The 133,640-nt window shown below is 40.4% G+C and overlaps 7 protein-coding genes across 13 annotated transcripts in view; 3 read left to right on the top strand and 4 right to left on the bottom strand.

The window, feature by feature from the left end:
* Positions 1–5,932: 5,932 nt before the first annotated feature.
* On the bottom strand, positions 5,933–6,806 carry LOC108511581 (heavy metal-associated isoprenylated plant protein 25). Its single transcript, XM_017844758.2, has 3 exons — positions 6,687–6,806; positions 6,479–6,560; positions 5,933–6,389 (listed from the first exon to the last, which is right to left on the bottom strand). The coding sequence occupies exons 1-3, from the start codon at positions 6,747–6,749 to the stop codon at positions 6,214–6,216; spliced, it is 321 nt and encodes a 106-aa protein (XP_017700247.1). The 5' UTR covers positions 6,750–6,806; the 3' UTR covers positions 5,933–6,213.
* Positions 6,807–14,228: 7,422 nt separating this feature from the next.
* Positions 14,229–20,013, bottom strand: LOC103715349. Of its 3 annotated transcripts, XM_017844759.3 has the most exons (7): positions 19,561–20,006; positions 17,062–17,144; positions 16,835–16,917; positions 16,609–16,731; positions 15,728–16,531; positions 15,429–15,642; positions 14,229–15,285 (listed from the first exon to the last, which is right to left on the bottom strand). In XM_017844759.3, exons 1-7 carry the CDS (start codon positions 19,869–19,871, stop codon positions 14,717–14,719), a joined length of 2,187 nt encoding a protein of 728 aa, XP_017700248.2. In that variant the 5' UTR covers positions 19,872–20,006; the 3' UTR covers positions 14,229–14,716. The 3 variants fall into 3 exon arrangements, with proteins under 3 accessions (XP_017700248.2, XP_017700249.2, XP_017700250.2); XM_017844760.2 differs by lacking the exon at positions 17,062–17,144 and having other exon boundaries at positions 19,561–20,013; XM_017844761.3 differs by lacking the exon at positions 19,561–20,006 and having other exon boundaries at positions 16,998–19,534.
* Positions 20,014–36,613: 16,600 nt separating this feature from the next.
* Positions 36,614–45,350, bottom strand: LOC103715332. The gene is made up of 5 exons (XM_008802918.4): positions 44,842–45,350; positions 44,165–44,258; positions 37,588–37,625; positions 37,332–37,467; positions 36,614–37,205 (listed from the first exon to the last, which is right to left on the bottom strand). The coding sequence occupies exons 1-5, from the start codon at positions 45,172–45,174 to the stop codon at positions 36,790–36,792; spliced, it is 1,017 nt and encodes a 338-aa protein (XP_008801140.2). The 5' UTR covers positions 45,175–45,350; the 3' UTR covers positions 36,614–36,789.
* A 202-nt stretch (positions 45,351–45,552) lies between these two features.
* Positions 45,553–61,036, top strand: LOC103715333 (carbon catabolite repressor protein 4 homolog 3). The gene is given in 14 exon segments (XM_008802919.4): positions 45,553–46,063; positions 49,469–49,632; positions 49,765–49,801; positions 49,804–49,829; positions 49,923–49,975; positions 50,042–50,123; positions 53,054–53,140; positions 55,390–55,482; positions 55,890–55,922; positions 56,081–56,157; positions 56,274–56,385; positions 56,827–56,912; positions 56,984–57,068; positions 60,217–61,036. Coding segments are annotated over 14 exon segments (1,287 nt in total). The 5' UTR covers positions 45,553–45,825; the 3' UTR covers positions 60,331–61,036.
* A 10,509-nt stretch (positions 61,037–71,545) lies between these two features.
* Positions 71,546–107,438, bottom strand: LOC103715335 (CTL-like protein DDB_G0274487). Its single transcript, XM_008802922.4, has 7 exons — positions 107,212–107,438; positions 106,612–107,108; positions 88,698–88,881; positions 88,359–88,583; positions 88,075–88,191; positions 75,834–76,067; positions 71,546–71,895 (listed from the first exon to the last, which is right to left on the bottom strand). Exons 1-7 carry the CDS (start codon positions 107,287–107,289, stop codon positions 71,686–71,688), a joined length of 1,545 nt encoding a protein of 514 aa, XP_008801144.2. The 5' UTR covers positions 107,290–107,438; the 3' UTR covers positions 71,546–71,685.
* Positions 107,439–119,700: 12,262 nt separating this feature from the next.
* LOC103715336 (protein CURVATURE THYLAKOID 1A, chloroplastic-like) lies at positions 119,701–122,403 on the top strand. Its single transcript, XM_008802923.4, has 5 exons — positions 119,701–119,956; positions 120,960–121,057; positions 121,169–121,276; positions 121,454–121,525; positions 122,155–122,403. Exons 1-5 carry the CDS (start codon positions 119,791–119,793, stop codon positions 122,221–122,223), a joined length of 513 nt encoding a protein of 170 aa, XP_008801145.1. The 5' UTR covers positions 119,701–119,790; the 3' UTR covers positions 122,224–122,403.
* Positions 122,404–132,661: 10,258 nt separating this feature from the next.
* LOC103715337 (14-3-3-like protein) overlaps positions 132,662–133,640 on the top strand; it is a 16,367-nt gene continuing 15,388 nt past the window's right edge. The window contains exons 1-2 of one of the 5 annotated variants that reach the window (XM_039129354.1): positions 132,662–132,884; positions 133,595–133,640. The exon at positions 133,595–133,640 is cut by the window's right edge and continues 408 nt beyond it. The gene's annotated coding sequence lies outside the window, so the exon portion shown is untranslated. The other 4 variants (XM_008802927.4, XM_008802925.4, XM_008802926.3 and 1 more) reach the window with 4 other exon arrangements.

Genomic DNA, 133,640 nt, shown 5'->3' with positions numbered 1-133,640 from the left:
CGGACGAGCAGAGGGTCGTCGACGCTCTTCATGGCCTCGAAGGAGACATTCTTCTGAACGACCTCCTAAGCGAGGAGGTCTTGGTGAATGTCGGCTTGAGCTCGGCATGCCCCGAGGGTAACGGCAGCTGCACTGCTCCTCGTCTGCCTTGTCACTCTTTGTCTTACTTATTCTTTCTTTCTCTCTTTTTATCACTTTTGGTGCCGATCTGACACTTGGGATTTTTTTTTTCTTTTCAGTCATTGCCAACATGGTGACCGGCAACACGGCTCTCTTCGCTCGAATCAAAAAGAGGGTGGCCGAGGCCGGTGAGGCTCATCCCGAGCCCAGGAAAAAGGCCAGGTCGGCCTCTACTTCTGCTTCCGCCGAGGCGGCGGTTCTCGGGGCCAGGGCCTCCAGGGTCGTTCCGAGGGAAGCCCCTCCTGCCGAGCATACGAGCCCGGGCTCTAGGAGTGAGGGACTCGGCGGCCCCCTATTTCCCAGCGGTCGAGTCGTCAGGTCATCCGCCTGCGGCGTTCGGGTCTTGAACCGGGCGGTGGTCTCGAGATCCCAAGCTCTTCTCGTCCTGCAGCTTTGAGCTCGGGCAGGCCGGGCTCGTCGAGGGCCAATGTCCTGAGTTCGTCTGTGGTCGAAGGCCGTTCCAAGAGGGGGCCTGGGGGCTCGGAGTCTTCGGAAGACGAGGGCGGTTCGGCCCTTCATGATAGCAATGTCGCGCGCGGGGTATTTCGCCACGCATTGCTCCCAGCTGATCGGGCCGAGTTCGAGGCCATCGATCCCAGGAGCCTTGTCGATCAGACTTACTGCACTGCGGTTCGAGTAAGCCACACTTTTTGCTTTTGCTTTCTTGTCTTGATCGTTGACATCTCTTTGACCTTTACTGACTTTCATTTTCTATCTTTCTTTTTTTTTATAGCACCTTCATCAGCTCAACTTGTTGGTGCTCATCGCGTCGGAGTGCCAAAATAAGGCTCAAAGGAGCCAAAGGCAGCAAGAAGAAGCCGAGAAGAGGCTTGCCGACTCCGAGGCCACGCAGAGGGAGGCTGTTGCAAGGATGGAGGCCGCCGAGGCCGAGCGGCGATCGGCGGTCGACCAGCTAAAGGAGTAGAAGGCCTCGCATGCCTTGGCGAGGTCGGAGCTGTGTGCCTCCGAGGCATGTCTAGCCGAGGCCCGCTCCGAGATTGCTGGCCATAAGTACGAGGAGGGGGTCCTCCACTTGAAGATCGAGCAACTTGAGGCTTGGGAGCAAAGGGCGCTGGAGCAGGCCCAAGACGCGATACAACTCTTTCAGAAGTCGGAAGAGTTCCACAATTTAATAAAAGAGGAGGCCATGGATGGATTCATCCGCGGTTTCGAGAACTTCCGGAGGCAAATGCAGCGGTTTGCCCCTAGCTCGACCTCAAGGGCATTCGGCCAAGGATGGGAATTGGCGAAGGTGAGGGCGAGCCCAGAAGCTCCGACGATGGGACCGGTGATGTTCCTGCAATTCTCGAGGCCGAGCAGGAGGCTGTTGAGGACGAGGCTGATGCGGCCGAGTAGGCGGCGCGGGAGATTCCCTCGGGGGAAGCCACCAGGGGCGCTCCCGAGCCACTGGTGAAGCACCGTCTGAGGCCGCTGCAGATGGTCCCGAGACAGTTTCTATCGAGGACCCCCAAGTGATCGTTGTGGACGACCCCGAGGTCGATGCTGAAGCAGCAGCTGCCCCTTAAGACTTAGCCTCCTTTTTCCTTTCTTTTTTCTTGTTCTTTTGTAAACGAGGTCGACTTCTGCGGCCATTGTCCGGCCAGCTGAGTCGACCTCAATGTCAAGTTTTGTACTCAGCCCTCGGGCTTTTATCAATGAAATATCCTCTTTTCAGATTCTGCGAGTATTTATGCTTGCTTCTGTATGCATAGTTGATAAACTTTTATTTTGGCTGCTTGAGTTGAATTCCTGTTTGGCGCATTTCACCAAGTCTTCGAGCTCGACTAAGTCTTTAGACCTAGGCTCCGGTAGAATTCGATAGAATTCACTAAGTCTTCAAACTCCGCTTCTGAAGGAATTATGCTAAGGCTCTAGGCCTAGACTTTAAGAGAACTCGCTAAGTCCTTGTGCTCGGTCTTTGAAGAAGTCCTGCTAAGCCTTTAGGCCTATCCTCTGAAAAAATTTCGCCAAGTCCTTGGGCTCGGATTCCAGAAGAAGCTAGTTGAAGCTTCGAGCTCGGGCTCAATGACAACATAGGCCAAGGCTAGGCTATCGTTGGAGCTTTCATGCTCTTTGATCTCGAACTCAGTCGAAGTGTCATCAGGCAGAACTTGAGCTCATGGCCAGTGACTTGGCATTTCCGAGCCCGGCCAGGGCATCATCGAGCAGAGCTCGAGGTCGTCGTTGCAGGCCGTCTCAGCTTAAGTCGATGTTCAGACTTAGCCGGGCCTTCGTCCAGAGGAGTCTGGAGTAGGTGAAGATCGAGCTGGAGACTGGTGGTAAGGAGCTTCCCGAGCTTGGTCGGAAGATTATGCGCGAGGTCGAAGAAACCTCGGCTCGTGGTCGATTCAGGAGAGCATCCCGGCCTTGATCGGGGGGTCCCGAGCTTGGTCGGGGCTTTGTTGACCGTTCTGTAATATAAGCAAGTAAGTATAGAGGGATACTTGTGCCGAGTAGGGTGCACCTCTCGTGCAGCCGGAGCTAAGTGTCTCGAGTCAGATTGCCCAAGCCGAGCTAAGCGTCTTCGCTGTGACTCTGCTCCAAGGTCGACCGCAGTGGCGTTCTTTGGCCTATGGTCGAACCAACATGGTGCCCTTGCCCAGATTGGGGCGTACCGTGGTGAGAGGCATCGGACGGCGCCGAATGTCGCCGTAGTGTTGTGAAGATGTCACCGCGAGGTCGAGGAAGGCTTGGCCCGCTGTTGACTTGGCGTTGTTCGGCGGTGCTTCCCAATGTAGCTCGACGTCAATGTAGCGAGGTATCCCAAACTTGGATGGGGCATCCGAGCTTGGTCGGGCACTCGAGCTTGGTCGGGCATCCGAGTTTAGTCGGGTATCCTAGCTTAGTCAGGCATCCGAGCTTGGTCGGGTATCCTGAAGTTCACAAGCGTCCCAATATCAGAAAAAGTATGGAATAATGAAGGGAGAGCTGCGAATAAATTAACATAAGGAGGGAACGAGAGTCGTGTTTCCGGTCACCATGTTGGCAATGTCTGAAAAGAAAAAAAAATCCCAAGTGTCAGATCGACACCAAAAGTGATAAAAAAGAGAGAAAGAAGGAATAAGTAAGATAAAGAGTGACAAGGCAGACGAGGAGCAGTGCAGCTGCCCTTACCCTCGGGGCGTGCCGAGGTCAGGCCGACATTCACCAAGGCCTCCTCGCTCAGGAGGTCGTTTAGAAGAATGTCTCCCTCGAGACCATGAAGAGCGTCGACGACCCTCTGCTCGTCCGCCGAAAGTGTGGGGGGCCTGTTAATGGCCCTGAGCCGAGGATGCCCCCATCTCGGGTCAAATCCCCACGAACGCTCGAAGGAAAGAAAGAAAAATTTTTCCTTCCACCCATGAATGGAGGAAGGGGCATCTCGGAAGAACGGCCTACCACCCCGAATGGCGAAGTAGAGTCATTCTCTGCCACTGGGCTGGACTTCAGCATGAAGCACCGGCGAAAGACATTCACCGAGACCGGTATCCCGTGCGCGAGGCAAAGGGACAGGAACCCGATGATGGTTCTCCACGAGTTCGGAGCAAGCTACGCTGGGACGAGCTGATATGCCACCAGGAGCTCGTTCACGAAGTCGTGTAGGGAAAACCGTAGGCCGGCCCAGAGTGTCTCGATGTACACCCCGATCCGACCTGGAGGAGGTCTTGTTACCCAGTCCTCCGATCCTGTGAGCTCGAGACAAAATCCGCCTCGAGGGAAGAACCGGGAGCGGATTAACTCCAACTCCTCCTCGGTCAAGCTAGACCCGACTTCGTCCGGACCGTGACCCATCCCCAAACGAAAAATAGAAAGAAGGAGGAGGAAAAACAGAAAAGCGAAAAACCTCCGAGCGGACGCAGGCAGAAGACCTGCTATGAATTTTACTGGGGGAGCCGATGGCCAAAAGAGAAGAAGCAAGACGGTCACCGGAAATCGCCTTGGAACACCTCCGGGAGGAACTAAGCAGCTGTTGGAGGAAAGAAAGGGAAGACTCCGAGTGAGGAAGACGATAGCTGCAGCGGCCAAATAAGAACTTTCTAGGGCTAAGTCAGGAAATTTATATAGACCTTCCCAACGGCCCAAATCGGCAAGATCGGATCCCACCTTCTGTCCAGATCGCGCCACATGTCAGCTCCAAAAATCGAAGTGACATACCAACCTGGATCGACACCTCAAATGCGGAATCAAGGCGGCGTCCCGTCGGATCCCGCAACCTCATCATGAGCCCACGACGTGAAGCAACCTCGAAAAGCGAAAGGATGTTGCCCCGTCTTCTCTCATTAAAGATGCCCCGAAGCGCGCAAAACGACAAAATAATTTAAAGCTACCTGGCCCCCACTAGTACAATAAATGCAACTATTTTCCTCGCCCGAGCTCGTAAGTGGCTCGAACTCGGAAGTCGAGGGTAGTGTTGGGGGAAAAATGGATCGCTCTGAAACACGTGAACGCATCGTAAGCACATGACTGGAGGCGCCCGACTTGAAGGCGCCCGACCTTAAGGTTCCTGACCCCGAGGCGCCCGACCTCGAGGTGCCCGACCCCGAGGCGCCCGACCTCGACATCCCCAACTTCAAAACGCCGATCCGACCTCAGAAGGCCGACCTTGCCGTTCCCACGCTACGGCCACGCCCTGCGACAACCTCACTGCACCATGCTTCGCTCGCCGGCCATGCCACGATATATCAACCAGAGACCATGCCCTAAGCGACTGTCAGCAATTAATGCGATGGCCTCCGCAGATCTCCGGCTTACTCAACAATTAATGTGCACGGCCTCCACGGATCTCCGGCCTACTCAAAATCTTAAGCCCTCCACGATAGTCAGTTGACTCACTCGACTACGCCCAGTCACCCATTGCAACTCATTGGCTCCAGTCTAGCCCTCCACGGCAGCGCATTAATTCACACGATCATGCTCATTCATGACAGTAGCTCATTTAATTCGCTCAGTCACATCACAGGTAACCATGTACCCCTCTATAAAAGGGAAACCCCTCCCTCTTAAAGGGAGATCCTGACTTTCAGAACTTTCGGAGATAATCTCTTTTTCTCTCCACAATAGCCCCCTCTGACTTAAGCATCAGAGGACCGGTGCCGGAAGCTCTGGCCACCGGCTTTTTTGCAGGTCCTCCGGAGGACGCAGCCCGCCGGCGTACCGCCACCCGCCACTCTTGCCGGAGCTCCTCCTTCTCAGCCAGTGGTCGCCCCCAGGTCCAATTTCTAGCAACACAGAGAATGCACATAGCACTGAAAATTTATTTTAACCTAAGGAACTCCTAGTTTGTTGTATTGGAGGCTCCCTTGGTCATCTAACCGTGGCTTATTAGTCCTAGCAAATTCCTGGAAGATATTGCCAATTACTTCCTTGATTTGTGAGTGAGAAGCACACTCAATTTTTTTAAAAAGAAATCATCATTTTGGCATTTATTTATGTAATAGTACATGAAAGAAATAAAAGGAAAAAGATTCCATGTACAAGACTTCTATTTGTCAATTCTAGATTCATATCTGTTATTGCATTATGTCTTTTTTCAATAATTTATATTTGTATTGATAATTGGGAGATTCTTCGTGCCGTTCTCAGATCTGAGTTTGAACACTCTGGAAGACTAGAAAGGCAAATTGTGACTCAGTTCATATAGTTGGGAAACTAAATTTTGTGATAAGAAGAATGCTCAAGTATAATGGATTTCTCTCCCCTTTTCCTATTCTCTTTTCTTCTCTTGCCTTTGTACCCATTTTATTTTCAATGAAATGTATGATGATTCATCCCAAAAAAGAACTTCTTTTCTATTTTCATGAATAAAAATAGAAATTCTCTCACCATCAAATAAGCATAAATCTTCTCCTTCAGATTTATATATCACTAGTCCCTGATTCCATCTTTAGAAGACACCAGTGCTTGTCCTGTTTAACAAATCATGAGAATTTTCAACTCTTCCAACTTCCATGAACAATTTGCATTAGAATCCTAATTATGGGTCATAAGCCTTATCACATGCTTTGCTATTGCTATACACAATTGAAACCCATTACATTCATCAGAATAATTAGCTTATGGAGGCTTCTGAACTGTGTTGCTTTCAGGGTTCATGTCGACTTCTTTGATCTCCAAGATCTCGACTCGTCGATTAGTTTTCTTCCTCAACCTTATCGCCACATCCTGCGGAATGAATTCTCCACACACACTCACCCTGCACTGCTTCTTCTCTATCAAATGGCTCTCCAACTCTTGTACAACCAACACAAACAAGTAACTGAAGAGAACTACTAGAAATCAAGAAGAACGCAACAATCTAATAGAAAGTTGTTATTGTTACCATGCATCTGAAGAAGGGCTCTTCTAATTTTTCGATAGCAGCCATTGCAGTCGATGTTGATCCTCATGGTCATGCAGTAGAACTGAAGGGGCAAAAGAACAAAAAAGATGAAAGTTAGTAGAGCCAACGAGTTATATAAAACCTTGTATCAAATGGTTCTCTCTTATTTTCAAGAACAAGGAGAGGAGGTGGTGGAAATGAGGCTTGCCTTGTTTGACATGAAGCAGTTCTTGGCGTTTGGAAGATTGAGATGCTTGAAAAGGGAACCCATAAAGCTGAAAATGGGATTTTATTTTGAAGGGTGCAGGCATGAGGCGTGGAGGGTGGCGGATTCCTTTTCCTCTTCTACGCTTTGGGGTCATCCTTTTTTGCGACTTACGTGCGGTGGAATCCGATTCTGGTTGAAGCCAGAAGAGGAGAATTGCGTGATTGCCCTTTGCCTTATTCTTGGGTTAGCCATTAGGGGCCGTCCACAAGGCTAATCTTGGGTTTGTGGCTGTGCCATTAATTTGAGCCTCGTAATGATCACTTTTCTGCTGTACCAAGCTTGTACTTTGGTGGCACGCCTGCTTCAGATGGCCCACTTGCATGATTTCAAGTCCTGGCTAATATCTCGCCATCAACACAAGACAAATCTTCATGTAACGACCCAGGACCTCATCTAAAATGGCTAGCCGAAAATTACTATTTGGGTTCCTTGATCCTGTATAAATACCCAAGATCTACCCAGCGAATAACTGATGTGGGACTAAACACACGCCCGCAAGGATCCTCACATACTCCCCCTGTTCAAGCCCTGACATCCTCGTCAGGCTAAGGGTTCAAATCCATTCAAATATAATCACAAACACCACGAGCAGCTCATGGTTAGCCCCAATGGATCCGTGTTGCAGTGTCCCCTAGTCCACATAGGTTATGGGTTGGGTTCGCTCTGATACCATTTGTTACAACCCAGGACCTCATCCAAAATAGCTAGCCGGAAGGTTACTATTTGGGTTCCTTGATCCTGTATAAATACCCAAGATCTACCCAGCGAATAACCGATGTGGGACTAAACACACGCCCGCACGGATCCTCACACTTCCCCTATTGCTTGAAATTGTTTAGGGCATACCAAAGTGGCCTCCACGATGAAGGTAGACTCTGATCCACATCCATGGTAGGACCAGTAGGAAGTTATGTAGATGCGAGTACCTGTACGGCTATGTGATAGATTTTGGATACTTATATGGGATCAAAAAATTCAAATAATACCTTCTGGCTAGCCATTTTGGGTGAGATTCTGAGTTGTTACAAATAATATCAGAGCGAATCCGGTCCATAACCTATGTGTACTATGTAACACTGCAGCACGGATCCATTAAGGCTGACCATGAGCCGATCGTGATGTTTGTAATTATATTTGATTAGATTTGAACCCTTAGCCTGACAAAGACGTCAGGGATTGAACGAATGGAGTATATGAGGACCCATGCAGACGTGTATTTAGTCCCACATTGGTTATTCGCTGGATAGATTTTGGGTACTTATAGAGAATCAAGATATTTAAATAATACCTTTCGGCTAGCCATTTTGGGTGAAGTCTTAGATTGTTACAGTAGGTAAAAAAATTATGTTCAACAACATTTTCTAAGATCAAAATCTTTAGCATTAAGGCCAGTTGTTATTTTAAAACATGTTGTATCTAATTAATCATCCCAAGTATGCAATCATTGTTAATGTATGAATTAAGCTAGGGGGGCCTTCCACTTGGAAGCAGCAATTTTTAGGCAGGAATCCAAGTCATTTAGGCATTTAAGATTTCAGTGATTCCCCTCAGAAAATAGTTTAACCAATGGCCCTTTAATAGAAGGGCTCAAAGGCCTTATTTAATCACAGTTCTTGATAATGATGCCTATATTCTAGATGCCCAAGCCTTTTGCCGGAGGGGAAAAAATAATGAGATCCAGCTTTATCAGTGCTTGCTTCTCAGACACAAAGGATGATGCTAAAGGCTGCTTCTCATTTACTATTAAAGAGATTTAAGGGCTAAGGCCTGCTTGGCCAATCAAATGGCTTGTCCATGTGAGAGCCTGAAAATTAAGGAAAAGTATGAAAATATCAAAGAGAGGTGGAAATTTAAAAATGTCACAACTCCAATTTTTAAGGATCTCGGAAATATTTTTTAAAAAAGATTTATGTTCAAGTTACCATTTACACAGCAGCAATTCATCGGTAGAGCGGCATACATCCGAGCATGTCCGTAATGACATTGATAGGGAACTCTTTTTGCGAAGAACATTGATAAGAAAGTCAATTTGCTTCATTAGGGAGTGAAAAATTAGAGGAGCGCCTATTTGTTTAGGGTTAGTATTTTTGTCTAAGAAAGGAGTCCAAAAAATAATAACAAAAGTACAAAAAAAATCTAAAAAAGAAAAAAAGGAATGGTGTTTTTCTAAGTAATTCAAGATGCAATGAAAATAGAATATCAACAGGGGTACTTGATTTCTCTAATTATTCAAATGATTTTTCCTATGTTTTCAAGAGTTATTCTAAGTTGCTAAAGCCTTTTGTCTTGAGAAAATCCCACCATCATTCTAAGTTTGAGCTAGGATCACACGCTCGTCTTGTCACATGGGGCACACCTTTGGTCAAAAGTGACACCCAGCCGGAGAATAACAAAGTGGCTGACAATGCCAGGGGTGGAATCAGAGAAGGCTGTGGAGGAGCATTTGAGCAGCAATGAAATCATGCTGCATTGGAAATAGAACTGCTCGTTTAAGCGGTTTAGGCAAATGAAAGGTTTAGTTTTTTTTTTTTTTTTTTTTTTTTTTTTTTTTGCTAAGACGGGTGGAACATATGAGACGAGTACGATGCATCCAATAAAATCAAAAACCAAAATATCTCGGAATATCAGGGGCAACTTCCAATCTCCAGTCTACTGGATACTATCTGAGTGATATGGCTATATAAGCAGCAACCCAATTCGTGGCCCCATTAGTTTCACGGAAGACATGCTTGACCTGGAAAGCCCCTCCATCCCTCACCATTATCCAGATATCTCGGAGCAAAAGGGGGACGCAACCATTGCCCCTTGGACCTCATTGGATCTAGCTGATGACCATAGCCGAGTCTTCTTTCAAAATGATGGAACTGATCTGCAAAACACACCGAGCGTGACGAGAAGGTATAGTATTCAATGTTTTAATTATCGGTTAGGTTTCGGGCCTAAACTATATTTATTTTTAGTCAGGCTTCAAGCCATACCTACTTTAAATTTGATATTTTTTTGTACCCATGTCCCTCCCATAATCAGCTCTAGCAGCGTCAAATGTTTTCAAGCCGAGTAAATGTAGTGGTGTGGCAGGTGGCTGGATTCAGTATGTTGGTCGGTTGTTTATTTGTTTTGGTTGGATCATAGGTGGGGCTTTCCGCTTTGGCCCTTCCCCTTCTCCTCTCTCCCTCTTCTTTCCTTCATCTTTCTTTTTTTTTTTCCTCTTTTTTTCTCCTGTCTAGATTTCAGCCTGTACTTCATTTCATGATGAAATTATATGGTGGGTTTCCACCATTCTGCTAGAAAAGGGAATACATATGGAGGTAACTGAGAATATTAGTCATCAGTCTTACCAAGTTGCAGTGGTCTTCAAAGCCTTCTTAAACTCAACGATAACAATGATGTATAGCAATTAGCAAATCCGTACATGCTAATATACATAAATATCTTCTTATTTTGGCCCAGATATGTTGCACACAGTGCAGGAGGTTCATGGATCAAGCTGAGAATCCTAGCCCTCATGAAATCATGTTAGTGGTAGTTAGCCCAAATCCCTTCAGCTTTTTGCACTGTAACCAGCCAGAAAGATCATGAAAAACATACCTGAAATTTGTTCAAATGTCCCGCTGGTTGTTTTGTTTTGTTTTTTCTCTGTACCTAACCTGTCATTTGAACTTGAAGCAGTTGCAAATAAGAAGACTGGAGGGCTATGAACCATAGGGAGGGGACACACCCCATGCATCGCATGCCTGTTCACACTCAAATCACTCTCAATACCACCATCAACTTCTCAACCATTGTTATTCTCATTTCCATTCTCTCCTCCCACCACCTATATAAACAAAGAAAGGGCCTCCACAATCCTCTTCACTCACTATCACCCAGCCCTCCAAAGAAAGGACACCAGGAAATCATGGTTTGTCCTTCTTCCCCCTCTGCTTTCCTGCCCATTTTGATCTCCTTAGCACTGCTGCTACCAACCGGCCATCCCATTGCCCGGCCTTCGGCCTCCTCCGAGGTCGCCGGTTGCGGCCCCCAACTCCTCTTCCTGGCCCCATGCACACCCTTTGTTCAGGGTGCAATGCCCATCCCGGCCGACGCATGCTGCGACAACCTCGTCAACCTGTTCCATGACCAGCCCGGGTGCCTCTGCCCCCTCCTCAACCGCTCCCTCTCGCTCCCTGTCAACAACTCGCTGGTGCTCCAGCTTCCAATCCTCTGCCACCTCAGTCTCTCGTTCAACTCTAACGCCTGCCCCGGTACGAGGAAAAAAAAAATTATGACACCATTAACATGTACGTATATATTATGTATGCATATAAAACTTTCTTTATTTCCATGTTTGCAGGACTCTCTCTTCCTCCAGCGAGCTCGCCGCAACCACAAGCCATTGCAGGGTCAAATACAAGCTCTCCTTCTGTTGGTTAGACTACTTGTGCCATCAGCAGTCACCTTAACATACAATTATTATGATCATTCATTTGTTATGATAAGTTTTTAATTTCTTTGCATCCCAAATTGTTCAGATGTTCCAGGATCACCAGCAATAGCGTCTCCGCCACCGCTGAGGATGAACAACCTGCTGCGGGGAGTGAACTGTGGAGGAAAGCTAAGGGTGGAGGGGGCTTCCCTGACCTCGGCTATAATGCCTCTAGTTCTGGCAGGAGCTCTTTCAGTTTAGGTTATTATGTGAGCAGATGTAATTAGATTGGAAACCACTGAAGAGGTTGCTTTCTTATTCATTAGTGTCCCCGGTATCAATAGTCTCTGTAGCAAACCTCTCTTTTTTGTTTGAACCATAGTTTACAAACACATTATTACTCCAGTCTTCAGTGATTTCTATTGGAAAGCTTAATTCTGCCTCACGAATCCACTAGATTGATTCAGATATATTTGTTTGAATGGTCATGATTTTGGGCTCCAACCGGGTCCAATTAGAGAGGAGAGAATGACTTGAAATAAGGCTGCAAATGCGTACGTTGGGCCAACTAGTTGGTCAGGTCCATGTGTAGGGGCTATGCCTGAATTCTGCACTAATCCTGCAGTTCCGTATTGATTGAATTTGGTTGGACCAAATCAGGTCCAACTCATGACAACTGCACCCAGCTATGTGGAGTCTTAATAATGGAGCCATACCCATCCAATAGGTTTGAACTAAAGATACGAGCTGGCTTTCATATGGGGCAGAATAGCTTGAGTACGATAAAAAAGAGCACCAATGTAAAGTTATATAGTAGGGATGAAAGTGAAATATCCTAATCTATCCAAATATGGATAGAGATTTTCATCCAATTAGTATCCATATCCAGAAAATAAATATAGATATGGATGGATAGATAATTTTTCGATCCGTTTCCAAATATTTTGTAATCATATTCTAAACTTACGAATTTTTAGAAAAAATAAATGACCATATTAACATGCTATTAATTTAGTTATCTTTTAATTAATAATATTTTTGATTCTATATCAAAATTTAATTATTCAATTCATATCAATACTTTTGCTATCCGATTTATATTCATATTTATTTAAAATAAATTAGATATAAATTTTTGTATCCAAACAATATTTATAGCTATATTTTTATTTACCAAATAAAATAAATATGAATATGATATATAATAACATCCAAATTGTATGGTTCAGTTTTGCCCGACAATCAAAAACAAATATGAAATGTGATACTTCCACAAATAATTTTTAAATTCAGAAGAAAAAAAAAACCATCGTTTCCCACGTTGACATGATAAGCACCCACCTTGACATGATAAGCACCCGTTCAAACTTTACTGCCACTAGTCATTATTCCCCCTCTTGTTCAACGATATGGCCAACTAGGAAGAAAATGGCTCTTGGTAACAGAATCTAGTTGAACTATCAGCTAAACATGTAATATATTAGATAGAATAGCTTGAGTACGATAGAAAAGAGTACCAATGTAAAGTTATACAATACAGATGAAAATGAGCCGAGTAATATCCGAATCTATCCAAATATGGATAGAGATTTTCATCCAATTAATATCCATATTCATAAAATAAATATGGTTATGGATGGATAGATAATTTTTCGATTCATTTCCAAATATTTTGTTATCCTACACTATGTTATATAGGACTTGCGAATTAAAAAAAAAACTATATTAACATGCTATTAATTTAGCTATTTTTTAATTAATAATAGTTTTGATTCTATATCAAATTTAATTATTCAATTTATATCTATAATTTTGCTATCTAATTTATATCTATATTTATTTAAAATAAATATAAATATAAATTTTTACATCCAAACAATTTTTATGGCTATATTTTTATTTACCAAATAAAATAAATATGAATATGATATATAGATAACATCCAAATTGTATGGTTCAGTTTTGCCTGACAATCAAAAATCAAAAAAAATCAAAAACAAATATGAAATGTGATACTTCCACAAATAATTTTTAAATTCAGAAAAACAACCATCATTTTCCACCTTGAAATGATAAGCACCCGTTCAAACTTTACTGCCCCTGATCATTATTCCCCCTCTTGTTCAACGACATGGCCAACTAGGAAGAAAATGGCTCTTGGTGAATGGTGACAGAATATGGTTCAACTGTCAGCCAAACATGTAATATATTGGACAGAATAGCTTGAGCACCACAGAAAAGAGCACCAATGTAAAGTTATATAATACGGATGAAAGTGAACCGAATAATATCCAAATCTATCCAGATATAGATAGAGATTTTCATCCAATTAATATCCATATTCATAAAATAAATATGGATATGGATGGATAGATAATTTTTCGATTCATTTCCAAATATTTTATTATCCTATTCTATGTTATATAGAACTTGCGAATTAAAAAAAAACTATATTAACATGCTATTAATTTAGTTATTTTTTAATTAATAATATTTTTGATTCTATATCAAATTTAATTATTCAATTTATATCTATATTTATATCTATAATTATGCTATCCAATTTATATCTATATTTATTTAAAATAAATATAAATATAAATTTTTACATCCCAATAATTTTTATAGCTATATTTTTATTTACCAAATAAAATAAATATGAATATGATATATAGATAACATCCAAATTGGAAGGTTCAGTTTTGCCTGAAAATCAAAAATAAAAAAAAATCAAAAACAAATATGAAATGTGATACTTCCACAAATAATTTTTAAATTCAGAAAAACAACAATCGTTTTCCACCTTGACATGATAAGCACCCGTTCAAACTTTACTGCCACCGGTCATTATTCCCCCTCTTGTTCAACAACATGGCCAACTAGGAAGAAAATGGCTATCGGTGACAGAATTTAGTTCAACCGTCGGCTAAACATGTAATATATTGGACAGAATACAGCCGGCCAAACATATCTTGGGATATATTTGGTCAAACAATCACCTTTTCAACATTGAAAACGAAAATAAACAATCTCCTCTCATTACTTCGAACCATTCCAGAACCACAAACATGCGTCCATAGGCTAGAGAAACTCAAGATTGAAACTTCCATTGACTTCAATTCAATTCTCACATTTTGAGATACAAAAATGACAAGGAAAACGTTCAGATGTATACCCATTCTTGTAGTTGACACAAAAAAATAAATAAAAGAGATATCAAGTCAGTTAAAGCAGCAGATGGAAATGAAGTATTATCCGGAATGACATGGTCAGGAAAACTTGGTTAGGGTTCGCTAAAAGGATCTAAAAACTCCAAATAATCAACTCCTCAACCCAACATGGCTCTTACGATGTGCACCCATGTTAAGAAATTCTAGACTGTTTATAAGTAGAGCATAATACCCAGTTCCTTGGTCATTGATGGGGTCAAAGGCTCGAAGAATGTGTCGGCTCCAAGGGCCCTCATTTCACCTTGAGACCTCTGGAGGAAAATTAGCATGGGGGTGCACGAAAACTACACCGTACCATACCTGCTGAAATCTTCAAAAAAAAAAATGACCAAGCTTCATCTGGATATGACCAAGCTTGAGTGTGTCATGGATGCACTGAACAGAGGATCCCCTCCAATCTTGCAGTTATCGTGATCAACTGTCAATGATTTGGGTAGCATGAACAACTTACAAGCATTAGACTGCTCTTCTCCCTTTCGACTGTTGTTTATACTGCTAACTCGACATTGTCTTTTACTATGATCTGGACCATAAGAGGCCAACTCTCTCCTCTTCCTTTTCTTTGATGAGCACCACTTCAAGCCGTCCCAATGACATTCTTTGGCAAGGTATGGCACTTCTGCTTTGAGCATCCAGTAGTCTCCATGGGGTATGAGCTTGGATTCAACAATGCCCTCTGGTTTGGTGCTCCCAGTCTGGGCCTCGGTTTCAGAGAGCCTGACGGTGTCTGGTGAACGAATTGGGATTCCTTCAGCACCAAACAAGCCCGGATTCTCATGTTCCAAATCAGACAACAACGAGCTTACAATATCTTTTCTGTCTTTTATACGGTTCCATTTATTGTTAATCCAATCCTGTGAGGGTCTCAAGTCACACTGACTAAAGATAGAGACTCGCTTTTCTCCTGCAATATCCAAACAAGAAATATTTGACATTAGCAACAGTCCTTGACCAGTCCAGGAAAATAATTCTCGTAAATTTCTCTATGAAGACACCAAATATCATACTAAGTTTAGTGCAATGGTGGTAATGAATACAAGGTTTTACCTGAGAAATACACATGGATTTGCCCTTCAGATTCTTTACGAATCACAAGTCCCTCCCACCAGCCATCATGCCACCATGCATCAACAACAGCCCCGATGTCGAAGCTGCATGACAACCTGCCTCTCTCTGATGGACTTGGACGAACCATTGGCCTCCCAAACAAGCGTATACCCAACTTGTCTGCTGCTGCAACCCTTGAAAGCAGAACCCATTCCTGTGGGGGAAAAAAAATCAGATATAAGCACATCCACCAAGATATAAGAGAAGAAACTATGTTACATGAAGAAATTAATATTTACCCCTAAATTGCCATTTCCATCAGCATCTTGAACATCTTGGTACCGGACCTTCACCTTATCATGATGTCTTTTGAGAATGTCGCAACGGAACCAACATCCCCTTATTCCACTATCTTGTGACAGCACTTCAACATGGCATCCTGGAGATATCTGCTGCTGGATTTGTTGCTTCCACAACTCCATTCTCAGCAAACCAGGAGCAGAAGCAGTGCTTGATATATGTCTTTCTACTTTGTTGCTAGCACCCAAAATTCTTTTCTTGTTCATATCCCTAGCTACTGTTCCAGCACAATCAATAGCCCCATTACTCAATCTGTGCTTCTTTTTGAGTCCGCATCGGGGAATGTGGCCATTTCCATCTCCATCTAAACTAGAGCCACGACGGTTTATTTTCAGTCTCAATTTCAAAGAAGATGTGAACATGGACCGAAGTAGTTCCTGACTCCAGTAGCCCTGGACCTGAGTGATGTCGAAAGGCTTGAGATCATCATTATCAATCAGCCTGCAACACAGGTAAGGTTCCCAATTGCTATGTGTTGCCTCATTCTGAAACTTCTCAAAATGCTGAGCACTGAGGACGGCTGCTAATCCATCAATGCATTCAATACTGAAATCTTGAAGACAAAGAGAAAAGAAAATCTCTCTGTCATTAACATCGGGAGGCAAAACAATACCAACCTCATCAACTTTGTGAAACCATCGGATCACAACCATGTTGTTATCTCTCAAGTCCTCATATAGGTCTTCCACATATGCAACGAGCCTCTTATTCTCTTCCGTCATGACATAGACAAAGTCATGAACCTAGGAAAGCATATGGTACATTAAACCAATGCAAAAATAATAACTAGAAAGAAGCCATTACAACTTTAAATACTTACAGAGATTGTAACTCCATTCCGGCAGAAAGATCGGTAATGTTTGCGCCTTTTCCTGCAATTCCATGCGGAACCTAACCATGTGAATTCTTTGGAATGATGCCCCATTTTCCCCAATGAATGACCCTGAATGGACAAAGGGAAGCAACAGGAAATAAGACTCAGATCCTCAGAATATAATGATAATTTCAACAACATGAGGAAAATACAACCAATAAAATTTCTCTACCTTGGAAGTAGGGATATATGTAAGTTCAGCAACTTCATTATCTGAGACTCTATCCACCATAGAAGATCCATAAGATGTTGAATCTGCAAATAAAACAGACATTTTGTTGGATTGCAAAAACTTTCACCAAAACAGAATTCAAATTTAAACTCTGATTCTCAACCTCCAGGCAACCATCCAGTTGATCAGAAACTTGAGAGAGAGAGGGGGGGAGAGAGAGAGCCTACAACAAACTACATATTTCTGCTTGGGACGCATTTTATTTGGCAGTTTTCTGGATGTTAAATACCACTTGGCCATGCCGCCAAATCTGATCCAAAAAAAATGGATAATGATTGCAAAACCAAATATGACAAACACTCCATTAGTTCAGAATGAAAAATAATCAAAGAAAAAGGAATAATGGTAATGTCATGCTCTAGTTCAAATCATATTGTAAATTGAGAGATCCAGATCCACTAAAGCGTTAAATTCCACCACAAATTACTGAATTTCTTTCACAAAGGTAACCTTGGTGCAATATTAGAATTGTACGGACATAGGAAAAGGAAACTTGAGAAGGAAGAAATTTTCGCTACACTAAATTGATACATTTCTAAAGCAGATTCCCTTGGAAAGTATTATACCAACTACAAGCTAACATCCTAGAAAGAACTGACATCTCAAGAGAGTCTTGGAACCACATGAATGTGACCGCCATGCTATCTACTCTTGACTCACGAAGAGTTCCATACACTAAAACTGGTGCTCAGTCATCACTAGTTCGTAGTATTTACTGACAAAATTTTATCTGATTGGATAACAAGGCTTTCTAGCAAAGCAAAAGTCTTCCAGATCCATATTGTATAAAGAGATCTTTCAATATCAAATTAAATTTCCAGATGCCTAAGGAACAAAAAAAACATACAAAAATATAACTATAATTAGACTAGTCAAACTGAGAGAGAGATCTATGCAGCGAGAAATCTGCCAAGAAAAGATATAATAAGAAAAACAATGAGACTAATGAAATAAAACTATGAGGAGTACCTGATGATTCACATTCGTACAGACATATAGTCGCATAAAACAGGCCAAGCACTGAATAACAAGATAGAAATAAGAATAAAAATATGGATGGCATCATAGCCACCAACTTGGCAAAACAATTTGCAAACCAAAAAGACAGCACAAACAGCCTATTTTAAGAATAAGGGATATAACATGATAACATACTATAAACATACTGTTAAAAATAATCCAGAAAATTCATAACTAGCTTCTGTTTTGCCCATAATCTTGCACCACAGTGTGAAATTTTGGTCAACCACATCGTAACCATTTGGGATAATCTCAAAAAAAGAATAAACTGAATGACAAATTCTTTATTTTCAAGGTTCAGGCACAAGAATAAAAAGAATAAATTTTTCACATATTACAGAATGTGTGAAATAACATATCAAAGGAAATTCAAAACGTTTACAGAGTTAAAGAGAGAGCAAAGGCACATTAATGATAAGAATTACATAACATCAGAGTCGTGAAAACTCCAAAGGAGTCATGAACAAAAGAAAGTTCATTGAACAAGGTTCTCAAATAAAACATATATAGAAAAGAAATCAAGATATCATTATTTTCAGGATCTAAACATGATAGCAAGAATACTCCTCAAAATGAAATAGTTACGGAAAAGCCACAACCAGAACAAATACAAGGAAGATTATAAAATAATAATAATAATAATAATAATAATAAAAAGAAAAAAAAATCAAAAAAGGATGATTATTTTTTGAGAAAACTACCGGCTTAAAGCAGCACCCGGGGAAAATTTATATTTTTTCCCAGTGAAAAAAGAAAAGGCATAAGGGTTACCACCTTATTCTTGGACAAAGAGATAATCTAAAGAAAGAAGCAAACATCCCAGAAATACAAAGACATCAATAGATCCATGTAAATCCAAAGTTGCCTAAGCCAACGAAAATTTGAAACAATTTTTTTTTAAAAAAAAAGTTATCTTTTCAAATATTTTGCAGGTTTTCTAGCTCTATCTCCTCTTAGTTTCAAAGAGAATCATACATCACATTTATCTCCCTCCTTCCCTCTGTTGTATGTGTAGATTGCTTCTACGCAAGAAAAAGGTAACAAAGAAAAATCCAGGATCCCCAAATCCATCTATTGAAACGAACCAAAAAAGCGACCTTTGAATAAAACCCATAAAAATCCAACAGATATATACGAAATCGGAGATTTCAATAAAATCAAGCAGAATCAGCCAAAAGAGACCTCTTTTGGGGGATTATTTCACGGTTTAGCTTCAAGGATATCCTACAATAAACGAGAGGGGCAATCTATGAGAAGTCACAGCATTCGCCCATCAACCGTACGTGTTCTTCATATGAGACAAAACAACAGACCCCGGAGAAATCTCTAGTTCTAGCACCGGGACCCCTCCACCCTTCAATCCAACCAAAGAACAGAGCCACCTTTCCCAAAACGCCATTAAGGAAACAACAGATCCTTACGAAAGACCGAACGACAGAGCCCCAAACCAAATCCCATCCCGAGATAGACCAAAAACCATCTTTTTTTTTTATTCTCACGCTTTTTATAGCTTCGCTTCTTCTCAATTTTCTAAAACTTGACAAGAAAGCCATGTTTTTGATTCTTTCACGGTTTTCCTAACCTTGTTTCTTTTCAAGTTCTAAATTTTAGAGAGAGAAAGAAACAGGGCAGGGGAAACAAAATACCCGAGACAAGGGAAGAGAGCCAATTGACGACCTCCCTCCGTGACCGCCACTTCAAGGAAAGCCCAGAGGACGACGACGGCGAGCAGCCGAAGGACGAAGAGGGCGAGGAGGGCGACAAGGAGGCAAGAAGGGGGTTTCTCGGCCGCAGCGCGAGGAGCGACCGGAGGAACCGGCCCGGGACGGCGTAGGACATGTGGCGCGCGCTCTTCTCGCGACCCACCACCGCAAGATCGATCCCGCCCGCAGCATCCCGGAGGTAGTAGTGCACCACCCTCCGCCCCTTGTCCTTCGACACCACCACCTCTTCCCATCCCACGAACACCTTCCCCATCTCCTCCATTGCCAAACCTTAACCCAAATTCCCTTGGCCTCTACGAACGCGAGAGAGAGGATTTACCTCGAACAAATATGTAAATAAATAAAGGAGAGGAAGGGGAGAAGAGAGAGAGAGAGAGAGAGAGAGAGAGAGAGAGAAGAAAAAGAAAGAGGAGGGGTTCCGATGAGAGAGAGGATTTGGGTGGGAAAGAAATCGACGGCGGGGATTTCGTCCACCACGTTAAAGCGGCGAAGCCCCTCGAAGGAACGGGAATTTTCAAGGAAAAAAGAGTTCGAGACACCATTGCCTCTACTAGGCCGTATTATTCACGGAATTGCCATCTTAGGATCGAATGTATCAATGCACATTCCGAATTGAGAGGATCGGAGTTGGACGTCGCGGCATGTCTCCGAATTTTTGGTGAGGGAAATGGCTGGCCGTTGGTTTCGCAGATTACGTGCCAGAATTTGCCCTAAATGATTTATAGCCCTCGGGTTGTATCTTTCCGGCGAAAGAATGGTTTGTCTTTTTTTCCCGCAATATCAACCATTCAACCATATCTTGCACAGATATCAAAGCACTTCAAAAAAAATTTATCCGCTTGCACACAAATCTCATAGAGGTTGGAATATCGCGAATAAAAGATGAATGATATGTTAGCACGAAAGATACAAGCTGAACCATGGTTTATCTGCTCTTTTTATTTGAATCAGCTGCTATTCTTTTATGCTTATGTCAGATTTTGGTCTTACACTGCACGAACACTGACTTGGATTATTATTATTAATTTCATTCTTGGAAACGATTGCACAAATGAAATATTTTTGCAAGAGTGTCAAAGTTACATTAAAATGTTACATTGCAAAATTTAATTCGAGCTATAAGTGCACTGGACTTACATAATTTTTGATTGACCAGATGATTGTTAAAATAGAAGTTGTTCGCGTGGTTCCAATAATTACCTAATATGTGCTTATTCTTTCTCCAAGTCAAGATTAGATTCTCTTTTACCTCCAAACTTATCTTTCCCAAGACTCCCAATTAAACCAACTTCAACTTCACTTGAATAATTTATACTATATAGGGAAAAAAAACATTAGAATTTCTTGAATCTGTCAAATTTTTTCATAAATAAAATATTATTTATGGAAAAAAATATTTCTTTATTTATTTAATATTATTTATTTTATTTGGTATTCTATCATTTATTGACAATCATGATACTTACATTTTTTTTAATTATTCATGCATCATGCATGCCTTTATTTTATTAAATCAAAAACTATCATTGGACGTTGTGAGACCCAATAAAAGTGATGTTTATATAATAGTTTTAGGCTTACTTAGGTTTGGACTTACAAGGTTGAGTTTGTCATAGTGACTGTACATATGTAGTAACTCCTATATGGAAATCATTTTGTCCAATATTATTCTTAGTTCAATTATAACTCCACAAAATTGACTACAAATTAGAAAATGATATGATCCAACTTGGTAGCTTAGCTAAGGTTAGATCATTATTTTATCTTCTATTTGTAATTGGACTTTTAAACAAGAAGAAAAATATTGTTATAATTAAATATGTTTAGTTGCAAGAAAATGCGGCAAACATGAAACCAAGCATGCATAAACATTTAATCTATTATCTTCTAGATTAACAATTCTTCTAAATTTTATTTTTAGCACCAATTCTACAGTTTTATAAAATTTTTAGATTATGGTATTTTAACTTCACCATCAATTTCTATTGTTTTATCCATTTATTATTTTATATTATGCTAACTCACAAATCATGTAATTTGTAAAAATTTATCCAAATAAGGACGTAAAAGAGCTAACCTTTAATGATGTGATAACTACAGTGAACTCATAAAAATGAATACAATTAAATATAAGAGTTCTTATTGTAATTATCACATAAGAACAATAGTGTAATAGTTGATATACAATATATAGATAAAATTATTAGTATACTCAATTTTTCCACCTTTTCTGGTGGTGATATTGCCCACAAATTTTGTTCTTTCTTAAGCAAAAAACTTATAAATTAATTATTATAACATTCACAATACTTATTAAAAAGGATAGTATGATATATAACCAAATTATTAAAAAACAATATAGTATTTTGCTCTAAATCAACAAAACTAGTCCACTATATTTCTATTTGAGCAATTGTGGTTATATGATTGTAAGAAATTGATAGCAGATATTTAAAAACAAGAATTGTTAACATATTATAGTTAGGGAAGTCAAGTCAAAAAATTATCAAAATTCATAAAATATAAATAAAAATCAACTATGGTGCTTTGCATTTTTAATTTCTATGCATGCCATAAGCAAAGTCTAATTTTTATGATTAAATATCAGCACCCTATCCATGTGCAAGGAATTGGCTTCCATTTGAAACTAAAGATACCCCAATCTTTTTATATCTCTATTCCTATTTTTTCTGGGACTCCTCTCTTTAAGGTTATAAATCAAAGCCAAGCTTTTATTAGAGTTAGTATAGGCCTGAAGATTCTTTTTTATACTTAAAACTTCACAATCTCCTTCTCAAGATATCTTTGTGGATCTATCTCAATTTCCTAAAAAAAACTTAATTATGATCATAAAAGCTCCATTAATAATCTCTTTGACAACCATGTGAGCCCCTCTCTCTATTATCATCCATGAGAAATTGTTTTCCGTTCATAAGTTTTCATTATTAAAAGAGTTCAACATCCTAGGACTTCCATGAAATAATATGAACTTTTAAACCTATTATCCATTGTTTTTGGTGGGATATTCTTTTTTGATGTGTTTTGTCCCAAAGATACTCTTGTTTATTATTGAATGGCTTTTCATTAATCTACATATGATATCTATTAAATAATGCATATGAAACCTTAGACTTTTAATTATTTATGTGTCTTGCAAATCGTATTATTTTTAATTATTTGTATGGCTATTTTTGTTGATTTTATAAGACAACATGATGTTGATCTAAGTTAAATTAAGTATAACCAATGTTAAGTTTGCATCAATTGATTAACCTCAAATCATATCAAGTATTAATTGGATTGAATCATGTCTAGTTTATTAGATCATTTGGTTTTTTATATATAAAATAAATTAATTATAAAATTATAATTTATTAAAGTTCCTTTGATGTAGAATTAATCATTGTCGAACTATGGTACATCTTTGTATCTCAAAATGCAGGGAAAAATTATGACAAAATTATTTATTCTTTTCTCTACAAAAGGATTGTACTGTTGTAATGTATATAATGGTTCTTTTCTTTTAAAGCACCCCTTTTAGATAATATTTTTAATGCTAAAATTTGAAGCCCTTTAATGATATGGTGGTCTAGTAGTATAACTAATTTAGAATAGTTTGACTTGTTAATATTATTCATTTTTATTATTTTTAACTTGGTCAATATATTTTTATTTTCTTCTCATGAATGGTGAAATATCTTTTATTAACTCTAGGCTTGAATTATTTCATCAGTAAGTTATTTTAAAGCACATACTATTTTATACATTATAAAAATATTATTTTATTATCATGAGACTATAGTTGCACTAGCATTAAGCATATAACTATATGCTCAATTAATAAATATAAAAGTTTTAATTAAAATTTTCAACTAAATATTTTCTATTTTTTTGCCTCTACTAGGTCGCATTATTCACGGAATTGCCATCTTAGGATCGAATGTATCGTTGCAAACTCTGAACAAAGAGGATAGGAGTAGGACGTCACGACATGTCTCCAGGTTTTCGGTGAGGGAGACGGCTGGCCGTTGGTTTCGCAGATTACGTGTCAGAATTTGCCCTAATGGTTTATAGCCATCAGGTTGCATCTTTCCGGCGAAAGAATGATTGTTCTTTTTTCCCGCACACCAACCATTGGATCATATCTTGCACATGCAGATATCAAAGCACTTTAAATTCTCTTTTATCTGCTTGCACGAATCTCATAACGGTTATTATGCGATCCAATGATAAATACTGTGAATAAAAGATGTATGATTCGTTAGCACGAAAGATACAACATGAACCATGGTTTATCTACTCTTTTTATCGGGATCAGCTATTATTTTATGCTTATGTTGGATTTTGGTCTAACATTATAAGAACACTGACTTGGATTATTATTATTATTATTAATTTCATTCTTGGAAACAATTGCACATATGAAATATTTTTGCAAGAGTATCAAAGTTACATCAAAATGTTACATTGCAAAATTTAATTCGAGCTATAAGTGCACTGGACTTATATAATTTTTGATTGACTGGGTGATTGTTAAAATAGAAGTTGTTCGCGTGGCTCTAATAATTGCCTAATAGGTGCTTATTCTTTCTCCACATCAAAGTTAGATTCTCTTTTACCTCCTTACTTGTCTTTCCTAAGACTCCCAATCAAACCAACTTTAACTTCACTAGAATAATTTATACTATATAGGGAAAAAAAACATTAAGATTCTTTGAATCTGACAAATATTTCCATAAATGAAATATTATTTGTTTGCATCACCATAGATTGTTTTGGAAAAAAAATATATGCATACAACTAATTATAATTTTCAATTCTAATTCCAAAGTTTACATACGATGAAATTTTTCGAGCATCTCAGGTTCCTCTAATATTTTTCCAACTAATCTTTCTCTATCTAATAAATTTATTTTCCATTTGTCTTTATGTCTTGCTCCAACAGTCTTATCCACCTTCAATCTCTATATCCTATTTTAAATTTTATTTCTTTTATTTATTTAATATTACTTATTTTATTTGGTATTCTATCATTTATTCCCAATCATGATACTTCAATTTTTTAACTATTCATGCATCATGCATGCCTTTATTTTATTAAATCAAAAACAATAATTGGATGTTGTGAGACCCAACAAAAGTGATGTTTATATGATAGTCTTAGGCTGACTTGGATTTGGACTTAAAAAGTTGAGTTTGCCATAGTGATTCTACATATGTGGTAACTTGTGTGCAAATCATTTTGTCCAATTTTTATCCTTAGTTCAATTATAACTCCACAGAATTGACAACAAATTAGGAAATGATATGATCCAACTTGGTAGCTTAGCTAAGATTAGATCATTATTTTAACTTCTATTTGTATTTGGACTTTTATACAAGAAGAAAAATACTGTTATAATTAAATATGTTTTGTTGCAAGAAAATGTGGCAAAAATGAAACCGAGTATGCATAAACATTTAATCTATTATCTTCTAGATTAACGATTCCTCTAAATTTTATTTTTATCATCAATTCTACAGTTTTATATTTTTTTTAGATTATGGTATTTTAACTTCACCATCAATTTCTATTGTTTTATCTTTATTATTTTATATTTGTATGCTAACTCGCAAATCATGTAACTTGTAAAAATTTATCCAAATAAGGATGTAAAAGAGCTAACCTTTAATGATGTGATAACTATAGTGAACTCAAAAAAACGAATGACAATTAAATATAAAAGTTCTCATTGTAATTATCACATAAGAACAATAGTGTAATAGTTGACATATAATATATAGATAAAATTATTAATATATTCAATTTTTCCACCTTTTTCAGTGGTGATATTGCCCACAAATTTCGTTCTTTCTTAAGCTAAAAACTTATAAATTAATTATAATAACATTCACAATACTTGTTAAAAAGGACAGTATGATATATAACCAAATCATTAAAGGACAATGTAGTATTCTGCTCGAGTCCACTATATTTCTATTTTAACAATTGTGGTTATATGATCGTAAGAAATTGATAGCAGATATTTATAAATAAGAATTGTTGACATATTATAGTTAGGGAAAGTCAAGTCAACAAATTATCAAAATTCATTAAATATAAATAAAAATCAATTATGGTGCTTTGCATTTTTAATTTTCATGCACGCCATAAGCAAAGTCTAATTTTTATATGATTAAATGTCAGCATCCTATTCATATGTAAGGAATTGTCATCCATTTGAAACTAAAGATACGCCAATTTCTTTATATCTCTATTCCTATTTTTTCTAGGACTCCTCTCTTTAAAGTTATAAAGCAAAGCCAAGCTTTTATTAGAGTTAGTATAGGCCTGAAGATTCTTTTTTATACTTAAAACTTCACAACTTCTCAAGATATCTTTGTGGATGTATCTCAATTTCCTAAAAAAATCTTAATTCTGATCTTAAAGGCTCCATTAGTAATCTTCTTCATAACTATGTGAGCTCCTCTCTCTATCATCATCCATGAGAAATTGCTTTACATTCATAAGTTTTCATTATTAAAAGAGTTCAACATCCCAGGACTTCCATGAAATTTTTAAACCTATTATCCATTGTTTTTGGTGGGATATTCATTTTTGATGTGTTTTGTCCCAAAGGTACTCTTGTTTATTATTTAATGGCCTTTCATAAATCTACATATGATTTATATTAAATAATGCATATGAAGCCTTAAATTTTTAATAATTTATGTGTCTAACAAATTGTACTAGTTTTAATTATTTATATGGCTGTTTTTGTTGATTTTATAAGACAAACATCTTATTAATCTAAGTTGGATTAAGTATAACCAATGTTAAGTTTGCATCAATTGATTAGCCTCAAATCATATCAAGTATTATTTGGATTGAATCATGTCTAGTTTATTAGATCATTTAGATTTTTATATATAAAATAAATTATTTATAAAATTATAATTTATTAAAGTTCCTTTGATGTAGAATTAATCATAGTTGAACTATGGTACATCTTTGTATCTCAAAATGCAAAGAAAAATGATGACAAAATTATTTTATCTTTTCTCTACAAAAGGATTACACTTTTGTAATGTATATAATTGTTCTTTGCTTTTAGAGCATCCCTTCTATATAATATTTTTAATGCTAGAATTTGAAGCCCTTTAATGATATGGTGGTCTAGTAGTATATCTAATTTAGAATAGTTTGACTTATTTATTATTCATTTTTATTATTTTTAACTTGGTTAATATATTTTTATTTTTTTCTCATTAATGGTGAAATATCTTTTATTAACTCTAGGCTTGAATTATTTCATCAATAAATTATTTTAAAGTACATACTTTTTTATACATTATAAAAATATTATTTTTTATTATCATGAGACTATAGTTGCACTAGCATTAAGCATATAACTATATGCTCAATTAATAAATATAAAAGTTTTAATTTAAATTTTCTACTAGTACTTTTCTTTTTTCTTTTTACTTTTTCTCTTAAAGGAGCTTGTACATCTCTGTATATATCTACTATAAAATCTTCACCAAATCTTCATTAATAAAATCTACAAACCTTTAAATAATTTAGATATGCATAAGTTATTATTTTTGTTTCACCGTATCTTATAGCTCCTAATTTATGAGGAAGCCTTTAAATAAATACAAATTTTTGCATATACACAACTCCTTCATAAAATATTTATTTTTTATTGACATCTAAATAGTGCAAAATACATATATCCTCCAAAAAGCTTAAACTTGCATATATATCATTTTGAAATATTAAAATCACATCCCAATTGCTATGATTAAATAGCATCCTTCAAATGGGAAGTAATATTACATATCATCTTACTCTTATGTATAGATAAAAATTCAATGTGTTATATTGCTCAAATTGTGTTTGGATATTATATCGTGCATTTACAACATCTAATCTTGCATCTACTTAATGCATAAGTAGAAGCTTCCAAAATAAAAGATTATTTTTTTCTAAAATTTTATATAAGCATGGATCAATGTCAATAGTGTGAATCAATGATTTAGTTTGTGGATCATTGTTTTAGATTGTTAATTTTGTTGTCCAAGAGTGTATAATCCAAATATTTATTTCACTAAGCTTTATTAGTCCCTTCTTTTAATTTAAAATAATGGAAACAACAATCATCAATAAGGTGAACAAACATTATGGACTATAGCTAGGATTAAAGGGAAAAGTTATAGTTACACCCCTTATCATGCATAGTATCAAATCAGCAACAAAGAGGTTGGCGCAAAAGATAATGTCCAGAGTAAAGCAGTGTTAGGAGTCATGTGTTTCATCCATACTAAATATTCCTCCTGCCAAGGGACATGGTGCCACCGATGAAATTTATGTAATAAATAGGGAGTGCCTTGGAGAGTTTATTTGTATACACAAAGTTCATTGGACCATATATTGCTGGCCTAGCAGCTTAATGTGTATTATAATAATTCTCATGACTCTCTAATATAACTAATTATTGTCAGCCACCCTTCATCCATAACCACTTGCTACAGATCATGATACCAAAGTCCCCATCATGATTATCATATTCACCATCAAATAAATATCAAAATTTTATTTTTTAGAAAAAGATTATTTAAATTTTAATTATGAAAAAAAAAGCCTACGATACAAGGGCTAACTTTATAGAAAATGTTAAACAACGGTCATTAATTACAGAGAATGCTAAATAAATAAGGACTCATGAACAATGGCATTGTTCTTGAGTGGGGCCTCATTTGTCTTGTGAAGTTGGAGAGCATTTCCAAATCTCCCGATCTCGCCACATTTGATTTTATTGTTTAAGGCACTTCAATCGCGAGGAGGCGGGAAGTGACGTAAGGGAGTCGCAAATGATACAAGATGAAGAGATAAAGACACGGAGACAGCTAAGCCGGCGCAGAATCTTGGACCATATTTAATTCATAATCTATTGACCCTCGTACTTTAGTCAGAAAAAGACACGAAGGGCGTATAAAGGCAAGAGAAGAAGAATCTTGGCTTCCACTCGGACCGCCATTCGGCCGACGAATCCATTTACCGTGAGAACGCATCGGACCGCTCCTCGGCCCACGAGCCCTTGACCGAAGGCAGCATTTCCCACGTGATTCGAAAGCTCAGCTCCCCTCCAGCTCAGCTCGTGCGAAATTAAGATGAGAAACCCATGTCTAGAGGCGGGAGTGGATTAGATAATATTAATTTTATTTTTATATCCAAATCTATCTAAATATAAAAAAAATTACTGATATCTATATGTGATGGAGAAAATACTAAAAATCCCATTGGATGATTTCAAAAGAATAGCAACAAGATCGATGTCAAGCTTGCATAAAATATAGCAATGTTTATTGTCACAAAGTGGTCTGAATAAATGGCCAAAACCTCTCACTACACAGTTACTGAGACGGGAGTCCGGAATGTTTTGATTTGGGAAAAAATGAAGAAGAATTTTTTCTAAACTTTGGGAAGATTGCACATGGTAACATATCTCCTTTTCTTAATATGCATCTTTTCGTTATTAAAGCTTTAACTAATTCAGAGGGACTCAGCCGGTTCAATCACTATATACTACTAGTACTTCTAAAGACGAAGCTCTCATCTTTAGTGACCGGTAGGTGAAGAGCGTGCACTATGTACTTTTTAAGAAGAGGTGCATATTTTTTTATCTAAAGATGAAGGCCTTGTTTGGGGGAGCTTTTGGAGGACCAGAAAGCACTTTCTGGCCCTCCAAAAGTACTTTTAGATGAAAAACTGTGTTTGGTAAATTTTTCAAAATGCTGTTTCAGTTCTTGCGGGAAGCTGAAAACAGCTTTTGGGAGAAAGCTCCAATTTGGAGCTTTTGGGAGGAAGCTGTTTCAGCTTTTTTGGAAAGCTGTATTTTTGACAAAAATGCCTATATTAAAATAACATAATTACATAGTTTGTCCCTTTATAAACCTAAAAATCTGCTGGAGCCAAGAACCCTAGCCGTCAGACTCCCTTCTATAAGAAAATGTATTTTTCTTTTCAATTTTTGTATGCATCTCTTGAACCACATTTTAGAAGAAAAATTTTTTAATCCTTTTCCATACCTTCCAAAATCAATCTATTGTTTTTTTTTTATCATCAACCTTGCGGCCCACGCTGAGGTCCTCCTCGAGCGTGGACCACGAAGAAGAGCCCCTGGATCGCGAAAAATTATTTTATGGAAAATTATGGAAAATTATTTTATACTAATAATTATAATATTTTATACCTTTATTTTTGTGTTATACTATAAATATAATATCATATTATATTATATCATAATACATTAATATGTTATGTTAAATAATTTAATATTATGTTATATTATGAAAAATTAATTTATACTAATAATTATAATATTTTATACATTTATTTTTGTATCATACTATAAATATAATACCATATTATATTATATCATAATACATTAATATGTTATGTTAAATAATTTAATATGATGTTATATTATGAAAAATTAATTTATACTAATAATTATAATATTTTATAACTTTATTATTGTATTATACTATGAATATTATATTATATTACATTACATTATAATACATTATAATATTACATTACATTTTAAATAATTTAATATTATGTTATATTATGGAAAATTAATTTATAATAATAATTATAATATTTTATACCTCTATTATTGTATTATACTATAAATATTATATTATATTACATTACATTATAATACATTAATATGTTATTTTAAATAATTTAATATTATGTTATATTATGAGAAATTAATTTATACTAATAATTATAATATTTTATACTTTTATTATTGTATTATACTATAAATATAATATATATTATATTATATCATAATACATTAATATGTTATGTTAAATAATTTAATATTATGTTATATTACCAAATATTAATTTACTCTAATAATTATATTACTATTATGCTATATTAACATAATATTATTTTATATTACAATAATATTATACTATATTGTATATTTATGTATTAATTTATGTTATGTTTTATTATGTTCTGTTGTATAATACTATGTAATGTCCTTTATAGTAATTTTGTCATACAAAAGTACTTTCTCAGTTTGTTTACCAAACACAAGACAAAGTACAACAGCACTTTACGAATGTAGTTACCAAACAGCAAACAGCTTTTTATAACAGCTCTACTTGAGACAGCTCTACTTCCAACAGCTTTACTTCTAACAGCTCTACTGCCAACAGCTCCCCAAACAGGGCCGAAGACTTAAGTGGCTAAACACTTAGCCCAACAGACAAACATATAGGACAATATTGGCTCTATGCACCTGCGGACATCTTTTAAAGCATTTTCGCGCGTGAATCAAAATCGTCTTGCATTGCTTGTTTTTTTCTCATTTAGATGCTTACCTCTTTTATTTTTCATAAGAAACTTTATTTGATTAGAGTAGAGGTTGTGTACTGCCCTGCCATAGTTGCAAATATCTTTATAGTTGGTTGCGACTATTGTCACGGTCAACAATAGTTGAAATTTTTTAAAAAATGTGTTTAGATATTTATATTTATCTTTTAAAATAGTGAATCTTGCATAAACATTTACTTAGTTATTGATTTTGCAAGAAAATGTTGAATTTATTTTATTTGGCAGGAATGGTACATATTTAAGGATTCTTGGATGATTTTGTTCATAGATTCAAGCAAGATGGATGATATACAATTATGAGATATCTAAAGTATATTTACCGAATGTTTGATATATATTTTGAATATATGATATGTGGCTATTATATAATATGTTTATTTAATATTTTGAATATAAGATGGACGTGCCGCTTTCTTCTGCCCCAACGAAGCCGGCTAGCGCCCCATGTAGTTGGATCACAAGGTTATTGGAGGACTCTCAAATGTGTATTATTTAGCTTTTTCTGATTGAAAATTATACTTAAATAGATTTTTATGTAAAATTCACTAAAAAGTAATCAGGGGGGAAGCATCAATAAAACCTATAATAAAGAGTGGCATAAAGTGAAAAAAAATGCAAATCAGGGGAAGCCATAATTGCTTGACTGCACTTTGACTCTATTTGGATGAGGTTAATTGGTCTGAATATCAAAAGAAATTTATTTATCTGTCATAATTTTCACAGTTATTATTCTCAAAAATAATAAATAATTATTATAGGATTATTGATTAATTTAATTTTTTGAGGTATAAGAAGAGGAATTATTTGGCAAATCTCTTGCCAAGATAAGAACGTTGTTATCTACCACTATTGTGCTTGCAGTGGTAATTATTTACCTCAAAAAAACAATTGTAAAATTTTAGTATGAAAATAATCATAGTTATAATGATCACAATGAAATTTATTTAAAATAACAACATTAGTCATTATTTATTTGATAAAAATATTATTTTCCATATCATGTGGATGTTGTAACAGAAAAAATATTTAATTATTGTTTTTTTTATTTTTTACAATCGTCATATATATCCAACATTCAAAATATATTTTCTACTTTTATTAGAAATATGTTGGGTATTTTGTAAAGATGTCAGGTATTTAGATGATTAATTCAAAGTTTTTTTTTGCAAAATCAGTTAGCGAGTACATTCTTATACAAAGTTCACCACCATAATTTTTGTAAAGAAAATCAATACAAAGAAAATTGAATGTTATATTGTAATATAAATACTATATCATAATAACCAATATTTTTTTCTCCATGATAACAGCTGTTATAGTATTATAACAGCCGTTGCTTTAATTTTCTCTGGAAACTTCGTTACTGGAGCCGACAAAGCATATGGGAACGGACTGCTTTGAAAAACGGAAGGTGAAAGTCCACTTGCTCGATTCGAGACGAAGCTACGCCGCCGGAATGTCATATGAAAAAGTGGGGCGGCTAAATTTGGACCGCATCTCTCGTTTCGGTCAAAGGTGGCGTCTGCGAGCGGGATCTCTCTGCCTTGTCTGCTTCTGCCTCGATCGACAAAGCTATTTTTTTTTTTTTTTAACCTAACAAGTTTCCACCGCTCTCAGCAATTGGACCACATGCGAGGTTTCGAATATTGCTTAAAAAAAGAATTTGTTACCCCCGCGCAAGATTTTAGATAATTATAATTTTTCATCTAATGTTACAAATAATATATATTTTATTATTTAAATTTTGCTATGTGCATAATATATAATCTCTTATAGTTATTTTATTCTTAAATAAGCTAATAGCGTTGCCGGTGTTATGATCCATTTGAATCTTAAAATATTTTATATTTTTATTATTTTATTATTTTATTATATAATTTTTTTGAAATTTGAAATTTTTATATTTGATCAAATAATGCTAAAATACCAAACTTGCTATGACGATTAAAACTCAACTAAAGAAGTATGCTTATTAAAATCCAATATATTTGTATATAATCTACCATATTTGGACTTTAAGAGCCCAATTGTGTTACGTGGCTATCCATAACTATCAGAATCCATGGCCTCTAGGATCTATAGTTGGAAGTGAGCATGACCCATCTCAAAGCCCAAATTTGGTAAATTATGTACAAATATCATAGATTTTAATAAGCATACTCTTTTGATTGAGTTCTAATCAATAGTTGGAAATAATTTGGCCAAATATAAAAGTTTCAAGTTTTAAAATTTTAAATAATAAAAAATAAAAGAAAATAATAAGAATAAAGAATATAAGATATTTAAGATTCAAATAGGTTACAGAGCGATGATGTTAGCAAGGTCTGTTAGTTTATTTAACAAAAAGATAATGATAGGGGGTTATGCATATACTTCCAAAAATATTGGGTAGGAATCTCTAATGATCCCGAACCTTGAGAGGTCAGTGTAATTAACTCAAAAAAGAAAAAAACTTTCTTCCACCAGTTGCCATCCGAAACCTCAAGGATATCTAACTTCTATGTTTATCATAGAATTACATAACTCATTTATTGTAAGACCCAATAACCCGGCCCGGTCCACTTGACCGGGCCAATCTTTTGGCCCAATGGAAAAAAAATTCGGGGCTCGTGGGCCGGCTTAAAGGTGCCTAGCCCGATTAGCCTGACACGTGCCAGTTGCACGCGGTAGAGGAGAATACTCCGATTGGGGGTCTTCTTTGTCTCTCGACTCTGGCGGGCTCCGAGAGTTCTAGATCGATCCAAATACCGGTCAAAACCTCGAAGACTTTCTCTATTTAAGACTTCTTTCTCTTTCTCTTTGCTCCATCAATGAAGATCCCAGAATGGCCGCCAATACCAAGTCTTCCTTCTGAGTCTCCTTCTCGATTCCTTGCTAGGAATGCCACCGAAAGCTTCGCCGGACTAAGGTAATCAATCAAGCCTCTTCCTCCGCTAGTTTCTATTGAGTGTAGGAGTGAATCAAAGAATTTCAAATTCTCGTAATTTCTAAGACACGCTAGGACCTTAGTATTCATGCCTTTTCTAGTCAAGGGTCTTATAGCAGCTATCTAAACAAGTCCCACATGGAGATATTTGTATTGATTCTTAGATTGGACATCTTCTAAATACTTTTTCCTTAATAATTAAAGAGTCTTTTGGAGTGAATCAATCGATAGAGTTTTCTCTATGGTCTTTAAATAATAATTAGCATTGAACAAGAATGATCCTTGGTGATAAATTTCTTTGATTGGAATTTTAGGAATTTTTTAATTTTCAATACCTTTTTCCAATTGCTTAAACATACAGAGCATGAGTTTTTAATAGGTATAATTTTGATGAACATTGGTTTTTCCCTGGATATCATGCTTAAATTACTTCTAGTTAGAGAATAAGTCTTGTCATAGTATAAAGTCTATTTCATCCTTGAGCAATGGCCTGTCAGTGGCTTTCTAGCTCACATAAAAGCTCTAAATGCCCTCTCGACTTCAAACGGGCACAATGACCATCCACGGCAAGGAGGCCTCAAACCCAACTCAAGCTTCTTCAACAAACTCTTTACTAGTACTAGATATTACTCTTTTTCCGACAAGAAGCAAAACATGTCTCCAATACTGAACTCTTGAACACCCAGGATTTAACTATTTGCTATAGCACTATGCGGCGGGTAGTATTTCATAAGCAAGCTTAAACAATAAAATATCTGTGCACGCATGCATGTACATGTATCTATGTGCATGTGCGTGTATGCGCATGTGAGGGTGCATGTGTGTATTATAAAGGGTATGAGACAATAATCTTGGACAGTCATGGCTCTCCCCTTCTTAAGTGAGTACAATATATGCATTCCTTCCATTGGGCAAGAAGGGTACTGTTGTGGTTCAAATTTGGCCCGAGGGTGATCATGCCGAAGGAGTCGGTAAAGCTACCGGTTGGGATGGAGTAGGGACGCCGCTTCCTGCATGCCGGCAGACCTGCACAAAGTCTCACCGGTGGAATTTCGGTAAGAACCCTCCGATGATTAAGTTAAGTAGATCTTAGCTGAAGCAGCCAAAAGTTCTTAGGCGTTACTTGATGGGGCTATTTATAGTCCTCGCAGGATGCCTAGGTGGTGGAGGTATGGTCCGCCTTTTGGCGAAATCCAAGCTCGGATTAGCTCTTAGCGGGACCGAGATCTGGCCTGGTTGGCGCTGAGGTCTGCTCGGTCGGAATGAGATGATCCCCTGTCCTGAGCAGGGCGACCCATTTTATCCCCTATTAGGTACCATTATGATAAAATGCTGAATAGCCTCTTGTAAATCAGGACCAACAATACTCCAATAGATCTTATAAAATTGCACATGGAAAGGCAACAATTTTTACCAAGTCAGTTTGCATGTCACCCCTCTAGGAATATTATAGAGGTTATAATCCTCTCTCAGCCATTGCCCCTCAGATAGATTGAGACCCTTGCAATCATCAAGATACTCCAGATACATTTAGTAATATCATTGATAACATTAAGTCTATTTCCTAATTTACCAAAAACTTGTACACTAACTGGCGACAAAATCAACCAGTGCAAGGAAGCAGAAAATATTAGCATTTGACATGTGCAACACATAATTAATTTTTGCATTCCTACGTTTTCATCACACACATCTAACTGAAATTATTATCTGATCTATGGGTATGTTTCTCTATGATAGAAAAATGCGCCGATTTTCTTGCATATATTTTCCATTTCATTTATTCAGATTTACATTGCATTCTTTTATCCATTATTCTGATGAAATTGTAAAGTGATTCGGTACCATTGAACAAACTATCAATAATTGAGTCCATATTGGAGCAAGAATTTATATAGTCGACTCAAATATATTAAAAAAATGAATGTATATTATTCTCAAAAATAAACTCGGGCTTATTATTAAGGTAACACAGAAGAAACATTAGTGGGAAGACAGGGACTAATAATACATATTTAAAAAGGTAACTTTAACATAGCATGTTTACTGATTTGCATTTTGAGAATACCTGGAAAATTATGATACACCTGAATAATCAAAATTGACTTATACTATTCATTTCTAAAGATAACACTTTAATTTCATTTGAAAATTGCTTTATGATATGAAGCGATACTGAACTAATAATCATGTTCCTTCATCTTCTATACATTTTTTTTTCCTCACCTTTTCTTTCAGCTCTTAAAAGAAGGATGCATAAGATTTCAAATTCTGTAACCAACAAAATTTTCTTGAATTTATTTACAGATGGCTCTATAATCTACTAGTCATTAATAATCATCAAAAGAAACCTTCTATGTTTCTCCAAAGCCTTCTTTAATTTGAATTCTCTCTTCTTTTCAAAGCATCAAAAAATCCATTTCCCCCTCCTTACTAACAAGGCTTGTTTTGTTCACCATTGCATTTTTATCCTTGCATCTATCATCTTATATGTCTACACACATGTTATTCTCTAACATTATATCATACAAGGAACAATAAATCATAAGAAGCTAATGGCAGTAAGCACTAGAAGTGGAAAGTACTATTACATCCCCTTCTAATCTCAATTAGTAAAGGATTCACATAAGTGATGTCACTGGAACAAATTTTAGCAGAATTTAACAATTAGCAAATTATGAGAAGAATAATAGGGATCATAAATCTCATCCAACTAGTTTGAAAGCAAAATTGCAACTTTATTTTAATCTCTCCAATATCGACCAATCTAGTCTAGATACATTTACAAGAGAACACTAAAATATAGGTATCAGTTTAAGCTGAACTAAAATATTTTCTCTTTATCTAAGCTCAAAAGATAAGCAACCAAACCCACAACAGGTATGAACCTTAGATTTCTCACTATCTGTTCATTATTCGTCTTCACATTTTGAAGATTGTCACCTATCAACCAAGTCTGAAATATGGCATAAAGACAGATGTCCCATATAAATGCGTAAGCCAGCCTCTCTGATCCAACATACCTTTCCAAAAATTCCCAACGATCTGCAATACCTCCAAACCCAACATCAGAGCGGCCGAAAACAGCCCACAGTGTTGAGACTAAGCAGACTGTCCCACCAACCATCCCCACAACCGATGCACCATTTGTCATCAATAAACCCAATTGAGATGGTTTGGAAGGAGAATGCTTCATATCTATGTCATTAAGTCGGATCGCCATGTAAGGTATCAAGAAAGCTACAGACATCATTGCATGAACAAAGAAGAAAACAGTTGTCAGTGGAAATGATGAAAGATAAAAGATAAAATTAGTTATCATTTTCTTGTACAGAAATGAAACTTGGAGTTCAAAATAAAGCATACTATTTGTGAGGAACATCTGAAAACCCCACAAGAGGTCTAAAGATCCTTTGTATCTGTCTCTCTGACAATCAGTGAATAGCAATGGAGCAAACAGAAGTGTCCATCCAATTACAAAATTGAATAATCCCTCAGCCATCTAGAAAAACAAAAGAATTATTTGTGAGACTCAAAAGTGAAAATTTGAAGTTAACAAATGATAACTTTAAATATCGAAAGGAATGAAGTAGTATCTGTGGGTGCTTTTTAAGTATCTTACAGGGTGAAGCACTGGTGCTTCCATCACATGAATGCCAACTACACTGCCATCAAATGCACCAACCGAATTAGTAAATTGAAGATACAGCAAATGTGCATATTAAACATGAGCATGATGGAGCCAAATTTCAGGTGCACACGAGATGAACAAATACAATGCAACAAGAATTCAGGGAGATAAATAACTTAACAATGAGAAATTACTTATAACAATGTCCTAGGGATTCAGGGAGATAAATAACTTAACAATGAGAAATTACTTATAACAATGTACTAGGGAACTGAGCACTTATCCACCACAAAAATTATGGATTACGTCACTGTTTTCTCTTGACAAGAAGTACCTAACATAAATACCAAAATTTGAAAAACTTTAGATATGATGTTTATGTTGAACATATTGATGCGGATGAGGTGGGAAACAACTAAAAGCATAAGACATATAGGCCTTGAGGTGAGTATAGGCTCTATCACTAAGGTCTTTGGATGTCAGCATAGATTGCCTCTAGATAAGCTAAGCCTTTGGATGAAAGTGAGGGGAAGGCTAATTACAGGAAAGAATGAATTTGAGGAAGAAAGCACTACCCAGTAGCCTCCATGGAGGTTACAATCAGAAAAAACCAGGACACCTGATTTCACTCAAAAAATGATTTTCCATATCTTGAGCTTCGTTCCCACCATTAACTCATTCCTAGCAGCAAGCATATATAAAAGAACTCCAGGTGAATTTTGAAACAGCAACCAGACAGCCCCTTAATGTGTATACTGCCCCATCTGTGATAATGACTGTGCTAATGCACTCTGCATGATCCCCTCTATGATACAACAAAACCCTTTTGAGCTTTGTGTATAGCAAACTTAAAACGCTCCATATGTCCTCATCAAGATTTGCAACTGTTGTATAGGAAGGAAAAGGAGATGAAAATGTGAAATTGGCAAGGAATTGAAATTGCATATACGAATCTCCACTTCATGGAATCTCAAAGATAACAAAGAAAAAGGATGAAGGGTTTCCATGGAGGGGTTCCCTCTGATGATGTGAAAGATAGAATGGAGATACCTATTGAGAAAGTGAGAAAGAGTCCAACAGCAGGAAACTTTTGAGCAAGCAAACATCAAAGACAAAAACAATTCATTAACCATTGAGTGATAAAAGGAATCAACTATATCTATTATATTTTAAATACTGACAGTTTAAGGTGCTACTGATGCTTGTGCTAAGGCCCATCATTTCTCATGGTTACTATTGATGTCACGCTTGGAAATGACGAATGCAACGAAGTGCCATTGTTGATTCCGCTCTTTTGTTGAGCAGTGCTGTTGTTTGCTTACCCAATATCATTGCTAATACTGCCCATTATCTTTACCATGAGAAACATCTTGGTACTATTAGAAAAGATGAGAAAAGTATAAGGATTGTGGGAAGATATGGGTCCATAGGAAGGAACAGAAGGTTTACTCATCTTTGCCATTGTTTTTGCATTAGATTTTGAGAATTGTGGATTGGATGTGAGACTATTGGACAGGGCTCGGTTCTAGATATGTGCATAGAAGTTTCTGCATAAGAAATCTTCTGTCTGCATCGTTCATCTGAGAAAACCTTATTCATTACCTTCAGATGACAGAGGAATGTCAAGGGTGACAAATGGGTGGAAGCAGATTTGTCTTGGGGCATCATTGATGACAGATGTGCAGAAATTTCTATGCTTGCAACCAGAACTAAGCCTTGCCCCATGATTATAGAAATAGCATTGTCTGCTTGGATTGCATGGTTGTTGAACGTGACTGATAGTTTAGTTGGAGGAGATCAAGAAGTCTAGCAGTGACAGCATCTGAAATAAAACCATTAGTTTACGAAACTAAAACCCTATTAAAACTTAAAAAATGCAACAGATGATTTATATAGATCTTTAACAAAATAAAACTGTAGTAAACTTACTACAAGCCATTGATCGATTTAAATTACTTATTTTTATAATCTTTAGTATTTAAAAAAATGAAAATGGTGAATTTTGGCATATTACTTTTTAAATCTCATTTGTCAGCTCGTCAAGCAAAAATCACTAGTTTATCTTCTATCAAATCTTAGCTAAAATGGAAGTTCAGCCAATCAACAAAACCCTTCCTTTTTGGATGAATAATAGGATAGCATATAATTTCTCCTTCCTTTCTTGATCACTTGATTCATTCATTTCTCTTCAATCAGAAATCGATAAATATTAAATTTTTGATTGCTATGATTATTGAATTTAAAAGATTCCATTGCAATATAGTTATGTTTCCCATTAAGTCGCTTTCTCTCTCATGACAATCCATTTTATAAAGAGTTTTTTGCATGAATATCTTCATAAATATCAAATTTTGCTTGAATACCCTTCCAAAATTAATATTGCATGTATACCCTCGTAAAATACTTGTTTTGCTATAATACCCTTTTTTTTATTCTTGTTTTTGCATATGTACCCACGCCATCTAACACTGTTAAAAAAGTAACGGTTTCAAATTAAAATGACCAAAATATCCTTAATGGGTAGATGTGCAAAAAAAAGCGATCATGATGGAGGATAAAAAAGTAATTTCAAAATTTATTTTATTTTTAATCAAAATAAATATAATTTTTTATTAATGGTGTTAGAAAAACCGTTATATTAGGGGCATTTGTGCAAAAACAGTGTTTTATGAGGGTACAACAATAAATATAAATTTTAAGAGGGTATTCGTGCAAATTTGAATTTTTAGAAGGATATTCATGAAAAAAATCTACACTGTATTTGAAATTTTGTGTTTATTTTTATTTTTGATTTAAATAGAAAGCCTAATAATTTAGGGGGCTGTTTGCCTGCTTGCAATTCATTTGCCTATAATTGGAATTGTATAGGGGGCTGTTTGCTTGGAATTGTATACTTTAGGGGCCTGTTTATCCCCCTGAAAAACAGTGAATTGTATATATATTTTCTCTTGTAATAATATTTATCATATTATTTTTTAATTATAATGAAAAAATAATATTGCTTCAGAATTATCATTAGATTAGTATAGAATAATTTCTATAGTAATTATACCTATGTAAAATATTTTGATATGATAACATCTAGACATATTACTATAGTCATAGATATATTTATAATATGCAGTATAATAACTAATAATTACTATCGATTATTTGTTATATATAATTATCTAATTATATAGTTGCAGTTATTATATATAATAATAATGTATAATTGTGTAATTAATATAATAATAATCTATACTTATAAATAATTATACATTGTTTATTTTATACGATTATAAATATTATTATAATATTATTTATAGACTACAACGAGAATCATTGCATACAATAATAATAATTAAATAAGCAAATTATTGGTTGGAGTGGTTAGGGGACTTGCCAAAAGGGCTTTCTCAATTACAAGGAAACTTGTACTTGGAACTATGACCAATTTTGGCTACAGTTCCAATTACATGTTTTTTAAGCCCCTTCTTGTGGTTGAATTGCAACCTGCAGTTGCAATTGTAGGCATACAAACACTTGTTTTGGATGCCTTCAAGGCTGCAATTCAATTACAGTCAACAGCAACCGCAGACTACAATTACAGGCAAACAAATAGGCCTTAGGATGCATTTGGCATCATCGTTAGTTCATCATGTTTTAAAACTTGAAAACTAAAATTTTGTTTCTTTTTTTCCAATTTTTGAAAACAAAAACTTGTTGGCAGTCACTATTGTTTTTTGTTTTATATAACAAAAAATAGAAGGAAGAGAGGGGAAGGAAGAGAAAAAAAGGAAGAGAAGAAGGGGAAGAAGGAGAAGAAGGAAAAGAAGGGGAAGAGAAGGGAAGAAGAGTAGAGAAGCAGCAAATCCAGCCTGCTGGTAAGCCATTCACCTAGATTGCACCGAACTGGACTAGATGGAAAGGATGAGAAGAATAGGAGAAGGAGAAGGAAGAGGAGATAACAGGAACAAAAGGAGAAGAGGAGAGAAGAAATAATTAGTCAATGTCTAGATGAACGGCCGAAGCTTAGCAGTGGCCAGATTCTATATCAGAACATAGAATTGTAGTGAGTTAGACAGAGTTCAGAGAGAAGGGCTCACATGGTCCATGAGGAAAGAAAAAAAACCTGAATGGTTGTTCCTCTTAGAAAAAGTAATCTATTTTACAAAGTTTTTTACTTTTTCCAGAAACTTGAGTTCAGTTTTCTAAAAAACAAAAAAACAGAAACATGCATACCAAACAGGTTTCTCACCTGGTTTTCGTGCTTTATTTTTTAAACCAAAAATTGGAAATATTGATACAAACACGCTGTTTCCGACCCAAGAAGTCACCCAAATATCACAATGAGTTTAAATTATCTTGAAACTTGAGCTCAATTTTTTAACTCCTAATGATAGAATTTTGACATGATCCTCTACATGCAACATGAATCAAGAATATGACTTGCTGACACTTGTTTGGGTGAACGTGCATGGCCTCATGAAGTTTGTTAGTTAATTTTGCAATCCAGCCGATGTAAGCTGCTGAACTGATGGATACAGAAGTATATTTAACATCAGATTACCATTCTTGGAGAAAAAAATCAATCTCATGTTTGTTCATCAAAGACATCTTCTGCCGTTATAACCTTCCTGGATATGGTCCAAGAATTACTTTAATCATGAATACAGCTTACACAGGGATCTGTTAAGTATAATTCAAGGCCATTAATGTGATCTCACTCTCTCAAAATTTCCAAGGCATAAATATAAATCACTTAAAATTTAAAAGGAAAAACTGGGATCAAGCATCATGAATTACAACCTGATAAAGAACCAAATTCTACCAAAAAGGAAGGTTTGTCATCACAAGAAAAGCATTGCACATCAGTCATCAGATGGTCTTTACATGGACAGAAAGTAAAGAGTTCTGGTACAGTAATACAGCATCGGATGCAGGACCTCTTCCCAAGATGGCAGGGGGATAAACAGCTGGACTGAGTGCTGTTAGCTTATTGCGCTGGTTGTTATGAGCAAGATGTGGGCTTCAATTTTAGTTAAAAAATTTTCTATCATCACCATCTAAACAAAGTCCTCAATGCTTCCATTGCCACTAATCATGTGCAAAGACAACAGATGCCTTGAATTTGATTGTGTCATAGGCTTTCCACCTTGCATTTTACATCTTTATTTTCCCTAGGAACTAAGGAGTGTCACGTACTCCTGGGAAAGACATATTTCAACTTTTGAAGATGCAAACTTATTCTAAACTTTAATAGGAGCAATAATATCAGTGGATAATTCAGCTATCACCTTCACTACATTCATCGCAGGATCTCATAAACATGAAAGTTAGAAAAAAGTATTCTGATCCTCATGACTACACCGGATCTTCATCTCAAGCATAAACAACCAGAACTTATGATGAAAGTTCTTAGAATTTTCGAGCGGAAAAGAAAATTGAGATGAAGGGGATGGTTGTTCAGAAGAAATATGATTCTTTAGTATTACAGACATTTTTCAAGATCTAACTATATCTTTTAAGAGACTTGGAGTCATTATGCTACACGAGATCTCTCAACTCAAAAACCCCGTGTATGGTAGCCTTTTTCTTTTCATTTTCCCACATCATTAACTGTGGCATGAACCATGAATTGCACATGTATTTTAAATGACAAACAGATCAGGCATTTGACAAGAAAGTGGTGAGAGGCATCCACCATGATAATAGCAACAATGTCTCTCAGAACCTTTCACATAACAAACTGAAAATCTTAGTCTAAAAGGTAGATCTACCTAATGCATTTGGTAGAGGAGTTGTTTCCCCTCTAAATGGGGTGTTAGGCCACCCAAACACCCAAAACAGACCATGGAATAGCCTTATTCAAATAAGTCCAAAAAAGTGGGCTTATTCGGATAAATTCTTTTACACCGAATTGGCAAAATAGAATTATCCTGAGGAATAGGGGAAAATTATCCCCTCCAATTATGTTTTTGCCTACTCTTTAAACACAATAAAAAGTGGGAGGGCAATTTTATCCTTGTAATAAAATCCAAATAATCATGAAAACCAACAGGCTCACTTATTCCGTCCACGCATTTGTCCAACTAAATACTAAAACCGGGCTTATCCCATGAAATTTACCATCCCTTCAACAATAAAATGCATAACCCTCCAAAAGTTATCCCTCTATCAAATGCAAAACCTTAGAACTCATATTACTTCTTTTCTAAAACAATGAACAAACTTGTTTAACTAGAAAAAAGATAATCATGGAATAAATACTTTCTATTATGTATCATAACCAGGAAATGGTAGGGCAGTAGCTAATATCTACTTCAAATTAGTGAAGATGGAATGTGTATTGACTATCAAAAATTTAAGTATAAGTTAGATGCCACTAAGTTACAAACAACACTATACTCAGAAACTAGGTGATTATCTTAGACCATAACTTGCATACTTGCTAAATGCTAAATCTTTTCCTCATATAGTTGACAAATCAAAACACATGAAAAATTTTAAGGAACATTCTCAATGAGAAAAAGATCTTCAAATAGGATGCTGAACAAAAATGTTTTGACATTCAAAACTAACTTACCAGTGTTCAGTAAGGGCAGGATAAAGAAGAAATTGAGGGACAGGCCCACAATATCATTGATGGTGTCCAACTTTATTGCCCATACTGGGTCACCCTGCAGACAAGTTACTAGTCAATACTTAAAAATGAATGGAGATTTTTTCTTCTTTTTCTTTTTCATCTTAGAATAATAGTTGCAAACCAAGAAAACACTTTCTTTTTCATGAAAAGACAATTATAGATATTTGGTCAATGATTTCTGCAATATATTTTAATTATAGACAGGCATCTACATTCTTGAATCAAGAGTTACAGTGCCTATAGACACTTCACATATATAAACTCCAAAACCAAATATTCTTCTCCTTTTCTCTTGTCTATTGTGACAGGAATGACTCCAAGTTTGTGAGACTGAATTATCAGTAGTTTATCTATATTTCTTCAACTAGTGTTCTGTATATGTTGAGGTTTTATTCAATTTTTTATTGACAGCAGCATACATATCCAGTCTTGTTTTTGAAGATTTGTGTCAACATGTCAGACTTGTGTTTAAATGTTTAATTGTTCACAGCATCTGTATTTGTCACCAACAAGCATTTAAAAGACATCAAAATTCTAAAATAAAAATTTTGCTAACAAATATTTGTCCGATTTCTTTGTTCCACAAGAGAGTTTGGCAAGATGAAGAGCATGTGTACCGGAGCATAAGGAAGAAGGAAGAGCCAGAGAATGTAAATGGCCTCGGCGGCCCACAGCGCAACCTGCAGCACCCGCCGCGACGGCCCGACCTCCGACGGCGAGACATCGCTGCCTTTCTTGGCGGTGCACGGAGCTGAGCCTTTGAACGGCAATCGGCGGCCCAGGAGGAATCCGCCGCTTCTTCCACTAATCGTCGGCCAACGCCGAGAGCTCCACGCTGCTGCCGGCGTTCCTCTAAAGCGACCGTGGAGGACGATTTGAGAAGGAAGAGAAGAAGACGGATGGAGTTGAGGGGCACTCTGCTTGCTGCAGAGTAGCAATCCGCACGCCATTTTTTTTCCTGCGAGGCCGTGATTCAGGATCCAAGTAGAAGCAACATCGAGTCCATCATCATCGGTTTTTGGATCCAATCCGAGCAGAACAATTTGGTGGCAGAAGTCGCGGCCACGTTCGCTGCTGCCTCGCTGTCACGTTTCCAACTTCTCCGCCGCTTCAGCTAGAATGCTTGGGGTCGAAGATATGGTTCCGAGTCCGAGGCATTGGCTTGGGTGGGTCAGTCTTGGATCATGTCCATTTTCGGATTGGATCTGATTTAGAGGGTTCTTTGGGTTCATTTGAGTTGATTGGATCAGGTTCAATTCTATGGGGTCATACTTGACCTCAGCAAGGCTTTATGGGTTAGCTTCAAATTTGGCCAGATTACCAGATTACAACTAAGGTCCCAATCTGGTTTATGTTATTGCACTTTCTGCAATGTTGCTGCCGCGGAAATATAATATTCGATTATTTTGAAGGTGTGAGGAGGTGAAAGTTTAATTCCTTCCAAACGGCACGGCGCGTTAGTAGTCCGATAAGATCTTCCGGTGGTCGCATAGAGCAACTAATTCCTAGTCTTGTAGGGGTATCTGATCAATTCTTGGAGGTAGTTTACCTTATCCCCATCTCCAACTGGACTTCGCTCTCTTCCTTTCCTTCCACCAGCAATGGGCTGCGAGACTTCGTGGTTGAGCAGCGCCCATGCGCCGCTGGCCGCGGTGGCTCTCCGCCGCCCTTACAGATGCTGGCGCTCGCCGTCCTGCAGCGCCGGAGAAACCCCGGACTCGCCGGCGCCGAGGGATCGTCGCTGGTATAATCCGGATAGGAGGAGAACGTTCTACCCCTTGAAGCCCATACGCCGCTGGATCAAAGCCGAGGACTTATCACTGTCCGACTCCAGAAATGGTACTCCAGATTCCATGCTCCAAGTATAACTGTAGTTTTATTGTATAGCGTGCTCAAATGGAAGTATGAAACCCAAAGAATTACCGATTTTTTGAGAAACAAAAAATAGATTGCTTAGGACTTTAACAATTTAAGTTGCATTGTCAAATTTGGGCTCAAATTCTGGTGCAAGTGGAAAATTGTGCCGAGATAGAAGGTTCAAATTTCCTTTTTTTTTTCCCCTTTGAGGATGACCTTGTTATTGCTCTCTAACTATTTGGCGCATGTTCCATGCAGACAAAGCTGATGTTTCCTTGGGTTAGGGGTGAATCGAATATCCTTTGGGATAAGAATTGTAACAACCCAGAATCTCATCTAAAATGGCTAGCCGGAAGGTATTATTTAGGTTTATTGATCCTGTATAAGTACCCAAGATCTATTCAGCGAATAACCGATGTGGGACTAAACACACACCCGCACGGGTCCTTACATACTCCCTCCGTTCAAGTCCTGACGTCCTCGTCAGGTTAAGGGTTCAAGTCCATTCAAATCTAATTACAAACACCACGATCGACTCATGGTTAGCCCCAGTGGAACCGTGCTACAGTGTTCCCTAGTCCACATAGATTATAGGCTGGGTCTGCTTTGATACCATTTGTAACAACCCAGAACCTCACCCAAAATGGCTAGCCGGAAGGTATTATTTAGGTTTCTTGATCCTGCACAAGTACTTAAGATCTATCCAGCGAATAACCGATGTGGGACTAAACACACGCCCGCACGGGTCCTCACAAGAATCTTAGCTTGAATCTAACTGTCGTTCCAGTCTCGCTAAATAGCGCCCATTTCTTGTTTGTCGGCAACTGTTGAACTTGTTACACCAATGCTAGCAAGTTGATGCCTAAATCCTTGTGCTCCTCATCTTTGACTGCACTAATCATGCTGCGGAAGCTTGTAAATCCTGCTTTGAAATGTCGGATGCAGTTACCATGGTGGCATTTTGTGGTTATTTGTACACTGAACTCCCATACTTCTTTCCTAGCAATCTGTCACCCCCTTTTTTAAAACATGGTGCAGAAGCTTGTAAATCCTATGTTGCAGTTCGTGCAGTCCCATCTTGCAGTCTATTCCCATACTTAGGATCCATTCTTCTGTCCTAGCAATCCATCGCCCTTTTTTCTGCTAATTAGTTCCTCAGCGAATGAGCAATAATATATTTGATGTCTAGGCCATCCTTGTTTATCTTCCCTCTCATATACCACTTAAGAACTCATTAGTATCTCCAATCTTGGACTCAAAAGGAACAAGCTGGTCATTATTCCACGTTCTTGCTGTTCCACGCCCACATTTTGCCAAACTTGACACACCGACTGCCTAGGAAGCGCCATCTAAAACATGTGGGCAGTCGTGGTAAAAGTGTTAAGTGGATAGTTGACTAAAATGAGGTGCCTATTATAAGGGCTTTCCAGAGTGCCCAAAATTTTTAATATGTAAGAACTTCAAACCAGAGTAACTTCTTTACAATTTTTTAATAAAAAAATTAGGATGCAAGTAAAATAAATACTTTAAAACTGAACATTTACTAAGTTAGCTATTATTTTTTATGTAAAAATAACTTGTTTTTGTGTATTTAATTACAGAAAAAAGAAGAGAAAGTTGTTGATGATTTATTAGAACTGCATGTTCACTTTAAAATGATCTTGCTTTTGTTGGGCTGAGAATGGAAGGCAAACAAATCTGAAATAACTGTGTTTCAGACTAAATTACTGCACACAATTGAGGATATTAGTGTATTAGTGCAAATCGATAACCATTTTATGCGCGTATGCTCAAAACATGTGCACGTGGACTTGAAATGATAGTAGCAGAAATTTTTCTCGTTCCCTTCTATATCTGAGCAACAGGAATACAAATACACAATAAAAATCATCAAGATATAAGTGACCAAGATATTTTATATGAAAACCCCAACAAGGAAAAACCGCAGGACCAAGTCCCAATCAAGCTTTTATGGTCTCCAATTAATGGACCAAAAAGTTCTTCTTGGTCAAGCCAAGGATCACAATATCAAGAGAACACCTCTCTTGGATCACAACTATCTAGGGTACGCCTAGAGGCTACCAAACATCTAAAGACAACATCTCTTGCACTATACATCAAATCTTCTCAGGAAACAAGGTGGATTCTAACATACAAGGTTTTTGAATGGACTCATCCACAGAGAGTTCTCAAAACCTTGCAAGAATGCCGATTTGGGGATGCCAAGAGTCATGAGCATGGATTTGAGGATGGAGCTTCACAAATCCAGAGCCCTCGTCCTTCTTCCTGCCTTCTTCCATGGAAATGACCTTCCAAAGCTGTGGGACTTCTAGGGTTTCCTTCATTGAGGTCTTCCAACAAGAACAAACTCTCTCCCTAAAGAAAGAAGGGATCTCTCTCATATTCACTAACCAACGCTAATCTCTTCCCTTTTTCTTCTATAAGAAAAGATGCCAAAAAAATCAAGAGTGGGCTTTAGTGATGGGCTTCTCCATTCCATATAGCTAGCCCAAGATGAAAATTGCTCTTCTCCTCATAGGGAAGTGTAACCCAACAAATTTGCACTTAGTCAATTTCCCATTTGAATGCTTGCAATATTTTTTTTTCCATGAAAGGACTAGTTGAAATGCTATCTTTCGATATTTAATGTTGCAAACAACATAATCAGCTCTAGGAGTTCTAAGAACTGCCTTGTTGTGCCCAAGTGCCCAAAAGTGTTGAAACATAGAAACTTGTCAGGACTGAAAAACATAGACAACTTAGTGATGAACCTGCACCCATGGTACATACCGGTACCGGACCCTACCGGTACGGTACAAGTTGTACCAGTTGTACCGTACAACTATATATTTCGGTACCGAACCGTACCGACCGGTACCGATCCGGTACCGGCCCGGACCGATCCGGGCCGGTTTGGTTCGGTACAGTACCGGTTCGGCTCGGTTTGGTTCGGTACCGTACCGGTACCGATGCCCACCAGTACGTCGGTACAGTCGGTACTGCGTACCTTGCCTGCACCAATCCCTGATCCTTTACTCCCATTGCTAATCTATGAGGAACCATTATATAATAATATTTAGCAACACTGCCCCCCACGCCGCCCCACCACTCCAGAATTTTCTTAGGCGTCTTGGGGAAAATAGAGTGAAATTTGATCTGTTCTAACAGATTCTCTTAGTCTCATATCATTGTCTATGTTTTAAGTAACCTTACAAGTTTTCTTTTGAAATGAGCACTTTTAACTGAAATTGACTTGTTAATGATCAGAATATTTCAAATTTCAGTTGAAATCAATTGAAATTTTGCAGTCCATGTGAATGTCAAAATTTCTTTTAAGCATGCAAGTGGGTTGGAGGGGCCCGAATCTGACCTAATCTTTGGTGCCAGACAGGTTTGTGCTTGTATCATATAACATATTGGCCGATAAGAATGCTTCATATCACAGAGACCTTTATTGGAAGATTCCTTTTGATGTTATGAAATGGGACTCAAGGAAAGGGCTCATTCTCCAGGAAATTTGTAGATGGAATGCTGATATAGTGTGTCTTCAGGCAAGTATGTTGCTCATACTTTATTTACTGATGTTGTCTTTGTGGTGCTGGACCCAATGAATGGCTTCTTTTAACATAAAGTTCATCATATTTTTTTGTTGTTACTGGATTGCCTCTCTTCTGGTATTTCAGGAAGTAGATAGATACGAGGATATATTGATCAATATGAATAAAAAGGATATGCTGGTAGTTATAAGGTATACCTCCTGATCCCTAATAATGTAATTGATTTATTTTCTGTTACACCAAGTACTTCATGAAATACGACTGATTACAAATACCATTCATAGGGACGCACAGGGGAGGCCAAGGATGGATGTGCTATATTCTGGAAAGTAAAACGGTAAGAATTATTGGGTATGCGTAAATTCTACTTAACCACACCAAGGTGGTCATTGTTTTGTTGCAGGTTTCGCTTACTTGAGGGAGACTACATCGAGTTCAGTGCTTTTGGTCTTCGTGATAATGTTGCTCAACTATTTGTATTTGAGGTACCATGATAAGTTAGAAGCTTTATTCTCTTTAAATCAATGTTCACTTACATGTCCTTTTAGTTCTCTAATTAAAGATCTGGCATCTAAGTCTTTGGAAAGTTTATTATGGGCAATTTCCTTTGGATACTTAGGAACTTCTTCCTTATTTAATGTATGAAAGCTGAAGCATAGTCTTGGTTGATTGCAGCAGAACTTTTTGAGCAACTAAAAATTCTTGGCATACCAAGAAAACATCTAGTGATTATAATGTAACAATAGAATTGATGAATAGTCAAATTTGTGTCAAAATATTCGCTACAAAAGGAGTATATATTAGAGATATGATCGAGCTGTGGTGGATCAGTAATAAGCAATTCTGACTTTATAACAGATTGCTTCTTAATACAAGCATCTGATAAAGCTTGAGAAGAGAGTGATGTACACATTAAAAAAGGCACATCAAGTAACATTTGACACAACTTATTTGTGAAATCTCTTCTAGTACGCCACATGCATCAGTGAGTAAATTATTTTTTGGAAGGTAATTAATATTGTAACTTTTCTTTTATTGATTCAGTAACTAAGTGGTACTAAACTTCTTTAACAATATGAGCTAATACTTGGACCATGGATTCTTCATCCGTCAATATGATTGACAGGAGAATTACACAGATTAGTAGCAGCATTGTTTCTCATAGCAGAAAAAAATACACAGGTTAGGGTTGCCATTGTTTCTCAAAGTGGAGGTCAAAGATGTACTGCTGCTTCCCTTGTAATTTGTTACTTTAGGAGGTGAACATAGTAACCTCAAGTGTTCAGTTTGTGTTCTTGCTTGAGTTGGCCACGTGTGATGCACATGAGAGGAAGTTTGGGTGGTTGTGAGTCCCCATCCTTGTCATTCTGTGTTTGGTCAAAATCATGGTCTGCCAAACCGGAGCGTACCGGTCGATTCGGGCCGATACGGATCGATCCGGCTTGGAACCGGTACCCGGACAGCGTGGAAACTGGTTCTAGCTGTTTTCGGGCCGGTATCGACCGGTACGCATGCCTATTGGCTGCATACCACTTTTTTTTAATCACAGCGTGCACGCTGTGGATTTTAAACCACAGCGCGTGGCCTGACCCTCGGGGCAGAGTGCAGGCGCGCGGTTCTCCGCCCCGCACGTTTCCGCGCGGTTTCCCGCCCCACGCATTTCCGCACACGGTTCCACCTCACGCGGGCGCGATTTATTGCATTGGGAACTGCCCCGTGCGCGGTTCTCCCGCTGGCGCGGGTCGTAAATGCCACAGAGTGGCATCTGTGGCCAGCCTTTTATCTACTCGCGTCCGCGGGCGGACGTGACCGCAAAAAGAAAAGGGCCAGGAGACCGATTTGTACCGAACCGTTTCTGGTACTAACCGGTCCGGTAGGCAACCGGTATGCCTACCGGTATCGGTTCAATGTACCTTGGTCAAAATAGTGTTTATTGTTTATGTAACCTGACACTTCTCTCTCTTTTTTCGGTTAAGGATATATTTACATGAAAGTATTTATTATAGAAGGGAGTAGCTCATAGAGGTCAGAGTTATGGGGATGTGAAAGGAGAGACCCTGGACTTCCCATTCCCTTAAATATAGAGATTCTTATCTTTGAAATAAGAACTTGGACATGATGAGAAGCTAGAGTCATTCTTCCAGTTGTTAAAAAAATCTTGAATTGTTTTTGATTTTCTGTTGGTATCATGATTCTTCAATGTATCCTTGGTAAATGAATTAATTAATAATTCTTCAATCATTCATTATTTGTTCATGAATTTAATGACTTATTTATAAATTATCTGTGAATAATTAAAAGACTTTTACAAATTAAATAGTGAGGCTAGGTGTTGTCGTGTATGCTTTTTGCATATTGTTCTTATTACTTCCATAAATAAAATATTTCAATAATGTTAGCTTTGTTTTTGTAATATTTAGTCATTGGTGTTCTTTCCAAACTTTTGGAAGATTGCCCTCATTTTTCTCAACTTTGAATTCTTACCCTTGACCGTATTGTTCTAAATGCCAAACTTGTGACTATGATAGTATGCATGCATTTAGCATATTTTTCCTTTCTACCTTATCTTTGATGTGATCTAACATTCTGTTTAAGAGTCCTGGTTTGGTATTTTTGTTCTTAATCTTTTTGCTTGTTTCTCTTACCGATAGAAGGAAAACTTCATTGTAATTTTAAAATCTCAGTTACCTTTCTTCTGTTAGAGGAGTTTATTTTAGTTCTGGTAGTTCTAATATTTGCTGCTGGGAAGTTTTAAGGACTCAATCTTTGAGCTAGAAGGGAGGTGTGATAACTCTAATTATCCAATAGATACCATTCCTTTAAAGCTTCAGATATCTACAAACTATTTCAGAATACTGCTGCTGCAACTAGATTTTTGAACAAAACTTCAAAATCAGAGGGTGTCTATAGCTAGGTGTCTTACATTGCTATGTTGATAAAATGATAGATATACAAATAATGAATGTTCTAATACTACACATGCTGTTCCACTAGAACCTCTAACATATGTATAATTTAAACTGGTCATGTGTGTCTACGGCTAGGTGTCTTTCATTGCTACGTTGATAATGAGTGCTCTAATGCTTCCACATGCTGTCCCACTAGCACCTCTAACATATGTATAATTTAAACTGGTCATGTGAGGTGTGCTAACCTTGTATTATAACCACTCAGAGTTGTCCAGAAGCAAGAATATCCTATTCTGATGATAGATTGAAGGGATATTTACCCTGTTTCAATTTAGTGAGCTAAGCAATTTTATATTCTGGCCACAGAGCCAGTTTGCCTGGAAAGAGGAATTTTGCACAATATTTGTAATCTTCAGTTGCATGCTGTAGATTATATTTGTTATCCCTGTCACAAAATTTTCCATATTTTTTCTTTGTTCATATTGATTTTGGTTTATTATAGGCAGAAACGTGAAGCTGTTCCAAGAAGATTAGTAGTTGGCAACATCCATGTGCTTTTCAATCCAAAACGTGGAGATATTAAGTTGGGTCAGGTGTGTCACTAAATATTTTCCAGATCCATTATGTGTTAGTGTTCTAGTGTATGCACACACACACGTACACACACAACCATTATGTGTCAGTTTCTTTTTCCTATCATTTGCATTAATGATTAATCTTTATCACAAAATGCCAAATCATGCTTTATTCTATATATGAAGAAAAACAAGAGCATAGAGAATTTGAGGAAGACATGTTTTAAGAAAAGTCAGTGTGGAAGACAATTCAGACAATCTTTAAATAAATTTAGAAGCTAAGGAGATAAAGGACCAACGAGTATATACCCTTTTCCTTTCTGTTCAATTTCCTTTCTCTTTAATCCTCAACTACTTTTCATTTCCCATTCCTCTTCATTTTTTTCCTTTTTTACATCAGGTATCTGATTGTTGAGCATTGGCTAGTGAGTTAATGGCCCAAGCAAAGAAGGGGCTCATAGGGTGGAGGCATGGTGGATTTAGGTAAGTGCGTGAAAGGAGTTGGGTTTTTTCCAGCAGGGTTGGGACAACTCCAGGTGAGTGTGGGCCATCCTTTACTGCATGTGGAGAGAGATAGAGAGAGGGTTCAATTCATCACTCAGCTGTTACTGAGTGCAGGTGTCAATGTTTCTATGCCCTTTGCTGTTGTCTATCGTCTATCATTAAGGACATGTGCCCATGATTGCTGCCCTTTACTGATCATCCATCAATGGATTTTGTTCTTTGCTGCTCAGGCAATGTTATGTGTCATAAGTTTCAGGAATTAACTTTATGTATTGAGATTGACTGACAGATGAGTTTACATGAATAACATGAGCATCACCTACTCATGCCAGTGACCACCCAAGACTATTCGTTTTTGCACATAACAAGGATCAAATTATAGCCCATCTTAACCATGCCAGTTAAAGGATCATGCTACATTTGTGGTGCCATATGATGTTGAAACTCAGCATACAATGCCATGAAAGACACAAATCTTTCCAAAGAGATCTATAAGCAGCTTGCGATGATACATGACTTTAATCAACTTTTCTAAAGCTGGCCAATTTTTAATTGCTTTAATCTAGTGTGTAGACATATCCTAATCAAATAAACGTAGCTGTTAGCTAATTCATATAAAGTTAAAATAGTGTCATCCTAGATATCTATGCTGATTGCTGTGTATCATACATACAGGCCGACGTTACATGAGTATGTTTACACATAATGTAAATAAACTCCAAAGTGATAATAAATTTTACAGGGTAACATGCAATTATGTTTACAGATTGATGACATATTTTGAGTATTATGTGAAGTCTATATGTTGGTAACAATGTGGGAAAGGACTTATTTTAGAACATCATTATTCTTAACCGTAGATGAAACTTGGATTGCTGATTTTTTTTATCAGTATCAATTCAATGTATAAATTGAGCCTTCAAATCCTCAAATAAAAAAAAGAGAAGTCAACAAGGAAGAGTTCCTAGAGTAGAAACAGAAGGAAAAGAAAAAGTTCAAGGGTTAGGAGTTCCTAGAGTAGAAACAGAGGCTAATCAAATGAGCTGCTGCTTTTATTATGGGAAAGAAGGATACAAGTCTGTGTCACTACGAAGTCGCATGCATCATTATGTATGGCAGCATTATGCATCCATGCTTGTCGATATGCATTGGTAAAGTAGGCAACCCTGCCCCCTGCAAATAACCCGTCAGCATTGTTTGCAATATCGATATGGTATGTTATGGATAGGCACTTCAATTGTTTCTGCACTAAATCCTCTTTCTGGTAGTGGCCACTTTGGTAGTTTGAACTGCATGCTGCTTGGGTGGGTTCTCTGGCGCACAGGTAACCACCTGCAACAATACTGCTCCATGTGCTAATATGTGTTTATTGGTATTCGTACATACATAGGTATATGTACGTATTTATTTAGGTATATATATATAAATATTCTCAGCCACATACAGTCTCACACTTATGATATATATGTAATGTATATGAATCACATATCTGTGTTATATATGTGTGTGCATATAGATACACATATTTTTACACATAAATGTAGGCATGTCCATAAAGTATGTGCATATGTAATGTATATGGATCTGTATATATGATGTATATGTAAGTTGAAGTGTTCAACAATATTGGAGCATCACGTTCATTTTGTTCGCTGCTAATGTCTTGTATTAGTACATGCCTGAAAAGCCCTTAAGCTCCAATTCTCAATTTTTTTCTCTGTGGCATCTGTGAGGTGCTTCTGTACTTACATTTGTTTTATCAGGTCCGCTTACTGTTGTCAAAGGCAAATACCCTTTCAGAAAAATGGGGTAACATTCCTGTTGTGCTTGCTGGTGATTTTAACAGCACACCTGAAGTATGTTGATTCTGCCCAATAGTTATAGTAGATTATGCTTTTATATTATCAACTTACTGCCTCCCATTGTCCTTATGAGAAAGTTTCTTTACGGGAATGAATACACTATTTAATTCGTAAGGGAGTTCAGTAGCAAACAGCAAACATGATAAGGTGTACCAGATAGAAAGTTTTTCTCCTGTGGGCAAATCAATATTACAAAAAATTCTGCCTTCCCCCGAACTAGCCTCTTGTAGTTGTCATTGCTTCTTGCTACATAGTGATTGAAAGAAGCTTCGTTGGTTCCACCTACCCGGCCATCTCAACATACTCCATAACAAAGACCATAGTCATAAATATTATGAAGAATGTGCTTGTTTTTGTATATTATGTGACTGCTAACTTTTTATTTATTTTCTTGTGGACAGAGCGCAATATATGAATTCTTGTCAACCTCAGAGGTGAATAAACTGTTTGTTAGATAGTTGTGTCACATTTTTTGTGATTTTCAACTTAACCTGGTACTCCTATATGAGATTTTGACATATAATCACCTCTGCATTCAGCTTCAATTGAGATGATTAATAATATCCCTAAGGGCTGTCTTTGTTTATTTCAGCTAAATATTGCTACACATGATAGAAGACATATATCTGGACAGGATAGGTGGGAGTTTGCTCTATATGATCTACCTAGGTATCTGAGAAGCTATACATCTTGATAATAATATATCTATTACTACATCTACTGACGTACATTTATGCAAGATCTCATCTTCAGTTCTTCAATACCCATAATTACCTTTTTTGCAGTTTGATGACGTTTCAATGGACTGACAAGGAGTTGAAAAACGCAACCGGGCAGTCGAAATGTACAAAACTTGAGCATCCATTGATGCTGCACAGCGCTTATGCTAGTGTTAAAGTACTTGTCCGTTCTCTTAAAGGCTGTGTTTGGAGATTTTAAATTTCAAATCATGATTTTGTCTCCATGATTTTAGATGTTTGAGTTTAAAATATAGAATTTTTTTGGATAGTCGTTGGTTGTTAGAGATTTAAAAATATAAAGATATGAAGATAAGAAGAGAAAAGCATGATATTGAAAAATACTTCTCACAGTAAAAAACTAAATATTATTAAATTTGTGATTTTAGAATGTTTTTGAAATTTCATCATACCAAATATTCTAGATTATGGAAGCATGATTTGTAATTTCAAAAAACAAAGTATCATGATTTTTTTCGGACTCACCCTAAGTACTTGAAATTTCCTATCGATATCATGATTTTTTTGGACTCACCTTAAGTACTTGAAATTTCTATCTTATTTTGAAATGCATTTCAAGGGATTGCAACTTTTTTTAAAGGGTAATGCAAGGACAAGGGGCCCTCATGGTGAACCGCTAGCTACCACCTATCACTCTAAATTTTTTGGAACTGTTGACTATATTTGGTGAGCGCCTTTACTCCATCCGTACTTTATAGATGCCTTAATATGATCTGACCTTGATCTCTTTAATAAAGGTACTCAACTGGACTTGCATGTACACGAGTTTTAGATACACTTCCCACTGACATATTACGGAAGCTAGGCGGTCTACCAAGCAAGGTATTTTTTATTTACTAATTATTTGATTTATAACTTCAACTTGTTAGTTCTTCCAAGCTAAAGGTGGTTGCATATATATATATATATGTATGTATTTATGTATATTTATATATATATAGACACACACACGCACATGCATATATAATATGGGAAGCATGAATACTTCAAATTGTATGCCATGTCTATACCAAAAATATATCAGATGCTTGTTAAATACTTCTAGGATATGCATCTAATTCTTTTGTTAAGTATCCTATTTTTAAAATTAGAAAAGTGCTCTAGATACTTCTCGAATATAGTTGAGATACTTCCTGGTACCTTTGGAATGAGAGGGAGAGTTTTTTCTTTTGATAAATGTTAACCTTTTGGTGATACATGGTTAATTTTGGAGTTCGTGATATCGATATTATAGTATGGAGTACGAGTTAGGGCTATGGATCTGAATGATGAGTTTGTAAAAGTTAATGCTATGGTATAAAACATGAACTATATTATTTTGATAGCCCGCTCTGCTTTATGGTGAAGAATCGAGGATTCAAGTTCCGATGGAACATTCTATGGGATGTCAGGATGGGGCACAATTCTAAGTGTTTGGATGGAACCATCCTATCAGTTGTCCTAGTGTCATGTTTGGCGCATCTTGGGACATCCCTCGTCCTAAGTAAGATCCGCTGAACCGATACCAGGACCCGTATCGGTTAGCGGCCGATACGGTTCGGTACTGTACCATGTTGGTACGGTGGGCCGGAACCGGCATGCCCTTTTTTTTGGAGTATTTCAAGTTGATTTAATTGGTAATCACTCTTTTTGAACTTTTTCAATGATTTTAAGTCTAATTTGATGTTTTTTTCATTTTTGTTGATTTGTTTTGATGTTTTTCTATGATATCGGTTTAACCTAAATGATGCATCCTATTGCATGCTACAAGGAGTAGGATGAAATTTTCTCAACCCAAGTAGTGAGGTAAAAATTGTAAAATAATACAATCAATTACATAGATTTAAAGTACAACATACATTCCGATATCTAAAATCGGATCAAGTGGCGATGCCTCTTATAGATATCCGCATTATCAGCATAGTTAGAAGGCACATCAACCCACCCTTTTAACCAAGCGATATTGTAGTCTTATATGTTCATCCCATAAGAAACGCGCTCTGGATTATAAATACTCTCGGATTTCTCGCTAAAGCTCTGGCTCTGAGGGATGTCCTCTGGCTGATAAACTGGCTGATGAAACGGCTGTGAAAGGACCCATTTGAATAAGCCGATAGTAAAATCCGACTCGTAAGATGCTTCAGGCTGCGTTGGATAGTAGCCACCGAAAGATGCCTCAGACGCACTATATCCATATCCGTATCCATATGTGTCATAGGTTATCTATAGCTGCGGGTAATTGGTTTAATTATACTACTTGAAATCTGATACGTCTATGGATCTTACTCTATGTGCGAGGTCATCTGCAGCTGTATCATTTTTTTAACTGGGCAGCTGCCTTCTTATTCTTTGTGCTCCTCTGCCAATGTCGGCGGAACCGATCCGAATCGGCCGGTTTCGCTCGTTTCGAACTGTACTGGCGGCTCACTGGTATGGTTCGGGCTCAGAAAATGGGACGCGTTCTCGAAGCTGGAGGAGAAGGAAAGAGAGAGCGAGCGGGGGAGGGAGGGAGGGAGAGAGAGAGGACGTCGATAGAAGGCAAATCCCAATTGGAATCTAATTATTAATCAAGTTCAGAAGTGAGTTTGGAGCTTATTCATTTTGATGGATTTGTACCTGGATTTGAACTCGATTTTTCTTATTGAGGTTGAAGATGGATACAGTACGGATCCAACCCAAATTTGACCTATTTATAGTCCTGTCTCTTAAGATCTAGCATGATGGGTTGGGTTGGAGGGAATGCGGGGAGGGGGTGGAGAAGCAAGGGAGAGGGTAGGAGAGGGGGGGGGGGAGAGAGAGAGAGAGAGCAGTATGAGGGTTTGCTGACCTGCTTTATACAGGAGTTAGAGAAAGAAAGCCTCAAGAAGTTCTTTTTTGGCCTGATCCTCACAGGATCAAAAAAAGGGCTTCAGAGTTCCTCTTAATTATGCTCTCATTCTCTACCTCTTGGACTCCCTTTCATCGGCTCTTCCCCTCTTCTTCCCTCATCCTGTCAAATCCTGCAAGATTGGACCAAATAGGCCCCTACGGCCTGTTTCAGAGCTTCCTGCATGATCTAGTGGGATAGCTTAGGAACAGAGCATGGGGGGCAGGGAGGGAGGAAGCAGGAGAGTGGGAGAGGAAAAGTGTGATGGTCACGTAACCTGCTCCCAGTGGAGGCCTTTTTCTTAATCCCACTGGGTGTGGCAATGACCTCTGCATTCTTACTTTCTCCCACGCTCCCTCCCTCTATCATAGCAATCCTATCCTATCCTACCTATTTGGGTTTTAGACAAACAAGACCTTGTTAGGATCAAGATTTTGCGTGTTTTCATTAGGTTGCTTGCCAACTTATTCTAATGCACACTTGAAACACATCTTATTAATTATTAAAAAGACACATCTTATGTGAATTTATCAGGAGGGTCTGACTACAAATTAACTATAAGACTTTTAAGAGTAGTATATTTTGGCACCTGATAATTGGGACGTGAAGCTTTTAAGTTAGTAGATGCGCTAGCAGTAAGATTGATTTTCTGAAATTTATCTTGAATTCAAAAGCAAATATCCTTAAAATTGTTTGCCATCCAATGGTTTTGCTTCTACCATCTAATTCCAGCCTTCTTCACCTATTAGCATTTAAGCAACGGAATTGTAGTCTCAAACAACATTTACAAGTCAATTCTGCTTTGCTGGTCTTTTGCGGCATTTTGCTAAACGCTTTTAACTTTCGTGACTACTTTTCTAGTTGTGATACCTTGTAGTGTTGTTACTGAAATGCTTCTCAGATGAGGCAACATTTTTAGCTTTGGTATTTGATTCAAAATACCTTGAAAAGACAGACAGCTTCATCAGTGGACCTTTGTCCCTAATCCTCTCTTTGTTTTTCTTGCATTAGATGAGCTGATTGTTTTCTCCAGCAATCAGACAGGCATGTGTCAGACTCTAATTCAAAATACCTCCAGATTCATGATTTATGGCCGCTAAATAAAGCAATTTATCTTAAATGCAGGAGATAGGAAGCGATCACGTAGGCCTGGTGTCTGAGTTCATCTTCAAAGAATGCAGTGACTTGGAATTAAAAGGCCCAACCAACATTTCAACAAAAGAAGACACAACTCACTGAAATGACTACTTGAGCTGATATAAGGTTCGGAGTTTTTAACTTCAGATAGGATAAAAATTTGGAGTAGGAGAGCAGAAGCCCAACCAAGTTGAGCTTGTATCAGATTAAACACCACAATCTATTTATGCATCTGGAGGTGCTGTTGTGGTTGAATCCTCCTGAGTTTCCCGAGACATTGCTCCATGGTCAGTGCCATAGTTCCAGTAACCAGGGCCATATCTGCTGCTTATGATACCAGCATGTAGCAGGATCAGGTAAAGCAGCTGTGTGACTGTCAAGATTATGATAAATGCCTCCAAAGTTCTCTGCAACATCAAAACACAATACAGGTTTGATAGCAATTGTTATTCAGTCTCTCAATTGCTACTCATCCTTTATGAATGGTTTGAGTACTTTACAGTACCAGACGGCTCCCTCGGTTTCCCAAATTGATATGCTCGCATGCAAGACTGCAGAACCCAATGGCAAAAAATTTGTGAACTTGTCAGTTAATGGTAATAATCATTGTCGGCTTTTGTCTACATGTAGAAATGATAGCAAATTGTGCGGAGATGGGATAGGTTTTGGCTGTCTCTGTAAATGATATTTCAGGAAGATCAGTTTTATCTGCGAATTAGCCAGCTTCCATTTGGCATCCTTGTATAGCATAATATCCTTGTTTCAGAAAACTCTCCTAATGGCTGCATTTCAATGATCCTTTTGGCTATGTTTGCAACCAAGATCAGAAAAATTAAGCGGAACTTTGGAACCATATAGATCAAAAGGTGAATGATACATATGAAAACGCAACTCAACAATCTCCTTGCATATTTGATTTGGTTTAGACGTCACAGTTGATCATGAGTTCAATTATTTTGCATAGTTTTATGAATCATGTGTTTGTCCTATGCAGATGAGCGTTCTATGGTAACAATTTTTTTTAACTTTTTTTTTTTCTGTGCAGTTCTTTGTAGGCTTTATACACAACAAAGTCAGATTTCTGACCAATTTATTTTCTATCCTCTGTCGACTCCCAATCTCCATTAATTTTCCTGCAGCATATAATTAACCAGCGTACATTCCTCCTAAAGAAATCCAACTAACAAACAAATAAACCCCACTCACCCACCACCAAACTTTGGTTTCTGAGGCTCCACCTCTTGTGACCAGGGGGAGAGGAGCCATTCTTGGTAGCATCTGCTCGCCCTTGAAGGGTTGGGACGGATGTATGAAAGCGGGTGAAGATTAGGCCCTCAATCTTGTTTTAATTTTCTTGGTTCCTCGAAGAAGGTATATCTCAAAATTAAGAGAAAAATGTGGTAAAGAGGCCTAGTAAAACTACCTTGTGAGAGGAATTATACCTGAAAGAGAGGAATTATACCTAGTGAGGGTCAAGCATGGAGCATAGACAGGGACAAGAACTCCGATTACTTCCGTCGGTGAATCTCTCAGTCGATGAACTTATCGAGCGACCATCCGGTGACGCCGGGGACAATGATGCATGTTCATGACGAGGTTGACAACTAGAAGGGGGCCTAGTAAGCCCCTACCAGCCATCCATGTTGCCATCTCTTTGGTATGACTCTAGATGTTCATGTAGCTGGGATGGAGCATAAAGAGAGAGGGGAAGCTGAGGAGAGGCACGTGTGCTCTCCCTCGTTCCATGCATCCCAAGTGTTTCACCTCCAAAATATTATCTCTTAAAAAATTGTAATTAATCTCTATGTCATCTAGAAAATATAACACTTCCCTTTGTAAACTAATTCTATAGCACGTAACAACGATACTTTTTTTAATTTCCATTTGATGTTGTTTGCATTATTCTATTTTATTAAAATAATAGTAATTACTTTATTTTAAAACATTCCCAAGCAGTATTAGTTTTGTTATAATTGGAAATACACTAATAAAAGTCCATTATATGAATCAATGGTCATTTTTTTATTAAACTGGATGAATTAATTAATATGAGAATAAACACATCCCACAATAGGCTGAAAGATTTGTTGAAGAATCTCACAATGTAGTACCAGTGAGATTGGCGATATAGCTCGCCATCGAATCAAGAATACCGTTAGCTTTTCTATAAATATATGATACCTTAATAGGAAGCAAAGTACTCATTATCCGCCAAAAATCATGCAATAGTAAATGAATTCTGTCATCAACTAAAGGTAGATCACAAAGCCATCTACTAACTATGGAAGAATCGTCCTCTAAATAAATGTGAGAAGCTTTCAACCTCTGCGTAGCATAAGAAAAGCCTTCCCACCTAGCTCGTAAATGCACCTGAGACTAGGCTTGCAACACAAGGCTTCACTGCTAAGACATAAGTCCTATGCTCATCTCGAAACAACTAACAGCAACCTTGCTCATTGTTAGTGGCCATCCAGTGGTCCCCGTCCCACTGACGGTAGCCAATGGATGATCCCTTGTTCACCATCAAAAACACTCTGATGCCAGCGCAGTGGGTGAACCTCAGGTCCCAACCAACTTTGGGAAATAGACAGAAGCCATTTCTTACCCAAACCTAGCTTGATGCCTTGGCTAACCTAGTGGAATGCTTGGAGATTGAAATGAAAAAACACATTGCAAGCGAACGTTTGATGCATTGATGGCAAATATGGAGGCTATGTAGCAATATCTTCCTCAACATAATACTTGTTGTTGATCCTGGGATTGATTTTAATGATTACAAAATAATTGAGTAGATTACTAATGATCAGTATTTTAGAGTAGCTTAAGTTGTTTTTTTGGGAAAGACTTGGATTTCTTGAATTCTGGCCCGACCCGACCTGATCCATTTGAAATTTAAGTAATTTTAGATTTCTAATCCTACGACCCACCCCAAGCCGAACCGACTCGAACCTATAAAACTACTTGGGTCTGCGGGATGTAAGGGTGCAAGTCAAACAAGTCAACTAGAGTTGTGATGCAGGAGCATGGCGCATGGATTCAAGGAGTCCTTGTGTATTTAGGAATCCTTGCGCCATAAGGAGTCCGTATGTGGGTATGAGTCCTTGCGTGACTAGGAGTCTGGTTAATTTGGGTCTTAAATTGAGTTGTATTTTTGTTGATTTGAATCTCCTATTGAGTCCATGTAATTGGTTGCCAAGTGGCACCTAATTAAGTCCTTGTATTGGAATGCCAAGTGGCATCATTCTAGGGTCCACACCATAGGTTGAATGGGTCAAAGCCAAGTGAATTTCCATACGCCATGAGGAAGCAATCCTTGACTTGATCATAGGTTATATCCAAGTGCCAAGTGTCTCCACGTGTGGAAGGATTAGGATTGAGGATTTATTTTGACTTGGTCAAATCCTACCTTAGGAGTTTAGTCATGAGTCTTAATCTAAGTTTTGTCATAAGATTAATTTTCTATTTTGTTCCAACACCCCATCTATTTAAAGGGCCGACATTGAAGAATAAAAGCAGAAATCTTTTGGCTTGCAATTGCTTAAGTTTGAAGAGGCGAGAGGCTTCTATTATTCCCCATTGGTGAGATGCCAAGGGACCCTACTTCTTCCTAGGTGAGACGTCAGGAAACCTCTTGGGTTTTGAATGTAAGTGAGACTCTTATATTCAGCCCATAGTTATCTTAGTTCCTAGTTATTTTCATTGCCATTGTTACTTGTTATTGCTACCATATTCCCATCGTTGCATTCATCCACCTCCATGAGAAAATTTCATAAGCTTGAGATCACAAACATAGGCCATAGACCCTTTATAACACGTCCTCATAGCACATAACCAAGTCATCTCATTAGGAAATTTCATTGGAAGAATTCTGCTGCAAGTTTTAGGCCGTACCAGAGCCTTTCCCTTCCCCTATGCCATCAAGCTGGGTGCTTAAGGTCCAACGCAAAGCTCCGACCCAGAGCTCTGTGACTCTAGCCTTATAACTGGTCTCTAATTAATCTTCTTTTTGGGTGGACTATCAGAGCAATAGGTTTGATCTTAGGTAAAATTTAAACTCGTTTAGTTGGGTTCCGCGTAGTTGAATAAGAAAAGATAGATTTTCTTAATTTTACTATTGCTCAACCTTGGAAATTGGTTAATATTAGTATGTTGATAAGTGATAGAGAGGAGAAAGTTTTAACAAATTTTTTGCTGCTAGAAGAAGAGGAGCAAGAGTGACTGTAGAAGGAGATGCCAACCAACTGGTTGAGCAAGCTCCAAATGCATCAGCTACTCAGGCAGACATTGTTGGAGTATGCTAGGTGGTGTCTCAACTCCTTTAGTAGTAGTAGTAGTAGATGTAGGCCACTCTTCGACCTGCACCATCTCTGGAGTCCTATTATAAGAGATTCAGAAAGTTCAACCTGCCAATATTCGAGGGTGGAGCTGATCCTCTAACTGCAGAGGTCTGGATTTGGGAGATGGAGAAGGTATTTGATGCACTATAGTAACCCAAGAACGTAAAGGTTAGGATTGCTATACAGATTCTGAGGAGAAATGCTGAGTTTTGATGGACTACTATAAAAGCTGCTAATAGGAGTGAGGATGACCAGTTGACGTGAGAGGAGTTTAAGAAAATATTTTATGATCAATACTTTTCTGAGTCAATAAAATTAGCAAAGAAGAATGAGTTTTTGGCCTTGAGGCAGATGGATGACATGACAACATTGGAGTATGCAAATAAATTTAACGAGTTAAGCCGATTCTGCCCCTAGCTCATGGAGTTCGAAAGAAGCAAAGCAAATAGATTTGACCAGGGCCTAAGATATGGGGTTTGATCTCCTTTGTCTTCTCACCTCTTTAACAAATACAAAATGCGCTAGATAGGGCCTTGAAAGTAGAATCCGATATGAAAAGTTCAGAAAAAGAGCGAGGAGATAGAAAGAGATAGAGAACAGCAGAAACTAACAATTCAACAAATAATTTAAATTAGAATAGGAAATCTGCGACTTATGAATATTATGGCAAGAATCATCTTGGACCTTGCTTTAAGAAGCTAGAATCATGCTTTTCATGCGGCAAGGTGGAACATATGGCATAAGATTGCCCTATCAAGAAAAAGGATAATCCAAAACCAACCAAACTAGCTAACCAAAAACAAATACAGAATGCACGGGTGTTTGCTTTGACCCAACAGTATGCGAGTGCAAGTGATCAAGTAGTAATAGGTATTAGTTTAGACAACTCCATAAATGTTCATGCACTATTTGATTGTGATTTTTCTATTCCTTTGCATCTTCTAAGTTTCTATCACTTTGAAATGCATATCTAAAGAATTGAATTAGCCATTATGTGTTACCATCTCTCTTAACAAACTTATTCTTATAGATGTTTTGTTTAAGATTTTTATCACTTAGATGAGGAAGTTAGGGTTAATACAAACTAGTCTAGAGTTTTGGGCTTTAGAAGAGTTTGTTTAGATTGAGTTTCGCAACGGATGTATGTTGGAGAAGTAGAGAAGATTCAGTATCCTTAAGAAATGAAGGTCCATCAAGATTCGAGGACGAAACTTTTTTAAGGGGAAAAGAATGTAAGAATCAGGCCAATTGGGCCTGACCTGGAATAAAGTCGGCAGGCCCAGCCGGCTTTGATTCAAAATTCAAAAAAAAAAAAAAAATGAAATAGGGGATCGCGATTTCTTGCCTGAGCAGCCCGAATGGCCACCGTTGAGGCCCGACTGGGGGAACTGCAGCCGGTGCCAAACCCTTGGGGCCGGTACTAACGGTCGGTGGCCATTTGGGACAGTTGCACCTAGCGAACGGTCTGCCGGCGCCGCCGTTCGTCCGAGCTTATCTCCTCTCTTTGGGGGTTATAAAAATCTCGAATCCACTCCACCCGAACTTCCACCCACTATTCTTCTCCTTCTTCCTCCTCTTTCAGTGGCCGGCGTGCCACCTCGGTCAACCAAAGCCGCCTAAAACTTCTTGTGGATCCTGGTTGCCTGCCTCTCCTATTCCGAGTGCCTTTTTCCTCCCTCTTGGCAGGACCGTCGAATAACCCACTGCTGGCTGAAGTTCACTGCCTCCACCCCACGCCGGTGAGTTTCCCACCCCGTCAACATCTCCTTGGGTTGTGAGGGTTGCCCCGGATGCAGTTAGGGGTGCTGCTCCTCTACTTTCTTTTTTTCTATTTTGCCCGAGCATGGCAGTTCCCACTAGCCATTGCCGGTCGCTCCCCACCACCCATCATTGCCTCTAGCTGCCACCGCCGGACCTCGACCACGGCAGCCACTGATCCACCCACTTCCTTTCCCTGATTACCAAGAAAAGAAGAAAGAATAAGAAAGAAAGGAAAAGGAAGAAGTAGGAAGGGTACGTTCATAAGTTAACTAGTATATATAGACTAATCTGTACAAGCATGGTTCAACATACCAATCTGTACAAGAAGTATTATACCATACCGTTAAGGTATTCTTATGGTACCGATATGAGCATTGAACTGGCCTATACGAGATAGAACTGACCGCTTCCTCGCTCGTGTTATATTGATCTGTTACCAGACAGTATCATGATCAAGCATGAGAAAAGATCTCTCTATCCTGTGTTGACATTAGGGGTGGCAATCGGGTCGGGTCAGGCATAAACGGGTCGGGTCAGATGTAGGTCGGGTCAGAAAATCATAGACCTGAACCCGACCTGTTTATTAAACAGGTCAGGAATTACAACCTGAACCCGATCTGTTTATTAAACAGATAACCCGACCCGACCCGTTTAACCTGTTTAATAAACTGCCCAACCCATCCCCACCTATCCGACCCGACCCGACCCGTTTAACAATTGTGCTCGGGACTCGGCAGCTTGAAAAATTTCAACAGAGGAGTCTCGGAGGACGGCCCGTTGTCGGAGGAGATGGGAGAGGCGAGATGGGTCCTATGCTTCATCGATCGGAGGAGATGGGTCCTCTGCTTCACCGCTTCAGTAGACCTCCGGCCGCCGCGGCTCCTCCTTCGCCGCCGGCGGTCTCCGATCGGTTCGGCAACGGCGGCATCTGGATCGGAGTCTCGGAGGATGGCCCGTCGGAGGAGGAGATGGGAGAGGCGAGATGGTCCTCTGCTTCACCGCTTCGGTAGACCTCCGGCCGCCGCGGCTCCTCCTTCGCTGCCGGCGGGCTTCGATCGGTTTGGCAACGGCGGCATCTGGATCGCGGCTCCGGCTCCGGCTCCGAACCCGAAGCCCCCACGGAGATCGCGCCCCGGGAACCCAGACGCCATGGCTTTGCAAAGATCACGGACCAAGGGATGATCCGGATCCTTGGAGGAGATCTAGAGTTAGGGTTTCATACCTCGCAAAGATCCAGATCCTTGGAGGAGATCTAGAGTTAGGATCCCGGCGAAGGGGGTCCGGCCGTAGAGAAGCTCGTAGAGGAGGACGCGGCGCTGCCATGGGACTGTGGGAGCGGCCGGTGGTGACCTTGTGGGCGACGTACTCGTAGCTGCCGACGAAGGAGCAAGACCGGACGGCGACCGGCTCGGCGACGAATCGGTGGGAGGGGAGGGAGGAGGCCGGCTTGCAGGGGCGAAAGAGGAGGTCGAGGAGGCAGGACGGGTCATCGGCGCCGTCAGAGGGGTCGGAGGCGACGGGCTCGAGGGTGGGGGAGAAGGTGGACTAGAGGGAGAGCCGGAGAGGTTGAATCAAAAAAAAAAAAAGGGCAGCGGTGCCCAGGTGAACTTGGAGAGAAAGTTTTAAACGGGTGACGGCCTGACCTATCTTTGTGGGCTGTGGGCTATGGCCCTTATCCAACCTGACCCATATATTAAACAGGTTATTAAACGGGTTATACAGGTTAAATGGGTCAGACATCTTAAACCTGTATCCGACCCAATTAATAAACGGGTTAAACGGGTCAACCTGTTTATGACCCGAACCTGTTTAGGCCAAACCCAAACCTGTTTATGGCGGGTCGAACACGGGTCGGGTTGGCGGGTCGGGTAATATTTTGCCACCCCTAGTTGACATGATGAGAGGTATACTATGTACTGTGCCATGGCGATTATGCACACGTAAGGTTCTGGCATGGTGGTAGTGGTACAGCAAACCGTATGCACCATCAATATCAATAAATATAAGGAAGAAAAAGACAGATGACAAAGTTACAATGTAACTATAAACAACATCCATTATCGAAGACAAAATGAAACACGATAAAATTGCAATACCTTGGTCTACGACCTCCCATTTACATCAAAAAGATAATATTGGAATGCTTATTACTAATTCTAAAAGTTCTAGGAAAACAAAACTCCAATGGTGGAAGTAGGATCCATATATAATACTGACCCTAATATGTGAAACAGAACCATGCACCGCCTAAAGTTCCTGATATAATTCTATTTTAAAATCCATCTATGGTTGATCACCAAGGCCCTACAATAGGGACAGCGTGAGGACGAGCGCAGCCACGGCCAGATGCAACTGATGTGGAACCTATGCCCACACCGTTCCAAATGTCCAACTCATCCAAGCAAATCCCGCAGCTCTCATCAACAACTCCGACAGTGGCAATACTCAATGGGAGATGGAGATGGCGACTTGGTCGACCCGCCGTCACCGGCGCGGTGCCCAGAGAATCTTTCTCGGTGACGGTAGCAGCAGAGTCACGACGCCTTCGCTTCTTCATGTCGCGAGATACGCATATGACGGCAACGATAAGCCAAGCGAATAGCAGAGTGCACACCATTAGAACCGACATGTTGATCTTCGACCAACCAGCCAAGACTCGTACAAAGATTGGTGTTTGGTTGTTGTTTGACCCAGAAGCCATGGTGTTTGGAAGAAGAGAGAAGGTAGAGCTGTTCTGGAAAGGAGACGAATATGCCAGTTTATATAAGGACGGACGGAGTCGGGATCCTGTAGTCGTGTTTGACAAAGGATCCCTTTCCTACTCTTGCAGGGCATCCTCCTCCTTCTTCTTCTTCTTCTTCTTCTTCTTTTTTTTTTTGGTAAATGCAGCAATTCATATAGCTCTAGCTTGAGTACATTCTGCCAAATCGCGGAAAAGTAAAGAGTACAAAGGAGAGGGAATCTCTCCTATAGATGTCCACAGAAAATCTCCGGAGTGCCGAGCGACGAAGGAGGCAACCCAGTCTGCTGCCTTGTTCACCTCCCGAAACACATGTGCCACCCGTAAACCACCCATCTCCTGAGCCAGCCTACGAGTCTCTCTGATGAGGGGGTGGCCATCACCATATCTATCCATATCTCGAATCCAGTCAATCACCACAGAGGAATCCCCCTCAAGATACACCCTTGCGGCTCCAAGAGATCTCATCGCATATGACAACCCCTCCCATGCAGCCCGAAGCTCTGCTCCTTCTTTGTCGAGCAATACTACTTCAAGTTGGAATCCACTGTTAATTGCTCGCCCCAAAAGGAAATACTACGGAAATCATAGGCCACTCAGAGCCGTTAAATTTACAGCCCTTAAGATGGAAAGCGCACAGAGGCTCGGCGTCACCGAATATTAATATATACGAAAGTTGGCATCCAGATCTTCCTACTACTCGTATTCGCCAGCTGCATGATTTGCTCGGAGACGTTGGACGTATGAGTGGAACAGCTGCAATGCAGCGGACATATATTTCATAGAAGAGTGTAAAAGAGTGGTGTCGGCTCGTGGTCAGCTCCAATGGATTTGTGCTACAGTGTCTCGTAGTCTACATAGGTTATGGGCTGGGTCCGCTCTGATACCATTCATAACAACCTAAGACCTTATATGAAATGACTGGATGGAAGGTATTATTTGGGTTTTTTGATCCTATATAAGTATCCGAGATTTATCCAGCAAAAAACCGATGTGGGATTAAAAACATGCCTGCACGGATCCTCACATAGACGGTGGCTGATTATGTCCTTGCTCTGCCCTGATTGTAGGTCATTTGCGATCAATCGCAGATGGAGCATGGAGATGTCGAGCATCAAAATTGTCACAGCATCATTAGGCATAGCATAAATTTTTCCACTCTTCATCATATATATATATATATATATTGTTTCTTTTAATTTGTACCTTGTTCTTTATTTAAATAATATGATTAACTATGGCATCAAGAGGTTCATCTTTAAAGCTTAGAATCGAAAACCAACAGGTGATGACAATGCCTATTTTAGCTCCATTTGAATTTCCAGCACTTTCTACGGGATGGATGTTGATTAAAAGTGTAGCTGAATCAAGTTATAGCATGTTAAAGCGTAAAGGATTTTGCAATCCACCAAAGGTGAGCACCACTGTTTCTATAGGTGGCATGATCAAATTTAAGAAGGATTGACTAACCTTATCACTACCATGAACTCAAAAAATTTGAACCGATATCAAGTTTTTGAATGATCTCACCAAAAAAAAAATCATTAGAATGATCTCTGCAATGGCTACCTAAAAGTAAACGATGATGTTCTAATATTCTATTCAAATTTTCATGTTTAATGTAACATCATCTGCAACTACAATGAGAGTTCCAAAAAGAAAAAAATATCAGGCAATTGAAGATATATACTGCAGCCCAAAATGAACACAGATCACGAGCCAACAATAGGACCCAAACTCAGCTACAATGGATAAACAGGGCCCAATAAGGCCGAAAAGAAATACAAACAATAAGAATATTCCAAAAGAAATATTTATGTTTGGTATTTATAGTATTCTAAATAAAAAAGATTGATTTCAAATATTTATTTTTAGAATCAGAATTGTTTTTCTTTGCCTAATGCAATAGAGAATAGATGCGAAAAATATGTGTACTTACCTGGAGATGCGAAAAATATGTGCATCTGGTTCTTTCATAACTTGACTAGTTAGCAGATGAAGATAACTGGAGCTTAGATTTACAAGTTTGATATGAATTATCAGTTTATACACATTACATTCATGTATAGCTAAATGTTTTTATCACATGGAGCTTCATATTTACTTCTTAATCATTTGTTAACAGCATGGGCGTCCAGTACTTGAAGGAACAACTGGGCATCCAATTCAAGTACCCACGACCGAAGAGTTGTAGCAGCACTACTGGATGATGGCACGCAAAGTTTGCTAACTGTGATCATGGCCGGCCAAACCTTAGGCGACTTAGGTGGTTGCCAGCTCAAAAAAGGCCCACCGCAGGAAAGGCTGCAAAAGATAAAATAGAAAAAAAAAACCCTCCTTTCAGTTTGCCTTTAGCCGGCAGAAAAGGCCTCAAAGGTAAAACGTGTTTAAGCCCCCAAATACATTTGGGCCACTTCTTAGTGCCCCATGGATTGATGAACCGGAAGTATCAAGCTAAAACCCATGAGAGCTAAGTGGATGTCCAATCAACACCATGAACCAGCATCTAAATACCACTAAATTCAAGACCTCAATTGTTAGTTTCTCTTATGGACAAAAATAAGTTCTTTGTATAAATGAATAAGAATGAGAGCATCTGTTTTGATCCAACATTTTAGTTCATAGAGGTGGTGTATCTGGCAAATGATCAAGCCTGCTGTTCATGACTTCTCTGGCTCGTGCACTTCGATACTGTAACCGCTGGTGCAGTGCTTCTGCCAATTGGCGGAAGAATTCAGCATCCCATCTTTGAATTAATGAGGGATCTTCTGCATAACATATGTATATTGACGTGACTGCACTTTCAACGACTACCACTGCCAGCCCCACCTGAAAACCAGAATACTGTTACATATTTTCCTTCATAAAATAGAGGTCTAGCACAAAAACCTGAATGTGCTTCAATTCCATTTAAACAGACTAATTTGTGTTTTTCCCCCAACATATACAGTATGGTAAACCAACATTTTATTTTATTTTCCCTGATGTAATGACAAAACAACATCTTAAGTAGATTGTTAAGGATTTAAAGACTAATCTCCCAGCTAATAAATGGCTACGAATGTGACCAAATATACTTTGTTTATTCCTCATTTTTTTTGTGGTACATGTTTATTCCTCATTGAGAGCCTCAAGTTTGGACAGGTACACAAGAAACTGGCAAAACTGAACCATTTCTTAAAAAACGAACAAAGAAAAGAAAAAGAAAAAATAAAAGTGAAAGGAGTGCAAATAATTAAATTTGGAGAAAAATTTAGCACAGCTTCACTCAAGGTGATTATAGCTTGCAGCACATCACCCAACTTACTGCTTAGCTTCAATGAAAAGGAACAGTATCCATAACTTGCAAGAAGAGCTCCGCTACGCACTAAAATCATGGCTTAAGTTGATTGCACCATTGCAAATGACAGCATAGCATGATGGTTAACAAAGAAGATGTGATGGGGAAATAAAGCAGCTGTCACTTTGTCCTATATAGTTGCCATCAAGGAATAGTTCACATATCCAAGGGCTCAGCGGTGCAACACGGTGTAGAGTACATAGTGCTTTTAGGAAGGCAAAGAAGCAAGGGATCCAGACTTCCAATGAGTCGAGGCATATTTCGATATTAGGAATATAGAAATGCCAAAAAAAATTACTGAAAACATAACAAAGGCAAGGGTTATGGATCTAACTGAAATTGTGTCCGCATCAACCACTCCATTCACTGAAGGTGCACAAACCTATTGGCTAGTATACAGTAACATTATCATATCCGGGGTTGAAAATGATTCCACATTAAATCACATGCAAAATTATGATAATGGCCGCAATACCTTTTGTCTGGCTGTCAAGATATAAATGCCTAAAAGTATATACCCCCTATACAAGGTGTAATATAAAAAATATCAGACGTGTAACTCCTATGAACCTTGTACTTCCACATCAACGTCACCATTGAGCTTCAACTCATATTTAAAAGGTCAGCCTCACCTCTAACAAGCCTTGTTAAACAATGGGTTTAACTTCAGTTTAATGGCCACAACTTCAAATCTTGTCCTATAATCAACTTTTTATAAGTTGATGAAGTTCCTTTGAGCTCTGGAGTTATAAGCAGGGACAGCACGAGCATCATATATTTTCACAGAAGATTTTGATGATTACAAGTATAAATAAGATAAATTACAATGTTCCGCAATACAAGGGAAAAGGTCAGAGACAACTACGGGCGTGTTTGATAATGTTCTTCTATCAAATTCTTTGTTTTCAAAAACCAGAAAAGAAAATTCAGCAATAGTAGAACGGTTAACAATATGTTTGGTCACACCCTTTTCTTTCAGTTACTGTTCATAAGTTTTTTTAGAAATTTTGGTTTTTTAGTCCGTTTACTTTCAAAAGAAGAGAACAAAAAGTAGGAAGGGTTCTCTGCAAATGCAACCATCAAATTCCAAAAACCAACAAGCAATCCCATAGAGATCTGGAATAAGGAACTCACTCCCAGAAATTGTATAGAATCTTCAACAGCATTAGTCATTAACATATATCACAATTTTCAAAAAAATAAAATACATGATATCACAAGAGTGCTACTAATATGGCATAGATGGTTCACAGATGAAATGAAGCTGAAGCTACAACCAGAGTTTAAGCATGGGATAAAGAAACAAGATGCACTGGTTTGAGGGTGAAAAACAAAGATTTCCACCATATTATTTGATGATTTTACCAACCAATGTTGGAACCATCTCAAGGAAAAGGAGCCAACTAGACAATATGCAGGTCCGATAAGATGTTGAAAAGCTAACCTTCAATTCTGGAATACTGATAGGCCCTGTAGACTGAAGTCTGAAAAACTTGCTCAAGAACAACTCTCTGTTGCCAGTTTATAGTTCAGGTGTTTACATAGAACAAGGCTGATGCATTCTTGCATGCACAGCCTGGAGAAAAAAGTGAAGGCAGGGGTTGGAGCCTCAGAAGAAAACTAAAGGCTGAGTGACAGGAGCAAGCAAACAAACTTCCACAACTAGATTATGATTAAAGTTTCAAATGTCAGCATCTATACATGCAGGTATGCATGAATGCATACAGCATTGATTTGAGGGGCAATATAGACATGCACAAACACTCAAATTCATATGCACTCCCACAGGTTGACACAAATGGAGCGACCAATAGAGGGGATGACTTCTCTTCCTAAGTGATGCCTTTATTGTTTTCAAATACAAAGCAGACCACCAAAGCAACAACTTACCCAACTAATAATTATCAATGCCTAGAAAAAAAGAATAAATCTCTTGGAAGCATTTGACCCATTCATTTGTGGTTAATAATTCGACTTTTTTAATAACAAGCAGCATGGTAATCTCTCTATCTCTCTTTCAGGTTCCTCAATTTCGGTGAATCATAATACATATTAAACCAAGAATGGCCCATGAATATAGCGAAACCGACCATACTAGCCACAGTTAAAGCTCCTGCAACTAAAGAGCAACCCTTTGAAATTCTCTTGGACTTCGAACTAGCCCAGACAGAGAAATCACAAGCCTCGAACAGCTTTCAAATTTGAAGCACGAATAATAAGCCAAAGAAACAAACAAGAATGCACAGGCATGCCATCATGCATGTGTTCACGTATGTAGTCATTCATGTATTATAGATATAAACAATGGAGTGGATCGATTGGACCGTCTGAACTTAAACTTTACTAGGGACCAATGTCTTGCTGAAAGAGAATTACCTAAAAGTTCCTCTCTTTGATGATAGTAAAAACATACATTGTAAAATAAAGAAAATGAAAATATTACCACTTAACACATAAAACACAAAACTAATTTAACAGGTAAGAATAAACAGTTATCTTTACAGGTGTTCTTCATGCAAAAGATGCAACTTCCGAATGGCAACTTCCTCCAATCTGTTAATGATTAAAATCTTAAGATTTTGATAGTATAATTTGTGAAAGAAATCTTTGATAGGTTTACAAAGACCATCATGGAAATAATGAAACAAGTTCACAATTTCACCGATGGATACATTGAACAAGGATAGTGCTGCCAAAAAAATTAGGGGAAATAATTTAATGGAATTGCCAAAGAGAAAGACCGAAGGTTTCTGAAACAATCAGACTGTACCATAGGAATCAAATAATATAATATTTCATTGGAACCTACTCTAACAATGTAGATGTCCTGGGGCAACCAGAGACAGAACTAGCAGAGCTGGTCTGGTAGCAAGAACAGGAAAACAATATGCCGGATACGGCTTATGGTTGATCTTCTAATATTATGGAAATTTCATGTAAACTATCCAACAAAAGACAAGAAAGCAGCATATTCAATTATCATACGATGATTAAATTATCGAAATCATTTGTTAAAGGATGTACAACGTATTATTAATATATATGTTGTAAATCCTTATTCTTTTTAAAGTTGAATGGGTTTAAAATGTTGATTGAAATGTCTTGTCTTATGCACATATCATGTAAATTAGTAAAAAGGCTGCCACTTACAAACCTCAATGGGAAGTATAACAGGAGTCCAACAGTCATGCTCCCTACCTTATCAATTTAATCATTATAAGTCATAAATTTTCTTTTTACAGTCTTTCGGTGTATCTTTTCAGCTTAAGCATGTTATCAAATTCCTACCAACTTTTGGGAAATTGTTCAACCAATAGATTACTAGAAACCAGCTGATGTTCGCTATAATCATCTGAAGTTTGACAGATAATTTGAACTTTAGGTTTTCTAAAGAAAACAAGGATATGAAGTGAGAAGCACAACTCACCAAGATCATTCCCATCAATGCGGCAGTGGATCCAACCATAAGCACTTCATCTCTCCTTTTAAACCATGTCCAAATTCCAGCACATGTTCCAGTAATAAGCCCACCTAAAATAGTTCCCATCAGAAGAACTGCACCTGAACAATCATAGGCAACAAGCGCTTCAATCCCAGTGGACTGCAATAACTCCCAGGCATCCCTTGCTGAACGATTGAAGCCCTTTCCATTAACTGCAATCTAAACAAGACAACCACATAATCATTATGTAATCCAATACATTGTGATTATACTACATCCATGGACAAACAAGAATCAAACTCAGGAAATAATGTAACATAAGAAAAGCATATGCATATATTTGTATGTATATATACATTGCAATAATGAAATGACAGCGTCAGATCTATTATGTCATTCACCAGAAGCAGATGAGTTCTCCAACTTGTATGATGGTATGGTACATAAGACACACTCATGCAGGCATGCACATACAATGGCTTTCCAATAGGTCAATGAGACCATGTTTGTTTTGTTTCTATTTTTGTGGTGAAAGTGACCATGTCTTGCTTTATTTGCAGATTTCACACCTTCAATGAAAGCAATTGCCTCTATCCTTCGCATCTCTGCTATCATAACTGCTCCAGTATTTTCAAGCAATTCCACATAATTCAGTACATATTGTCTGCTGTTTTGTAAGTAGAACTACATTTTCATTTTGTTCATATAATTTTAGTTTTGTTAGTTATAAGTTATAGCAAGACAAACCTGAGTTGAGGGTAAGGTTGTAAATGAACCAAGCTCAATCTCATCAAGAACAACTTGTTTAAGAGATCTAGAAAAAGTTTAAGATCATTTGACATTTCCATTTATATAATTTAGAGTAATATTAATGATTATATTTTAATTTTATTGTTCAAAAGCATTCTATTTTGCATTCTCTACATTAACTTAAAATAAATAATTAAAAATAGTTATTTGTATAGATAATAATATATAATATATTTAAATTATTTATATATAAGTATTTTGAGCTAATTCAAGCCGAGGTCGAACAAGCTAAGCATAGGTCTAGCTTAGCTTGTTTCATAACCGAGTGAGCCAAACTTGAGCAAGCTCATTAACTGTAACAACCGGTCTTGACTTGGCCGATCCCTCTATGCTTGACTGAGCTTGGCTCGGTGCGAGTTGGCCAAGTCAATTTTCAAAACCCGACAACATGGCCGAAAGCGAGAAACATCCCCACGTGAAACCGTTGGAAACCCCTCATCTTCCTTTCCCATCGCTCTCCTCTGCTTGTGAGCAGATCTTCCTCCCAATTCGGAAAGGCGAGCGCAAGGAGATTGCAATCATGCTAGTGCACTCCTTGTTCTCTCCTTCCCGATCCGTGGCCTCACCCCTTTTTATTTCCATCTTCCTCTTGAATCCTCGCCACCACCACCCCCCAAAAGATCACCTCTCCTAGCATCCTCAAGCCTCCTCAGCCTCTTATCATCATTCGCATCTTTGTTCTTCACCGGAAACCAAAGATCAATGGAAAGCCATCAGCCTCCCCTATTCCTTGAGTAAGAAACTCTATCCATTTCTTTTCTTGCTGTGAGACCTCTGGTCGCTAGCTCCTTGTCGATGCTGCCTTGATGGCAGTCGACCACGAGACCAGCCCTCCTTGCTGGACCGCCGCCACTGGCAATCGCTTTCGAGGCCGAACCCCCAACCTCAATTACCTAGATCTCAAAACATGGCAACCCCTATTACCGAATAATCGAACCCTCGAACCTCTGGTATTCACCCCTCCTGGCCGACTCTAGTGCTGGGCCGATCTGGCCGTTCTCCAAACAACCAACCTAAGAAGCCTCCTGCAACTGGTTGTGGCCGAGATCTCTGTCTATGGTCGCTAGATACCCCCTCTGACCCTTGTCTCTATATTTCTTCTCTTTGGACCGCTCAAACCAATCATCCGTCCTGGCTTTCATCACCACCAGTGACGCCTCTCTCTCTCTCTCTCTCTCTCTCGCGCGCGCGCTAGAGGCCAAGAGTGGGCCTCTGGCTACGTTGTGGCAGCATTGCAAGTCTGAGAAGTGGGGTCTCGACCACCCTTTCTCTTGGTTTCCCTCACCCACCTTCATCATCACCATTAGACCCATGTAGAAGTCTCAATCCCCACCATTTGATCTCCTTATCCTCATGATGTAGTCAACATGATAGAGCTATTAGTGACTGAGACCTTAAGCCGACCCCCAAATCAAGCCTCGACCACTGATTTGGTTTATCTCAATTTAGATCTGACTAGATTTAGAAGCAAGCACAATCACCTGGTTGACCTTGTCCTGAATCCTTCCCCCATGCTTTATTTTCCTCCCTAATCTAGTGTTGTAATTTTTGTAGGAGTGTGCTCCGGCATCCGAGCAGGAAGCAACATAGCAAGGGCTTTGCACTCAAACCCTCAAACTATGGTAAAGGTTCTAATCCCTCATTTACTTGATTTTGATGAATTAATTTTAGTAAAGATTAGGGGGAAACATTGGGTTTTTAGAGTCAATTAGAGATGTTAATAATAACAGTTATTGATATAAAAAATGAATTAAAATTGTTAGCTGTTTGATTGAATTGGTAGGCATAGTCGGCTTGGTGCTCGGATTAGTTAAGAAACCCCTTACATGTACGCCTATTGTTACCATATGTAATTTGCATTGATTATGTTAAATGCATATTTACGAGCCAAAATTATTTTTGAGTTGCATGCACCAATGATGTGGTCATATTTTGATGGCATAACTGAATAAATGGATTAAAACCTAGCATGAGATAGATCAATTAAAAAGGGGTGTTGGACTAGCCATGTAGATTATAGACAGCCAACCACAATCATGATTCATGAATGTGGTGTGTGAATAGCCCGCCATGGGTAGGAACGTGGTACGTGAATAACCAGCCATGGGCAAGACTGTGGTACGATTCACCAGTCACGAAGAGCGAGTTGTTGCTAGTCTAATACCGAAAAGATGATTGGACATCTCAGGATTGTCACTGAGTCTCACTTGGAATAACTGATGAAAAGACAATTGAAAATACAACTAAGATAATGACTATTGTTAGCATATTTTGATGCATTTTTGGTTTATCAGATGACATCCATATTTTGATTATTACTCATTTTATGATATACACATGTCATGACATTATGCTCGATAATTTCAACAACTATGTTAAATATTTTACGTAAATCATTGCATTATATGTATTGGTGTACTTGCATAGGGGACTTGTTACTGAGCTAGCTAGCTAATGTTATTTTCTTAGTTGTCTTGACAGAGCCGCAGGATGCCTAGATTCGGTAAAGTTGGTCCACTAGTGGAGAGAAGATGAATAAAAGTTTTCTGATACCACTAGATGAGCAAACGAAATTGTACTTGAATTATTTGGGTTAGTTAATAGTATTGGAGTTTAAATGGTCTTATTCTGGAATAGTAAATTGTATTGTGAATGTTATTTTTTTCCAGCAGGCCTTGCATGTTTCATAGGGTTATGCCATGTGGAATGTGCAGCCGTGTCACATGCCAACTTGAGTGGCAGGTCTAGAGCGTGACACGAACAGCTTGCTTGTTTGCCAGCCCTTGTTATGGGGCATGCAAGAAAGACTAAAAAGTTAGTTCAATCTTGAGACTTGCAACTTTATAAACATGCATATGTATATTGACACATACACATCCATACACATACAAATCCTTCTCCGTACACATACATGAACAAATACATGTATATTTTTAAGAGGAAAAATATATAACCAATTAAATTTGACCCTTCATAGAAAACTAGTTGATCAATTTATTAGATCTAGAAACCAAGCCATTTCATCCATGCAATTTTAGGTCCTCATTGTTCCCTTACTAAATTAAAACAAGACATCTAATTCCAACTAAATCATTTCATTAGTTTGTAATTTTATATATAACCCTAATATTGTGCTTATCATTTCATGTGCGGCACTCTCACCAAATGATGAGCACACTCATTGTATTCAAGGATAAATTTTGTTATTTGCCTTATGAAAGCATTCTTTACAAAATCCTACATGTTTCTCAAGTTCCTAAAGCATCAAAGTCCTCGTATAGCCCATGGCTTTTGTTGATAGCATGGAGGAAACTCCACAAAAAAGTCATAATTAAGGTTATAATGCCATATGATTGAAAGACTTAATCATCCCACTTTGTACTCATCCAGGCACCGAACTCTCAACAAGATTGCCCAAAGCCAACAATATGAGCATCTTTCATAGAACAACTTAGCACATTCAGGAAAAATTCAGGACCTAGTAGCACATTCAGATTGCACTCTAGATAAGACTTCTGCAAATCTTCAATAGGCAAACAATACTTGAATTTCATTATTTTCTTCACTTTTTGCATATCTTTGCATGTCATCATCCCGATTAAATGTAATATTACGATGGTCTTTCAGAACTTTATATATTATATCAGCTCCAAATTCTAGCTCTAATTCCCTCAGTCACTTCTAGATGCTAGATGTGGCAAAAGGTGTCAATAACCCACAAAACCAAGCTGATTCGATCCAAAACTTTGAGGTTGAGCTTGAAAAATAAGCACAAAAAACTATGGTTCAGGTTTGCATGCGGTAATAAAGCCTAAAACTAGGGCAAGAAATGGGTTAGGACACCCCTTGCCCTAGCCCAAATTGAAGTAATTTTTCACCTTCATTTGATGAATTACATAATTGCACTCCACTAAGTCCAATTTCAATAATTGATAGATTTCCTCCAATTCTTAGCCCAAATTTCCACCCCGCAATCTCATTCACCCAATCCCACTTAATTAATTTCAATTCATCCTCATTCCAACCTAAATTCGACCACAGTTGCCAGATTTTAAGCTCAATTAAGCAAAATTTCTACCAATTTCACTATTTTTTCTTGAGCAAGCTAAGTTGATTCACTCAGATCAGACTAATTTACCAATCTCCTATAATTAGCTTCACTTCCACTTCCCCTCTACCCCAATTACTGTCCTATGGGGACAACTAGACTTAGTCATGTTTAATTTGATCAAGCTCCCACATTGCAAGTCTATTAGAGATAACCTAGATAAATTGAGCCTAATTTTGGTTATTTCATACCAAATGAGCTCAGAACAGGCTCAAATTTGGAACATGGCCTCCCTTCATAGCCCAGGTCCCATATTTAATTCCATAAAACTTTGGACATGGCTACCCCTCTCAATCTAAATCACCACAAAAATCACTAAAAAACCTCAAAAAATAGAAAAAGAGTACTGATATCATATAGATCTGAAATTTTTTCTCTAACTCTTTCTCCAAAACCAAATTGGAAAGAAGAATTCATAGCCCTCAAAACTAGGAGGGAACATCCAAGTTCCAACATCTGAAATTTGAATCCTTGTTATATGCTCTCTGCAAAGCCAATCAATGGATGCCACTTAGCATCATCTCAATCTTTCTCCAAATTTTAAAAAACAAAATCAAATTCCAGCTTTTAATCCACCTCCTCTATCTCTATAATTTATGGTACGCCATACCGTACCGAAACAGACAGTACGGATCATACCGTACCGAAACAGACAGTACCGAATATACCGTATCGTACCTATTTGGTACCAGTACACGGTAGGAGGCATACCGATACTTGGTACGCCGAACTGGCCCCTACACTGGGCATACCGACATAGTGATGGTGGCATGGTACGGGTCTAGGTACCAAAATGGTGTACCTTGCTATAAATAGCCCCAAAGAGACAAAAATTGGAGCTTTCCCTCATTCTACAAGGCTCCCTTCTCTTAGTCAACTTTCTAAGTTTTAGGTTCCCTTAGTTTTAGGTCATCCACTCTCCCTTCTCCAAAATTAATCTAGAACCAGATCCACTCAAGCTAAAGAGCATCTCTACTTTTGATCCAAGGAGGCCAGCAGCTAGCAGGAACTCAAGTTAAGGAAGATCCCTTTGGAGTCTTTTTCAAGCAGGATAGCATGTCATGTGTCGAGACACCACCGGAGAAGAACTCTTCCCCACTTTCTCTTTTTTTTTTACTTGAATCTCCACAATTCTGACGATTGCATGTAGTTCTCATATGACCCGATAAAGTTCTGCACCTTGCTGATGAAATTGCTTGCCTCTCTTCTATTCTTTGATTATTTGTGCTTAATTCTATCATTTCACTTGCTAGCTTGTAGATATTTTTTTCAAATTTTGACATCTAAATAGGAAGATAGGAAACAAGAACCCCTAATCTATTCGTCTAGAGATCCCTAAATATCAGATTCACCCTAGATTGAAGCATTTATTCCCAATGGCTTGCTTAGGGGCTAGAACCTTCAATTTCTAGGACCCGCCCACCATGCACCTATTGAATAGGTGCGTGGTGAATAGGTGTGTGGTGCGAATGCCCTAGTCTAACAACTTGATAAGTAAGGGCCTAGATTCTCGTATCAAGGGTAAAGGAGTACCTTGTTCATCAAGCCTTCCTCAATAGTACCCTTAAGTCTTACCAAAAGACTCCATGCCTTCCCTTTTTGCTTCCTGGTTTTTCTCCCAAAAAGAAAAGGAATGGTGACACTCCAAACCCTCCCCAAATTACTTTCTACTTTTCTAGTCCTATCTATATGGGCATCCACAAGGTTAAAGGAGATTGAGGAGGTGAGAGAGAGAAAAAAGAGGTCCTTTACATGAATCGACATGGTCTAATTCAAGAATCGAACCATACAGTGCAACAATGATAGTGAAATAGGTTGGACCTGTCCAACCAGATATGTTTAAGAAAGTGGATTTAAAATTGCACTACATAGAGCCCTATTTTAGCTGTGAAGTTAGAGGGAGAGATGTTGGTTAGGGCCTACCGGCAGCCTAGCAAGTGGACAACAATGGTTTGGCCTAGCTAGTTGTTGCTTCCAACATTCTGAGTGGGAGGGAAGAACTCTAGAGTACTTTCAAAAGGGAAAAGCAGATGGAAGTTATTTCTAAGTAGACAAAAATTTGATATTCTTCAATTATAAAGAAATTGTGACCTAATGTTCACAAGAATTATAAGAAAATGTGGTTCAAAAGTACTAAATGAATATCAAATGAAATTTGAAAACATAAGTAACTATTGATTACTTAAATTGCTCACAATTTATGTTTATTAACTAAATAAGTAATAAACATAAATAGAAATATTGATATAAAAAAGAAATAATACTATTGGAGATAAAAAAGAAACAAACTATATTAAAAATATACAGTAATAAGTTTATAAAAATAAATAGAAATGATACACATGCATAACACCATCATAAGGATAACTATATGATGGCACATATTAATTATTGACAGTAAATAGGATAGTGGGAGAGACCAAATAGCCATTCCTTTCTAGGATACTAGAAAATAATCCATGCTATGCAGCAGGATTAAATTGAATAATAGGAAAAAATAGCAGGAAGGTAGAGATAAGCAAAACTTATAGTTGTATTGAATATTATATAATGTACAAAATGAGGATAAATTTGTTTAAGATGATCATTTCATGAAAAGCTCCTATTATATCTAGATGTAGATGGTATCTAGACATAGAAACTACTTTTTCTTGCAAAAATAGATCTATGATTAACACTTTTTTTTGTACATAAAATGCTCTATTTGATTGCTATAAAAGAGAAACAAAAGAAGCCTATTGTTTTGTCACTTCACAGACAAAAAGACAAATTAGAAAATATAAATTACCTATTAGTTCCTACAATTCTAGTGCCCCTATAAAAAGGGCAATGATTGTTGAAAATGACAAGTACAGACACCTATCCCTTCCACCTTCAATAATTCGATCTGAGAAGTATAAGAGTTTGTGGGCATCTTAATAACCTCACAAATGGCCAACATTAAGGTTAGACACGACCGCCTGCCGAGAGACAAAACCGAGGGCTCCGAGCAAGCTCCAGCAGTGGCAAGGCGGGTTCTAGCTTACTAGTGAGAGGGAGAAAGGGAGAGGAAGAGAGAGGAAGAGAGAGGAAGGGATGATGGGGCTTACCGGCGATGCAGTGGAGGGAGAGGAGGTTGGTGGGCGATGGCAAAACAGGGGACAACCCTATGCCATCCACCACACAATCGAGCAAGAGGGAGAAGGGAGAAGAAGAAAGAGGAGCGGAGCTAGAGCTCGTGGCGAAGGGGCAGGAAAGAGGTCGATGGGCGACAGCAAAATAAGGGACGGTCTTGCATCATCCACCACACGACCAAGCAAGAGGGAGATGGGGAGAGGAAAAGAGAGAGGAAGGGGGACTGGGGCTTTCCAACTACATAGTGGACGGTGGTGATCTCTGCAATAGAAGACAAAGGAAAGAAAGAGTTAAGGGAGGACTTTGGCAGCTCACCATTTGGGCAAGGGGGGCGATGCTGCATTGGGGTCCAGCAAGGACGCCAAGCAACTAACACAAGAGAAAGAGCGAGAGAGAGCGCGAGGAGAGAGAGGGAAAGAGAAAACGGGAGGTTAGAGAGGTGGCAACCGAAGGAAGGGGAGAAATGGGGTGGGAGGCAACCATTCGAGCATGCTTCCCCCATCCCTTACCATGCTGATGTGATCGCGACCATGCCCAATGATCGACCTCGAGAGAGGGGAGGCACATGATGGATGAGCGGAGAGTGTACGGGGCATGGAGGAGTTGAACCCCCTCACTTTTCAAATGGAGAGCGGGTTTCGCCCGCATTCCTAACTTGGGGTGTTGATTGATATTAGCACGCGCTAGGGGGAGCTAAACTCCCATTATTATAGTTGTATAAATTAGATGAGAGAAGGGCTCAACCTTTTCGTATCCCCTAAAGTTTAGCAAATAAAAAAAGTAAGGTCAAGGCTTCTTTGCCTCCTATTTTTGAAGGAAAGAATGAGAAGGGACCCTTCTTGACTTATGATTTATTTAAATTTATTTAATATCATCAAATATTAATGATATATTACTATGTGAGAAGAACACTCATTATTTTTGTTTTGTTATTTTATTTGTTCTTCTTGTCTATTTATAAATTCGAGAAAAAAAGTTAGTTATTTCCTCCTAATATACATATATATATATATAATGTATACATGTAATGTATATACCTAAACGAAGAAATAAAATCCATCTCCCTTTCCCTTTCCAGAGTGCCTTAGAGCTCTTCCATTCCACTCACGGTGGAGGCAGCCAATAGTCTATGAGTCCAAAACCCCTAATGTCCCCTCATAATTTGCCTTTAGCCCCTCAGAAACACTCCTCACCCTCTCACCAATGCCCCTCTGCCTTATCCCAGAGGAAAGATAGGGCCAAACAGCCTAACAAATAACTCATAACAACTAGAAAACCAAACTTACACAATTGTTTTGGTCCACTATCAAGTACGGTTGCAGTGTTATTAACTGAGTTCACAAATTTGGTTTTGAGCTTTAGCATATATAATTCAAAGTTAGGTATGGATATAGCTTGACATCACCAAAACCCCCCATCATTGTTATTCCTACTTCTATGAAAAAAAAAGGAATCCTAGTATAAGGCTCCCGCCACCACAGGTCTATAAAGAGTCATATGTATGCGGCATTTACCTCATGTGCAAAGAGGTTGTTTCCATATTTCAAACCTATGACCTTCATGTCCCAATGGAGCAACCTTACCACCTGCCATTCTCCCCTACTTCTAACCTATCTTGAAATAAATATTTTTTCTCTCACACACTTCCAACAAACTACATCTTAGTTCAATAAAATTGTATCATAAGTTGCCCCTGCATGTTTTTAGCTTTTATTTCTTAAAACTTTTTAAATACAACAAGCACATCTATAAAACTTTACTATATTACAGTATCTAATGTTATTTTATACAAATTCTTCCTATGCACTTTCAATATGGTTTAGGTAGCTAATGTTTCAATTTGACTAGCATCTCTCCTATACACTCCCCAGGCATTAATTACATCCAACCCTTTCACCAGCATACGTAAAGTTCTAACCATGACTCATCAAAACTTTGAAACCGAAAAAAATGTTTTTAGTCCCATCAGAATCAATCTGAAATCAGAGTCAATTCTAGAGTTTCAATTAAAACTAACTTATAAACCCGATTGCTTCTTTATATGGCAATGTATGCAGCTCTTTTGCTATTCCCTCATTTTCATTTTGAATTTGGGAAGAAATAAGTCAAATCGAATTTGACATATTCAGACTTGGGTTAAAAGAAGTGAAAAGAAAAAAAAATTTGGTTGATTGGCTATACCAGAGCTTAAATCTCAAAAATGATCACACCATTCTCAAACAGCATATCATATATTACACCCTAAAATGATGTAAAACATAAATTTTATCTTATTTAATTTTTAAACTAAAAGTAATCTTTCAATTGCTATCATGAAAATAGTGAAATTGTTCGATGAAAAATTGCAGATAATACTAGTAACATGATGACTAGTTTATTTTCTTGGCATGATTTTTTTTCTCTAATTTTTTTAGCAAATCTCCTTTTGAATTTAGTTTTGTTTATAATTTTTTAGCTAAAACTACCAAAACTAAAATCAAAACCACAATAACTAAAAATAGTGAAAACCGAAGTCAATGGGTGATCCAGCCAAAACCAAAACCAAGTTTTCAAACCTCAGTTTAAGCATAAAGTTATATGCGAACAGCAATCTTCAAAGAACCCAATGACCCTTATAATTAGGTTCTAACTAGTTTTGTATCAGTTTTGATTTTACACTCTTTTCTTCCATTCATTATGCCTCCTCAACCTATAAAAACTTATACCTTCTACACGTAGATCTCTGACATCTAACATTTGGATATAATAAGATGTCTCGTGTCTCCAGACTTTGCTTAAAATTTGGCATGTGCTACATGAGGACATTTATTTGCATTGTCAATATGGCCCACTTTTCAACCCTCATAACTGGGATCATTTTTTTCTGAATAGCTGCTTAACAAATGGAACAGTATAAAAAGTTTTAATTTTTCACCTAAACATCATAAGCATTTATTGTACAGCAATCTTCACATGAATTGATTACATGCACATTTTTAGGTCTTTGTTATTCTCAGCATGTTTGTCATCTCTATCCACTATTCTACTCTCAAATAGATTTACAAGCTCCTGAATCTAGGTTCAAAAATTTCACTCAGGCAGTTCTATCAGCTTCATTTGTTCATCCACAATTAGTGCAAGCAAGACATATTTGTACACACTTCTTTCAATGACCAAACTACTTTTTATTCTCTATATGTTGACGACACACTTATCACTGTCACTAATGATTCCCAAATTCAGTCTCTCAAGCAACACCATTGTCATTGTTTTAAGATATCAGAAGTCCTCTTAGCAACACTCAAAGCCCAAAAAATTGCCTATAATTTGTGGCTTGCCAACTATCCCAACATGTAGAATAGAATATTAAGCTTCTTTCTTCTATTACAGCTTCCATTTTACTTAAGGTGTTTACTTGGTTTTAGTAGCAGAACAATTCTCATATTTTTCTTAAATGCATCGTAAAGGTTGCATTGCAAGGCAGATACATGGTTTTGGACATCCACGATGAAGGTAACCCTACTTCACATCACATTAGGCCAGCTAAATTGCCAATAAACTTGGCTACAAACCATCTTCATTTTTAGATAGGTATTACCAATGATACATACCTTGTGATGACAGATAGTATACTCTAATCATCAATGTTATAGAATGAAGTACATGTACATGTTCAACTTTGAAGTGGAAGTGGCAATCCTCAAATAAGGTGCTACCACATTTCTTGTTGTAGCAAACAAGATTTTGAACATCAACAAGAGTGCAACATGATGATTTACAAACACTTATTGCAACAAAAAAGACTCATACAGAATCATGAACATTCAAGGCTGCAATAGAAGGGGGGGAAAGGAACAATAAGCAGACAAAAGTGAACATGTTTGTTATACAAGTTGGCTGCAACACATAAAATAAGGGATCCTTAGACAAATATTTTGAACTATAATCTTTGTTTACCATGAAATAACTTTCTAAGCTATTCAAGGCACCAGTTATTACTCATACATATTTACTACTAACACATTACAGAAAAAATTAACAGAAAAACAAATAATCATCAACAAAAGCTGCTAAACAAAGATATGTACAATAATAGATATAGCTAGATAAATGAATACATGCTTTCACAGAACTACTGAAGTCGAATAATACTAGCATTCCTTTTGATATTGTAGAAAAAGTAACCTAGAAAGAAAAATGCTAAAAGAAACTAACCTGAACATATGCATACTTATTGAAGAAACGAACTAAAGTCTCCACAAGATGAAACAAAAAATCGACACAGCAAAGCAAACACTCATTGTTGCCAATTTTTGAACGAACTCCCCTGATCTGAAGCATTTGCATGAAAATAAATGTATTAGGATACATAGAAGATAAAGAAAAAGCCTAGTAAATTCATGATCTATGATACAAATTAAACATTTACTAATCATATAAAACCTAACAGGACCTAAAATCTAAATGCAACAATGTTCTTTTTATAGTCAAGTATATACCTCCCAGCGCAATGTCCGGATGGCAGCTGTAAAAAGTGAACCGTAGCAAATGCTACCGAAAGAAGTTGTCACAGCATATCGTAGTGACTTCAATACTGTCCTTGCAGGCATTGATGCAGCTCTACGACCACCATGAATGAGAACAAGGAATGCCATACCAGATACTATAACATGAACTGTATTACAAAGCACAGCACCAGTCCAAAATAAACTCACTGAGAAAACCTGAAATTAGAGAAAGAATATATGCACATCAGAGCCAGGATGATTTGTGAATGCAGTTAAGAATAACATCTTATAAACATTGGTGGACCGAAGAGTAAAAACTTGCCAGCTCACCACAAGAAGCCACCAGCGTCCACCATCATCTAAGCTTGAAGCAACAACACCAGACACTCCAAATGACCACAAAATCATCCAGCAAAGCATGATTAACATAAAAGCATAGGCCACTCCCATCACTTCAGGGAGGTCCCAAACCATCTTCACAGCTTTCTGCAACACTAGCATTGTGAAAGGAAACCTGGAGAAGAATGTCCAGCATGATTGTTAGGTCAATTATTTGAAACAGAATTTTCACTTGATGATTCTAGAAGTTACATCAAGATCCTTCAAACCTATTTTGTTCCATCAGCAAGATAAGCACTACTTCAAACAAGCTTTTATCATAAAAAGTGCAAGATGAGAGAGCAAAAAATGAGCTGCAAACAACTTCCAATGGGTTTAACAAGTCATTTGTTATATCAAGATATTAAGATGTTATACTCCACTGATGCATGACCACCTTTGTATCTTATGAAGGTCTCGATTACACAACCAAGTGCCAATATTATAATCAGCTAGTACCAAAAAAATCTCCCTGATCTGCATTTTAGTATAGTGGCACTAAATTAATTTTTAAAAACCCCATCAGTTACATATGTGCTAACCACCCAAACTATTTCTAAATAATTGGGTGACCAAGATCAACCAACAGCTGCTTGCAATGTCATCAATGGTCACTACTTCAAAAATGATAGCAAAGCCAACATCAAAAAAGGAAGATCCACATGTACAAACTACATGATGCACTTTGGCAGGTTGTTTCCCATGAATAGTACAGTCAGGGGTTGCTTTGTTTAGGAGACTTATCTATTTCAAATATAGCTACTCAATCAAGTTTAACAATCACAAACAATGATCATACGAAGCTGGAAATAATGATGCAAACAATGTTGTTACTACAAATCTAAGAAACAAATTCAAATATCTATTGGCGTCAGAGGGAAAAGCCTTTTCGTATTAAATGGCTTTATGTTTGCTTTTACATAAACTTTCAAGAATGGAAGCCACATGGCACACAAAATATGGCTGCTATTTTGACAAAAAAATAAAATGTTAGTCAAAACAGAACATATCTTTTTGTGTTCGCTACAAATCATGTCAATCCATCCTAAGTTCCTAACAAGGCTCTTCCTGTATGCCTACATCTTAGCCCACCCAACAACCAGCTCCTATTCACAAGCCAAACCACCTACAATTTGACCACTCCATTGCCTAACACAACTAAGATCTAATCACCAATATAGCACAATATCTAGAAGCAAACTCAAATTAAGACCAACCCTAACAAGCCCAATTAGTCTTCTATTAACACTTTCTTGGTTCAACTCTCCTCATGTAACATGCATATTATCTTCTTATATAACAAGACAATATCTAATATAATGACTTTGAAATAGCTCAACCGATTATGGTCGTAATCATAATCACAATCATCTAGCCTTTTCGAACTATCTAGGATCGGTTTTATGGATCCTCATTCGCCAACAATTCCTATCTAGGGCCACCTTTGATGTTATTCCAAGTATCTCCATATCCCTCCACAACACCTCTATCCATGTTAGTTTAGGTATTCATCTTCCTTTTTTATAACCTTCAACACAAACTAAAGTACCCAAGATTCATTGTCTCGGTACCGGACCCCGTACCGGTGCCACACTAGCGCAGTGTCGATACAGTACGGTACGAAATTTTTTTGGCGTAACAAACATTGGTATGCCAACCGTACCAGGTACTGGTACTGAACTGGTACGGTACAGTACACCCCGTACTGCCTGATTTTGCCCGGTACGGCTGATAGAAGGCTTCTCGAATTTTCATTGGACATGTCCATTCCATCTCAATTAATTTTTCATCACTCTATCCTTAATTCGTACAACTCCTATAGCTCCTCTAATAATATCCATTTCTTAACCTACGCTTCTTAATTTTACCAAACATCCATCTTAACATTCTAATTTCTTCCACATAATTTATTTTCATGTACTTTCTTTATTTTCTAGCACTTTGAGCCATATAACATTGCAGGCCTTACTATTATTCTATAAAATTTTTTTCTTAAGTCAACAAGATATGCACTTATCACATAATATTTCAGATGCACCTCTCGACTTCATCTAACAGCTCTATTTTATTACATATACCTTCACCTATCTCCCATTATTCTGTATAATATTTCCTAAGTAATAAAACTAGTGACTTTGTAGTATCTCTTGTCCATCAACTTTAATTGGTATAATGTCATCATTTCCATTCTATGGTAGCCCAACAAATTATGATAAGAATAAATTTATCAAAATTTAAATTATGGTAGAAGATATTTTAGAAGGTGTTGCTGGAAATTGGACCCGGGGGCAATCTTCGGTCGAGGAGAGGAAACGACTGTTCGTTCTCACGGCGGGGCGGCGGTCTGTCGGCGGGCGGCGTCCTCCGTCCGGGGCTGTCGGAGAGAAGGAACAGCAGGTCCTCGCAGCGGGGCGGCGATCCGTTGGCTGGCGGCGTCCTCCGTCCGGGTGCCTGCACACGAACCGGTGGCCGGGTTCTCCGGCGCCGGCCCTCCGACGCTCAAGTCAGGGAGGGGGCAAATAGTGGGGAGAAGGAGATGAACAGTGATTTTTGGGTGTATGAATGTTCCGATCCCCCCTTGGGAGGCCAAGGCTCCCTTTTATATGCGGGGGTCGGTTTACCTGTGATGTAACAGGGCGAGGCCGTAGTACGGCTTGGCATGTTGTTCAGGTCGGCGCTCGGTCAGGCGAGTCATTGCACTGATGTCGGCGGTATGGCCGAGATCAGAGACTTATCATAGTCGACTAGACCCTGCTGGGTCGATTTGCCGTGGAGAGCCGGGGATCCGTAGATGTCAGGAGCCATGCGCATTTATTGTGGAGTAAGCCGGAGATCCGCATTTATTGTGGGGTAAGCCGGAGATCCGCATTATTGGTGGAGTAAGCCGGAGATCCGCATTTATTATGGAGTAAGCCGGAGATTACAGCGGCCATGCGCAATAAATGCCGGAAGGGTGTTAGAGTACGGTCCTCGGACATCGGGGTTTCTCTTAGGTCGGAGGTTTCGGGGTCGGTCATCTTGTGGCCGAGCGTTCCGAGGTCGGACGCTGACTTCGGCTGTCCGGGGTCGGAGGTTGTACGGCTTCTTAGGGGTATTTATGTCATTTGGGGGAAACTTTATTCCCCCCAACACTACCCCCGACTTCCGAGTTCGAGCGGCTTGTGGAGCTCGGACGTGGGAAGTAAAGTCTGTCACTAAGGTTGGGGGGAAGGTCTCGCCCGCCCCCTTGTGCTTTCCGGAGCTTTTATGGTGAGATATGCGCCCTTTGGCGTCTCGAGGCTGCTTTATTCGGTGAGCTAATGATGGAGCTCGTATCATCATGCTTCTTAAATCGCCAGGATCATTTTACGGCGGATTAATAATGGGAGACCTCGAGCTCGTCGAGGCGGTGTCTCGATTCCGTAATCGATGTTTCTGGCTCATTAATGAGTGTGTCGTTACGGGGTTTGAAACGGGCACGCGGCGCGACCCGAGGTCGGACGCTTTCGATTTCATGTTACTGGATCATAATTCCGAAGAAGTGGAGGCCTCATCGGGGCTCCACGTGTCCCAGATCTTATTAAACGAGGGGAGCGGGGGTTACGTCCGCTCGTTCCTCAGGGCGATTTGATTCTGTGGGCCCATAATGAGGCCCCGAGATCCGATGGGATAACGCTTCGATTTCGTATCCGATTTATTAGACCGGAGTGAATACGGTGCCTCGGCTTCCGAGGTCGACACGTGGCGCAACCCGGGGGGATGGGAACCGACCCCGTCGATCTGGGCCGTCAGGGGGGTCTATATAAACCCCACGAGTCTGCCCTAAAGGTCTTGTTTGGCTGCCTCTTATTTTCGTCGTCTTTCCCCCCTGCTTTCTCCCTCAGCTGAGTCTTGCTGGTGGTGCCCGGAGCGATTTCCGGCAATGTCCAGTAGGTTTTCTTCCCGTTTTCACTAGGGTTTCCTCTTTTCTCCTCCTCGTCAACCTCCATTTTCTACTCTTAACTTTTGCTCCACTCTTCCGTGAGAATGGGTTCCGGTCCCGAAGAGGTTGGGTCGAGTCTGTCGGAAGAGGAGCTGGAGTTAATCCGCTCCCGTTTCTTCTTCCAGTCCGGGTTCCGCCTTGAAACCGCAGGGCCGGAAGACAGGGTGACGCAGCCGCCCCCAGGTCGGATCGCGGTTTACCGCGAGACACTTTGGGCGGGCCTGCGTTTTCCCGCCCATGAGTTCGTGAGCAACTTGCTGGCCGAGTACCAACTCGTCCCGGCGCAGTTGGCTCCGAACTCATGGAGGACCATAATTGGGTTTTTGTCCCTGTGCCTCGGGCACGGAATCCCGATTTCGGTAGGCCTCTTTCGCCGGTGTTTTCTGTTAAAGAAAAATCCGGCGGACGTAGGGTGGTTATATTTCGCCTTTAGGGGCGGTATGTCACTCTTCCGGGGCGCCCCTTCCTCGATTCACGAGTGGAAGAGGAAGTTTTTCTTTCTGGCGTCTGCGGCGCCTTGGGGGTTCGAGCCAAGGTGGGGACACCCTCGGCTGAAGGCCCTCAACAAACTCTCCGAGCCCACGGGGAGGGAGCTGAGGACCCTGAACTCTTTGCGAGCCCTCGGGAGGGGCAACGACCTGACCGAGCTCCTGCGGGAGGACGCCCTGGCGAGCGTGGGTCTGAGCTCGGCGCGCCCCGAGGGTAAGGGCGGTTGCATTATTCTATTTATTTATTTCTTGTTCTCCGTCTTTACGGTCACTGGTCTGACTCTTAACAAAATTTTTGATTTCAGATATTCCACGCATGCCGACCAGCAACACATCACTTTTCTCTCGCCTGAGGAGGCGAGAGGCCGAGGTCGGGGGTGCAGTGCCCCAGCCTCGGAAGAGGGCGAGGACGGACGGCGCTTCTTCGTCGGCCGGGACGAGTGGCCCCGAGGCGGGGGCCCCTGCAGCCGACCCGAGGCGGGAGCGGGTTGTTGGTGATGCGGGCCCGTCGGCCCCTCCTTGCCCTACCCCCCTTTCCCAGCGGGGGGAGCCGTTCGTGGTCCGGCCGCAGCAGCCGGGACCCGGGCTTACCCGAGGCACCGAGGCGAGCGGCTCCGGGACCTCGGGTTCGATCGTGCCGAGCTCTTCTCGGGCTTTCCGAGAAGAGTCGGCCGAGCCGGACTCTCCTACTCCCGAGGGGCGCTCGGCCTTTCAAGATGCCGAGGTCGCACGCTCCATGTTGCGGCGTGCGGTGCTTCCAGCGGACCGGGCCGTGTTCCGGGGTATTTCGCTGGAGGAGGTCGTCGGCAGTGCTTACTGCAACACTGCCCGGGTAAGCTTTCTTCTTAATTTCCCGGAGTTTTTAGCGTACATATGTGCTTTTCAACTCACAATACCCTCGCTTCTTCCTTTTCAGCATATTCTCGAGCTCGACACCATGGCGTTCATCGCCCATGGGTATCGGAAAGAAGTTCAACAGCTCGGCCAGCAACTGGAGCCGGCCAAGAAAAGAGTCGCCGAGCTGGAGGCGGCGTTGGCCGCGGCCGAGGCTCGGTGGACAGCCACCGAGGCTGAGCGCCTTGCCATGGTGGGGGCGCTCGAGGAGGAGAAGGCGGCTCATGCCCTGACCAGGGCAACCATGCGCGGCGCGGAGGCGCGCTTAGGGGAGGTCCAGGCCAGGGTCGCGGCTCTCGAGTATGAGGAGGGGGTCTTGCGCCTCCGACTCGGGCAACTTGAGGCCCGGGAGAGGAGGGCCCTCGAACGAGCCGAGCATGCTGTGGAACTCTTCAAAGAGTCGCAAGAGTTCCGCGACATGTTGGAGGAGGAGACGGTCGACGGTTTCCTTCGAGGCTTCGAGAACTTCCGGGACCAGGTGCGCCGGTACTGCCCTCAGTACGACTTCTCGACGGTCCGTCCGAGGGAGGACCGGGGCTGGGGGTCCGACGTGCAAGCCCTTCCTGCCATCCTGACGTCCGAGGCGGGAATATACGAGCAGGACCCCGCCGAGCCTTCGACGGGGGTAGCCGAGGCGGACGGTGTCATGGAGGCGGCTCCGGCGGCCGAGGTCGATGCTGTCCCGGAGGCGGCGCCCGAAGCTCCTGCTCCCGGCCCCGAGCCTGTTCCGGAGGAAGATCATGAGGTCATCAATGTGCCGGATGACCCCCCGGATGTGGCCCCCGCCGCTTAGGACTTAAGCATATTTTTCTTTTCTTTTTCATTGTATCCGGGGTCGGCCCTTGAGTGGCCGACTTCCAATTTTGTAATTGGCCTTCCGGTCCTTTGTTAATGAAGAAATGTTTGTCATTCTGTGTTCATCTTTCCCTCTGTTGTCGTGGATGAGGCTAGAGCCTTGGCTAACCGCCTTGACGACCTCTAACTTCGTATTTTAATCTTTGGGCTGCTTAACAAAGCTGCCCTTTTCCCTGGCTATATCTTAGCCTTCTCGGATTCCAGTCGTCTCGACCAAACGGAGCTCCGAGCTTAGGTTTCTAGAAAATTTCTCTAAGTCCTATAACTCGGATCTTAGAGTCGTGGGAGTTGCCACGTTTGGCCTTTAGGAAAATCTTAAGGCACCGAGGTCGGGCCTTAGCCCTTCAAGTGGGACCGGAATAGGTCTATTCGTGCCGCTATTCGGGGAGTTTAGTCGGGTTTTCGAACTCAACTCCGAACTTTTCATAGGGAGCGCGGGCTAATAAACAAGTGATTGCCGAAGGTTTTCATAGTTATCGTCCTCGGACCCTGCCGAGATTTCGGTGAACAAGGCTGGGATTCCCAAAGATCGCCTTGGTACCTGTGCTTGGCTGGTACATTCGTGGCCGGGACCACTTTCCCAGCTGGACGTCGGAGTTTACTTAGAAGAGCCGAGTTGGGCCCTACTTTATAAAGCCTTAGTACGGATTACGGAGACTTGACGAACAGAGCAGGCATAATGAGGTTGGGAGGTCGGTATTAAGCCGACCCAGCGAAGAAACCCGGCTTTGGGGCAAAATAAGACTCCAACATTGGACGAGATCCCGTTTGGCAATATGTAGATAAAATTTGACAGGGAAGGCGTCTAGTTGGGTGTACCTCTTGCATTCTCGGGGTCATGCTTCGCATGGTGGAGTAGGTCGCTTCCCTTCCTCGTCGACCTCCGGAGTCATTTTTGACTGGTAAAAGGGGCCCGGGCTTCCCATGGACCCGGCGACTCTTGCCGGAGTAGAGAGGATCTGGGGAGGCTCTGTTAATTTGTAGCCCTTTTTGAGATCGAGGGGGCTTAAGACCCTATGGTCGGACCTCGAAGCGCCTCAGCCTTGGTCGAGGGATCTCACATCAGGTCGGCGGGTTTGTGGACGCCTTGCTGACCTGTGATACCTCCCGAGGTCGAGGGAGTCTGGTTCTCTACGGTCGACTCTCGGGGCATCCCGACCTTAGTCGAGGGATCGCTCGCTTTGGGGGTCGGGGATCGTCGACCGCTCCCGGGGGTCCACTTTGTGGCGCCCCGGGTGGAGCCACCCTTTCCACCCCTCACGGCGCCTTCCCGAGGTCGAGGGAGTCTGGTTCTCTACGGTCGACTCTCGGGGCATCCCGACCTTAGTCGAGGGATCGTTCGTCAGGTCGGCTGGTCTGGGCACGCTCTACCGACCGGCGACGCTTCCCGAGGTCGAGGAAGTCTGGTTCTCTACGGTCGACCCTCGGGGCATCCCGACCTTAGTCGAGGGATCGCTCGCTCCGGAGATCGGGGATCGTCGACCGCTCCCGGGGGTCCACTTTGTGGCGCCCCGGGTGGAGCCACCCTTTCCACCCCTCACGGCGCCTTCCCGAGGTCGAGGGAGTCTGGTTCTCTACGGTCGACCCTCGGGGCATCCCGACCTTAGTCGAGGGATCGTTCGTCAGGTCGGCTGGTCTGGGCACGCTCTACCGACCGGCGACGCTTCCCGAGGTCGAGGGAGTCTGGTTCTCTACGGTCGACCCTCGGGGCATCCCGACCTTAGTCGAGGGATCGCTCGCTCCGGGGATCGGGGATCGTCGACCGCTCCCGGGGGTCCACTTTGTGGCGCCCCGGGTGGAGCCACCCTTTCCACCCCTCACGGCGCCTTCCCGAGGTCGAGGGAGTCTGGTTCTCTACGGTCGACCCTCGGGGCATCCCGACCTTAGTCGAGGGATCGTTCGTCAGGTCGGCTGGTCTGGGCACGCTCTACCGACCGGCGACGCTTCCCGAGGTCGAGGGAGTCTGGTTCTCTACGGTCGACCCTCGGGGCATCCCGACCTTAGTCGAGGGATCGCTCGCTTCGGGGATCGGGGATCGTCGACCGCTCCCGGGGGTCCACTTTGTGGCGCCCCGGGTGGAGCCACCCTTTCCACCCCTCACGGCGCCTTCCCGAGGTCGAGGGAGTCTGATTCTCTACGGTCGACCCTCGGGGCATCCCGACCTTAGTCGAGGGATCGCTACGGGGGGCCGCGAAGGTACTACCCCGTTGTTGGTGTCGAGCGCCACGGGGGACTGCGAAGGTACTACCCCGTCTTCCCGAAGTGTCGAGGGGTCTGGGCACGCACTGTCGACACTCGGGGCATCTCGACCTTAGTCGAGGAATCTCGCTCCAATCGACGTTTCACCGTCCTGCGATTCTTCCCGAGGTCGAGGGAGTTTGGGACTCTACGGTCGAGCCTCGAGGCATCCCGATTTTGGCCGGGGGATCTGAGGATCACAGACGACCCAATATTAGAAGAGGATTACAGTCATCAAAATGAGAGAAATATTTGCAGAAAAAGGAGCTGAGTCCATTATCCTGATTATCTTGAACCCCTTGGGGTTTCACTGGTAGTACATTCGTAAATTCTCGGAGTTCCAGCTTCGTGGGATCAGAGTCCCTTCCAGGGACTTCAATTTGTACGCCCTTGGCCGTTGTACCCGGGCGATTTGATACGGTCCTTCCCAGTTTGGGGCGAGCTTTCCTTGCTCGGTTGATTGAGAAGCCTCGGTTTTCCTGAGGACGAGGTCCCCTAATTTGAAGAGCTTGGGCTTAACTCTGGAGTTGTAGTATTGGGTCGTTCGCTGTTGATATCTTGCCATGCGCACCCGGGCGACCTCTCTTGTCTCTTCGACGAGGTCCAAATTGCTCCTGAGCTGGGAGGAATTGGTATCGGGGTCGTAATGCTCCACCCTCAGAGAAGGCAAGCCGATCTCCAATGGGATGACGGCCTCAGTGCCGTATGCTAGGTTGAAGGGGGTCTCCCCCGTGGGCAATCGGAACGTGGTCCGGTACGCCCAAAGGACATTGTACAAGTCCTCGACCCACTGTCCTTTGGACCGATCAAGCCTAGCTTTGAGTCCCTGCAAAATAGTTCGGTTAGTTACCTCAGTTCCCCCGTTTGTCTGGGGATGGGCAACCGAGGTGAAGCGATGATCAATGCCGAGCTCAGAGCAAAACTCCCTGAAATGAACATTGTCAAATTGTCGACCATTGTCAGATATAAGGATACGGGGTAGTCCGAATCGGCAGATTATAGACTTCCACACGAAGTCCCGCATCTTTTGCTCGGTGATCCGGGCGACAGGTTCGGCCTCGACCCATTTGGTGAAGTAGTCGATGGAGACGACCAGGAACTTTCTCTGTCCGGTGGCCAGGGGAAAGGGCCCCAGGATGTCGATCCCCCATTGGGCAAACGGCCAGGGGGCGATGATGGAGGTCAGCAGAGCTGAAGGTCGGCGCTGGATATTGGCGTTTCGTTGGCACCGATCGCACTTGCGGACGAAATCCGTTGCGTCCTTCTGGAGTGTGGGCCAGTAGTATCCCTGCCGCAGGATCTTGTGGGCCAAGGCTCGACCCCCCAGGTGATTTCCGCAGATCCCTTCATGGACCTCTCGGAGGGCGTAATCCGCCTCGGAGGGGCGGAGGCATCTGAGAAGGGGAGAAGTAAATGATTGTTGATAGAGTTTATTCTCGTACAAGACATACCGGGGAGCCTGGCGCTTGATTCGGCGAGTCTCCGTCTCGTCATGAGGTAGAGTTCCGTCCTGAAGATAGCAGACGAGCCCGTCGATCCAGCTTGGCTCGGAGTCGATGCACATAGTGGGCTCGGGTTCCTCCGTGCTGGGGACCCGAAGATACTCGAGCGCTGTTCCCTTGGGAAGCTCGCTCATGCGGGAGGTGGCCAGTTTGGATAGCTGGTCTGCCCTGAGGTTTTCCGCTCTGGGAATATACTGAATATTGAAAGAATTCAGGGCAGATGTGAGTTCCCGCACCTTTTGGAGATACTTTTGCATGGATGGCTCTTTAGCTTCAAAATCTCCTTGGACCTGGTTCACCACCAGCTGGGAGTCGCTAAAGGCCGTCAGGTCTCTCACTTTTAGTTCTTTCGCCAGCTTGAGCCCGGCGATGAGAGCCTCATACTCGGCCTCATTGTTTGAGGCCGGGAACTCGAGGCGCAGAGCTTGCTCAGCCACCACTCCATCTGGACTGGTGAGGATAAGTCCGGCCCCGCTGCCCCCCGGGGTCGAAGACCCATCTGAGTGCAGGACCCATGGCTGTTTCGGGGTCTCCTCCACGGACTCATATGGCGGCTCGGGGTCGTCCTGAAGGGTGCACTCCACGATGAAGTCGGCGAGTATCTGAGCTTTGATAGCCGGCCTGGGCCGATATTCTAGGTCGAATTCTCCGAGCTCGACCGCCCATTTGGCGATCCTCCCCGCACGATCCGACCTCTGCAATATCTGCTTCATAGGCTGGTCGGTTAATATAGCTATCGTGTGGGCTTGGAAGTAAGGCCTGAGCCTCCGAGCCGAGTTGATGAGAGCGAAGATGGTCTTCTCAAGTTTAGAATATCGGGTCTCAGCATCCCTGAGAACCCGGCTGGTGTAATAGACCGGCTTTTGGAGCTTGTCTTCTTCCCGGACGAGGACCGAGCTTACTGCAGCTGGGGAGACGGCCAGATATAAGTAAAGAATTTCGCCCTTCTGGGGCTTGGTGAGCAGCGGGGGAGAGGCCAGGAGGCTCCGAAGCTCTTCGAAGGCTTGCTGGCATTCTTCTGTCCACCGGAAGTCTTTCGGCCGTTTGAGGCTCTTGAAGAAGGGGAGGCAACGCTCGGCTGATCGAGAAACAAACCTTCCCAGGGCGGCTACCCGCCCCGCGAGCCGCTGCACCTCCTTAACTGTCTTTGGAGGCGACATCTCTTGCAGTGCCCGGATTTTCTCCGGGTTGGCTTCAATTCCGCGTTGGGTCACTATGAAACCCAGGAACTTGCCCGAGGTGACTCCAAACGCGCACTTCGCCGGATTGAGTTTCATTTGGTATTTCCTGAGCTTGGCGAATGCCTCGCTGAGATCGGCTATGTGGTGTTCCGCCGCTTGGCTCTTTACCAGCATGTCGTCCACATAGACTTCCATGTTCCGGCCGATCTGGTCCTTAAAGATTTGGCTGACCAGTCTCTGATAGGTGGCCCCAGCGTTTTTCAGGCCAAAGGGCATCACCTTGTAGCAGTAGGTGCCCTTGTCGGTGATGAAGGCCGTCTTCTCCTCGTCTTCTGGCGCCATTCGGATTTGGTTGTATCCTGAAAAGGCGTCCATAAAAGTTAGCAGTTGGTGTCCTGAAGTGGAGTCGACGAGCTGGTCGATGCTCGGGAGAGGGAAGCTGTCTTTTGGGCAGGCCTTGTTCAGGTCGGTGTAGTCCACGCACATACGCCATTTTTCGTTGGCCTTCTTTACGAGGACTACATTGGCGAGCCAATCCGGGTAGGAGACCTCCCGGATGAAGCCGGCTCCGAGGAGTTTGTCCACCTCCTCGGCCGCAGCTCGTTGTCGCTCAGGGGCGGAGCCTCTTTTCTTCTGCTTTACAGGCCTGCTAGTTGGCCTCACCTGGAGTCGGTGGACCATGACCTCGGGGTCAACTCCTGGCACGTCCGCGGGCGACCAGGCGAAGACGTCAGCGTTGTCCCGCAGGAAGCTGACGAGGCGATTCCTCTCATGGGCGCCGAGGCCGGAGCCAACCTGCACGGTTAGCTCGGAAAAATTTTCTTGTAGTGGGATTTGAATAAGGAGCTCACCGGGCTCTACTTGCTTCTTCCAGAGGGTGTCCCTCGCATCGAGGGTTTCTATGGGCAGTGAAGGGCCCATCGGGCGGTCTGGTGCCTCGGCTGGTTGCTTTACTGTGTGGGCCGCCATGTAGCATTGCTTGGCGACCAGTTGGTCTCCGCGGACCCCGCCCACTCCTTGGCCGGTGGGGAACCGCATGAGCAAATGGCGAGTCGAAACCACGGCTCGAAGGGCGTTTAACCCTGGGCGCCCAAGGATGGCGTTGTAGACCGAGGGCAGACGGACCACCAGGAAGTCCGTCCTCACAGTGCTCTCCCGGGGGGCGAGGCCAACTGTGACAAGGAAGCTAGCCTCACCTTCAACCGGGACCGCATCTCCGGTAAACCCGACCAGCGGGGCATTGATTCTCCGGAGGTGTCCTTCTGTCAACCCCATTTTTTGGTAGGCATGGTAGTACAAAATGTTGGCTGAGCTTCCATTGTCAACTAGGACACGCTTTACATCAAACCTATTTACAATCATTGAGATGACCACAGCGTCATCGTGAGGGGTCTCAACCCCTTCTAAGTCCTCGTCCGAGAACGAGATGACTTCATCAGTGCGTGGGCGCTTCGGGGGCGCTCCCTGGGCGGCTGTTCCTGCCGAGGTCCGCCCAATCATGTTGATGGTGCCGGCGATAGGCCTGTTGCCGCCAGGATTTTCGGTTGGTGCGTCATTCTCCGCCGGCCTCCTTTCCTCATGTCGGTTCCTCACGAACCGGTTGAGTACTCCCCGTCTGATGAGCGCTTCTATCTCGTCCCGGAGTTGGAAGCAGTCCTCCGTGTCGTGCCCGCGATCTCGGTGGAAGCGGCAGTACTTCCTGGGATTTCGGGGAAATCCCGTGTCTCGCATAGGAGGCGGGGGTCGGAAGAAGTCCCGACCCTCAATTTCCATCAGGATCTCGGCCCGAGGAGCATTGACGGGTGTATAGTTCTCGTACCTCGCCTGGTACATCCGGGGCCGTGGTGGAGACCTCGGGCGAGGAGGTGTCCTCTGCTGAGGTCGCCCCTGTTGACGGGGCGGGCTCCTCAGTCTGGGGAGATTCTTCTCTCGGCGGGGAGACCGGCTTCTTTGTCGACCGCGCTCCTCGCGGCGCTTCTTCCGCTTCTTCGAGGTGGGCTCGATTGCCCCCCGTCTGGAGGCGACTGCCTCCTCGGCCTTGGCGTACTTCCGGGCTCGGGCAAGCATTTCGGTGAAGTCGGCCGGGAAGCTCTTCTCGATGGAGAAGAGGAATCGATAGGAGCGGACCCCAGTCTTCAGAGCCGACATGGCTATCGATTGGTCTAGCTCGCGAACCTCCCATGTGGCGGCGGTAAAGCGGTCCAGGTACTCTTTGAGGGACTCCCCCTCCTTCTGCTTGATGTCCAGGAGGGAGTCTGATGTTCGTCGCTGGCGCCGGCTGGCAGCAAAGTTGGTAGCGAACTGCCTGCCGAGCTGCTCAAAAGAGGACACCGTGTTCGGCTTCAGACCAGAGAACCAAAGCCGAGCGGTCCCTCGGAGGGTTGCTGGGAAGGCCTTGCAGAGTATGGCCTCCGAGGACCCTTGTAGGGCCATGAGGGCCCGATAACTCTCCAAGTGGTCGAGGGGGTCGGTGATTCCGCTGTAGGGCTCCACCTGAGGCATTTTGAACCTCGCGGGAACTGGCTCGTCCTCGATCTGGCGGGAGAAGGGGGACTTGGTAGTGAACTCGAAGTCCCCTTCCTGTCTTGCCTTCTTGCTGTGGAGTGCCGCAATCTGGCGCTCCAGATGCTCGACTTTTCGGTCGAGCTCCCCCACCCGTGGGATTGTCGCTGTGGTTTGCGCCAGCTCACGGTGATCCGGGGCTGACTCCGCCTCAGAAAGTTGGGGTCTCCGGTCAAAACCTTCTCCCGGTAACTCTCTCCGGGGAGAAGCTCGTTCTCCATCGTTGGCTCTGGAGGAGCCATGCAAATTTTGGCTGGAGAGAACCGGGCCGTTGGGGAGACACTCCGGCGGGGCTTGGGCCTGCGGGGGAAGTGCCGGTAAAGCCTCCACACGCCGCAGGCCCTGAACGGCGGCGGCCAGGGCCTGGACTTGCTGTGCCAGGGCATTGAACTGTTCCGGCTGGACCTGAGGAGCTGGGTCAGCCGGAATTGGAGAATTCTGGACGGAGTGTCCAGGACTTTGCGGGGGACGCCGGGAGACGTTAGAGGTTCCCTTACTTCTCAACTTCATGACTGCTACTCGGTCCCTTCCTCTAGCGCCAACTGTTGCTGGAAATTGGACCCGGGGGCAATCTTCGGTCGAGGAGAGGAAACGACTGTTCGTTCTCACGGCGGGGCGGCGGTCTGTCGGCGGGCGGCGTCCTCCGTCCAGGGCTGTCGGAGAGAAGGAACAGCAGGTCCTCGCAGCGGGGCGGCGATCCGTTGGCTGGCGGCGTCCTCCGTCCGGGTGCCTGCACACGAACCGGTGGCCGGGTTCTCCGGCGCCGGCCCTCCGACGCTCAAGTCAGGGAGGGGGCAAATAGTGGGGAGAAGGAGATGAACAGTGATTTTTGGGTGTATGAATGTTCCGATCCCCCTTGGGAGGCCAAGGCTCCCTTTTATATGCGGGGGTCGGTTTACCTGTGATGTAACAGGGCGAGGCCGTAGTACGGCTTGGCATGTTGTTCAGGTCGGCGCTCGGTCAGGCGAGTCATTGCACTGATGTCGGCGGTATGGCCGAGATCAGAGACTTATCATAGTCGACTAGACCCTGCTGGGTCGATTTGCCGTGGAGAGCCGGGGATCCGTAGATGTCAGGAGCCATGCGCATTTATTGTGGAGTAAGCCGGAGATCCGCATTTATTATGGGGTAAGCCGGAGATCCGCATTTATTATGGAGTAAGCCGGAGATTACAGCGGCCATGCGCAATAAATGCCGGAAGGGTGTTAGAGTACGGTCCTCGGACATCGGGGTTTCTCTTAGGTCGGAGGTTTCGGGGTCGGTCATCTTGTGGCCGAGCGTTCCGAGGTCGGACGCTGACTTCGGCTATCCGGGGTCGGAGGTTGTACGGCTTCTTAGGGGTATTTATGTCATTTGGGGGAAACTTTATTCCCCCCAACAGAAGGTACTATCAATTTATCCACATGGCAGTGAATACCTAATTATTGTTGCATTTAAACCCATCCATAGCTCTTATCCTTCATTTGGCAGTTGTTTAATTTAAACCCATATATCGCTCTCATTCTTCATTTGGCTTCCCTGTCAAAACACATGCTAATATATCTCAAGCATGACACACAAATATATGAAACATACAAAATATGTTTTTGTGTCAAGAAAAAAGGAATAATACCACTTCTACTGGCCCCACAACATTTCCCACATAATTCATGCCTTTGCCTAATCTACCCAAATGGTATATTAAGTAGAAATAGCATGATAACAAACACAAATACCAATATTTCATTATTAAGGTCACTCTGACATTGGCAGCTCCATCGATCATTGATTATGCTTTCAACGTCAATCTTAGTTAACGAAATTAATTTCAATTGTGATGACCTTCATTCTTCCCACATTTTTAGTTCTCTAGAATTTTATACAAACCAATGCACGTGCCTATTAAAGCATTCAATAATTAGTTTGTACCTAACATGTTCCTAATATGAAAGTTTTAGTGAACTTAACAATTGAAGGATAATTTTGCACTCAAATGTTTAAAGTTATACTTTGGATAAGGCATAAGGGATTTATTCTGTATTTTCTAATGGCTCCGTTAACTTTGCCATTAATTTGGCTTAGTTGAGTTCGCTCTCTCCATTTGGCATAACAAATTAGGTCAAGTGTGAACTAGCAAAATGTGATAAATGATAACTGGCAGGATTCAAAAAAAATTTTGGCTCCAGAGTCAAATTATCTTCTACTACAATTATTATGGTGAATATAGTACACCATACCGTACTAAACCGGACAATATAGGGCATACCGAACCCGGTGGTATGGAGCGTACTGAACCGGATAGTACAGAGCGTTCAGTACCGGTAAATGATACGGAGGGCGACACTTAGTATGCTGAACCGGCCTCCGTACCAGGCATACCGATATAATGACAAGAGGATACCAGTACAGAGCCCAATACCAAGACGACGTACCTTGGTGATAAATTTTATCTCTAGTTTTAGCATTTGACCAAATAATACAGACTCCAAATTGTACAAAGATGCAAGAGAAGATATGCATATCAAGAAAAATAAAAGCAAATAAGTTAGCCATCAAAGGTTTCATACTATTAGTACCTTTGAATGTATCACTCTAGTGCCTCGCACTACATTTATAAAAAATAATTAAAAAATAACAGATGTTTTTTAATTTTTTGATGAAAATATAACAGATGAGAGTTTGCATTTTTATAACATTTGAGTTCTAGGATAGCCAACCTGTAACCAAAATTCAACTTTTTTCTAGCTTCCTTTGGAACCTTACAAGTTGCTTCTTGAAAATCATGGGAAAAAAGAAATGAACAAAAAAGGCACCATTTGCCCATGTTACAATTTATATACTCTCATAAACTAGCAGAAATTCCAAACCCAGTTTTACAAACCATTCTAACCACAATCAAAATGTTCCATTTTGCTTTTTTCAAAGTGTCAACTGAAACATAGAACCACAACGAGTGGATGCTCAGAAATGAGCGGTAATGTCTCTAGACAACAAAGAATGTCATTTAATTAACACGAGAGCATTTCTATGTTTCCCGATCCAATACTTTTTAATGATTGGAAACATGTTCTAGAATCTAGAGGGAGATAGCCCTACTTTTGGTTTGTTTACAGATAATTCTTCTTGTATCTTGATCCGTCAATCATGCTCCACATCCACCTTTTTTCATGCTCTACATTCAATTAGCCACATGGTTGAAGCCTAATTTTTAAGTACAACTACAAGTGTTCCTTTTTTATTTGAAATCTATTTAAAATCCTAAAACATTTCAAGTTTCATGGCACAACTATCAATTTATCTTGCATGAAAATGCCATCATCAGATAATCTTTCAAAAACCAAAGCTGTCACGTGATCAAAATATCTGGGATTATGTTCTTTCTTCACTCACTCCTAATAAATTCTAAAGAGAAGTTATTTGCACCTTTTACTATATCATTAATATGTTGCACTTGTACTAACACATCTCTCCTTACAAGCAAATTAATTGATATGAAGTACTCTAGGCTTTGAGTTGTTTGGCTCAAATTATTTTCTTCTTTTTTCCAAAGAAAAAGACTGTCCAAACTCCAAAATGCATGCCATCTTATGAAATTGGAGCACATCTTCAAAAAACAATAAAGGGCTGTATCCTATTGCTCCATTGCTGTCCAACTGCTTAGGCCTTGACTAAATTCAGCCTCTGTACTTCTTAATTCTTAGTCAAGTTGGCTCATCCTCTTATACATGACTTTTTTCCCTTCTTTTATAAAAATTCTTTCCATTAGATTTTGAAAAGCAAATGGCGAGACTTTGTTCAGTCACCTTATATTAACAATTTATTGTTTTCCTTATCTTTAATAATAAAAAGACTTGGTAAGAGTCATGCTATCTGCATCCTAATCCAATTTAAAGGTATCCCACCAGTCGCTTCATTAACTGTTTTGTTAGACCCTAACAAAACTATAGGACCACCCCTTCTGAATCTATTTTTATAAGTTAAGCTTCTCCATGGCCTTCAAGCATAAACAAAAATGTATACAGGTCTAGTGATGTTCAAAGTTAGTGCCCAATGGTTGAATCATGCCTGTTCCTTGGTTATTCCCTAATTCATATGCAACACTTTGAAAATTCCATTTGGGGGTTATTTGCTTAAACCAAAAGCAATTCCTTTAAAGAGACAATTAGAGGGAAAAAATTGCAAAGAAGAGCATGGATGAAGCAATACCTATCTAACACCGACATCACATACAAGAAGTGCAGGGCAGCGCCGACCGCGAAAGCAATCCCCCAGAAGACGTGCTGGCCCCAGAAGCACAACACACTGATCACAGCCAGATAGGTGGTAAGGCTATGGATGGAAACCTTCATCATCTGACTTGCCTTGGAGCCGAGAAGCGAAAGCCACGCCCACGCCAGCACGATCCCGACCCCGCCCGCAACCCCGTAGAAAGGCCAGAACGTCTCCGTCAAGTCGCCCCGTGGCTGCTCCTGGGGATGGCTGGCATTTCCCATACCGGTGATGTTGGTGAAGCGATCTATATTGAGGCGGTCCGCCTTCCGGAACCGGTTGATCCCGAGGAGGGCGAGCACCGAGCCGAGGGCAACCAGTTGGACCAAGAAAACCAAAAGCCAGAACACGTCCCGCCAGTGCCTCGACGGCTCCGACGCCCTCGCCGCCCCAAGCGACGATGTCTCGCTCCCGTTCCTGCTCCGTCGCCCGTCCTGAATTGCGATCGAAAGAAATAACCAAAAAAATCGAGGAAAAAAAAAAGATATCAAGAGGAAATTTAATGCTTTTGCGGTGGAAAAAGGAGAGCAGCAGCACCTCATCATCCTCTTCGATGGTGGGGGAGGAGGCGAGATCGGTGTCGGAGAAGGCGGCCGGGGGGTCTCTGAAGCTCATGCCTGGTTTCTTGCTTGCTCTCGTGGAATGCGAGAGGGAGTTGGAGCGGGGTGAGAAGAAGGCGGAGAGAAGGAGGTCAACAGGGGGAGTGCGTAGTGAGAGGAAAAGCAGGGGAGGAAATAAATAACGGCAGGGTTTGAATGGGAACGGACGACTCCAATGCCGAAGTGGGACTCATTCAACCGATGGGAACTTACGCATCAAAAATAAATAAATAAATAAATAAAAATATGGAACCTGGAGGAGGATTTGGAACATTTCGAGCGGACTTCGGACTCGGCCCATGCCTGAGGGCTGAGAGCCCAATGGATTGGTTTTGGCTGCAGAGGGAGTAGTTTATTTAGTAATAGCTTTTATTTAATTGGATCCTTACTGATACGGATGTTGACATGGTGGCGTCTATGATGAGTTGCTAGTGCTGGCCACGTGAGTTTCATGTCGAATAAAAAGTGGTGAGAACATTGGTGGGCCTATCCTGTTGCATCACCAAAAGCAAACGTCGCGAGCTTTACTTATAAAATATTTCTTTTGACGTGGCATTTGTTCAAAGTTCTCAAAGATTATCCAAATATTAGAAAGCACATTAAATCATGAGAAGTTAGGATTATGATCAAGGAATTATATTTATGCAATCCCCTTCCAACCATGATGATGCTTCGTTGACTGTCCATTATGTATTGACTTAACTGCAGAGATGGCTTGGGCATCACCAGCAAACTGTGACAACGGATGAAAAGGGACATCCATGTCTGCTTTAAACCACTTTAAGCTTCGAAGTAGGTGGTTGCCATCAAGCCCATGTGGTTTTACAGGAACGGTATCCTCCATGTTGGCATCCTTTTCAATAGTAATCTTCTATAAGCAGCTCTGGCTCCAGCATATAATTAATAAAGATTAATTGGAATAGCTTTAGCAAAATAATCCATATGATTGTGGCAGCAATTGTCCAAAAAGAGAGAGAGAGAGAGAGAGAGAGAGAGAGAGAGAGAGAGAGTCTGGGGTCGACTCTGATGGACTATTAATAAGCTACATTTCTAAGTCTTTTCTAGATCCATAGTGAAGAAGCATGATCCGATCCAGAATAGTTTTGGCTAGGTAGCATTCAAAGTGCAAGTGGTGGCAAGTCTTCTCCCTCATTTTGCTAATTCTAAATTGCTGGGTCAACATCATCCTTAGCCTAAAAGGAAACTGATTTGCGGGGAACCTTCACAAAGATGCTTCCCAGAAGAATTTTGATATGGACAATGGACTTGATTGGTTGAGGAATATTCCAACACTTGCCTCTTTTCATGAACCTTGATGTTTGTTTCCTTCAAGAAAAACATAGTTGGATCTGTTCTTGACCAAGTCTAATATTCTTCTATATATATATATATATATATATATAAGCAAATGAATGGTTGAGTCTAGAGAAGAGAATGGTGACTGTAGTTCAACCTCTACCGAGGGTAATTTCTTAGTCTCACTGAACTTGATTTTTTCCAAGTATCAACACTCGGCTTTTCTGACTTATATTTTTCTTTGTCTTTATAGGGATGAAGTTCAACCTCAACGAGCTCATTAAAACCGCCCATAAAAGGAAGCTTGGCGGGAGTGAGGCTAGGCCGTCGAGGAAAAGAAAGGTGACGACACCTGCCGCTCCCTTCGTCTTTGACACTGAGCTCCCTGCAGCTCCAAACTCGACGAGTGTTGCTCAAGCCAAGGGCAACCTGGCGAGGTGAGGTCACATGAGGTGGAGGTGATCGCCTCAGTTTCTATCCATCCACCTATCTCAGTGGATCCCCTGACGGCAATTCTTAAAAGGGCCCCCGAGGTGGCGCCAGTTTCTATGTCCGAGACTCCTGTGGATCTGACCTTGGATTTTGCAGCCGCTACAGAGTTTGTTCAGACACTAGAGACCATTGATTAAGCTACTTTTGCCCTCGAGCCTACCTCTACACCAAAACTTGCTCCAACTCATGCCATTGAGGCTCTAGGAGCATCGACCTCCCAACTGCCCTTGTCGTCATCTCAGGGAGCCAAGCTGGATATCTACCAACCAACATGGTCGATCAAGACCACTGACTCAGTCATCGATTCCCATGAGTACTTTGGCGAGTTAGTTAGATGGTTGATGCTTTCAGAAGATGAGAAGCATCTTCAGGCGATGATGGTAAGAGAGCTCATCAATGCCACTTACATTAGGACATTGAGGTGAGCATCGAGGTTTCAGAGTTTTCATTTAGTATGTCTGATTCTTCTTATTGTCTTGACTTTCTCGTTTTGACTATAGTGCGCCTACACTATCCATGCCATCTGAGCTATTCTTGTAGCCTTCCTGTAGAGGGTAGTGGTGGCCAAGCGCCAAGCCTGCAAAGCCAAGCATGGAAGGGCCTTGGAGGAGTCGGAGCTAGCGATGGCTCAAAAGACAAAAGAGCGTCTCGAGGAGCAAGCTCGTCTTACCTGGGAGAAGAAATACCACTTCAAGTCTGCACTCTCTGAGGTGCAAAAGAGGCTCGAGGTGGCAAGGCAAAAGTCAGAGAAGACAATGTTCAGCTCAAAGAAGAGATTGCTCGGCTCAAGGAGGTAACAACAGAGGCAGAGGGTAGAATTTCTTGAGTCGGGGAGCAATTCACCTGGGCAAAGAGCTGAGTAGTCTGAATCAAGGAGCAAGATGTCGGGGATGAGGAGATGGCTATTCAAGTTGAGGAGCAAGCTGCCAAGGTCGAGAAGAAAGCTCGACAGACAATCAAGGACTTAAGGACTCACAGGACTTCTGCAGCGAAATGTTGAAGGCAGCCATGACTCCTTTAAGAAAGGGTTTGAGGCATGCTGGATGATGGTCAGCGAGCTATGCCCACATATTGACCTCAGTCGCATCGTTCCTGGAGGACCTGCTGCTGCCGAAGAGGAAGGAGAAGGAGAAGAAGGAGAGGAGTAGAATAGGTTTTTTTTTTGGCTTGGCCTTGAGGCAAGCTTTCTTCTGTATTTTTCTTTTTCTACTCCTACCATTTTGCAATCATCCTATAGTTTTTTAATATAAAGAATAGCTTCTTAAGAATCTCGTCCCTTTCTTTATTTTGGTGACAAGTGTTGTAGCTTGGGCCAATACTAATAGCTCATCTATAGGATTCATAGAGCTCATTTGTTGACGTCTTTTGGTCTACGCTTGGAAAAATCTTGAACTTTCAATCTACTTACTCTTTAATTTCAATTCAGCCGAGATCAAAGATCACTAACTCTCGAGGCCACTTGGTAGCTTTTTGAACAGGAGATTGAGTGACGTCACTTCAACTGTCTTCGATTGTTTTGAAAAAGTTTTCTCAATCCCACTATTCAGAGAGATTATTTTATCAAATCCTGAGTCATCTTTATGAGGGCTCTAATTGCACAGCGATGATCTCCAAAAGTTGAGCCTCAGGGAGAATTTCCTAAAGGAAGGCCTACCATTAGGGCTCCAAGGGCATGTCACGTGTCCAGCGATCATAGGGACTCAAAGGCACGCCATATGTCCGACAATTAGGCCAGGTGAGTTAATCCCAGTCATTAAGGTTCTTTATAAAAGGAGGAGAATTATCCCTCGTGGATGGGATAAATCCCATCCATTTTCTTCTTCCTTGTCAAGCCTAAAGAATGAATTTTGATGATTACAAAACACTTGAGATGATGCTGTGTACTAATGACATTGGCTTAATTGTGAAGTTTTATAAGTCAAGAAAAATTAGAAGAATTGAAGCACTGCAAAATCTTAAGTTCTTCGTAAATATCTCATTGGACATGTTCTAAAAGGAAATGATCTTAATCTAGTCCATGGAGATCATAGATGAAGTCTAAAGTTTTCTGTTTGAAAGACTTGAGTCAACCCCTAAGCAAAAAAGGACAAGTTTATGTTGATTCTGATATATTTTATTCAAGGAACACAGTCAATGAGTCGACCCCCGCAAAACATGAGTCGACCCTTGTATAGTTCAAAGTAAACATAAAGCTTTTACCGCCTGAGACAAAGTCTGAAGAGTCGACCCCCGAAATTGAAGAGTCGATCCTTGCGTTTGAAGAGTCAACCCCTGCTCAGTCTCAGCGCCGGCCGAAAAACCAAAGCGTGAGCCGACCCTTGTGTTTAAAGAGACGACTCCTGATGAAGATGAGCCGACCCTTATGGATAAAGAGTCGACCCTTTGCAAATATTACAGCATAAGCCTTCTCGGCATTTTGAAGCGCCGATCCAGAATGAACATGAGTCGACCCCTGAGTTACATGAGTCGACCCTTGTACTGCTGGGACCACAATGGAAAATTTTGAACGACTTTTGTCTTCTTCTGTAATAGAAAAAGATTCTCATCAGAATGGAAAAAAAGAATTTCAAATCCCGCCGAAGAATTTGTCTATAAATACGAGGAAACCTCAGAATGGAAACAACAAGAACCGGGAAAAAATTCTATAGAAAACAAAAAGGTTTCCATTAAAAAAAAGAGAAGAAAAGCTTAACAGTTCATCATCCTCACTGGCATTGAATCAAAAACTTTCTCCTGTGAGGAAATCAGTCGAAGCTTCTCACTGCAACGTGAATAGCTACTGTTCGAACATTGGAACATCCTTCCATAGCCAACTTCTTCATCGACTTCAGCTTTTATTTTCATTGATTCACTCTTTATATTCTGAAGCTTTAAGTTTACTGGTTACAGCATTCTTTTAGTTGGATTAATTGTTGCTGTAACAGTTTCATTGATTTGAAACTTGTAAAGGCTCTTCCAAGCCTCGATTGGAAGTTGCAGAATCGGGAACATTCAGGAAGGTTTAGAGTTTTGGTTGGTTTATCTGAAAACCGACTGGGTTGTTTGTGAGCCCGGAAAAACAAACGGTATAGAGTTTTTGGTTGGTTTATCTGAAAACCAACTGGGTTGTTTGTGATCCTGGAAAACAAAAAATTTTCGGTTGGATGCCTAAGAAAACCAACTGGGTTTTGATTATGAGCCCGAAAAACAATCAAGCTGTAATCTGCTGGGTTATAGTGAAATCTCAAGCTAGGCTTGAGGAGTGGACGTAGGTGCTGGAAGTGTACCGAACTACTATAAACATTGGTGTTTGTGATTGTGGTTCTTCTCTTCCTTTCCTTTGTATTTTTCTGACTGCTTTTCTAACTTTATTCGCTATCCTATTTGTGTAATCTTATTTCCGCTGCTGAATCTATAAGATAACAGTAACCCATACTCTCTATACATTTTATCTTTAATTATTTTTTAAAGAGACCCAATTCATCCCCCCTTCCTCTTGGGCTACACCTCTGGGCAACATTCCTCCACCTCCTTTGTTCTTCAATCACATAGACCCTTTGCCGGTGAACTGACTTTCCAATCACCTCGAGGCACTCCAGTTCATCCTATCATAGGCCATAGAAAGAGTGGCCAAAATTGAGATAGAGCTAGAGCTTCTATGAAGTCAGTTGACTACAAAGAAGGCCGCTGATGCTTGTCAGAGGGTAACAGAAATGAAGGCTGAGCTAAGAGAAGCCCAAGTTGGGACGGAGGTGGAGCTTCGGCTTTTTGAGCTCAGGAAGGAGTTGGGGGTTGCTTGCCATCAAGCTGCAGAAGTAGAGAGGAAGGTTGCTCGAGCGATGGAGTGGGAGTCTTTGGCCGAGTTCAAGTGAGACATCATCAAGTCCTCACTAGGAACTAGTCAAGTAAGGATGCCTCCTTCATGAAAGAGCATAGTGTGAGGTGAAGGCCGGATTCCTTCTAGATATTGTAGTCAACGAAGACTCCTAAATATTGTAGTCAACAAAAATCCAGCCAATCTCAAGCTACTTTTGGATGAGGGTGAAGCATTGACTAAGAGGAAGTATGGCTTCTCATCTAGTTTGTAGAGTCAATCTCGTAGTATCCAAGTCTTGTACTCATTTTGTGAAATCTTTTAGCCTTCAAGGTGACGCCATTTTGTAATTATAGTAATGAATGGAAGTGACTTTGGCTCACATTTTCTCACTTCATTTGTTTGAACTTGTATATGAAAATGTTCATTGGCCTGATAAGGTGGGTAGGTCAACTTCATACATGGTTGTCCCGATCAACCCTCATGTCAATGCATTCAAAAGTCGAGAAACTAGATCATCCACAGTAGATAGTAGGGACTTTGCTTTTCTTCAGCTAGTCATAGGGGCTATGCCCCCATTCCTAGCCTCCTTGGTTGAAAATGGGGAGTTGTACTCTTTTGAGGAAGCATCCATGGGCTCGATGAGCTCGCCACTGGTCATAGGGGCCTTTCTCCCATTTGTGGCCATGCTTGGATGAAGATGGGGACTTAAAATTTTTGTTGAGCAAGCATCCACAGGCTTGGTGGACTTAGGGCATGTCTTTGAGCTCTTAAGATCTAAGGATTGCATTGTTGTCAACAAAAGTGATGGAGCTTAGAATTATGTGTCGTTGTAGGCATCAGCTGCCTTGAGATAATCAAATCCCCTTGATGGAGAGATTTAGTTGCCTTCATGATTATCTGAAAGTCGTCATCTCCACTCGGGCCATCGTGACCTAAAGAGGTAGGTTAGCTAGTCAGATCATCGATGCGAGGTATGATTTGTCCACCCAAGCCATTCCGACCTAGAGAGGTCAATTAGCTTACCAGGCCTTCGGCACGAGGGCTAGTTTCTCTACCTGGGTTGTCCTAACCTAGAGAGGCCGGTTAGTTTGCTGAATCTTCAGTGCGAGGATTGATTCCTCCACTCAAGCCCTCCCAGCCTAGAGAGGTTTGTTAGCTCACTAGGTCTTCGATGCAAGGGCCGATAACCTCCTCAGGGCATTAGATGGCCTGACTGATCTATGGTTGCTACGTAGACTTGTAGGATGGAGGTGTTGCCTCCTTGAGGCCATTAGATGGCTAACTCGACCTATGAAATCCGCATATGCTGGCAGGACAGAGGTGCAACCTCCTCGAAGATGTTAGATTCTTGCCCGATCTATGACAAGCATATAGGCTTGTAGGTTGGTGGTCAATTAAGTAGACTTTTCTGGCTTGGAGCTCATGATCCACATTTTTTGGGAGGGGCACCCGATTAAGAGAGATTTAAGCATGTACGCCTATTGAGGGTTCGATGGTCGGTGGTCCTTGAAGGATGCATCCGACTCTTTATTGTTCGCTAGAGAGCGAGTCATCCAACCTGAAACACTGACAATTTTTAGAGAAAAAGATGATTCATTTGATGAGGTCAAGTTTACATAACAATAAGATTTGTCTTACTGATAGTTTATGTGGAGATTGGTAAAGTTCTATGTTCAAGGTATAGGTGTCCCGTTGAGATGTTGATGCTCCAAATGGTGGGTTCCAAGGCGAACAACCTCTGACACTTTGTATGGCCCTTCTTAGTTCAGTGCAAGCTTGCTTTGTTCTATGGGCTCTGACACCTTGGTCTTCCAGAGCACCAAATCTTTGAGTTGGAAGAACATGACTTTCACTCGAGAATTATAATGTCAAGCTACTCACCGCTGATAAGCTGCCATAGGATCCAGATTTGCTTCCTCGCTTCTTCTAGTAGGTCGAGGTTGGCTCAAAAGTGCTCTGGATATTGCTACTTGTTGAATGAGTCCATCCTATGAGACAATAAGCCAACCTCCAATGGAATTACAACTTCTAAGCCGAATGCAAGGTTGAAGGGAATTTCTCCTATTGGGGTTCAATCTGTGGTTTGGAATGCCCAGAGAATATTATATAGCTTATCTGTCCAAAGTAATTTTGCTCGGTCCAGCCTTATCTTCAAGCCCTATATGATGGTTCTGTTGGCACTTTGGCTTCTTCATTAGTCTGAGGATGCCTGAGTGAAGTCAACCAATGGTCAATTTGAAGCTCAGCTTAGAACTCCTTGAAGCGAGCGTTGTCAAACTGCCTCAGTGATGACTACCTGAGGAAGTCCAAATTAGCAAATAATGGCCTTCCAGATAATGTCTCGAGCATTATTCTTGACGATTTGGGCCAATAAGTCAACCTCGACCTACTTGGTGAAGGCCACTATGAGGAACTTCCTTTGCCCAGTTACTGGTGGGTAAGGCCCGAGGATATTTATCCTCTATTGCATAAAAGGCCAAAGGGCACTGATCAGCATGAGTAGTGCCACCAACTACCGCTAGATGTTCACATGCCATTGGTATCTATTACACCTCTTCATGAAGTCAGTAGTATCCTTTTGAATGGTCGACTAGTAGTAGCCTTGCTGCAGGACTTTGTATGCTAAGGCCAGACCCCCCCAGATTGTTGCCATGAATTTTCTCATGAACTTTTCGAAGGGCTTAGTTTGCCTCGAAAGGTCGGAGGCACCTAAAAGAGGTAGGATGAATGACTATTTATACAATATCCCATGTTGGAGGACGTAGCGAACTTTCGAGGATTTGAGTCTCCTCAATCTTCTGGAAGCTTTTCATCTAGAAGATACACCCTCATAACTCAACGATATCACAAATTAATTTATAAAAATAAATTAATTATCATGTCTAAATAATATAATTTATTCTACTCTTTTCATATTTTCTATAGTTGTACAGCTCCCTCATAACTCAACGATATCACAAATTGATTGTCATAATCTTTTCTTATCAGCAAATTATATCCACAAATTAGGTTTGAGATGGAGGGAGTTTCTTATGTGGGAAGTCGCATCAATTGTTTCCATAAAAGAAGAATCCTATCTATTTATTTCTATTAACCATGGTATAGGAAGAAATAAATAAGCTAGAACTAAGATGGATAGGATTGGAGACAATGTTATGGAATAAATAATAGGCTCTAGGCCTCACAATTTCAATGGCATTAGAGAGGCTCCCAATACAAAACTAAAGTCGATCACTATGGGCGAGATAGGTTTCTATATGAGCTAACCATATCCATATATTTTTTTTCTCCAGACTACAAAAATACCCTTCATCCAAGAAGTCTTTTCGCATGGAAGCATATATTACTAGGACACATGGCAGATAGAGAGCAATATTGTTTGGACACATGGCTGATGGAGAGATTTGAGCTAACAAAGCCTTCCTTTAACTATATATATATATATATATATATATATATATATATATATATATGATGTATAGTACTGATCATATTATATTTTATTTTTAGTTAATTTATTTTAACTAAAGGGTTTGTTGCTTTTCAGCCAATATAATCTGAGTTCTTGTTTTCTCTTTTTTTTTGTTGAATCAGCAGCTTACACATCCCTTAAATAAATACACCCACTTGCATCAACCATCAACAAATCCCAAATTGACTAGGTAATGTAAAGGAGGATTCTTACAACTTAGATCTACCATGATCAGAAACAAAGGATGCTACCTAGTTAGCCACTCTATTAGCCTCTTCGAAGATATGTTTTCTTCACACAAAGTGATAGTCGGCTTTAATCTCCAAATGTCCAACATTAATGGATGAGTATGTCCCTGTAAATGATCTTCTGACGTAATCCCAAAAATAACTATTCTAGAATCTCCTTCCAACATGATATGATCAGCATGTAAAACTATGACAGCATAAACCAAACCTTCCTAAACATCTCTCAGTTTAGTCATATGGACCATAATATCAGTGAGATGGGAGCCTCCTACCAAAGCCAGCTCCACTAAATTAGCCTTTATTCCACACATTGCCATCAAAATTGATTTTGAGAAAATTAGGGGGTCGAGGTTTCCTAGTGAAATAAATTAACTGAGATGTAGGAACTACAAATAGGAAACCCCAGATTTTCCTAACACTCATCACTCATCAACAACCAGCGCGCCCCCTCCCCCCCCCCCCCCCAGCATTTCTTCTTTGACTACCACCTCCAATAGTTTGAAGAATATTCTCTAAATTCCAAGGATTGGTATGATGTGAGTCGCTTTAGGACACTCAAAAAGGATATTATCAATAATTTCTTCTAGATCAATGCATTGATCATGATAAAGAGATATAGGAATGCATGTATGATAAAGAACCACTCTACATGGTATCCTATTCCAAACCACTTTCCAGATAAACAAACCCACTTGGGCAAACCTCTAGCTTCCGGACCCAGACTGCATCCTGTTCCCACCTCGAGGGGCTCCTAAGAAGATTGTAAAGTTCACTGACTTTGGCCTGATTGCCACTCGTTCCATCCCATTTAATACTATCAACTGATTCTCCTAATGAAATTTCTAAAGGCAACACATGGGAACTCAACTCATCTCCAATACTCTGCTCAATAGATCCTTTGTCCCCTTTTCTTCCACCAACAACTGTGAGGTCTCACACAACCTTATCTTCTAGAGCCTCATAATCAATAAGAGAAGGGCAGTGAGCCCATGGTACTGTACATATCTAAGGATCACTAAATTACATTAAAGTTCTATCATCACTAATCATCCATCTGAATTTGAATGTCAAGGTAGGCATGAATGAGTAAACTGCTTTCCAAATAAATAGACCTTTATGATGAAAGTTTATAGAAGTGCCTAATCCTCCCTACCCATACTTTGCTCTTATCAACATACTCCAAAAATTTTGAGGCTCCAATAAAAACTTCACCGTTTATCTCATCACCCATGCGTCCTATCTCACTGCTAGCAAGTGGATGCCAAGACCACCATTCTAAACTAGTTGGCACACTATGTCCCATGAGAGAAGATGGATCCTCCTTGCCTGATCAGAACTCAATAAGATTTTTCTACATAATATGGACATCAATCAATACATTTGGTGTATATGTTGAAGCAAAATGGTCCCAGTGTTGCCACTTACTTGTCAAAAGAAAAAAAGAAAAAGAAAAGAAAGAAAGAAAAAGGGAATCAGCTTGAGGTGGCTATGTTAATGCCAGAAGCATGAAACAAGTGAGTTAGCAAAATAAGTTCATATATAGCCATGACTATGGCTCTATATTTGATACTATAAATATTTTTCTTGTCTTCTAATGCATAGGATTGGAACCAAGTAGAATATAAAATTCTGTTGCAGAGTAATGCATTGTTAAACAACTAAACCAATTTGAATCACAATATACACGTGATTATAAAAAAATGTTAATTAGTTGATTATGCAAGGCCTTCACCGGTTATTCTTTGAAATATCTCAATAAATGAAGAGCAACTTCCACTTGTGATTAATGAGATTAATATCCAACTATGTGACTGTAAATTAATCAGAGTAGACAATAAATGGGATGAACAAGTGGAAGCTCACCATTAAACGTGGCCGATCTAATGATTTGTTTTATTTGAAATTCAGCTGTATGGGCACTAGTGAGACAAGAACCATAAAGAACATTTAGGATTCTACTTCTGCTAGTTGATGAGTAAGATTTGGAGCAGGCTACCTCAATGCCAAGAAATACTTAAGCTGGCCAAGTTCTTTCATATGAAAGTGTTAGTGTAGATACAACTTGATGAATGAAAAGAGAATTCTTTGATAATGATGATATCATGAGCATGCACTAGCACAAGAATAACACTGCCATTCTTATGCATGGAGAATAATGAATAGTAATAAGCTCTTGATTATGTAAAATTAGCTTTGAAGAGCATATGAAAATTTTGCAAATTAATTTCTGAAAGCTTACTTTAATGCATAAATCATCTTATCAAGATGACAAACCATATTCTACCGCTTGCTACAATACCTAGGAGGATATATAAACTTCTTCATCCAATGGTCCATGTAAAATCTGCAATAGAAATTGAGCTAGAGTAAGATTTAGTTTTTAATTGCAATGGCGACAAGTAAAACATTAATATTCTCAAGTTTTGCTACAGGAATAAATATCTCATGCACTCTAATATGAGTACAACGTTTGGCAAATAAAATGAGCTTTATAGCACTTGATTAACCCATCTAATTAATATCTTGCAAGTAACAGGAGAATTGACCATGTGGTATTAGCTTGAAGTGCTGAAATTTTAGTATTCATAGCATCATGCTATTCTTGAAATTGGCATTTTTTTGGGGTTCAACAAGGAATACCAAGGAAGCAAGGACCAATTGAACAGAATATAAGAAATAAAGAATTTCAAGTGAAAAGGCATTGGTAATTTAGAAACATAGCATTGGGCGATTGGAACGACATGAACATCAAGAAGGTGAAGATTTAGGACTAATTTCGAGCTCGAAAAACTAAATCAAGCTTGGCATGATTGATCTAAATTATAACTTGAACCTGAAAATAATCCAAATTCGAGTAGCTTGAATCAATTACCTGCCCTCCTACTGTTAAAGCAGTTACATTGTATGATAGACGACGGGTATTACAACGTAAGGTCAAAACCACGGCCATAGGTTACATTGCCCGGCCAAGGGGGATATGTGCACTCAAAGGCCTAAGAGCAGCCCTGGATTTTAAGATAGGCTCTCAGCCAATCAGAGCCAACCTTAGTTGCCACGCGTCCAGCGGCCTCCAAGCGAGTGGTCACAGCGAAGGCGAGGTCGAAAAGATTCGGGAAAAAAAAGAACGTGAGGATTAGAGGGGAAAAAGAACGACAGGAAAGAGAGGCGAGTCAACAACCGCCGCGAGCGGAAGATAAGTGAAGGCGAAGCTCCATGGCGGCGGCGACAACAACGGCGGCGTACACGGCGGTGCTGGGGGGAACTCGCCTCCCCTCGGCGGCTTCCGCCGCTCCTCGGAACCCCTACCTCCTCCTCTCGCCTTCCCCTCGCCGCTTCTCTTCCTCCTCCCTCCCTCTTGCTTCGTCGTCTCTCCTCCCAGGTAACTCCAATTCCCCACCTTTTCTAACTGGAAAGTTTTGGTTTATATTTGATTTCGTATCTCAGGGATGTCCGTAGCTTAAATTTTTGTTCCTAATTCTCCTATTTTTTAGCTTAATTTCGGAATTATGTTGGAAGTGAGCTTCGTTTCTGTCTAGTAGGATAGAAGTTTGGATCTTTGACATCAGGGCTAATAGGGGAACTCTGGCATGATAATTCTGTCACAACCTTATCAAGCATTGTGAATTTCTAGAAACGGGAGTTTTTACGAGAAAAATCCGTTCTGCTGGGTGCTGCATGCTTGTTTTGTTTCGTTCCAGCTCGTTAGAAATTTTGGGTTTCGCAACTAAGAGAATTTTGAACTCTGATGTTCAAATTTTAGATGTGCTAATCACTTACTTTTGGTGTTGTTAATCGCTCTTTCAGTAATAGAATGTAAAATCTAGATGATTTAATACAAGAAGTTTCCCTTGACTACTTTGATTTGTTGTTCAAAATGTCCCTTTTAATAGAGAAATTGGGAATTTTAAGATAGTGCATCTTGCTTGCTCTCAACTTATTTAAATCTTCTTCTTCTTCCCCCCTCCCCCCCTGTAGAAAGCTTCCTGCAATCTATAATTATTAAGATTCAGCTCTCACTTTTCGAGTTGTAGGCAATGTTATTGATTCTACTTACTCTAGTATTCTTGTAATTATTACCATTTTTTTTGTCTTTTTTTGGTGGGGTGAGAATGTAAGACCTACAAGATAATTTAAAAGATCCCTAAAATTTTTTAATTCAATTTGTCAAAATTCCCCTTTGGACTGGTTGAGAGAGTAAAAGAGTTGTGCTCTTCCTTTATTTTCATATGCCCTTGATTTTGCTTAAACTAGTCTCCATCTATTTGGACAGATTAAGAGGACTAAATGGACTGCTCTTACTCATTTGCTATAGGTGGGAAACTAGATTCTTTTTTTCTTATAAGAGATACTAGAAGGCATTTAATTTAAATTCTTTTTGACAGATGCACACAGGTTTTCTTCACTCCATGTAAAAGCCACTTCTTCGTCAGAAGAGACATCTAGTTCTGCTGACGACCTCCTGGCGGATTTAAAGGAGAAGGTATTGTCTATTTACTCACCAAAAAGCTTCTTTTTTTTAATATTCTTCTACAAAAAAAGCTATTTTTGTTGCTGTATTCTTAATGGTTTATTAACAACATTATGGTCACAGTGGGATGCTATCGAGAACAAATCCACAGTTTTCCTTTATGGAGGAGGTGCAGTTGTTGCAGTTTGGCTGTCTTCCATTCTTGTTGGTGCCATCAATTCTGTCCCGCTGGTATTCGCTTGACTTGCATTGCTTCATCCTTCAATTGATTTCTGCTCTAGATAAAATAATGCTCTGTTGTAGCTTTTATATGTTTCACTTTGCAAAATTTATACCAGTTGGGCCGCAACTCTTGAACTTTGTGCTTCTAATTAGTACCTTTCATACCTCTTCTCCCATGGATAACAGCTTCCGAAGCTAATGGAGTTAGTGGGGCTTGGATATACTGGATGGTTTGTGTATCGCTACCTACTTTTCAAGGTAATTTTAGAGATTACTTGTAGTTGGTATCATAGTAAATTATAAAATATCTTCTTTCATGATCTCTTGCATCTTTGTTCTGAGACATGTGACTGAGCAATCTGTGCCAGCCATGCTTTGTCCAATTAATTATTATACACATGATCCAACATTATTGTATTGTACAACATTATAGATACTAATCATACAACATTTAATAAGGAAATTCCTTATGCAAACCAAAGGATGTATAGTATATGCCATTAGATGATGCTGCATTTCTAACAGCTTATGTGGGAAGTACCTACACATAAGGAAAATTCTTTTGGATGCCGTGCTGTTCATTCTAAAACAATTAAACTGAAGATAATTAATTTTATATTCTTCCAGTTTAACTGCCAGAATGTAGTTTTGATGATCATAACCATTAAATAATCCAAGGAGAATGACACAATGTGCAGCATTTGATATAGAAAAAAATTTCTCTATAATCATCATCTGGTTTCGTGAAATGCTTCTTTCTATTTAATTATCTCATGTTTGACTTCATTCCAGATAGCTAAGCGGAATTATGCTAAATTCTGTTCTCTTCTCATCTTATCCTTTTCATCTGTCTGTTCTTGCTGACAAAATGAACTTCTCTTCCACAGCAAAGCAGAAAAGAGTTAGCCAGCGATATTGAAGCTTTAAAGAAAAAGATTGCAGGAACAGGTGAATAACTGCAGTTGGCCTAGCAATTTCTGAAGTACCTCCAGACCGCCTGTATTAGAGACACTTTCAATAATGTATTTGTAACTGCTGTATGTCATTTCTATTATTAAACAGTTTTTCTCCCTATAATGGCATTGACTATTTGTGATTAACAATTTTTCTTTGAAGTATGTTGTTTTCTTATACAATCCTTTGTCTTTTTCTCCTTTTCCCTTCCAAAGAACTAAACCTTTATTCTTCCCTTTGTGTTAGTTTTGGATCTCTGCCCTTATGACATGGCTATTTGGATTTTTCATTTAAAACCATGTAGAGTAATATAATTTAGAGTGGATACTGATGCTGATATGGTATCAAAGGAATATAGTACTACATAAGAAAAGCATAATATCTGCTGTTTTGATCAACTAAAGTATAGGATACTTCAACCAAACCACGGTGTAGAAGTTATTTGTCCAGAGCACAGGCTCAACTAATTTAGTTTCAAGATTATCCTCCTCCAATGGTCTCGCTACACCATCATCTTTTGCCTCGCAGAATCATTGGTGTCCTGGTATGCTTTGCATCTATCCTCCATGGTGGACTTCCGAATGACTTTGAAACATTGTTAGTGATGCAGTGACACATTGTTTTGACTAAAATGGGATCTTGTCTACATCCATTGAACATTTTTACAAAATAACTAAGTCAGTCCATAACTTATTGGTCTAGTTAGCATTGCATAGATATTTACAATCTATACAAGATAGAAGAAAACAACACATTATTATTCAAATGTATGCCTGATTCACCAGGCTCAGTTAGGTATACAACATCTCTAACATGTCTATCTTTTCCTTCCATAGAGTTTCCACATAGGACCTAGCTTCTTATTACCTAAGGATTCTAGATATAGCACTCGGGTACTTCTTGACAAAGTTCTTAAAGAAGTTTCTCTTACAAACCATATGCTTAACATGTTAAAATGTTAGGACTTCATTCGCAAAGGTTTATCCAGTGCATAGCCAATACAAAACTAAACACATATCTATTCGGATTTTTATATACTCTCTCGGTTCAACCCTAGATGTCCTTGCCAACCCAAAGTTCACATTCATGCAAATACATTTACAAGTACCATAAATCCAATTGCAAATGCCATAATCGGCCCGTGTTTAGCCCTAATAGGCCCATGCTTGTAGGCTGGCTTCGAATATCTGTGCCTTGCTCCCTTGCCTGAAGAGGCTGGTTATTTGGCCATTTGAGTCTTTGATTGTTTATTTAGAGCTTGGCTTGTCATTCCAGTGCTTCATTCCCCTTTCTTGAAAAGGTGGGGGTTTGGCCCTTTGGGTCTTCAATGTTTGTTTAGCCCTCATCTCCTTATCCTGTTGCATGGTTCCCCTTTCCTAAAAAGATGGGTAGTTTGGTTTTCTAGGTCTTTGGTTGGCTAGTTGGAGATTAGCTTGTCATCCCGGTGCCAGTTTCCCTTTCTTGAATAGGCAAGTAGTTTGGTCCTTTGAGGCTTTGGCTGATTGGGTGTTTCGGACAACTAGCACCTCGTCGATCATGCTAGGCATGCTTCCTCTAATCTGAACCCTATTTCAACTAGGTCCGTGACTTGAGTATAACATCGTCAGTGGTCATTATGTGACTTATTTGATATTTTATTTGTGATCGGTGATTTGGCATTCTTGCCAGGCCCACAAAAATTGTGATTGGCGATCTATAAGAGACTCATCCGACAGTTGCTTTTGGAAATTTCTTTGTCGGCAATTGGGGCATCTGACCTGCAGTACCTGGCTATTTTTGGAGCATAAATACAAATTTTATTATTATCAAAAATAAAGGAGTACAAAGTTTAAAATTACAACTCTTATTGATGGTACGCTTAGAGGTTATCAGAGTTTCATAACCGAGGTACTAATGTTCAATCAAATTGCTCGAGTTGGTAGGCATCTAGTCGAATGACTTTCATAATTCTATACGATCCTTCCCACTTAGGTGCATATTTCCGATGGTTGCCTTATTAGGTCACCTCGTCTTTTATGAAGATGAGTTCCCCCAATTAGAAGAGCTTTGCCTTGATTCTGGAGTTGTAGTACTAGGCTACACATTGCTAGTAGGCAATCAACCCGTGCTCATTCTCTTACTCTTCTAGTAAGTCCAAGTTGCCATGGAGACCCTTGGTGTTAACTTGCTTGTTATATGACTCCACCCGGTAGGATGGGAGGTTGATCTCTATAGGAATAATGGCTTCAGAACCAAAGGAGAGGTTAAATGGGGTTTCTCCAGTTTGGACACAAAAAGTTGAGGGTAGGCCTATAGAATACTGGGCAGCTCATCTGCCCAAAGGCCCTTGGCTCGATCAAGTCTAGTCTACAATCCCTACAAAATAGTGTAGTTAGTTACCTCAGCCTCTTCATTGGCTTGAGGATGTTTGACTCAAGTAAGCTGAACGGTCGATGTTGAGCTCGGTGCAAAATTTCTTAAACTGAGCATTGTTGAATTGTCGGCTATTATCGATGATGAGGACTCGAGGAATTATGAATCGATGGATTATGGATTTTCAAGTGAAACTCCATGCATTCTCTTCGGTGTTTAGAACTAAAGGTTCCGCTTTGACCCATTTCATGAAATAGTCAACAACGACGATGAGGAACTTTCTCAAATTGGTAGCTTGTGGAAAAGTGCTAAGAATGTCCTTATTAGGCAAACGACTATGGAGTGCCGATCGGAGTTAACTCTACAACTGTTTGGTGTTGAATATTAGCATTTCTCTGGTAGTGATCGCTCTACTTCATGAAATGAGTAACATTCTTTTGCAGTGTTAGCCAGAAATACCCCTACCTTTGTACCTTATGTGCTAGGGCTCTGCCCCTCAAGTGTTTTTTGCAAATTCTTCATGGACTTCTTGGAGGCATACTCAACTTTAGTAGGTTGGAGGCACTTGAGGAATGGCAAAATAAAGGACCTCTTGTATAGTCGGTCGCCAATCAGAGTATATCAAGCAGCCTAATGCTTAATCTTATGAGCCTCCTTCTGATCAGCGAGGAGTCCTCCCTCTTTGAGATAATAGATGATGGGATCCATCTAGCTCGGCTCGTCCTCTACTTAGAGTATTTGGTCATGTTCTTCCTCAATACTAGGCTTATCAAGAACTTCAAAATAAGTTGTCCCGCACAAGTTAGAGCATTCTGAATTGGCTAATTTGCATAGAGCCTTCATGTTGTCTTCCCAAGTATCTTCCGAATTTCAAATGTGTCAAAGGTAGAGGTCTCTCTCACATTCTATAGATACTTCATCATGGTCAAATCTCAGGCTTTGTACTTTTCTTGCACTTGATTAATGACTAGCTAGGAATCGTTGTAGGTCTTAAGTCAGGTTACCCCAACAGCTTGGGCTAAATTTTAGTCCGGTGATCAGTACATGGTATTCACCTTATTATTGAAGGGCTTAAAGTGGAACCTCAAAGCATACTAGGTGATGACGTCCTTAGGGTTGGCCAAAATCAATCCAACTCCACATCCACCTGCATTAAGGACCCGCCAACATGAAGTGTCCAAAAAGGTTGTGCCTCTGATTCATTTTGCTCGTGCTCGGCTTTGGCTTTTGCTTTGTCCTCATCCTTGGCTTCTTTCGGCACAGTGCACTCAACAATGAAGCCAGCAAGTACATGCGCCTTAATGGAGAGATGATCCACTTAACTAGCGGTCAAAAGTTATTGGCTTCTGCACTACCGACCTCAGCGACTAATGGGTCATCACCATGATGGTATGAGTTTGAAAGTATGGTCATAGTTTTTATGCTGAAATGATCAAGACATAGGCCATTTTTTCCGTTCTTGGGTACCTTGTCTTAGCATCCTAAAGTAACTTGCTCATATAGTAGATTACGCTTTGATTTCCGCCCTCTTCCCTAATGAGGACCAAGCTAATTGCCAAGGGAGAGACGACCATGTAAAGATGCTGATTCTCTTCAACCTCGGGCTTAGTGAGAAGTGGAGGAGATTCGTAGTACTACTCTAGTTGATTGAACACCGATTGGCCTTCCTCAATCAATTCAAATTTTTTGGTATTTCTTACAACCTTGAAAAAAGGGAGACACCTTTCTGCCGACCTAATACATATCGGCTGAGGGTGGTCACCTAACCAGCAAGCCATTGGACCTCCTTCGCTGTTTTTGGAACAATCATTCTTAACACTGCTTGGATCTTCTCTAGATTGGCTTCAATTCCTCACTGGATTACCATGAAGCCTAGAAACTTTCTTGACAAGCCGTTAGTATGTAGCTCCAACATTCTTGAATCCAAATGGAATCATCCGATAACAATATAGCCTCTTGTCGGTCGAACAAGATTTTGTCCTCATCTTTTAGGAACATCTTGATCTGATCGTATCCCGAGAATGCATCCATAAAACTAAGGAGCTGTTGACCCAAAAGTGGTGTCAACAAGTTTGTCGATCCTCAGTAGTGAAAACTATCCTTTGAACTCGCTTTATTAAGATCAGCAAAGTCTGTCCAACGCTTATTAGCCTTTTTAATGAGCACCACATTAGCTAACCATTCTAGGTAGTCAACTTCACGGATGATCTCAGCCTCCATAAGCTTGCTAATCTTTTCGTCAAAGGCTTGTCGCCATTCAAGGGTGAAGCTCTCTTTTTCTGCCACACTAGTTGATGCTTGGAGTCTACATTCAACCTATGCATCACAAAAAATTTATACCTAGCATATTGATGGTCGATAAGCAAATATGTCGATGTTGGAGCGAAGGAACTGAATGAGTCAGTTCTTCATATCTTTGTCAAGTAACGAGCTGATTTGGACTGCTCGGTTGTCTTCTTGGTCGAAAGCGGGATGAAGGTGAGCTCCTTGATGGGTCCTCATGTTGTTCCTTCTGTTCATATTGGATGTCCAGATTTTCAATGAGCAACCTCTCTAGAGGCTTGGTATTTTTTCTGAGGGTGGCTACATAACACTGCCGAGCCACTGCCTGGTCATCTCTAACTTTGCCAACCCCATTGCTGTTGTAGAATCTCATCATTAGGTGATAAGTGGATACCACGACTCACATTATATTTAATCCGGGCCGGCTAAGAATAACGTTGTATGCTGAGGAGACCTTGACGATCAGGAAGTGTAACATGACGGTCCCATATCAACATTCTCAGCCTATTATGATGAAAGGGTGATTACTCCTTCCGTACGTACATGGTCTCTGAAAAAACTGATCAAAGGAGAGTCAATCCTCCTTAGTCAATCTGCTAGTAAATTTATTTTTTAGAATGCCTCATAGAATAAGATATCTACAAAGCTTTCATTATCCACTAAAACTCTTCTTACATCATCATTTCCTAATGTCGGAAATTTTACAACTACGTCACCATGGAGGGTTTGCAGTTGTTGTATGACCAGATTAAATTGCTTGGCCATTACTACCTTGAGAGCTGGCTGTAGAGTCGAAGATTGTTGAGGGCTAGTTTGGAAGTTATTAGACTCTTGCTAGAGTTGGTGGGTGAAATGATGATTGTTTCTTCTGAACTTTATTTCTTGTAAATATCCAAGAAAATCTTAAAATAAGAGGATCCTTCCTCTGGAGCCAATATGTTGCTACTCAAAATCCGATTTGATGGGTGGACGAGGTGACGAGTGGGTTGCTTTGCATGGTTGGGCTAGAGGAGCATTGTACGATACTAGAACTGACTTGCAATCACAAAAAATGATTAGAGAATCATTGGAATGTGTCTGGCTGGAGACTCTTCAATGCTTAAGTTAGATAGAATTTCAAGAGAAAATAAGAGAGATGAAAGAGACATTGAAGTATGAGATATGATATTCTGATTTTCTCATACCTGGGGATTCTTGTGCCTGGTATTTATAGAAGAGAGGGTGCTAATCTGCTCAATTAGGATCGTACGATTTGCAGACAAGCAGTTAAGCTTTTTTCTTATCCACTGATCAGGGCGGTTAAGATATTTCTTTTTAGGCACACTATGATCGGACCCTTCCTTTTCAGTTGATCTGGTTAGTTACGATATTTTTTTTCGGGCACTAGGCTATAACTGATTATTCGGAGATTTGATTGCCATTGATTACATAGGACATGTGTCATTATCTGGTTAGCAGGCTATGTTATTAGGTGTCACGACCCCCGCCCCGTTCCCGGCGGGCCGCCGCGACGGTCCTAGGGTGCGGGTAGGCATAAGGCCACCAGCCACCGCGTAGAACCCTACTACCTATCAATCATCAATAAATCTTGAAAAATTTGGCATGATGCATGCACAAAATGATCACTTTTCCTATAGTGACCTGTCAGGATTATCTCAATACATACAACACACTACCTGTCAGAGCAGCAATCACATAATCTGTCACATATAAACCTGGACAATATATAGCAATACATTATCACAGGCACACAACTGATCTGCACACATATATATACCTGCTTCCCAATCCATCCATGGTCAAACCCATATCCACAACAGGATCTATGACTGTAACTATACACTATATACAATAGAAGGTTTATAATACACCAAAAGGGTATAAACCTCTATCTACATTATACTATACTATACTATGGAGCGGCACAGCTAGCAGGCAACCACTAATCCTGCTCTTCTCTATACAATACCTGCCCTGCAATCAAAAACACCAAACTGGGGAGTGAGTATATAAATACTCAGTGAGTGGAGTAGAGAGTACTATGCACATGAGACAGAATATAATCATGGCTTGAGATGAAATCTCAAGATCAATAACAAGATGAACATGATCTCAACATAGAGAATATGGAGTAAATCATCAATATCACCACAATCAATATCAACTCATCTGAAGCATATATGGAATAATCAAGTCAACATATATGCTACTCATGAATATGCTCAACAGGTCATAGTACTGAATCATATAAATCAGGTATCAATAGGCTGAATCATCAACAAGACAGCTATCGGGAGGTGGGTTTTACGCCCCAGGCGAACCAGCAACAACTCCCTACTGCCATATGCATATATCGAATATAACACCACACCAATATGTAAATCATCACTAGACAGCTGTCGGGAGGTGGGTTTTACGCCCCAGGCGAACCAGCAACAACTCCCCACTGTCACATGCATATGCAGGATAAGACACCATATCGATAATGTAAATGCTAGACAGCTATCGGGAGGTGGGTTTTACGCCCCAGGCGAACCAGCAACAACTCCCCACTGTCACATGCATATGCAGGATAAGACACCACACTGATCATGTAAATGCTGGCCAGTATCCAGAACAGAAATCCATCTCACATCTACATACTAAACGGCACCTCGCGGGAATTCTACATCCGCGGAAAGCCATACTGCACCTCGCGGGGTCTTACTATGCCCGGCGGCAAGCAGAATATAAGTCGTAGGACCGGCCGATCCTACGCCTAGGGCCGTGTCCCCCCCTAGGAAGGGACTGGGCTCCGCCCACCCAGAAGGCTACTATGTGCACAAAGGCCGATGTTCAACCCCATCGACTATAGGTGTCCTGCAGATACTGCCAAGCCATGCATAAATGCCATAATGCACCCTCCCAATACTCTACTAAAAAGGAGCATAGTCAAGACTACCACTCACTCGGCCACGACCCAATTATAACTAACATCAGGGTTGGGAGTGAGGAATCACGGGAGTACAATGCAACTCAATATACCATGAGAAGGGCTCTACAAGTCTTTGAAATAGAGAAAATGAAATCAATTTACAAAAGAAATCATTTCACAATTCGGAATCAATTTGATTACTCATCAACCCCTCGTAATTCCTCTCAATGTTCCCTCAAATGCATGTACAGAATAATCAAGCATGGAGAATCAAGATTATAGAGGAATCTACTACAATATTAATCAATATGCTCAAGTGGAATCAATTCACACTTGGCGACATTCATGAAAATGAATTAAGGATGCTCATAGTGCAAAGTACATGACTCCCACTCACCTGTCAATCTGGCACAGCCCTGATACGCCTCCAAAAATCTACAGCAGGCAGTGGGGAACTTCTTCCTCTTGTTCCCTAGCTTCTTGCCCAACTGTGACATGCATTTACAATACATTTAGTCTTGTATCAAGGGCTATAATCTACGTGCCAATTATAACATAGGAAACTTTAATTGATTCAACTCCCATGTTCTCTAAATCTTTTCTTTTCTTTCTTTTTTTCCTTTTTAATTAATTAACTCACCATTTATGTGTATTAGGGACTCCTTTGCATGAGTACAAGGTCCCTTTTAGCTTGATCTAGGCTTAATACTCTATTATAGCATGAAATCCCCTATTTTCCACCCGGATGAACAGTAACCCGAACTGACAGTGGGTTACTTCATCCCGGTTTTGATCCACTTTCAGGACTCCAAATTTGATGAAATTTTTACCTAACATTTTACACTCACAGAGAATTCCAAAGAGATAACATGCATCATCATCGGAGGCCGTTTGACCCCCTAAATAATTTACCGAAGTTGGAACTTCGACACAGTTTTTCCGTAGTGCCGGAAAAATTTGTCAAAATCCGATTCTTCTTCTTTTAACCACCTCTACAACCCTTATCCGACCCCTCTAGACTATATCCACCCTTTGTATAGCCTAATGTCATCAAAAGACTAGATAGAGATGGATATTTACCTTTTTCTTTTTGGAAATCGAGGTCCTTGCGTAGAGGGGAAGGAGATCTATGTTTTTCCCTTCAGCTGGCAGCGCAACCGGGATCTCCTTCCTTTTATTTTTCTTCTTCTTCTTCCTCTTCCTTTCTTCCTTTCATTTCCTCTCCTTCTTTTTCTTCCTCTCTGTTGCCGTCTGTGAACCCCCTCCCTCTTTCTTTCTCTGCTTCATTCCGTAGCTCAAACCCTCCAATTAAATCACATCAAAACACTATTCACCCTTTTTTAATATTATTAAATTCCCAATTTGCCTCTGCCACTTCGATATATCTGCAATTATGCCATTATCTTTTGATTCCTTCTCATTTTGCCCTTAACACTTCAACACATCTACTATTATGCCATTAACTTTTGATTCCTTCCAATTTTACCCCTTATATCAATTTTAAAGGACTATTCTATCCCTTTTTTATAAAAAATTTTTTTTTTGGGGTTATTACATTAGGCAAGATTTTAGGTATGGCGAGTCCGAACCATATCAATTAATTATAACAATCCCATGTTATCAATTTGCGGAAATATCCTTGAAGAAACTATTTGCAATAGCTAATTTCGATGAGAGAATTTTTCTTGCAAAATTTTCTATGAACAATCAAATCATAGGGAATTCTCGAACCATCATATAATTTTTTTTTTCTGAAGTAACTCTCCAAAGTATTGACTATTTTTAGAGTATTTTTTATACTCTAGAATTTTATTTTAGTATATCCAAACAAACTCTAAATATAATTTTCCATAGCCTAAACCCAAAATTCATGCAACTCATGACAACCAATCATCAATTACTACATCTATCTAATTTATAAATACAATGATGATGTTCAAATAGTTTATCTTTGGCTAGTTATACATATAAGATATTTATATCTGACAAATAACATTTCATCAATTGCATAAAATACAACTATTACTATGTGCATCAAGTTGTTCCTCCTTTGAAAACAATCACATGCCCCTCATGTTTTGAACTTTATTATTTCAATTAAATTTTAAAAAGTTATCTCCAAAAAGAACACATCTGATTTTATTTTTGAAAAGATAATAATGATACCCCTTCAATTTTAGATATTTCCTAAAGATATCTCATCAATTTTAAGAAGCTTCAAACCGATGCTTCAAGTTTTCAGATCATTCCAAACTAGTCTTGTCGTTCATCTCTGTTAATAGAATTGTGTTGCATAACCATTATATAGTGGCACAAAATTATATTATGATCAAAATATTTTTTGTATCGGTTGTTTGTGGGGTGAAATATTGGCAAAGATCGCAAAGAACCCACCGCATAGATCTCAAAGCACTCTAACCTATGCACAAATATCAAAGCACCCTTAATATAGATTTATAATTAAAAATTATCCACTGCGCAGATTTTAAAGATCCCGATCTCAAAGCATCTTAGTATAGATCTATAGTTAAAAATTATCTACCGTGAAAATCTCAAAAAATTCTGAACCTTTTCCTCCATTCATCCCCACAGAATTTAAGGCATTCCGAACAATTTTATTCATAATTTTTTGCACAAATCTCAAAATATTCTTAATATATGATTTATCGTTAAGGCCCATATATCTCAAAGCACTTCCAGCTTCTTGGTTCATCCGTATTTTGAAAAGAGCGAAACTATTTTGATCATGACAGACAAATATTGTGAGAGTTGAAGCGGCAATTTGGAATGATTTAGAAATTTAAAATACCGATTTGAATTTCTTTTAAACGAAGAGGATATTTCAGGAAAACGTTTATAGTTGAGACTGGCGAGTTTTTTTTCTCCTGACGGGGCGGGGTGTGAATGTAGCGGCGATTCACGCCTCTCACGCGAGCACTGCACCTGTCTAAATCTGGCCATGCATCGCGCAAGCTGGCTTCCAGCGGCGCCATGCTTTCTTCCTCGCCTCGGTCGCGCAGCCGTCGGTCAGCAACTGCGCAGGCTCACGAGTCTTTCCACTACCTGTCGCTTCCCCATTGGCTAATTGGCTATCCGTGCCCGAGCTTTTTAGGGGTCGACACCTCTGCCAACCTCCCAGCCCCCACCTTCTCTCCGCCCTCGAAAACCCAAAACCGGAGAAAGAGAGAACGCGGCTAAGGACGGAGAGAAGTCTCGGTTTTCTCAGCTCTTTTTTCTTTTCCGTTTTCCTTTCCGCTTTATTCCGTGAGATTTCTTCTTGTCGTCTCTATCGTCTCTGCCTTGCTCCATGCTTAGAAAGTTTATCTGTTTGTTATTAGTTTGATTGATACGATTCCTTGCATCCATTTTATTGATTTGGACCATTCTTCTCGCTTCCGTTTTTCTGCGGTCCAAGGAATTTGTATTTTTTTTATTAGGAGGTTAGATTTCATGATTTATATGTTGTTTTCTTCAAATTTTTGTTCAAGTGAAAATTCGGTTTCATTTGAAGGATTAATCTTTGATGAAAGCCGTACATTTCCCCTAAGTTTGCTCTCCTTTTTTTTTTATTTGTTCCGAGAATCCAATTGATGATTCATAGCAGACTTCGGAAGACTGGAAAAAAAAGGAAAAAAGGATGAAAGAATTCGAGCAAATGCATATTCTCGTTTTTCTCTCCATAGTTTCTTGATTCGATTTTTAGCTTTTCTAGTTAATCGAGCTCCGCCGGCAAATAAAAATAAATAATTTTGTACTTTATTATATGTATATATATTTTAATTCCATTGAAGTTTTGATCTAGATCTGTTATTAAATGACTACAGAATATACGAGAGAGTGAGAAGTTCTACATAAAAGAGGAGGAGAAAA

The sequence above is a fragment of the Phoenix dactylifera genome, chromosome 8 (assembly GCF_009389715.1).
Source record: "Phoenix dactylifera cultivar Barhee BC4 chromosome 8, palm_55x_up_171113_PBpolish2nd_filt_p, whole genome shotgun sequence".
NCBI lineage: Eukaryota > Viridiplantae > Streptophyta > Magnoliopsida > Arecales > Arecaceae > Phoenix > Phoenix dactylifera.
Note: the sequence above shows the minus strand (reverse complement) of the source record. Positions and strands in the feature narration are given on the sequence as shown.

Excerpts from the sequence above, each read along its gene's own strand:
- LOC103715335 (XM_008802922.4), bottom strand. The coding sequence starts at position 107,289 with ATGAGCTTCAGAGACCCCCCGGCCGCCTTCTCCGACACCGATCTCGCC. Across the intron at positions 88,192-88,358 it reads TCCGGACATTGCGCTGGGAG|ATCAGGGGAGTTCGTTCAAA; the intron begins GTATATACTTGA and ends CAAATGCTTCAG. Across the intron at positions 76,068-88,074 it reads ATAAGTATGCATATGTTCAG|ATTGCAGTTAATGGAAAGGG; the intron begins GTTAGTTTCTTT and ends TGTCTTGTTTAG.
- LOC103715336 (XM_008802923.4), top strand. The coding sequence starts at position 119,791 with ATGGCGGCGGCGACAACAACGGCGGCGTACACGGCGGTGCTGGGGGGA. Across the intron at positions 121,058-121,168 it reads TGGCGGATTTAAAGGAGAAG|TGGGATGCTATCGAGAACAA; the intron begins GTATTGTCTATT and ends TTATGGTCACAG. Across the intron at positions 121,277-121,453 it reads CCATCAATTCTGTCCCGCTG|CTTCCGAAGCTAATGGAGTT; the intron begins GTATTCGCTTGA and ends CATGGATAACAG.
- LOC103715349 (XM_017844759.3), bottom strand. The coding sequence starts at position 19,871 with ATGGGAAGAGGTGGTGGTGTCGAAGGACAAGGGGCGGAGGGTGGTGCA. Across the intron at positions 16,918-17,061 it reads GCAGAAATATGTAGTTTGTT|ATTCAACATCTTATGGATCT; the intron begins GTAGGCTCTCTC and ends TTTTATTTGCAG. Across the intron at positions 15,286-15,428 it reads AATCCATGTGTATTTCTCAG|GAGAAAAGCGAGTCTCTATC; the intron begins GTAAAACCTTGT and ends TGGATATTGCAG.
- LOC108511581 (XM_017844758.2), bottom strand. The coding sequence starts at position 6,749 with ATGGGTTCCCTTTTCAAGCATCTCAATCTTCCAAACGCCAAGAACTGC. Across the intron at positions 6,561-6,686 it reads ACTGCTTCATGTCAAACAAG|TTCTACTGCATGACCATGAG; the intron begins GCAAGCCTCATT and ends TTGCCCCTTCAG. Across the intron at positions 6,390-6,478 it reads AGCCCTTCTTCAGATGCATG|AGTTGGAGAGCCATTTGATA; the intron begins GTAACAATAACA and ends TGGTTGTACAAG.
- LOC103715332 (XM_008802918.4), bottom strand. The coding sequence starts at position 45,174 with ATGGCGTGCGGATTGCTACTCTGCAGCAAGCAGAGTGCCCCTCAACTC. Across the intron at positions 37,626-44,164 it reads CCTGCCCTTACTGAACACTG|TTGGCATTCATGTGATGGAA; the intron begins GTAAGTTAGTTT and ends ATGGCAGTGTAG. Across the intron at positions 37,468-37,587 it reads AAGCACCAGTGCTTCACCCT|ATGGCTGAGGGATTATTCAA; the intron begins GTAAGATACTTA and ends TTGTTTTTCTAG.